A 144,179-nucleotide genomic window follows, 5' to 3' on the forward strand; every position below is an offset into this window, starting at 1 on the left:
TGTGTAAGGGGGAAGGTAGACTATAACTTCTAATTTTTTTGAATAATAAAACGTGTTAAATTCTTTAAATAAAAAAATAATACAAACAAAAATGAAGTTTTTACATTGTGTAAAACTATAGAATACAAAAGCTATAATTTTATGATCTTTATTTATTTGTATGAATCTTTTTCATTGTTACTTATGTACATAGAAACAATTATACCAAATGTGAAAAAAGTAAGTATCTGTATAACTTGAGTTTTGATTTTTGTATATTTGGTATTTGTGTAGTGTTCCACAAAATAATTCACAACTTTAACAAAATAAACATAATGGGATGTTTTTTGTTTTACTACGTTGGGGTTTTTAAAATAAAAAAATTATGCAAAATAATTTTAAATTCGAGTACGTGTTGATAAAGAAAAATTTAAACTTTTTATCTTAATACATTTGTATGCAACTTTATTATATAAAGAATAACTTACCAAGTTTCAAAAAAGTAAGTATCTGTAATACTGATTATTACTTTTCTTATATATTAGTGCATATTATACATTAGTGCAAACTATTAATAATCTGCACTCGCATAAAATTTGGGTAATCAACAGCAATATATTTTCGCCTGACGTGTTTCTGTGAGTGGTGCAAACCGAAAATGCAGTGTTCGTTACATCAGAGGTACACGATTAAATTCAGTGTGAAACTCAGTAAATCTATGACAGAGACATTTGATATGATCAAGCAGGTTTGCCCAGATGTTGCTTTAGCAAGAAGTAGTGTGTTTTGGTGGCCTTTTTGGAGGGCCGGGAAGAGGTTGCTGATGAAGACCGTGCTGAAAGACCTTTGACTTCGACAAACACGAGTGTGTGCAAAGTTTTGAACTCAGACCGTCGACTAAGTATTCGTTTAATTGCCCCAATGTTAAGTTTACCGAAATCTGTGATTCATAACATTGTGACGGAGCATTTGAACATGCGCAAGGTGTGTGCGAAGATGGTCCCAAAATTTTTGAATAACGTAATCACAGGTGATGAGTCATGGATCTTTGAGTATTATCCCGAGACAAAGAGGCAATCTTCCGAGTGGCACACGCCGGCGTCTCTTCGCCCAAAAAAGGGAAGAATGAGCAAATCCAAAGTGAAAACGATGCTCATTGTCTTTTTTGACATCAAAGGCATCGTCCACCATGAATTTGTTCCTCCTGGACAAACCGTCAATGTCAAGTTTTACATGGAAGTGCTCAAGAGACTCAAACAAAGGGTCAATCGGGTCCGACCAGACATCGCAGCCGACTGGAAGTTGCACCACGACAACGCCCCAGCTCACGCCGCCTTTCTTGTGAACAGCTACCTGACCAAGGCCGGCATCCCAACTCTTCCACAGCCACCCTACAGCCCAGATGTGGCCCCCCGGACTTTTTTTTGTTTCCTCACCTGAATAGGCTGATGAAAGGCAAGCATTTTGAGATGACAGGGGATCCAAGTAGCATGCACCGCGGCTCTCAAGGCTATTCTGGAGAATGCCTTCTGTGACGCCTTCAATGCTTGGAAATCGCGCTGGTAGCGCTGCATTGATGCAAAAGGAGCCTATTTTGAAAGTTTTTAAAGAATTGTAACGATTGGCTCAATAAATTTTTTAAAATCGACTCAGTCCAATTACTATCAGGACAAACCCTGTAAAGGTATATAACCCAAATCATTTATTAATTGTTCTAGATTCTAAACCCAAACCAGCAACTGGCTTCAGCATGTAAATTAGGAGGACAACATGACAAGTTAACAATTACACTTACAGTAATTAATAAGAATTTTTGTGAAAATATAATCAGATTAAAAGGTTTCAAATTTTCTTGCAGTATTTACAGCTTCTACTAACTATAAAATTGTTATTTTATAGTACGCTATTAAAAAAAAGTAATATTCATAGCAATTTATTTTATAGAACTTCTTCTTTAAGTCTGTAACAAACAGAACATGTAAGAAACAAAACGTTCTGAATTTTGTGAACAGCAACTAACTATTCTACCACTATGTGGATCAAACACAGTCTTCATCCTCAATATTATACCCAACCCTAGTCCAAGGCCAACATATAGGAGATACTTCATTCTCATGTGGAAATAAAAATCAAAAGTTTTAACAAGCTTGTGTACTCTACTTTGAAAGATTACATTTTTCATTTTCAAATTCAGCAAATTACAGAAAAACAAATCAATATACACACTAAAAACATTTGTGCTTATTAAACAAGATTTTTACATAATAATGTATTACTTGTATTGCATTGAAGTAATTGTAATACAGTCTAAGAGTAAGATTAATGTACGTTATGAAAGTTAGATTAGTTATAGTAAAAATAGTACCTCTAGATGTTAAAAAATTGAAAGAAACGCACATCAAACAGTAGCCTAGTTACAATGGTATAACAGTTCACATTTAAAACTCTTAAAAGCAGTGAAACATAAAAAGCAACAACAGGTTTCACCATTTATATATCAGGAAAGGTTATCAGGTTTCAAAACAATATCCTAAACACACCTAACAGGAACAAACTGTAGCAGTTCTTGAATAAAATAAAAATAAGCATTTCTTGAATGGTCCCTTTATGAAAACAGAAGTCCGAACAATTTTGTTGGGAATAGTTGATGAAAATTAATTTATATGAAAGTTACTGTTTAAAGTGTACACAGAGCAGCAACTATATATGTATAAAATGTAAGATTATACAAAACTACAATTTTGGAAGAATGTTCAAAATAAACACTGGTATCTAAATCCAGTTGTAGACTTTGTATATTTAAAGGGTGTGCAGTATATTGATGTTGACAAATGTAATATTAATACATTTAAAATAGACCTAAAACAACTTCATTGGGCACATAAAAGTTTGTACTACAACTTAAAATTCATACTAAAATATTCTCAGTCAACATTTTTAGGAATTTTAATTTTTAGGATAATTAAAATTGTTACGATGTCACATCCACGCAGTCTCCTTTTTATAGTATTTTTGCATTACATGAGAGAATTTTATTATCTATACCTCTACCAGTTTTTAAATCACATAACTATTATAATAAATTTATCAACGTATTCCATCACAACATATTGGTGCCTTCGAAACTTGCACGCTTTTAATAAATATAAAATATGCCCATAAAATCAAAAGAAAAGGATTAAGATACCAGTGTATAATTATGGCAAATGAAGCAATAGCTTATCAACACCAACAAAAGTAAAATTTACAATAGAGGACAGGTAAAATCGCCAAATGGCAGAACAAGATTGTCATAACCAACACACTACATAATTCTAACAAGTTTACTTAGTAATAAGCGTAACCAGCCAGCATTCCTGCAATATACAATCCTAATTATCTTTTGTTGGTCTTTCTTACGATAAATGGATTTTCTAATTACATAATAATGAATGTTGTATATAGTAACATTCAATTATTGCTGTAGCCTGTTTTGAATGTTTCTAAAAATGCCAATTGTTGTCATGTATGACACTTTTTATCTAGAGATTGGTTACTACAACTGTTTGGTACCAATGCAAGATTTATTATAAGTAGTATTCACAATCTGCATTCCCTTAATTATATGTCTACAATAAATGATAATAATGTACCTTATTTATATTATTTAAAAAGCAAAGAAGCAACAAATATTTATTATTTGTGCTCTTAAAGATCATATTACCTTCTGACAATGATAACCATGAATGAATGTGTTAGAAATGGAGAACTAAGATACATATAGTGTAATCACTAAAATAAATTTTTATTATACTTTAAGAGATTGAAACAATTATGAAGAACTAGGTCAAATAAAACAAAATATAACTAAATCACTGCACTATAGTAACTGTATAAAAACACTCAAAATATGTAATGTGTTACGCATATTGCCGAATGCTGGTTGTCTCTCCTAGTCTACAAGTATATTACGTCCCTAGTTATTTTTATTGATAACTTACCTTACTGACTAGATAACAAGAAGTAGAAAAAGCAACAAACTTTGTTAAGATATGAAAAGGTGTGCAACACCACTTGTTATAACGCATAGAACACTTGTTCCAACTACCGTACATTACAGACACTCTTCGCAACTTCTGATGATAAAAGTTATTTGAACTAATAATATACAACGGAAATAATTGTTGAACATTATTGGAGAAGACCCTTACTTAAATTGTAAAAATTGCAAAACAACAAGTGATTGTATCTAATTGGAGACCAAATAAAACTCTTATTTTAATTTAAATCAAGGAGCATTGTAGTATTTGCATGTTTTAATTGCAAACACATTTTTTAGAATAAAAATATAAAGATTTACATAAACAGTATGGAATTCTTATAAGTTCAAATCTGACCATCATTATGATGTTCTTATTATCATTAATTCTGATTAAAGGAAATTAAATTAATTAATTATGACACATAATGAGTTATGGCTTGTTGCAAAGAGTTGGCTTCTTTTGACCTGTTTGTGATGTGACCCAAGCCCGAGACACACCATTGCTTTCACTTTAGAATCTTGTGTAACTCCATTACAGAAAATATATTCAATCTCGTTCCCAGAAAATTAAATTGAAAATTAATATACATTGAAAGGTGAGTTTGACAGACAAGTTATTATATAGCTGTTGAAACTGAATGGTTAGTAAGGAAAAATTATTACTTTCCAAACATATATTGTAATACTGATTTTACATCATAAAAAAGTACAAGACATATCATCTGTACAGACAAGAAACATGAAAACTCCAGCCAAGACACTAAATGCTATGAAGTAAGCAAGAAATTTACACTGAGAAACTGACATAATATAACAAGTACACATTGAAGTTGTAATGTGGTAGAGGGTAAGGTAAAATAACGACAAGTGGAATACTGAAAGTGTGGATTACTTTTAAGCTTTAGATTTGCCGTTAAGTCAGGACATGACTTAACAAACATGTCATTTTGGACCAAGTTCAAAAAACTTAAATATTGAATACCATAACAGTACAAGAAAATACTTAACACTGAAGAATTATCCGTAAGTGTAAATTTAAAATTAAGACGAAGTAGTATTTACATACCAAGTTCAATTTTCTACTGTACATGACACGTGGATCATAATAAAAGAATAAATAGATGATTGTAAAAGGCAACCGTATATATAGCTTTACATAAGTAAATCCAAAGTATTATATTCATTCCTTCAGTCATTCAGTCAAATATTAACATTCTACGAAGATAATTTTATCAACAGAACACTGTGGTTTATGCATAATTTCTGGCTGTAAACAAATACCATCTCGAAACATAATGAATGGTGGTTTATTGACTAGTATCATTTTTATATTGATTCTCATTAAGTAATTACTCGTAATATTATAAATAATAAAATACTAGGGCAGTCTGATAAATCTGTGTATAGCAAAGAGACACGGGTGTATGCAAGTTATTTTCAGTTATTATCATTTCTTGGAAGAAGTAACAGACATTTTCAAGTGTATTAGATTATTATTGTGTATGGTACTTCTATGAACCATGCAAGTCAGGTGATGTAAAACAATTGAACCTGTTCCAAAGTTCTAGTGGTATATTCCAATGAAGGGCAGTAGCTGTTTCAGTGAAATCAACGAGATCAAAAATCTGCTGAAAAGTTCTATAACTTGTTTTTTAACCTATTTAAGGAATACATTTTTTAATTTTTTTAAAAGGGTACAATTGTTACAGTATGCATTATTGAACTGGGTTGCAAATATATCAGATATTACTTGCATACAGAAACATAGTTTACCTTCACAGAAACACGCCAAGTTATTTCATTGGAATTGTGGCCTCTCAGCTAAAAGAGCCAAGGCCCAGCACAATTCAAAATGTTCTGACTGTCCGGATTAAACATTTTTTTATTATCATCTATTCATCTATTCCTCAATATAACAATGGGGGAAACAAACAAGAAGATTTCGTTTGAACTAGAATAAGTTTATGGAAATGAATTTTCTGGAAATAGTGCTAAACATTGTGAATTAGTTCCAAATGAGTTCAGTTTTTCCAAGAAATTCTACTTACTAATAATAAGTACCATTTCTCTAATCCTACTGAAATTGTATGCACTCATCAAACTGCCCTTGCTTATTCGCTTAGATCCCTGAATGAATGTCAGAACCTATTACAAACATTTCATATTGATTCAATGTGCAGGAGGCAGTGAAATTACAACAATGTACAAACATTAAAAATACTGTACAGGAACTTTCCCAACAACAATTAACACACTTTTAGCGAATTAGGCAAAAGAGTAAGTTACAGTAGCAAGTACCAAAAATACAATCTGAAAAGAAGTAGTACATTTTAGGCAAAACATTACAATTGACAAAAAACTTCGATCAAGAATTAGTTCTAAAGTAGAAAAAATACAATACAAACTTGTAATATTTAAGATATTCTGCATTACTTTAAATTGGTCCCTTAATTAAGGGAATTAGAGGAAATCACAATAAATTAATGTTCATTAAATGAAACATTAACACCGTATACACACCAACAGATTAAACTGTAAATCTTCAAACAAAGTGAAATTTGGCTAGACCAACGTTCCATTATTATTACAGTTACTAAAATATATTAACCTTAAAGTAGTACAATTATTGTAATATCTATTAATTAATTAAAACATTATAAAATAAACATTTAATACTAGGCCTATAAGTCTTGAATAAAAACCAACATTTTTGAATGATATATACAAAAATGTTGTAACAGATTCGGATTAAATGTAGAGACATTGGGAATTATCTTAAACAATTTAAATAAGCACCAATTAAAATTTATATTCAACTATAATTAATATTACGGTTCTTTTTGTAAAAGTTATAGTGTGTTAAACAAAATAAATGCTCTTAACATAAAATTATAATAAAGTTCCAACAAGAACAAATCTGAAAAAGATGCACCAATACTAGGTGGCAGACAAATTACATTACTATAGGTACCCTAAATGACAACTGAGATCGAAATAGTTATATCTATAGAGTACACAGTGGTTTCCACCCATTGGAGTCAGCAAAAATTTGCTGAGAAGGCAATGAACTAAACTTGACAGTAAATTTGCTTTGGTTAAATGACACAAAAAAATAATTTGTAAGAAAATGAGAAAAATTTTAACTTGAATATATATTGCTTAGCAATGCATATTACTAGTTCCAGTTATAAACAATTTATAAATTAAAATTTGTTCTTACATGTTTTCTATCTTAGACTTTTTACGTGCAAAATCTAAGACAATTATTTGCAATCAAGAAACATTAATGGCTTGTTTTTTATAAAACAATTCTTGGGGATTAAGTAAATTTTCAGACTAAACAAACAAACATCTACTAAATTTTATCACCAAAATAAAAGATTTTTGTAAAAAGAAGTCCATAAGTGTGTTCATGTTTAGTTTGATATTATGTGATGACTATGTTGATTCCTGAATCTTAAATTTTAAGTTAACAAATTAGCATACTGAATAAGTCAGACAGGAGCTTAACGATTGGGATTTGAGTTTATTATTTTTATCAGACAGTTTGTTTTCCTGAATACATCACTGGTTGTAACAATAAACAAATGGTAATCAGAAATCATGGTATATGCCATGTCTTCGTAATAAATGAGTTTGATTTTATTGACCTGGGCTGATAAAATCCACTTCTAGTTATTTAGTTGGAGACCTGAGATGTGCTTTTAAAAGGAATGAGAACTTAAGTTTTCGCTAGCTACAAACAAAAATATTTTGTATCTAACTAATCATAAACTATTGAAACCTTACACTGTAAATACTTGTTACTGCAGGGGGTTCTATACATTATAACTTAATAAAAGGGGATTTTTGGAAACCACTGTACATACAACTTAGTAAAATAAAAAAAGTATTACTATAAAATATTTTATAAAACATTATAATTAAGAACGAGGGAAATGTATGGTTTACAAAATATTTTATTTTTGTCATATTTTTTGTATGGGTTGATTTAATTAAGCTTTAATTTTAAAATTTTGTTTTTGTGCATTATTAACCTATTTGACATTATTCTCTTCGGAATTAAATTCTCTAAAAGTTTTGGTTCAAAAGTTTGCATGTTTATTACCCATTTAATGAAGTTAATGTACTTCAAATCTAAAAAAAGCATGTTTTTCGAGACCGAATTTTGCATATATTGTCTGATATTTCAGAAATGAGTGGTCTTACAGGTCTGGGACTTATTTTGTTCAATTTATTTTACATAAAATCCAATAAATGTAACAACTATTTTTATGCCATAAAAACATCAGTTTCGCTTTATTTCCGCCCTTTCCTAGAAAATCGGGTGAAATCTTTCACTAGCTATATCTCGTTAACAAAGCGTTTCCGGACATATGTTTATATGAACATTACTTTGATGAGAGGAAACCACCTGAGAAGTTTGTCGGGTTACTCGTGAGACACCCTTTATATCCTCAAAGTTAGGCAGTAATCCTCAAGACAAAGAGCTCTCTTAATTAAGTTTCTGATATAAATAAATCATTAGGGCAAAGTAATTAATTCTGTAAGACTACTTGATCAATCCAACCATAACAGGTCTATAATTAGGCAGACTAAAACCAAACAAAATAACACTTCCAATTTGACACACAGGTAATGAGGATTGATTAATGATTAATGCTCATAGATCAAACTAAAGCATTCCATACAATTTTATGTATGTATATATATATATATATATATATATATATATATATATAATATATGAATTTTATGTATGTGTTTTATATGCATACATGTATAACATATATATATATATATATATATATATATAGTAATTTTAAATAAACTATTACAAAACAATCAACAATGGTCTGACAATAAGGAGTTAAATGATAGCCACATGGATGGTCAAGAGTGGATGCAGGACTTCTACTGAGAAGTGGCTGTTTCATGGGCATTTTTAAAGCCAATGCGAGCGATTACAGAAAAAACTAAACACAATATGGGTTTTTATTACAACTTGAGAGAAAAATTATAATAATTCTATACGCAAAAAAATATGCAAAGTAGATTGGTTTATAAAATTGGGACTTAATTTAGTAATTTACTGTGTTTTACATTATTGAAATGCTATAAGTTAAATTTTTTTAGAGACTCAAGTTTGAATTGAATACTAAAAATTGAATGAAAAGTTCAAATTTTGAACTATTTGCATATCCCAACACACCCAGAGCACAACTATGATTGTAACCATTTCATCATTATAATGTATAATTAAACATAGAAACTTTTAAACTTTTAAACATAGCATATCAGCTTTTAAAAATAAATGTTGATGTCAAATTTATCATAGCCTTTGAATATAAATTGATTTTAAAAATTAAAATAATAGTCTTTATTCATTAAACATACCAAAACCAATAGAAATTTATTCCTATTCACTCGTTCTGAATTATAATATACATTCTGTATGCAGTTGGCTACAACTGTGGTTTGGTGTAAGAAGATGTTAACCATAAAAAGGAATAAAATAGCACTTACAAACTTATCAAAAAAACATATTAAATTAATACTGATCAAGGACATACCAGTTCAGAAACTCAATTTGGATTTTTGGTTGCCAGTGAAGTAAACAGGAATTATAACTAATAACAATATATACGTAACAGTCTCATTTACATTAATAATACAAACATTCAATAATCTAACAGAGATAAAATCCAGTGTATTGAAACAGAAACAAAAATACGACAAATTTAGTTTTACAGTTCTGATATGTGCAGTTCTGCATTTATTCGTCCGGCCTTCTACAATGTAGTAACAATCCTCATAGCATCCTTCTACGATTCAAACTGTTCCAACAGTCAAACACAAAGCAACACTAACAAACATTTTGGTTTATAAATTGTTAAAACTACCATCTCCTTAATTCTGAAAACATAGACGGTGCTTAAAAAGTTATATTCATACCACTCCCTTCTTAAAGTGTAACTGATGGCAGATTTTGTTTGCTGAATACTTCATATGAACGGTTATAATGTTACCACAAAAATTATGTTTTTTGATGAATACAATTTGAATAAGGATTACTGATAATGTATTATGGTTTCACTTTACAAATTTCAGAATGTAAAATCAATATTTTAATTAAATTTATAAATTCAATTTGGTTTTGGATAAGAGAAAACTCAAATGTGGATACATAGTATGAATACAGCAATCAATAAAAGAAATAAAATATACTTAAAATTTAAAACAGATGGAAACCCAACACTTTGTTTAATTTAATAATAATTTTTGTGAAACATTAAAAACATAAACTGAAAAAACAATTCATATGAAAAAATACAACTCTATTCTATAAATTACTAAGCATCTTGTATTGCAAACTTAATTTACAATAACAGTAAAAAAACAAGAGATTTCATTAGCTTATAACAAAAATAATGTGGCTAAATAATTTAAAACCAACGTATGAGATTCATTTGAGTATATAAATACTGTAAAAACCTGCAGTCTAGTTCATGAGTTGTCTTTTAGTAATAGTGGAAGAAGATCTTAACTTAAAGATAAAGAAAATAAAGGAAATTGTCGTTGACTAAAATAAAGACGTGAAGACCCGAGAGAATCTGAAACAAAGAAATATACTCAATGAGAAAGTGAAACATGCCCATTTCAAACAATTTGAACAAATTATAATACATGATTCAACTTTTAGAATGTAAACATTGATAATGTCCATAAAAATATTCACAGTTCTTGAATAAGCTCCATATTCTACAAAAACAATATATTTTTGTTCTATATAGAACCAAACAAGATTTTGAAATTTTAACTGGTTTTTTGTTTGTCTGTTATACAGTATATCATTGAAATTTGAAATTTGTCTATATTAGTTTACTCATTCATTCTAAGTTTTAATAAAACATCTTTATCTTACATCTTTAATAAAACAATGTAAGAATAAGAAATAATGTGATACTAGCAAATAATTACTGAACTACTCATAACATCATAGAATACTGTGCTTCTAAAATATGTGTCTGCACCACACAGTTGATAACATTAGAGTACAGATATGTTTTCATGGCAGAGAACGTGTTAAAATATTTAACTTTACATTAAAATTTAAAAAATCAAACAAATTAAATGTATGAATTAGAAAAAATTATATTATTGTGAATACAAACAAATCTATTTATGGGTAAGACAGAAATTTAGACTGGATAAAAGCAGATTAACGTGAGCAAAGAGGTAAACTAACCGGCCTAGACACTCCGAGATCACATATTGAGTTCCTTGATTGCTTGGAGAATGCGTTTGACATGTCCAACTTTGGTGATTCCCAAGTCTTTGAGATCTCGCCTGGTCAGAGTGAGAAGCTCTCGGCCGCGGATGTCATGACCCTGGAAAGCGTCTGCGTACTCGGACAGTTGTAGTGATTCCAGCCAGGCACATACTTCCACCACTCCCCAACCTGCCACCTCCCTCCCTGCACCGCGTGCCTTTTCTCTACGCAGTTTCCAGAATAGACCTCGTCCACTACGACCCTTCCGTTCCTGTCACAAAATATATACTGATTATCACAAGTCTCTCATGTAATATGTGTACAAGGAGAGTGTCTCATGAGTAAATCAATTCAATACATTTACCAAACTATATAGACGATGAAATATTTTGTATTCAATCAGAGGGTGTATTTGTAATATAATTAATAATTTTATACTGTGTGTCTTAAAAGTCCCTCCCTATTATCTTATGAATAGAAATGGAGTGATTTACATTGGGGGATGTTTATATGACCGATTGAGGAGTTTTGTTTTGTATGAACGTTTTTGATCCCTCCCCCGCCCACAAATTGGGTATTTTAACTGGACTGAATATGTCACACATGCTATCTAGTTAGACAGTCCAGTTATTGTGTCTCCAATAAGAGATAACATGACAAAACCAGTCATTGGTATTCCCAGGACTTCCTACTGGGCTTCGGTTACAGAAAACAAAATCATGCTATTCATGGTTGTTGATGTCTGTTGATTCTTGTAATAACTTGTTTTATGATTTGGTGTCATAAGTTCTCACATTAACTAGTAAGTATATATTTTATCTGACTTGCAATAACTTTAAGTGTAACATAAATTGTGGGGGAAAAACAATGCAAACTTTAATTGGCCACCAAATTTTACAGAGTAACATTAGAGACCTCTAGTTTGAGCCATTCTTTTTCTTTTTATAATACCTTTAAAATGAGTGTCACTTTCTAGAGGTTCCTATTTTAAAACTTTGACACAGCCTCAAGTGTATTAGTGTATTTTGAATCTAAAACTGTGTATGTAGCCAATACGACTTGAACTGTGTCTTAAGTTTATGAATTAATCATTTGTTTGTTTATATGTGCATCATTTTGGTTACAATGGTTTGAAAAATATCAAAATAGCTTATTAGTTTGATGTACAATAATATCATACTGTCACCTGTTCATCTGGCGGAGGCTGTTGAAAGCAGATATAAGAAAGCCCTGATTCCTGAGAGATGGTAACACAACAGCGGCGGAACTCCGCCTCCATTCCTGTCAACACCAGTCCCAGCTGGTTTGCCAGGTCTTCTCTCTGTAATAGCATTTATATTGGTACTACTACAAATTTAATTTAAATTAATGAGTTAAACTACTTACTTAAACAACTCCTATGCTAATAATGATTTTGAATATCCTCATTAAGAAACATGTTACAGCTCAAACCATAATTAAAACCTGTGTTTGTATGCTTTTGAGAGTTGTCTCAATTTAAAGATGATCATATTCAAGATGATATAATAAAATAAGTTGACCACCATGAGGACTAAGTAACTCTCACTGGTTTGTATTTGGTGTTTTACTCAAAATATATAAAATGCCATTTGCAAATACATTAAAATACTGGAGATTTTGAGTTATTTTTTACCCCATTATATTTAATAAAACATCAGGGTTGGTTTCACCTAAAAATGTGAAATACTAATTTCATGAAATATCCAGTCTGCTAGTTGGTTGGTGAAAACACGAAATTGAAATTGGGTTTGAATGTAATGTGATACCTAAACAGACTTGGCCAGAAACACATGGTACACATGAAAGTTTCGGTTTGAGTATAAATTATATGAGATACTGCCTGAATCAAACCAAAAAATACTCATACCAATTGAGCAAAAACTTGCTGAATCCCATGTCCACTCTGCCAAACAGAAATTCAAGAAACCTACTACTTAGTTGACAGAAGAAAGCTGTATGCCAAATTTGGATAATTCGAACTCAGTCATAAACAAAGCGATGATCCTTGAATGAACACACCACTACACACTACACTTCAGGTAAAGTTAATGGATATGACTCATGTGCGAGATGTCAAGAATGTTGCCACCAAGAGAGGACTCCAAAATCCATTAGAAAATGGAGGACAGGATGTATCTCCAGCTGGTTTGACATATCCTGGGTTCTACATCAAGCCAAACATCAAGCCAAACATCATCTGATGTTTCTGACTACATCAACAGAAAAATCAGGAAATAATCTTAATTGGTTGATTTAGAATCAAGGCAATACCTCTTCCATATATAGTTTTAACTCTTCCAAAGACTATATTCATATTTAATTTGTAAGAGTAATATATATCCATACTTCCTTTCTTAAAATAATGATTTTCACCTAACTCTTTTCCCTCCCTGCTCTCCAAAAATATTTAAAACAACTTAAGTTTTTGTATAAAATACAATTTAAAGTTTACATGTTTTTTACTGTAACTAACCTTGTCAGTACAAATTTAACCTAAGAGCGACAATGGTACATTACCATACCTGAAGCTGAGGAGGTTAACCAAAATCTGATATTAGCTTTGGGAACTCATGAAACATCTACAAAACCTTTCTCCTCTTCTTAAAGAGCGATATAATATATGAAATTCAATTACATTCAAGAAAGTTGAATCAATAACGAATAAAACACAAAGAGATGGATAAATGGACATGTAACTCCTAGAATTTAGCATAAATAATAATAATAATAAAATAAAATAAGATTTTAACTCACAATATCTTGTCCTTTGTCCCGCAACAGAACACAAGCCTCATCATGGAGTTCTCGGGCACTGGAGACCAGCTCCGTGACTAAAGGCCTCAACTCCACCTGGGAAAAAAATCCCAGTCCATTGTTAATGTGATTTTACTCTTATATAGGCATGAATTATTTCTGCAAGAGGCATAGCACGTCTCATTTTACAAATCAAAATTAACTTTCTATTGTTTTATCTTTGGAAACATGCTACCATCTTGATCAAACCATACATTCGAAACTATTTAACTTTGTTTGTAGTCAATAGACAATAGACAAATATTTATTGTACAATACGTTTTCTGCTATCACAATGTAATAAAAACTGGTACATATTCAATGATTAAAAACTACTTAAAAATAATAAAAAAAATAAAAAATCACTTTTGATACATTGATCTATAAAATGTTATAAAACATAAAATTAAAATAAACATTGATTAAATCCAAAGCTTACACCCATTTTAAAATTTTTTAAAAGACATATTATTATTTTTCGTTTTCATCATAAACTGTCTTCAAAGAATTCATTTACACTATAATTATGTTTTTTGACAAAGTGCTTCTTTTAATTTTTTGTAAATGTAGATAAGGGAAGTTTTTTATATGACTGGAATATGATTATATAATTTAAAACCTTCATAAAGAGGACTAGTTTCAAATTGTTTTTAGTTTATGTGCCGGATATTGAAACAAATTACAATTTCTTGTGTGATATCTATGATTAAATTTGTATTTTTCAAACTGATCAGGATTCTAGTCAATTTAAGCATTTCAAAAATATATATATACATGGCAAAGTAAGGATGTTAAATTTTTTAAATAACGGTTTACATGTTGTTCTTGAGTCGCAATGACCTATTGTTCTAATAATTGATTTTTGACTAATAAAGAGTTTTTGCACATCTGAGCAATTACCCCACAAAGTAATTCCATAACTCAACATCGAGTATACGTGGGCATAATATACAGCTATACCAACTTCCAAAGATGTTATTGTAACTAGTATACTTAAAGCGTACCTGGTTGAATTAAGCTTCTTATTTAATATATTGATATGGTCAGAAAAATTTAATTTAGTGTCTAAATGTATGCCTAAAAATTTAACTACTTGTGTATTATTACTAAACCCTTTAAAAAATGATCATTTCTTAATTTAAAGCATAATGTATTAGTCTCGTCTCGATTTAACAACAGACTGTGAGTAAGGAAAATTTTGTTAAGTTTATCAATGACATCTTTGATAAAAAGTCACTTAACATTTTTCATCTAATTAGAGCAGTTTTATCGTCTGCATATAAAAAGAGGCTACAAACTTCTTTAGGAAGGTAATTTGGCAGATCATTGACATAGATAATAAATAACAATAGGCCTAATATTGACTCTTAAGGTTCACCATGTTTTACATCTGCCCAATTAGAACAATATTTTCCTGATTTATTAATAATAACTGTCCTCTGTTTGTGGTAATATAAATAAGAATATAATAGCATAAGAGCTGTGCCTTTGACACCCATTCTTCTTAACTTTGTCAGCAGCAGTGTACGATCTACACAATCAAAAGCCTTATATAAGTCACAGAAATCCCCTGCAGTGTTGACTCATCCAAGGCTTCAATGGTACTGTTTACGGAAGAGAACAGAACTGATTGTGTACTAAAATTTTTTCTAAAACCATACTGCTCTTTACATAATTTGTTATTCAATTCTAAAAAGTCAAAAAGTCTGCTATGGATAATTTTTTCATAGATTTTTGAAATCGAACTTAGAAGAGTAATTGGTCTATTATTGTTTATTTCACTATGTGAACCCTTTTTATGTATTAGGTGAATTTCTGATAACTTCAATAGGTCAGGAAATATTCCTTCACATAAAGACGTATTTATAAGTCCACTTAGTACATCAGAGATTGTATCAACAGACCATTTAATTATCTTACTAGGGATCTCATCCCATCCACTTGAACTACTTGTTGCTCAGATTTAAAATGATATTTTTGACCTCAGTTTTGTTAGTGGGTGAAAAAACTTGCAGCTCAATGTCATCTTGTTCACATGTAAGATAATGTGAAGGGGTAATGTGGCAGGAGCTTTTGGAACTTTTAATAACTCTACTATATTTGTATATTGATTGTTAAAAAGTTTAGCTACAGATATCGGGTCATCTATCTCCTTATTATTAATCTTTAATTTGTTGTCATTTTCACTGATTTTATTAAGACCTAGTTCATCTTTAATTACATTCCACATTGCCTTAGTTTTGTTTTTAGAATCTATTATATAAGAACTACCTATTACAAGATTTCTTCGCTTCCGCAAGTACCTTATTGAACACTTTTTTTATATTTTTTGACATAACTTAGAAATAAAGCATCTGTACAGTACTTTGATTGAATATGAAGCCTTCTTTTATGTTCAGAGGATTTTATGATTTCCTGAGTAATCCATTTCTTAGTGTAAGTTAGGTTTTTTTATGTGTATAATTACTTACTCCCTGAGACAGTTTCCCATCTTGGTACACTTTCTCCAGATTCTCGGCACAATTAACGACCAGATCGTCGATGTCTGCTCTCAACAGGGGATAACGCACTGTTAGGCTCTTGATGAACCTGCCACCAATTGTTTTATTTTATTTGTATGGCCAAGTTACATTTACCACCATTTCTAGTATTATGTACATAAAGAAAATCTGATCATATATTGTGTTTTCTTTTATTATACTTATAATCAGCAAGGTATTACATCAGATTAAGTTTTACGAGTTAAATTATGGTTAACCCTTTCGGTGCCATGCTAAAATTTTCTCTGTTATGAAATATTTTCACATGAAATAGCCTTTAGATCATGTTGGAAAAAACGGTTACTGCATATGGTATTGAAAAAACAGTATTGAATGTTATAAGATTCAACATGTCCTTTTATAACCCCGAGACTACTGTGGCATTTTAACCCATTGACTACAAATTAAAATCTAAATATTTTTACCCTCAGGTACCGAATTAATGTTTTGATTTTACAATGGAAATCATTGTGTAGGTGCTTAGGGTCAATTAAAAATATTAAACAACCATATAAAATCTTAAAATTGTATTTTACTATCTAATATTTTAAGTCTATAATTGTCTAGTTACAACTGGATTCATACCAGATCTACCACTAAAAATGAAATTATGTGGTATTATCATTAACTTGCTTGGGCCACTCCCACGTTTGAAGGTTAGGCCTACTCATATAATTTTCTTAAATTTTTTAATCACCACTTTCACTCAAAACTTCATCTTCAAAGGATTACCATCACTCACTTCATTTTTACTTTCATTGAGTATGTTCTCCATAAAGTTAATAAAACTCAGAAAAGAATTACGTAATTTTACTGCTATGTCATTTCAGACGACAATTAATTTCGTGAGAGTCGACCAGTTTCAAAATCGAACATGTTATATTTTAACAGATCATTGATATAATAGTATAGATAAATTCCAAAATAATCAATATCAGTAACATTTTTTGACAGAGTCCGTTATTGGTAATTACGTCAACACTAACTGATGATGGGCAATATACATCATTGGTAGCACATGATTATTGTGACGAAAGACAGCCATGGGGCACTTTAAGTTTTAATTCTAAAATATCATAGATCTTATTTACTAAAATGTTTCCAAGCTGAAAATCTAGTTTCTTAAATGAGGAATTTTCATTTTACTTTTGCAAACTTCTTTCAATAATAATAATAATTATTATTGAAAGTCATAATACCCTGCATATTTATGATTTATTAAAATGAATTGTAAAAACTATACACTTTATTCAACTCATAATCTATACACTTTACAACTTTTTTTCATAGTTTTTTTAGAGATATCATCCTAGTTGTAGATAGGGATAAGATGAATACTAGAATTGTAAATATACATGGATATAATAAAGGGTGTACTGGGGTCGATGGATATAGATTAGTGAAAATAACAATAATAAATTAAAATATAACTAGTATTAAAGTTTCTAATTTTAATAATAAAAAAACATTGAAAACAATAGCAGAAAAAGTAAAAAACAAACATAATTTAGGCATGAATACAAATTTTAATTCAACCTATCAAGGTTGCATTAGTATAGGTAGGTGCAATTTGATTAAATAATCAGTGATCATATAACTAAAATTGTGTTTCCACTTTCAGTAAAAAATAAGTTTAACCACGAATTTAGTAAAGCTACACTGTAACACTGATTGGCCACATCTGCATACTCATAGATCTATTTTGCCTGAGCATTAAGGCGTTAAATTCAACCAAGCACTTTCAACTCTAGCAAACAACTTGTCAACATCACACAATGGTTGTCAGTCGATTTGAGAACTTGCAGCCTCCACCTCCAACAGATTTCTTTCATGCCACTTATTAGTCTTCTTAAATGCAATCCTCCATGTCAACTAGATTTTTGTCTGGAAGATTAAGGATAAAGGAGATAAAAAATTCCCAAATTAACTTCATAAAATAACAGCTAATTTTGTTATTGTCAAAGTTTTAGCTATCTAAAACGAATATACCTTATTCTGATAGATAAAACAGCTAAGCACAATTTCCAAGCTACATGTGCGTCAGGAAATATTTTAGAACTCATGTAATGCTGACACTAACTTGATGAGTGAAGATACAGCTTCAGTAAAGGCCAGTAGTAGCAGACCTTCCTCCTCTCCGAAGCTTAGATCTTTGATGGTGTTACGTCGGGGCTGGAGCTGATGTTGTCTTTGTTTCTGCCAAGCTCGCAGAGACTCTTCCAGAGCCTTAAACAGATAAGTCCAAGTAAATGAGTTTGTTTTTCAGATTACTGGAAAGTTTTAAACCTTCTACAAAACTTTGTAAGCTACAAAGTTGTTTAAACCTTTTTTTGTTCTCTTAGGACAAGAAGCTTATAATTTCCACCTAGTCTTATAAGGACCTTTGCGCTGCTTCTGGAGTGACTGCCTCCTATCGAGATCCATGAGGAAGAATTTTGGGTACTAATCTCAGAATCATGTCCCCTTGAAAGAAGGGGAGGCCAGCTCTGAACCAGCCTCTCATGTTAAAACAGGCAGGGGGTGGCACACCCTTATTGAGACTAGCAAGAAACTCTGACACTTAGGGAATGAACCCCACCAACTCCAACAGTTATCTCCCACAGTAGACTAGACCTATCAAATTACCCTTGCACTCCAGAATCTCGATATTTGCTGTTAGTGATATGCTGCTCCTGGACAACCATAGGGTTGCCCAGATTTAAGTGACAAATCGGTTTTTACTGTGCTCAGTAGGTTGAACCGGAAGGTATGAACCAGCCAGAAGTGATCCCTGGTGAGTTGGAGCTTATATACACCTTACATAAGAGAGAAAGACATGTTCTTTGAGTTTATGCATCTATTGGAATTAAAAAAAATAATTTGAATGAAAAAATTACACAAAGTAAGACGCTGAAAGAATTTTATTTACTAACTATTTACATGTTTTCTTAAATGTTTGTAAGAAATTAAATATATTTAATTTGAATTCACAATATATTTTCCTACAATAACAGTGATAGTTCCTCTCAGCATACTTTTTAAAAATTTCAAAACCATAAACACATCTTACTGAATTAACTGTGAGCAATTGTTAAAAATGATGTAAAATTAATCCCACACAATCATTATAACTACTTTATTAGAAACCACTATACATTACTATCAACACTATCTGTAGGCTAGAGTTGTATTAGTCTATTTTATTATCTAATTAGTGATAACAGTTCAGGTTTAAATGTACACATTTTACTTAAATCATTCAATAACACTGTGTAGAGTGATGAAGATGGTAGATCCTTTGGTAGTTTGCCATGACAAATTATCTTAGCTTTCTCTGAATTGAGGCAAAGCAGCCATTCATTTACTTCAGTTAGTGAACAGTGTCACGAACCTACAGATAATAAATAATCAACAACAAATACTCTGCAGACAGTAACAAAAAAGCCAGAATTAAACATTGTAACTGAGCTTCTCAAACATTTTCTTTTCTGTGCAGTATGTGGTGCGTTAGACAAAAATGTATAAATCTAAACCATTTATACTAGGGAACTTCTGAAAACGCTAAGTCCATTATTATGTGGAATGCCAAAATATATGGTAATAAGTGTGTTCTTTCTCAGTGTTCATTTATAATGTATTAATTTTGATTGCAATTATAATAATATAGAAACAAATTAAAATCATACTTACCCGGTTACGGCAAAGCATTTTCATTCTGTTTTTATGAATAATTCGAATCATTCCCGGTGGTTGGATCCAAGCTTCCCCGTCTACTTGTATAGGCACTCCCTCATCACCTAAAAAATATTAATTTCTGATGTTCTGGAATTACAAAAAAGAATTTATGCATAAACGGATTTCATGTTTTAAAACAAAATATTATAAGATAAGCAACATTTTAAATCAACTCACAACCTTTATTGATTTATCAGGATATGTTTATTCTTTTTATAGTATTTAAAAAGATTTAAATTTACTTTGACAGATTGAAAAAATGTTTTAAGGCTTTATACTGTACTGTACTCCTTTGATACTTAACATAATTAAAGGGCTTCCACTTCAATACATTTAAATAATGTAAACAATGAAACTGAAGGGGAAAGTTTTAGACTTGTATAGAGAACCTGAATTCCTGGAATACTACACAAATAATAACGTTACAATTTCAATTAAACAACTATCTATAAGCTAGATACTTGAACTCTTACGTAGTAGATTATTCATAGACATTATTACTTTATTACGATATAAGAGGCTTGTCTACAAAGAAACTCGATTAGTTTTGATGTACCCACAGAATGAATACACTAAGGCTGAATATCGTATGGCCGATCATGTGATTCCCCATCTACCCGCTGCTTGAGTTCTGGCAGGTTTCATACTCATTCTGCTCATAGCACAATTAATGTTTTGTCTCTGAATCGGAAAAATTTTGAATGTCAAAAACAACAGCGAGTGAATCTAAAATTTATTTTCAAACTTAGAAATTCTGCAAGTGAAACATTTCAAATCTTAAAACAACGTACAGCGACGATTTTTTATCATTAACACAAGTGTTTGAGTGGTTTAAACAAATTAAAGATGGCCGTGAAGACACAAGTAATGACACATACATGGCAGACCAACATCAGGAAAACGTGATGCTAACATTGAAAAAAGCCAATAACCTCGATCAACAAGATCACCATTTAACTATCAGAGCAATGAACAGAAGAAATACCAAAAAATAATTTATTCAGGCGTTCTTAGAAAATGATGTTAGTTGGGTTCAATCATGGTTTTTAACTTATCATCCCAAATCGATACCTCAATCGATGCATTGGAAATTCCCTAGTTCTCTGAATTGAAATTTAAGGCAATGACATCAGAGGGATTTTTTTGTATCTAAGGTATTGTTACCACAGGGGCATATAGTGAGTTGGGATACTACATTAGAATTCTGACTACTCTCTGTAGGTGTTTAGGGGGGAAACTGAATGATTTGCAAAAAAAAAACAATCATGGATCCTCCATCAGGACAAGATTACGGAAAATGGTCTGCAGCATTACTTAATATTTTATCAGCCTCAGTCTGGTTTTTTTCCTAGCTTCACCTCATATATCAATTAGTATTTGTCTAGTCAATAGTACAAGTATTTCTTTTATTGAACATTTCTATAGGAATTTTTACCATTCATCAGTTAATTTGTAATATTTATGATTTTTTTGGAGGTTGCATTTTAGGTTTGCATGTTTTATAACTAACTTTTTTGTATTTAAACCTCGAATTTGTCTTCTTTTTACTCTCTACAAGTCAAATAATAATATTATCATAGCCACGGTAGGAAGGGTTGATTGAATGTGAATGTTGAGTTTAGCTCCAGTTCATCTTCCTCTTAATTATGTACCTGATGAGACAATGTGACTACCTCTTCCCCTAAATTACACAATATTTTTATATTTTGTAGTCTAGGCGTCTCTGATGTTAAAATTACATAAAAAGTTCATTTCAAGCTTCTTCATCACCGAATTTTTTTTGGATTTCTTCAGACAAACATAACTTCAGATTTATAGACTCAAGTCTGTAACAGTGTCAGAATTCAAACACTGAATTCAGAGGAAAGTGAACCCACCTAGGATATTAATCTGTACTGTCTGACACTGAGCTATCCGATGATGCTGCAAATTGATGAGCCGTGATGCCGCCATTTGCACAGAGCCAAACACAGCCACCACCTCCAGGATCTTGTCGTCCACACTGGGTGCGAGGAAGATGTCATCCTCCTTGGTGCCACCCCAGAAGTTGGTCCCACCCATGAAGCTAAATGTACATAACATTAATTTTGTAACGAATAACTTGAATTACAAGGTGTACTTTGCTAAATATACAATTGAGTAAAAATCAATACTGATCTTTTACTGATACAGGTATATGATCTTGGTTTGCCAACTTAAAAGGTACAAAGTAAAAGTAAAATCAAGAGATAGGACATCAAGGTAGCAAAAACACAAAACAAATAAATAGAAATGTTGCAGAAATAAATATAAATATTCATCTTGATAAGGGACCATGGAAAATGAGAGCTATATGAAATATTTGCAATTTAAATTGCCACAGACAGTGATAAAAATTTTGTTAAAAGGTTATGAATTGTTATATAGTAGTTACTAATAGTACAAATAAAGTGATTTATAAAAATACACCTGAAAGTTAATATGGAAAATTTTATTATAATTATACCTTGGGATGTTGAGAATAACAATGCCTTGTAGGGAGGGCAGGGGTATCCTCTGACCATCACATTCTAGTTGCACTCTCTGCTCCAAGTTCTTGTAAGTTTTCTGAATCAGAACACAATTGTGTCAGTTAATGAATCAACTCCTCAGCACAAGTTTAGTGTTTAAGTCAGTGAAATGTCGCAGGAACATTTTCTTTAAACCTTATCTATCCATTTTTATGAAAAGTGAGTGAATGAAAAATTGGGCCCAATATTAAATGTTTATAAATAACCAGCTACAAGCCAGCTACTGTAGGTAAGTTCTTATTTTCTGTACTATTATCTTAGCTTCTGGTGTTGGAAATTAAGTGACTTCATTCCTTGTGAAATGTAGTTACTGTTTCTGTACAAATCCCAGGCTGCTATGTTTGATAGTTCATAGTTTGATATTTCAGCCCTAGAAAGTACACCATGTAAGGATGCCTAATAAATTTAATGGGATAAAAAACACAGTGTGTAAGCCCTGCCTGCTACCCTCACGTTTCCTTGGCCTTCAACACAAAGAATTAATAGCCTACAGCTTACTTCCAATTCTAATATTAGTGACCAAACCTTTGATATTATCTACTTTTGACCATTTATTGGTAAAACATTGAAATTATCATCAATTACTTAAATCTTTGTTCAACGTTTAGAAAAGATTTGCAACATTGGTACTGGTAAAAACCACTTTTTAAAAGTAAAACTTTCAATCTGATCTAGAAAGACTGTGGCTCTGCCATGTCCTTACTAGTGAGACTCTTGTAATTTAAATTCTGGGAGTAAAACGTTAAGGTACAATACCTGAAGCCATTCTTTGCTACCCAGCACTCCGTACCACATGTAGTTTCGCGCTCGAGACCTGCACTTTTCAGGATGTTCTTCTCGCTTGTGGTGGAAGTCTAGTGAGATCTTCGCATCAATGCCAATACCAAAATAGTTGTTCATCACACACCGCTCAAAGAACCCCTCCCTGCAATAATTACATTATATTGAGGTTAGGTTATATTTGAATATTATGAACAGTATTATTTCTGTTTACACAACAGTTACATAACAACATGAAGTGTGTGTTTTTGAGTTACAGAAATTACTTTATGAATTTTGCTAACAAAAATAAATTATTACGAAATTTATTAGACTAAGACGTTAAGAATTAGATTGCTAATCTTTCAAGAAGAGCTTATATTTTCGTTAAAAGGATAATCACTTTAACAAAAATTAGATAGGTAACTTTTTATAGCATAGTTCCTGAATAATTAGAGAATTAAAGTGAAAATTAAACCTTAAAAATTTGTGCTTATAATAATATACACCTAATTAAAGACTTACTAGAATTCACTTAAATGATGAAACTTTTCCAAGTACCAGCTATACAAAAGAAATTGTTGCTGAAAGGTGGAGATATAAAGAGTGACTAGAAAATAACTGGACTGATATTGTTGCAGCACATCAACAAACACACTGGCTGAGTGGTTAAGTCCCATTATCCTTATCTGTATTCAAGTAAGGATTAAAAAAAAATATTTTGAAGCAGGTAATAAATTATTAACACGTTCACAACAATGGTTTATTTCCAGACTTTTTTATTTGCCATCAAATTTTTCAATAATAATAGTAAAACACCGTAAATGTTTTATGTTAAATGTGAATAACGAGAAATATATGTAGGCTTTACAATTTTGCACAAAAAAACACGATTTCAATATGTTTTTTTCAATGTTTCTCCCTGTACCGCCAAGGAGTACCTAAAAAATTAAGCAATCATGAACCCGATATGGTACACAATAGTCTAAGGTATTTATTTGAGCGCGGTATCACATTTAACAAACCACCAATACAGGCAAACAATAAAAACGCAATAGGGAAATGCATAGCAACGTGTACCCCATCGAGTGCACAACATGCTTTACGATAGCTTGGTGTGTACCCGATTGGGTACACAATGGCAGTTGTGAAAGATCATGTGTACCTTGATGGGGTAAACAAAAATAATTATTATGTGATAAATATAAAGGTCTGTGAGTGTGAGTATACTAATTAAATGTATCTGCTGTCTGGTCTACTAATTTCTCTAACTTGTTTAAAACCTTTATCCTGAACCAGAAAATCCGTTGTCATGAATGTGTTAAGAAATACATGTTCTTCCGGCTTTATTCTGTTTTTAATCAAACCTCATATTTATTCAAAAATCAATAATGAATGACTCACATGAGAGTTTCATCTAAATCCATGAGAGGCACAGCAGCAGCACACAATGCGTCGGCATTGGCCAGCAATGCCTGACTGATGAGGCCAGCCCCACCTGTTACATCTACAACCCAACATAACATAAAATACAGAAAAGAACAAGTAAAATTAAAATAAGACAAATAGTGTAGATTAATGACAATAAATACTTAAATTCTGAAACACACTAATTTAACAACACTGACATACAGTTCATTGCTTTTGATATATTAAAATAATTAATTACGAGAGACTTACTGGGCCACATGGGCAGACGGACCAGAGGGTTGATGATAGGCAGCCGTTTCTCCCTAGCAATGGGTCTGCTGGAGTCGGACGATGGGGAAGGCTGGTCAGTTGAATCAGAGCGCAGCAAGGAGGCAGTGGAGATGCGGCGAGACGGGGCGGGGGAGCACTGTAGCAGTGAGCACGACGGTGACGCCGCTGACACTTGAACAATACAGGCTCCAGTTTGTATTCATGTATTCATTACAATTACATTCTTTTACTCTATAACAATAGAGAAATTTGAAAATAAATTAGAGGTTGTGATGTTGTCTGTACTTATTTGCACCATATGGTTCTCTACTTGGTCAATAATGTTTCAACTCTCATTTCACTTGTCAGCAATTAAGCTAAGAATAATTACAGTTCAGTTGCGAATCTCCAAAATTTGTAAAAAATTAACAATCCTACAAAATATTCTAAAGAATTTTATTCTAATTAAGTGATGCATTCTTGCAAACTGTTTTATGTTTAGTTTCTTTAATGTTTTAAGTAATGAAATATTTAATCATCAAATTACTTAGTAGTATAATTGTACTTTTTAATTGACAGACAATGCCTATTTCTTATAAAATAAAATTCTTGATTCTTGACGTACTCGGGTATACGGTACACTGTTCATCATTCACATCTTGTTGGCCCTCTGAGAACATTTTGTACCACAGATAAACGTTGCTTCAGTCCAAGGTAGATTCTCCATAAGACACAGTCAACACTCGGAATACGTCCGTGCACTTAATTTCATATTTAATACGAACTTTGATACAGACTCCTTGATAAATTTTTTCGAATTGGCACAAATCAAAGACGAACCATGACAAGAGCAAGCAAAGAAATTAAAAAGTTAACATTTTTTGAACAGATCTCGTACATGCCAATTTTGCAAACGAAATGTTGTTGAACAACAATGAAGATTTTCTGGATCATGTTGTTTTTAGTGATGAGTCAACATTTCACCTCTTGGACATGCGAACACTCACAATGTGTATCTGGGACTTAAAAAACCCTCACAAGATGGTACAATTGCAGTGAGACTCCCCTAAATTGAATGTTTTGCGTGCCATATCTAGGTGGAAAGTTTATGGGCCTTTCTTTTTTGGAGAAGGTATTGTACCTGGCATTTCTTATCTTGACAGACTAGAACTATGGCTACTTTCTCAATTGGAAGAGGATAAACCACAGAACTTCATTTGGCAGCAAGATGGTGCACTGTTTCACTGGTATAACTCAGTACGTGATTGGTTGAATGTCACTGTACCCAAAGGCTGGATTGGTTGCAAGGGGCCTAGTGACAGAATGTTTTGCAAGGCCTCCACGTTCACCTAACCTGACACCATGTGATTTCTACCTTTTGGATTATATAAAAAAAGTGTCACAAATGTTTAAAAGGATTATTAAGGATCTTATGAACACTTCTGCACAATGAACATAGTTTATCAACCGACACAATACGTCTGTGATCTCATCAAGCAAGGCAAATTTGCTTTGAATATCGGTGAGTAAGGATTATTGTCAAAACCTGTCTAACCTTCCCAAATACACATGTAGCATTTATATAGTAAGGACCTTTACTTTGATTTTATTCTCATGATTTAGTTTCTAACACAAATTATAATTTTTTGCTATATGTTCCGAGATATCTTTTGATCTTGGAGACAAGAAATATTTTCAAAATGCATTATTTGGACATATTACAGTTGAGAGTACCATTTGTAAATGTAATACCTTGCATTTAGTTGAAGATAGAATTTATTTCAAGGGATTTTCTGGTTCAGGATAAAGGTTTTTAGAGAAAACCTACAAGTTAAAGAAATTAGTAGACCAGACAGCAGATACATTTAATTAGTATACTCACACTCACAGACCTTTATATTTATCACATAATAATTATTTTTAAGAACTATATTTAATTTATATCTAAGATCATTCAAATGCCACAACACACGAGATAGCGTATTGTTCTTGAGAGATTCAAGATAATCATTGCTGTGACTAAAACTTGTTTAATTCTGTGCATCTGTATCTTAAATTATTTACCAGCTTGAATAATTTCAAACAGTTTAAGTGAAAGTATACTTAATTGGAATTACATTATACAGCTGCAAGAACTCTTCAAGTCCTGTGGGCAAGCCATAAGTAATGTTCCTCTTGTCCCAGCCATTTTTCACAAAATAGTAGTTTTACCATTATAATTACAAAAACTCTTATAGTAAAATAACACTTGTTCTTTGGCATTGCTACTTTCACGAAACTATATTCATCTATATATTTTCATCTAGAACTTGTTTCCAACATGAGAATGAACATATATGTTTACAAACAACAAATCTAAGGGGGATACCCAGGAGGTTACACTTGAACCTATACACCAGTTGAACCTATCTGCGTACAGCAAACCCCAATCATTTTCATTTGGGTAATCCTGTGGATGTTCAGGAGTGACATATTACTAACATATTACTAAATAATTTAAACCCACGTACAAGATTTCATAACTCTATCTTTTGTGGTTTTTACGGGCATTGATGCATCAGTTAGGAAGTCTCTTCAAATTATATATATATATATATATATATATATATATATATATATATATATAATTTCAATAAACATAGAATCACAAAAAGTACGTGCTCTGCCGGGACTTGAACCCGGATCTCTCGTTTGCTGGTGAATGTGCTACCATTACACCACAGAGTCCTTACTTTTTATCATTTGATTATTTTATTTCACCCTATCTGTCACATATGCATTTTTAAATAACCAAGCTCTGTGGTGTAATGGTAGCACATTCACCCGGCAAGTAAGAGATCCTGGTTTCGAGTCCCGTCTGAGCAAAAACTTCTTGTGATTCGATGTTTATTAAAATTAATTTCAGCTAGTGCCATTTGTACAAATTTAATTAATGTATATGTGAACAATGACAATGTACACAGTCCAATACTCCATCAGTTACTGGTTTTATCATCAAACTAGGTTGTGTTGACACGTCCTTGGAACTCAAAGAGGGTCAAAGTACTTGTATGCAATGGCAGCACATTAGAAAAATAAAAGTAACACGATAAATACTTAAATCAATAAATTTACATCCAATGACTTGCATGAAAAATATTAAGTTCTTTTGTGTTCAATACAATGTTTCATGAATGTACTGTTTACCAAACACAATGTTTTTTAACGTGACAATGAAAAGAAACTGAAGGTAGGAATAATGATTTATACAGATTTTTTCAGGTTGGTGATGTGAATTTTACTATATTTTATAATACCTTTATAATTTATGATATATCTCAGGTACAACCTTATGAGAAGCAAACTCACTATCTGTTACATTTAATTAGTACTTGTTCCAGCATAACAAAGTTTCCTGCCAATGTTTTACCATTGCATAACTAACTGTCAGTCCTAGAAAAGATGTAGCATATTTTTAAGTACAAAACAAAGTATTTATACTTACATTTTCTGCAAAATTCAAAGCTAGGCCGTCTAAGATAATCACTGTCTTCATCTGGTTGTTCAATGTCGATTGTAGGGGGAGATGGGGGATCAACTACTACGGTCGGCCCCTCACATATTCTTGAAGAATCCTCACTATCCATTTGATGATACCTCACCAATTCCTCATCATCAGTTTCTGATGGAGCCAAACTCTTGCGATGCTCTTTGTCAGAAAGATTATCTCCAAGGTACATTATGGGGACATCTGATGCTGAGGACAGGTTGCTATTTGAGCCATTTATTCTTATGTTGATAACATCTAATAATTGATTTTTTTTCGTTTCTTCTTTACTGATATCATCATCAGATGTTTGAATGTGAATGATAGGCACATCTAAAAATTTGTTAGTGTCTTTAATCGTTGTCAGTTCTGGTTCAGCATCTAAATTTGCATCAATATTTCGATGTCTACATTTGATAGAACGCCTTGCAATATCAAAGCCCTCCACAAAATGAGCAATACTACACCTTTTTGATTCCTTAGCTCTTAAACTCAATTCATCAGCAAATCCATCATCATCTTCATCGTCTTCTGGTGATGTGGATATCAAATTCGTTGCATCATTCTCAGTTAAGTCTTCTTGTCTCCTATCACAGATTGAAGGACGTCCATATCGCCGGGACTTTACAAAAGCTCGATCTTCAGACAGAGATCTTTTTCTTTCCGCTTCTTTCTGTTGAGGACCATCAGGGCTGTCATCAGATGTTTCAGAGGAATCAATATGGCAAATGTTAGAAATATCCTCTGACATTTTGAAACCTGCTAAGATTCCATCATCCTTACGTTCACTGACTTCCACTTCAGGGGGAATGCAAGGTATATCTCCATCTTCATTATCCAATGATATTTCTGGTGTGGTTATTCTTTTGAAACATTTTGATGGATCAGGTACATTCTCATCAGCATTTTCAGAAGGCGATCTTAATTCCACAGCTACTTCTATTGAGATCTGACGAGAAAGTGATACTCTCCGCTCTTCTATTTCGTGAGTGCTGTAAAAAATTAAATTCTGTTAAAACAAGAACCTAATATTCTTTAATACTAATGGTTTAGTTTTACTTAGGGACCAAAAGATTTCAAGCCAAAAACATGAGAATTCTAGAAACAATTTTGATAACAAGAAATAAAAAATGTTTAATCAATTACTAATATGTAGTTGATTTTTATGTTCTTAGCATAAACCGAGTGTGATTCAACAGACAATACCTGTTGAACTGAAGAAAGTTTACAAGTAACTGAGCTTGGGCCTTCAAAAGTTACAGATAAAGAAGTTGACTATATTTAAGACTTTTAAAAAGTGATTAAGATATTAATATTTTATAATTGTTATGAAGTTGTACTGGTTTAGAAAGTTTATAGCTTTATTATTAACCCTTTTAGCGCCAGGTGTAAATTACTGCCATTGGTAAAACAGTTAAAAAAATATTTTTTTTATATCACATTTAATAGTATTGTAACTAATAAAATGCTCTTGTTGCCTTCCATATGTTGACAAATTTAACATTGGCGGTCTTTGGGTGTAGAAACTTCCTTACTTGTGCGTCATTTCTACAGTAAATACCAAAAAATAAGAGTAGTAAAATATTTGTTTAATAAACCATTTCAAAATTAAATGATTTGTTGTTTTTTGTTCTTTATATGTAGATAAGTGTATATAATTTTAAGACTTGTAATGTTTTAATGCAATTCTAAAAGGTTTCAATATAATTAAAATGAAATTATTAATATTTTATGTATCAAAAAGGACAGAAATTTGAAAATGTTTTGAAATAACTTAAAATACATGCATAAACACAAATTATTTTGGACTGAATAGTTCAAATTTTAGTAGTAAGTGGAAGTGTACCTTCACATGCCAGAAATGAACTCCATAATTTTCCTTTAACACCAAGACAAAAAAAAATGTTTTGCTTTAAGTTCAAATCTAAATTGTACTGTAACTATGCAATGATAAATAAAAAAATATATATAAAACAGGGAAATTAAGTTAAAACTAGCATATTTTTTGATAAAAATCTAAAAATAACTATTTGCAAAACCGTTAATTTGATCTAGTTTTAAATTCATGGTACAGTGTAATAAAACGGTAAAATTATATAAACTACAAATTATTAGTACATTTTTCATATCTTGTCAATCATTATATTGTATAATTCTAACCCAACTAGTATGTGAAGGATGTGTGATAAACTTCTAACATTATTATTACTCCACTCATAAAATGAAACACACTTCATTGAACAAGATAAAAAAACAACCTAACATAAACACAACACTATCACACAATGAAGAACAATGGTGAAATAAATAGTAGATGCACTCGTGCCACCGGCAGATAACTGATATCAGTAGTTATCGGCAGTCGATGTGTACGGAGCTCCGCCTATCATCAGTGAACTTTGTCCGCTAAAACCATGCCTAATCCTGTCCGGTCCGCTCACTGGATTATGTACTGAGTTATTTCCTGCAATTATATTGCAGTAATATATTCTCCGAACCCAGCAGGGATCACTTCTGGCTGGTTTATACCTACCAGTTAAACCCATCACTGGGCACAGCAAAAACCGATGTGCCACTTCAATCTGGGCAACCTTATGGATGTCCAGTAGCGGCACATCACTAACCGCAAATGTTGAGATTCTGGGATTCATGGGCAATTCGATAGGTCTAGCCTACTGTGGAGGATGGCTGTTGAGTTGGTGGGGTTTGTTCCCTTACCTCAGAGGCTCTTGTTAACCTCAACAAGGGTGTGCCACCCCCTACCTACTTTGACTGGAGAGGCTGGTTCACAGCTGGCCTCCCTTCTTCCGGGATGACTTTGAGATGTAGTGCCCTAATTCTTCCTCATGGATCTCGATAGGAGGCGGCCCCTACTCCCTAACCTTACCCATCCTGAATATCCTATCACTCCGGAAGCAGCGCAAAGGTCCTTACAGGACTAAGTGCAATTTATAAGCTTCTTGTCCAAAGAGAACAAAAAAAAAAATTCTCCGTGTTATTTTCCATTGTGGTTTTTAGCACAATGCTGAGCAAGTGTGCCAAGTGTATTTTGGATTTTGCGACAACGGACAACGGATTGTAAACTAGAGTTTCATTCTGCTTATACATGTGTTGGTTCTGCTCAATTTTCCAAATCAAGAAATAAAACGTGGAAGTGCAATGCTTGTGTGGATGAATCAAAATCAAAACTTCAGTTCGGAGTACAGAAGATGTCGTCGAAGAAAAGAAGGCAATCTTGGAAGCATTAAAATCTCTAAATAGCTAAATTATTTCCGCAGTGGAAAGTAAAATTGATGAGGTGAGATATTTGATCAATATATTGTCACAAGATATTCGGTCGCTGAAAACTAATGTGGAAGCATTAGATAAGAGCCAAGAAGAGTTAAAGCAACACTGTGTTACACTCCAACAGAAAAATGAACAATTGGCAGACGAGTTGAGGGACTTGAAACTCAGGATGTGGAACAACACTCTGTCAGCCAATTTGCATCCCACAAAAACAGGGAGAGGGCATTTGAAAGATTCTCTGGAAGATAGCGTGTGTCATCAGAATTGACTGCAAGAGGGCAGATGTATCAATCGCTCACCGACTTCGCATGTGCTCTCGTAAGCATGCACACCCGCCTCTCATCAAGGATTACGTGCAGTTTACATCAAGGATGGTCAGGGAGATGTGGCTGGCGGCAGTGCAGGTCAAAAGAAATCTTGTGGCATCAGTGATCACAACTTCGTTCCCTGTGACCAAGGTGTTCATCAATGAACATCTTACCCTTGCTTTGTCTACGATAAGGTCCTGATCAAGCCCAGGGACGACAATGCTGCCATCAGAGTGCTGGAGATTGAGGTGATGGATACATACTAGTTACTACAAAGTAGATAAGTAAGTCAATCTATATTTATTAAAGAGTAAATAAGAGAACTGAATAGTTTAAAAAATAACTGGTTGTTTTATCATTTCTTTAATCTGATGAACTATTGCCACTCAAAGATTAAAAGTTTTTAGTTACAGTAAATACTACAATTGAATATGTTTTAGAAATATTGTTAATTATTATACAAAATTTTCTTGTGTAAATAAAATAATAAAATCTATATAATCTTATGTTATTTTTTTTTGTTTATTTTATATTATTATTAACCCTTTGAACCCCAGACCAAAATATTGATGGTGGGAAAAACGTACCGAAACCATTTGACCTAAGAACTACAGAGAATCCCCGGAGCAGAAACAGCTGTATTGCATACTGTTCGTAAAAAATTAATATTTTTGCTATTTTTTATGCTATTGTCTTGTATTACACACCAAAATGTCCAGAATGAAATTGTGTACACAGAAAAAGTTTAGTCTGAAGTATAAAAAATTGTTTAACAACATTAAAATAACTTTAAAATATATGTTTATTGTAATGTGTAAATTATATATGTTTATAGATTTTTAGGAAAAAAATAAGAAAAATTTTTACCATGGGCACCCACATTTTATTTTTCTAAATTTAGTTTTATGTATGTACAAAAACAATTATATTGATATCTCTAAAGATAAAGATTTTGCAACCGCGATCTCACTGAGGCCGGTTGGTCATTGTCCGGAGTAGGCCTAGCAGCGGCGTTACCGCGAGAAGTAGATAGCTGACTAAATGGCATTTCTTCGTCATCTGAGTCCGAGATAGTTGGCCTATAGGTAGGATCAACATCAGTGTCATCACTGAAAATTGATGAGACGTCAGACCAATCGTCATCTGATAGGTCAACATCCAGTTGTCTGTCCAATTCACTCGGGTGATTTACAATGTTGTCACTCATTGTTCACAGAACTGATTATTACTATAAGATTAAAACTAAAGAAAAAGTGACTAAAAACAGTCCTCAATTACAACATTTAACTCAATTCACACGCACAAAGACAATATACGTAACATTAGACCGCTTTGTAAACAAATACAGCTGTAGCAACAAAGAGTAATATATTTTTTTGAGCATAGATGTTATTTTAAATACACTATATTACTAACAAAATTTTGTATTTTACTAAAATAATCATAAATATGTATTAATACTCGTAAAATAAGTATTTTACGGTTTCAAATAAATATGTATTAAACGCATATACCATGGTGATGATATTACGTCGCCTGAGGATTCTCGTATCTTCATTGGCGACGATACATCGTCGCCGTGGGGATCTTCGCATATTTTCTCGGTGACGATATTTCGTTGCCTGGGGTTCAAAGGGTTATACTACTAGATTAATATTATACTAAAAAATTACCAGACAAAAAGACAAAAATTAAAACCATGAATCACAACTGAATTGACCCACTCAATACATGAAAGGGACAAATTGTTTAAAAAAAAAACAACCATTTAACCCAATTGTAAGAGAGAACTTTCGAGCATATCAAGCAGATGTTAGTAACTTGAATAAACAAACAAAAAGGAATTATTACAGATCAAAGAATCAAGAAAAACTTGAAAAATTCTTTGGGACATTATTAAAGAATTGGCAAGGAGTGAGGGAAATAAGACGTTTTTAAAATTGTCCACATATTAATGGAATATGGCATATTTCAAAAATGTTGCACATGATTTTAATAACTTCTTTGTGAATGTAGGGGTAATATTAGCAAAAAATATTAACTCAGGTAGTGACCTAGTTGCGGCTGACGAGGATTACCGACAGAACAGTTATTTTACATTGCACCCTGTCACAGAGGAACACATCTTACATCATGTTTCCAGTCTGCGGGGAGGCTCTGCCCCCGGTTGCGATGGCATTTCCACTAAAGTACTTAAAGTAAATTTAAATATTCTTTGCAAACCTATACTTCACTTAATTAATTTGAGCATTAGTTCTGGTAATTTCCATAATAGTTTTAAGATAGCTAACGTTATACCAATTCATGTCTGATGAATATTCCGAAAAAAGTAATTTATGACCGATCTCTTTGTTAAGTGTACTGCCTAAAATATTGAAAAAAATTAAAAGAACAGTTGGTCGAATGTAGTTTTGCTCATAATATCATGTCGAAGAATCAATATGGGTTTTGATCAGACCAAAACATTTCAGATGTCCTATTCAATGTCTGCAGAGAAATAAATCAATCAATATCAAGTCAAGAGTATCTAATGTTAATTTTTTTAGATTTAAAAAGGCATTTGATTCTGTAAACAGGAATAAGCTCGAGGCTGTGGGTGTTCGGTGAGGTGCTCTTTCCTGGTTCCAGTCCTACCTCACTGATAGGTGACAGATAACAACGGTATGTGGTGTCAAAAACGATAAAATACCTATTAATAGTGGAATGATCCAAGGGTACACACTTGGGCCTATATTATTTTTAATATATATCAATATATATGTAAGTTGAAAATAACAAGTTTTTTTTAGTTTTTACAATTAGTTTTTTTGCAGATGACACTCTTATTTTTACAAGGGGAAAAACCTGGAATGAAGTATGCTTAAATGCTCTACATGATCTGATGATTGTGAAAAAATGTCTTTATCAAAATATTTTAACATTAAACATTTCAAAAACAAAAATCATTCATTGACTACACAATCAGATTGTGAACTCTCAGATTTGACCATTCAATCTTGTGGAAATTACGTAAACACTAATTGTAATTGTGGAAATATACAGTGTGTTAGCAGTTACAAATATCTGGAAATTATATTATTTTGATAATTGTATGAAATGGACGGAACATGTTGATCATTTGAAAAATAGATTGAGAAAATATATTTTTACTTTTAAAGAGTTAACAAATATTCTGAACAAGAATGAAATTAGAGTAGCTCATTTTGCATTATTGTACATGTGATATTGTCATTTGGTATTATTGCGTGGGGCGGAGCAAATAAAACTGTAATATATGCACTTAGTATAATTCAAAAATCAATATTAGAAGTTGCTTTTAGGAAAAGTAAGCATTGCCAGACCATCACCCTATTCCAAGAAACAAGATTTTTTACTGTCCGGCAAATTTTCATAATACATATGCACAATAATTTTACTGAAATTTTCCCTAATGGAACTATATCCAGTTCAATATTTATATTTATTCTTTTAATTTTCATACATAATTACTATCTTCATTTATGTTTTAAAATAAAAGTGTAATGTAGGATACACATGTATTTAAATTTCTATTATTGGGAAATAAATATTCATTCATATGTCTGGTTAATGAAACAAATAGACATTCATAAACAGTCAAAATATTACAATTTTAACTAACAATTTTGGAGAAAACACCTAGAACTTTGTGGTGGGAAATTTGACAAAGCTTTGGAATGAAAAGGATTGGAATAAGTGTGGTCAATGTTTACTGACTGACTACAGTCGGAGTGAGTTGTTTCCCCAAATTACTGTTTCAAATTATTTATGTAAAGATTGAAAGATTTGTATTGTATACTTAATGTGTGACATGCACGTTCATTCTCTTAATATGTTTGTGTAGGAATGTTTTACATTGATACCAGTCAACTCACACGACTGTTAATCTAATCCTTTATAATATCACCTGATAAAAATAATAAAAGCCCAAGAACTCTACTTTACTCAAACTGTGGAGGGTAAAATATACAATAGGTTTATCATTTTTCAGACCCAACATTTTACAAGGCTCTTATAAAGAAATAAGAATTATATACCCTGATGAGCCATCTGCGCTGGAGTTACGCCTCGTGTCCGCAAACTCAGTCGGGACAGGGAGTGACACGAGAGTGAACTCATCACACGCAGAGTCACGGCGCAAGTCAGGGAGAGGTGATGGCAAACGACACAAGCCGACCACTTGATCTCCCATTGGAGAATCCATTACCTGAACATAGATATTCAGCTCTATAAATGTTTAAATAAACCATCTGAATCAAAATTCAAATGCAGAACATAATTAGAATTTCTATATAAGTTAAATCTGTCTTGAGCAATGAAAATATTTTCACGTGCAGAACAGTTACAGAACTTTTATATACATAGAAGTTAGATTAGGTTCTTGAAATATGTAAGACATGTTATTTACATAACTAACGCTACAGTGTGGTTTCACATGAGAGTAAGTTAGCAAAATGACATGTTGCAGTACGTTACATGAACAGTATCCCTATGAGATGTATTGGTGGCAATCGAAACTATTTTAAGCCGTTATTTTCTTACACACAATACAAATCATTAATAATTTTTTTTATTACTACAATGTATTTTTTCATTTTATTCAAATGGTGTTTTCAACAAAATAAATGACGAATAAGATGAGGGACAACACATAACAGATAAAAATTTGTTTTATTCACATTTATTTATTTGGAGTATTCCAATTATATTCTTTTAAAAACATAGATAATTACAAATACTTTAAATATGATTTTAGTGTGTTAACAGTGATAAACAGAGTGCCATAAATATATACATATATATATATATATATATATATATATATATATATATATATATATATATATATATATATATATATATATATATACAGGGTGTTCACAAAAGGGAGTCAACTTCTATGGCTGTTAGTACTCATCATTTCAAACAAAAAAAATCATTTAAACATAGGTCAAGAAATGTCTTGTTCAGCCACTAGCCGCCATTTTGTATTTTTTACACAACAAACACTGGTACCTCTCAATTGTGACACTTTTGGTGCTCCGGCTTGTGCAAGAGTATCTTTAAAGTGGCCGAGCTCGCTTATGCATTGACGGATTTCATTTCAAAAAGCATCGTTGGAATTGTTGTAAAAACTTTAAATTAGTTGATAATTTCTAAATGTTTCATAACTGTACTGGTGTTTTTTTGTTATTTGACTTTCAAACTCTCAACTTCAATTTTGTTGATATTAATGAAAATAATGCAATTTAATAAAAATACAAAATGGCGGAGAGCATCTAAACGATGTAATGTATGAGTCAAATGTATTTTTACTCAGATTAAAAGCAAAAACATTTCTGCAGCTGGCAATTTCAAGAAACTCCCATATTGAAGTATATTATCATTGTTTAATATTTTAATATTTTCTTAATATTTTGTAATTATTATTTCAATAAACAATAATTATCTGTTATAAAGTTAAATAATAACCTTAAGTGTGTCCATTTTGACGATAGAGGTTGGTCCAGTGACCATACTTTGCTGCTTGTTCTGGTCATCAACCAGCTTCTCTGTATGCTCTACCAGCTGGCGCACCGCACGCTTCAAACTGTTAGCTCGCAACATCAACTGTTCCTTTCGTATCTGTTGAAACCACCAAATAACAATATAACTATCGTTTACATAAACTCAGCTATATTGAAACTGAGTGAATGGTAATTTTGCTTTAATTAGTACTTCTACACTGTAGGCCTGTAAAAAAAACGTTCCGTAGATCTCAAAGTAAAGTTAGTAATATTTGTTGGAAATTAAAAAAATTAATAACAGGGGTACTAATTAATTACATTAAGCACTGTCTTAACCGCCCTAGGATCAATGGCCCAGCCCAACCATTGCTGTTCCAGGAAGATTTGTTTTTAGCCACACTCAGTGCCACAAGAATGAACAAGTCACTACAAATCTTATCTTCTGCAGTATAATTGTGTGCATTATTACAAATTATTATTATTACACATATTATTATTAATGTGTATTATTACAAATTATTACATACAATTTGTTGAGAATGTAAGCGCAGTGTATTGTATTTTGTTTAATCAATGAATGGAACCAAAACTAGTTGTAGTGACTGTGATACAAACATGAATAGCTGTAAATAACATTAGTCTCATTAAGATATTTTATAACCTAGAGATTGTATAATTTTCATTTTCACCGACTATTTCCTTATCCAACCGAGCTTCAGTTCCATAGGTGGTCGGTTAAGAGGGTGTTTACTATATATAATACATTAGTATTTATACATAAAACATATTTTCTGATGATTATGAAACAAGAAATAGTATGACACACTTTGGTTTCAAGTCCTCATGAGTTATCTATGATGTCTAAGTATTCAAATCCATAATTCACTACCTGTACAGTAATATTCTTTTGGGTTGGTTGATGTGAAGAGGGGGAGTCTCTCTGACTACAAGCAGTAGTAGGGTTTAGACTTTGGGTTTTTTTGGGTAGGGTGATTGTTTAGACTTTGTATGACAGTGGCAGAGATGCCAAAAAATTAGCTTACAGAAATTGACTTTGCCTCTTACACTTTTCTTGGGAGTAATCATGATAAATGTAAACGCACAACTCTCATTAGTAAGCCATAGATATGTGAGAGTGTGTACAGTGTACATTGTTTATATGTATATAACTAGTGATACGATGAACATTTAAAACACTAAAAGAGATTAATTGATAGCTGGTTGGAGTATCTCATATTAAGCTCATGACATAAAAAATTACTGCATATTAGGTATTAGGTACTGCATATAATACTCTGTTTTGTAATATTTTATAATGTTTTAATGAGCCTGTTTGTGATATTCATTAAAGTATACAGTTTATGTTAAAATTTTAATATTAATTTAAAAATGCAAATAAAATGATTTAAAAATGTAGTAAACATGATAGTAATAAAATCAACTTTTAATCTCAGAAAGTGAAAGTTACTTAAATCTCATACATCAAAAGTTAATTTAAAAAGATATCAGTTACATAGACCTTTTCCCTTCGCCTGTCTCTTCCACCCTTCCTACATGGTGCGTGTGACACGTGTTGTGTAGTGTTCTTGGTTCCGAGCAGTGACATCGTTTGTGTTCATTCTCACCCATCTAGACTTTATGCTGTTATTATACCAGTCACAAGTCAGATATATGCACGATTTTTGACATACAACATACTCTGTTGTCAAATTTAGTTTTGAGTGTGATGCGTTCATCACTACACTTTTTAGTTTTAAGGTTTTTTATGCATGTTTAATCTTACATCTTACGGGTTTTTGACAGCTGAGAAAGGGTTTAATCCTCGGAATGTAGTGTTATGTTTTTCTAACTTATAACAATGGCAAATGTCGGAAATGCTATTATTCTTTTAAATCCTCCATTATAAAAAAAATTTGAAAAGGGTGTAACAAGTATTTGAATTTAAAAATTGTTCTTATGGAGTAAACCTCAAGGTTGTTTCACCACAGTCAGGTCTTAAGATTCAATATGACCAAAAGTTTGAATTTCACACTCCACGATAAACAACATTAACAACAAATTTAACATTACAATTGAAGTGTCTCTTATTATTGTTCATGACGGATTACAAAGTTAAAACCATTATAGAGTTGCATTTACTTGTTACATCATATTTTTCAAAGAATTAACAACATAACACTTTTCTCAGAACTCAATAGCAGGAGAAAACCTATATTTGGAATTTAATCTGTTACCAAGCATAAATAAATAACCTTCTTCATTACTATAAAATTACAGTTATTACATGATTAGGAAAAAATTCTTACTGGCTTCTTTTCTTGTTCATCCTCTTTTTCCTTCTGCTCTTCTGAACCTTTTTCTTCTTCCTGTAAAGAAATAGTAAATTGAATGAAAACATAAAGCTAATTTTAGTTGCATTACTAAATGAATCTCTTTGTGCCCAGTAATACGTTAGTACACATATACGGGTAAAATGATAAATTGTTTAAAAACAACTTGATTCCTTCCTACAAAATGCACTTTGACTTGGACAAGCAAGTTATTAATTAAACTATTAAGCCTGGTTTGTTTGTGTTGATCTATTGATGAAACTTACAACTAATACTACGTGTACTAAATGGTGTCAAACGTCAGTTACATGACAAAAATACAAATATATTCAATTTAATTCAAACAGCTTTATTAATTTATTATTATTATTATTATTAACAGCCTCTGAAAAAATGTATGAACACTCACTAAGAATGTTATTTCAACTTCCATATTTCATATTAATAGCTATTTTCATTTTGGAAACAAATAGTAATCTTTTTCAAAAGCAGTACAAATAAATCTACTGTAGTAGCATAGGAATTAACAATTCAGCTATGCAATCAAGGGAGAATGGAAGAGGAGAAAAACATGCTTTTAAATTCACCAATTGCAAAAATATTCAGCCTCAAAGATAAATAATAAATTATGAGTATGATCAACTGGAGCTGATAAATATTACATGGTATAAGAAATTAAGGAAGCTACATTAAACTTAATAATTGGATAGTGCTGTACCAAGAAAACTAGTTTTATTGACAGCATGAACAGTTGTTGCTGATATAACAGATGGTATCTAGGCAACAGTTAGATCAATCAGCAAGCAACATTCAATTGTTTGGTGGCCATTGAGGTAGAGTAGTAAGTACCTGTTACAACATTTTCATTAAATTTATTGTAATATTAATTACACTAATAATCAACAATTCATTGAATAGACCATTTAACACAATAAATATTTTATTTTTAAAAATAACTTCAAAACTTCAAGATCTGTTTAAGCTACCAACATTTCACAAAAAATGGCCAAGAAAAAATTAACAAAAAAGGAAAAACAACGGTTAGCAGAAGCAGAGGCAAAAAGGAAGGCTGCAGAAGAAGAAGCAGAACGACTTAGACTTCAAAAAGAAGAAAAGGAAAGATTAAAACGTGAGGCCAGAGAGGCAAAAGAAAGAGCAGAAAGAGAAGTTGCAGAGCATTATATCAGAATTGAAAATTTAGGTTATTCCTGTGAACTCTTTAAAAAAAATAAAGAAGTAAAACTTCAACATGACATCGCTCTTAGGGAGGCAGAAGAATGGAAAATGTATTTGGAATGTAATGGCCTTCCGAATCCAGGCAATGTTTCAGAAATGAATACATATTTATTTTTGTGGAAATTAGATAAAAAAACCAACTATATTGATGACAACTTACCAAAGACTCAAGAAGTACTAAATTTGCTGAATGTACTTAATAGCCTAATTGATAACCCTCTAAATAACAGCAGAAAACAAATTGATAATTGGAAAGAAGTTAGGGATGATTTCAGAGAGGAATTACAAAATCGACTGGATAAGTCTTCATTTCATTTGCTTCGACAACTAGAAACAAATATGACTCAAGTTGATCTTGAGATGGTAACATATTTAAAAGAATGTCCTTATCTGACTCTATGTCTGTGGACCTTACTTAAGATTCCAAGAGCGTTTAATGATTCTAGACCTCCACCCTTCGTTGAGTTTCCACAAGTGGGAGTCACTATTCAATTGCCACCTCGATTAACTCATACCTTCTTGGTCGTACGAGCATTGTGGGTTAAATATGACCATTTTTCAGACCTCTGCCCAACTTGGGAAGCCAAACCACTACCAAATGAATATATGAGAAATTTAAATGATGTAATAAATGAAGAGTGGGAAGAAAAACAAAAAATCAAACAAGAACAGGAAGCAGAAGATGCGGCAAGATTAGAAAAAATGAAGAAAAAAACTAAAAAAAGATATACTCTACCCCCTCCAGAAGTAACAGAAACTGGAACTCAGAGTGACCCCACAGCACCAGTGGGAACTGATAACAAACCGTCTGAGACCGTACCCGCAGCTACAGATTTGCCATCGATACAAACAAAACACGAAGAACCACCCCCGCCAGAGCCAGTTGCTGACAAACCACAAGAACCACGGAAGAAACCCTCTGAAATAATGGAAGAAAGAGAACTCTTGAAAATTAGTGAATTGAGAACTCATTTACAGGTAATAGTAGAACCAGGAGAGCTCAACATGAGGCGGTACACAGTGCTCGGAGGTGTGTTCCACCTGGACCTGCTAGAACAGCCTCCACAGCCCAAGATACTACAGGACCGCACTCTACTAACAGTGTTAGAAGGGGAACACAAGTTGCAGCACATAGACTACTATGAGGAGTACCGCGTGACATTGCCTGACAAGGATAACACAAGTGACGAGACCGACGCAGAGACTAAGGCGACCATGGAGAGTGAGCAGCTCAAGTTGGTTGCCATAAACATTGCTCTGCCCGAGTCTGTGCTATGGTTTGAGCCACCCACAGCAGTACAGTGGAACAGAGAAAAGAAAATATGGTCTACTTCAAACATTCATGATCCCAAATTCAATGAAGAAAAACAAGTTTTGTCCTTTAAAACCGGTCTGATGGCTCCTGTTGGTTTGGCAACATTTCGGTTCGTGAATCTACCGTACCAGACATGGGAGCTTCGTCCAGACTGGAAAGGCCCTCCTGGAGGAGTTTTCTTCAGTGTGACTGCGGCAACAGTTATAGTAGAGTTTATTATCCGGGCGAACCAAGTGTGTATGAATCAACTACAGAACGCTACCAGTACAGCACTACAAGATATAGTCGGTACATTTTATCCTCCCCACCAACTGATGAGGCGGATGCGTCAGGGTGGCATCGATTTGTTCCCTCAGCACGACGCCTACATCTACGTGGAAGGTGTCACACAGAAGCATTACACAGCTGAGAACCATCTGTATGACTGCATGGCACTCTGCAGCACCACATACAACTTTTCATGGTCTAGATGGAATCTCCTAGCCGGCCGTAATAATATGGTCATGCAGGTATTGTGCATAACATGTGTAATATTTTGATTTAAGTATTTATAAACAACAATGATTAAGTAAAAATAAGTAGTGATGGATAGCATACTGACAGTAATTGAAAGTTTCTTTATAATTTTTCAATATTGTGTGTTTAAATAATAGTCTCATTGCCTGTTACACCACATAACAAGTACAATACAGACACACTTTTAATGATAATGTTTATTGTGCAGTGTTGGTGCATAGAGTTAGTGTAAAGATGGCATGTGGGACTACTTAACTGTTAGGTTTCAAGAGTAAGTGAGGATGTTAATTATAAGAAAATGTTAATGATTAAGAAAAAATAATAATTAGGATTATGCTTTTTAGAATTAGTAAGTGAACACATTGTGTACACCTAAAAAGTGGTGTTATTGGTTCTTACACAGTTTGTAAGTTGATAAAAATATCAAAAGAATAAACTGGCTTTTAAAAATTATAGTTAAAAAATTGTTCAACTTATATTTTTAAATAATTTAATACTACGTTATTCCTTATTCCAAACAGAGGTTATAATATTCATGAATTTGTATCAGATTTTATAAGGAAATTTTGGTCAATTGTTATATTTTAATGATCTAACTAATAATTTACCTATTATTACATTCTGATCATACGGTAAAAATATTAAAAAATTCTAAAAGCATGTGATTGTTTAAAAGGTACGTGAGTTCATAGACCGAAAACGCCTGCCTAATTACCAGATGCTTCATGTTACTCCCCTGAAGGCAATCATTGTCGACTGTACTGAGGTATGGATATGTGCTGTTTAAAGTTCATTATGTATAGTACTCAATTAACATGTTCATTACCAGAGCTTAAAGTACCCCGGGTAATTATCCATGTGGTAATTTTAAATACTGAGACACTCTGCAGCTTAAGTGTTAAAATTTCAGAGAAAACATTTTCTACAATGTGAACACAAAAAATGATGATTAACATACTTGTACATGTCAACTTATACTGTATTAGCAAAATATTCTTTATTACTAAACTCTCCTATCTTATGGGTAGTCTACTTTTAAAATGTCAGTCACTACAAAGATGATACAAGTTTTATTTAAAAAGCAAAACATTGTAAGAACTGAAAATATCCCCCCCCCATAAGTTTTGAGATTATGGCATGTGATAGACTTCCTAAAGAACTGTGTTTCTTTAAAGCTCTATTCTATGCATTACGGTGATGTAACAGCACCAGATCTATTCACAACTATCCAAAATCTCATATTGGTTCTGTCTAGAAAATGTGAGCTAGACTCCAAGTGCCCTCAAGCCTTTGACTAATATTATTGAAGTGCAAAACCACCAGAGTTAGTTCATAACATACAGTGTACAATCTCACTAATAATTCTTGAATCACTAGATGAATATGTTATTCACTGAGGAGTCACAAAACTACTAGGCTGTGTGCTTCACTCATTTTCTATTGTGTCGTTAGGTGAGTCAGGCATTTTCACACCAGGGGGTGGAAGGGATGGAGTTCTACCCTGACCTGTTTATGCTTGTCTCTAAACACGCCAGCTCCAGTTCCAAGGAAAAGATTGCTGCAATCGACCAGGATCTTGTACAAACAGTCTACCAAATCCTCCATAACACTCGGGTGCTGAGTTACTCCTAAGAATTAACACCTCTCTGTTGTTATTGTAAAATTATGACTGCAAGAAATGTTCAAATAAAACTTAGAAGTGATCATTATTTATGTATCTTTTTTATACCCTTCATATGTTATTACTAATCAATTTACGATCACTTATTTAGATAGTAAGTAGAGATGAATCCAGCGTTGCAGTAACTTTAATGTTCGGTACTATTATATACTTGATTCTTACAAATTGTATTTTTTGCCAATTTTACTACATATCCCACTCTACTGTTTTTTAATTTTACATATGAATTTTCAATATGATTGTACTAATTTTGTTTACAATCTGATTTATTCTCCTACTTCTCGTTGCCATGGTCGTTACCCACAAAATCCATAAAAATATTTGTTAACGCTCAGCCAAAACCCATGGAGTGAAATGCATCATCATAAAACTCAGTGTTACCTTCATAGAAATGAAGCGTCATGGAAAACTTAAAGTCTATGGGTCATTTTGTTTCCCAGATAACAAATTTCCAGTGCGTACAGATAGACAGACAGACAGAAATTAAATTTTTACCCCATGAGTGATAGGCTTCGCTAAAACTCAGCCAAAAACAATAAAACCAGTTTCAACCCATATAATATTGATTATTGTTAACCTAAAGGAAACATGAACGCCTGATGGTATTTCTAAGTTTAAGTGTTTGATGGACCATTAACATGTTTCATCATGACTCACCGGGGGTTTTAGGGTTTGCTCCTCATCCTGTAGTGACTCAAGAAGCAAGTCGAGCTTGTTCTTGAGTACCTGACATTTGTCACTGAATTCTTTGTCACCCTGGCCCAGGCTGAGGTCTGCAGCTCGCATGGAGAAATCCTTCACAGTCTCACAGAGGACTCTACACATCCATTACAACACAAGTAAAACAACTTCAATTTGTTTCTAGACAGAGTCTGATATATTCAAAGTTCTTACATCCTTCATCTAGTACTCTTTAATAATTATACAACTACAGACAATATATTTTGCTCAGGGAATTGACTAACTGCAGCAGTCTACATTTCCGACTGGTTCCCAGAAAATGAACTTTTTTCAAATTAACTGTTTTGATTAAAATTGAATTTATATAGTATCACATAGTGAGTGATATACGTCTTTAATGTATATTAGCTGAATTAAAAATTAAACTCACTTAAGAGTTATTTGTATGTATTATTTGTATTTTTAATATATCATAAAAAAATAGAAGATTGGTTTCATAAAATAAAAAGTTACAATTACAAATTAGGGGGTTGACTATAAAAATAAGATATTGCTAATTGTCTAGCAATATTTTAACAAGACAAGCAAACAAGAGAGTAATTTTACACCCTCATGTCTCCAAATGTTTTCATAGGTACACTATAAATAATCAGATACAAAGAATTTTTCGTGAAATAGACTTATTTACGAGGGGTATTAGAAAAATAAGGTTCCCATGATTTTTTCAAATAGACAGCTCTATATTTCTACTTAGTGTTATACATCAATTTAAAACTTAAAATTTAAGCTATTTTTCCACATTATCACCGTTTCTGTCCAAACACTTTTGTAGACAATGCTCCAATTTTTCTATCCCCATGTTGTAGAATTCTGCCGCCAATCCTTTGAGGAATCGAGTAACCTCTTCCTTGACTTCATCATCGGTACTGAAGTGTTGGCCACCCTATTGTTCCTTTAATTTTGGGAATAAGTGATAATCACTTGGGGCTAGGTCTGGGCTGTAGGGGGGATGGGGCACAACAGTCCAGCCAATATTGTCAGCAGTTCTTGAGTTTGACGTGAGACATGAGGTCGAGCATTGTCATGGAGAAGCCTCACACCACTGGACAATTTTCCTCTGCGGCGGTTCTGGATCGCGCGTCTCAGTTTTCTTACTGTGTCGCAATATCTGTCAGAGTTTACTGTGGTTTCTGTGAATGGTGATTCTCCGATCTTCAAGCAATATTGTCTCAACTTTTTGAAAAACTCCATCTGAAACTGAAGGCCGTCCACTTCGGTTTTCATCGTGAATTTCCATGCGGCCTTCACTGAATTCTCTACACCATTTCCGAGCGTGTTGAACAGATATGCAGTTTTCCCCATAAACTTCGATTAACTGACGATGAATTTCAACAGGTGAAATCTGTTTTGCATTTAAAAAACGTATCACAACACAAATTCCGCATCTGGCGGTAACAACGATAGGGAGCTCCATCTTCGAAAGCAGCTAGGCCGGCACTGTTGGACGTAGCGAGGCGAGAGTGGTATGGATATAGAGAGGGACAGCTGATGAGTAAGACAGTGTTGCCAGATTTGTCCCAACATATCGCATTCTGTCTCGGTGGCATAGGGAACCTTATTTTTCTAATACCCGTTGTAATATTGGAATATCAGATGGATCTAATGCTGCAAAATATACAAGCTTTATTTTGTACAACAGAAATTCTTAAACATAACATTTTTGTACAATTATGAGTTTAGTACTAGGCTATGTAAAAAAAAAAAAAAAACAGTTGACATTGTTAGATAAAATAAAGTGAAATAAAATTTAAATATGCTACAGTTTTAGTTAACGTTTTATAATACTGCAAGATTATTAGAATTTCCTGTTTTGTAGCATGAATAATAATTATAAAGTATTAAAATCATCCTGCAAATATTCATTTATTTATTGTATAGTAAATGTTGTTTATCAAAGTATTTTAAAGTGGTTTTGAGTTTATTTGATTCATAAATAAGTTTTAGTTCTTGGGGAAGCTCATTACAAATGTTATACAAATATGAAGAGGAATATTTTCAGCCAAACTCAAAGTCACCTACTTTGAGAACAGAAAGCTACATTTTCCTCTAATACTATAAAAATAATTGTTATAATAAATTGGTTGTTTTTGCTTAATAAAATGAAAAATTCAGAAATTTCCATTTAGCCTTCTCAGCTCACATAGATTGTAAAATTAATAATAAAATAAAAACCGTACGTATTTTTTATTGTTTATGGTGCTAAGGAACATTCAACAACTAAAAAAAAATGAGATTGATTTTTTTGAAATCCCCTTCTTGAACTTTTCATCGTCATTATTAATGTCATCTCTACAACTTGAATATTGCGTTATAAACACCTTTTTAAGAAAAATTGTTCTTGTTTGGTACAATACATTAACGATTTATAATTCAAAGTTATAGCTATATCGATGGACCTTTATAACTCAAAGCATCAATGTATAACTTAAAGTTTATGATAACGCATCTCAATAAATCAAAGTTGAACGTTGAACAACTGCGCTTGTAAGCCAATAAACAATCTGCAAACTTTCATGTAAAAAGAAGCTCCTCCACAATTCACCATTAGCTGTAAATTCACCTGTATAATGCAGTTTTCTTTACCATGTTTCGTGATTTGCTATTGTATACAATTGATAATGTGATACATTATCTACATGTATTTTATTTTTCATGGTGCTGTTCTCTGATGGCAGATACTGTATATATGATGTTCAATCAAACGAACATTACCCAAGCATACTGCCTGGTAAAACAATCTAGATAAGTTTAGTAACCTTCCCTCTACACATGAAATCTGACCAGCCTAAATAATCTAATATTATTTATTAACAGACTACTTCATCTTGGATCTTTCCAATATATTGCTATTATCACATGACAATAATTTATAACACTTAATATATTTTCAAATTACATTTCATAACGGAATTGTAGTGATGAGTCCATCCCAGTTCTTAACCCTTTCAGGGCCAGGAGGCAATATATTGCTGCCATAGAATGTGTCTGAAAAGCGCCAGGCGGCAATATATTGTCTCCTTGATATTGGTCGTTTTCTTAAATAAATACAACGTCAAATGATTAAAATTTTATGTTTTTTTATTCCCTGGTATATTTGTAGATAATTAATATGAATATCATTTTTATTTTGGAGTTCTATGCATTTTTATTTCGTAATTGTCACTTATAAAATGTTGCGAAGTACAATTATGCGTATTTCTACAAAATGTGTCATACAAAATTTATTTACGAGAAACATAACACAACATTTTGTATGGATGTTCCTTTCTAAATGTATAATATAATAAAATAGCTTCTCACAGTAAAATTATTTTTACATTTTTGTTATTTGCAAAAGAAAGAATACAAAATTTATGTTATCTATTAAAACATTTTTTTAAAATTTTAAATTACTTACAACTACATCTATATATATTTTTTTTTGATAGGATATATATATATATATATACACACACACGAGTAATTTGGTGCAACTTTTAGGTCATTGTCTAATTTTTATGAAAACTTATAAATTATAATCTAAGAGACTGCAAAATTGCCAATTTTAGCCTGGCACTTTTGACTAGTCACAAGGGGATATGAGATGTGAAAAAATTTTGCAACATCTCATATTTGCTCCTGGCCCTGAAAGGGTTAAAGGAACTGAGAACTGATAATGAATTAAGTAGGTTTTGACAATTCAATTATTTAAGAATTTCAATTCAGAAATTCAAATTTTATAAGCTCGTCATCTTTTGGGAACATTATATATTATATTAAATTACACTATGAAATTAATAGTAATAAATTAAACTATATGTTATTATCAGCATATGTCATGATTGAATTTAACTCTACAGCTGGCATGATAAGAATTTTTGTTGCCAAAGGTTTGATTTGACAACGACGAATATTCGTTGTCTAAGTAGACATGTACAGTTAATTAAATTTAGGGCATATAAGGTCATATAAGTGATTTATTTGGCTGAGCATTAACTATAGTACCGATTTATTGTTTATACTTTGATTATTGAATTCCTTGATTGCTGTAAAAACATCGTTCTCTATGGACAGCTGACGTGAACCTAATATGCATCAGCCAATGCTGTTGTGTCAGCCATGTTGCTGTTGTGAAACTATAAACAAATGCCAAGTTTGGTGTTTGGAGATACGAGTCCAATAGTATTTGTGGAAAAATGTATATTATAGTGTTTTAGTTTTGTTATTACTGTGGTTTAGCTATCTTAGGTTATAGTTTTAGTCGTTCATTATGGGTGAAAACTTTAGTGACTGATCAAGTGATCTTAGAGATTTCATTTTGGAGCATCCTATTTCTACAAGTGATGACAAAGTTTATTGTGACTTTGAGGTAAACCTTACAGGGTTCTCTCAAAATTGTTAAAGTCAGACAGAGAAGTTGTATTTCCATCTGGTGATGTCATTGCCCCTGCTCATGAACTCATGAAACTTCTCAACACGAACTTTCACTTGTGTGCCATATGTGAGTGTAAAAACTTGAAAAAGAAAACCAATTTCTTATGCCCTGGATGTAATTGTGGAGATCACCTTAAGTGCTACTATATGCTCGAACATGGCCCGTCATATCCCACCACTGCGCCACTGTCACACTGGTTTACCCACTCCCCGTTATCCCATTGACAATATCTTATTATTTCGAGAATTATATAGTAAGATTCAAGATATGTTGCTAAATATTAGTATGGAAAAAAAATCTTATTAATCGGACCATTTTAAGATTTGTTTCAAATAAATCTAGTGAATTATAAAAATGTATGATAAATCTTATTAATCAGACCATTTTAAGCTTTGTTTCAAATAAATCTAGTAAATTCTAAAAATATATGATAATGAGCCTACTAGTTGTTTGATTGACATTATATATGAGATATCAAAGATTATGAGAAATAACTTTAAAAGACATGCTTTTTAAATTTGTCTTTTGTATCGATATTCCAGTTATGAATCATCAAGTAATACTGGATGCAAGAGTTGAGGTATTTGATGTTTGATCACAGGAACAACAAAATCGCAGGAAGAAATGCTTTTTTAATTTAATTTGTATCCTCAACTGGAGATAATTCTTCTTTTATATTGATATTCCCGTTATGATTTATTGGGTCAGACCGGACACAATTGCTGAGGTGTTGTTGTTTGATTGGCTTCTCCGCTTGAATGCATGATGTAAATAAACACAATTGAGATTGTTAAATAAAAACTAAGATTATTATTTTAAAAGTAACAGTCACAATCAGTTTCTTCGAAATTGTAATGAAAGACATTACAAATTTATCCTACAATAGCGTTACAGTCATTAGATTGAGCCACCTCATCTGTCGACATGGTCCATTCATATAAACGGGATTGAGAGTACTTATATAAACTTTGTATATATTGTACATAATGTAAATAAGGTAAGATTGAAATTTAGTATTTTATTTTACTTTTGTTTTAACTGTCATACTTATATAAGTATAAATGCAGTCATAGGATTATGTTTACCCTTGAAAGATATTATTTCTTTAGAGATCAACCTATTTAAAAAAATGACTGCACATGCTTTTTCATACAAAGTCATGTAACACATAAGTTTTGAGGTAAAAGTTAGAATAACTATATATTTTTGGAATCAGCAAAAAACTTAGAATAAGTTACATACTTTCAGTTTTGATGTAAAACTTATTGCTAAGCAGTTGCCCAACGGAATGTTCATAAAAGTAATTTCCAAAAATATTTTTGTTTTTAATTTTTATATAAAAACATATTTACATGGAAACAATAGGTTGTTGTTATTACAATGTTCTCCAAATATTTGTGAATAAATTAACACATAATTGTTTACATTTGGACTGGACTACAGTTATAAGATAGGATACATTACAAAAATATGAGTGGCTGTTGAAATAGAGCCGCCAGTACAGAGAAATATAAAAAGAAATACGAGGGCTATTCGGAAAGTTGATTACGTTTTGCGCTGTGGCTGCTAGGGGCGGGACTAGCGCGGCCATCTTGGTGTCAGGATGTCCCACCCCTCAGTGGCTATCCAGCCGTGCTAGCGGGAAGTTCGTGTAGTAACGCATCTAGTCACAGTGCCAGTTTGAAATGTCTGCCGCAATTGAAAATCCCGCCAACTGTGAGGTGCGCGCAGTAATTAGGTTTTTGACTGCCAAAAACTGTAAGCCTATAGAAATCTATCAGCAGTTGTGTGAAGTTTATGGGAACAAGATTATCACTGAAGGTGGAGTGCGACAATGGGTCATTAAGTTTAAAAATGGCTGAACAAATGTTCATGACGAAGAGCGAAGTGGAAGACCCAGCATAGTGACTGACGAACTTAATAAGAAAGTTGAAGCACAGGTCCGAGAAAATCGACGGTTAACCATAATGGAACTCTCGCTTAGTTTTCCTCAAATTTCACGAACTTTGTTATACGAAATCGTCACTGATAAGCTTGGTTTCCACAAGTTTAGTGCAAGATGGGTACCGAAAATCCTGACCAACGTCCACAAAAACCAGCGGATGGCTGCAGTGTTAACAATTTTGGATGCTTACGACAAAGAGGGTGAATCACTACTCGATCGCATCGTAACTGGCGATGAAACATGGGTGAAACATGTTAACTGTGAAAAGGTTATGGCGACCGTTTTTTGGGACAAGAAAGGTGTAATTCTTGTTGATTTCCTGGAACAAGGCACTACAATAAACTCAGAAAGGTATTGCCAAACGTTAAGCAACCTCAGAAGAGCGATCCAAAACAAGCATAGGGGAAAGTTGAGCTCGAAAATTCTGTCTATTTACGATAACGCTCGACCTCACACGGCAAATCGCACACGTGAAGTTCTCGAATCATTCCAGTGGGAGTTCCACCATACAGCCCGGATCTTGCACCAAGTGACTACCACTTGTTCCCAACAATGAAGAAGTGGCTGGCAACGCAGCGCAATTTTTTCCTATAATTAATTTGTTAACTTTTAATTCCAAAACGTAATCTACTTTCCGAATAGCCCTCATATAATATACAGAAATGAAATGGTGACTGTTGGTTATAAGCTTGAATGTTATCTGCAAAACACAAGTTTCACTTTAAGAAACATCAGCTTCTAATATTTCCAAAAACACAATTGAAATAGTGAATTTTGTGTTGTTAATTTGGAACAATAAGTATGCACATAATGAAGTCTTATTGAATGCTTTATATTACACACAATCACTCTTCATTATTTATTACTTGCAATGTTGACACTTGGCTATGCCAGTCTTCAGTTTCTATGCCGAACTGTATGGGTAAACCACATATTTTAAAAACTGTAATTAAAATTAGTAAGTTGTTGAAACCACAACTGAGAACTGCAAATGGAAATCAAAGAACTGTAAACTGAAATTAAAGAACTAACCCATTACTACTAAATTTTAAACCTATACTTAGGACTGACTTGGCTGAAGAGATGATGATGGAATGTTCGTCGGACTGAAGGATCTTTGCTAAATGCGCCACCACGGAGTCTTCATATGCTGCCATACTGTTAACACCTTCTCCCTCCAGTCCACTACTCAGGGTCAGCTTAGTGGAGGATCCCATGGGAATACTACGCTCAAATGTCATTATACTCCATCTATAAAAATGTTTACAACTAACTGAACCTTTATGCTTTTATCTTCTGAACACAATATTTGTCAAAAAACAAGAAAGTATGTAGGTAGTTGAGTCTACAATTAGGGAACAACATTAAGTCTCTGTGCTTAACGGTAATTTTTATTGTTGTAACAAATCTAGTGAACATGTCATCTGAAATAGACCTAAAATAACACACATTATGAATTCAACAGTGAGAACAAATAATTATGTATGTGACATTATTGGAATAAATTTCCCTTTTTTGCAAAGTCATTTTAATAATTTTTAACTTAAATATCAAAATTTACTTTAAATATAAGAGTCAATAAAACTAAATATTGGAGTGAATACAAGAGTCTTTTCACTGCCAAATCTCCAAAATTGTGTACATTGTAGAACTATAAGTAAAATACCACTGTTTGAAATATTCAAAGATTTTAAATAGTTGATTAAAAATAGTGAATTTCACACTATACAGTTGTTATTTCTGCATACTATATTTGAAATAAAGCACACTTCAACTCACACTTTTTAAAATAACACTACACGAGTAGCTGTGTATTATCAGCTGATATAATTGCTATAAGTTCTGCATTTATTACAAATTGTGCATTTGCAATAAATTATATTAGGTATAAACTCTGTGAATCGCGCAATAGGCTAAACAAAAAACAGGCTTCTCTCGACACATCATGAATATCCTGTTACTCCGGAATCCGCTCAGAAGGCATTATTGGTTTAGGTGCAGTACAGGATTTATCAGCTTCTTATCCTTGAGAACAAAATCACAGCTCCCATCCTGGAGTTTTGTCGTATCTAGTTATTTTTATTAAAATCCTAGATACAAACAAAGCCAGAACAGAATTAGAAAAAAATTTACATAGGACTCCAATTGGTTTTAAAAATGATCCTTAGATTTGCATTAACAAGTCCAACTTTATAGTGCAAAATTTTGTGAAAAAAAGACAGGATATTATGACTTGTATTCTTACAGTCAAACTTTAATAACAAACAAATATGCTATTTTAGTGAATATTGAGTGTAAGACTTAATACATCAAGTCAATTATACATTGATAGTCATTCATATAGATAAACAGGTAAACTGTAAAATATTTGTCGTTTGGCTTCACTATATTTGTGAACATACATAATCAATTTTCACTAATCCTAAATTTAGGGCCTAGTACAATTCAAATGTAATGACTATGGCTAAAAATGAATAAGTATATTAGGCCATTTAATTACATTTACATCTTTCAAATTCACTCTATTAAAGACTACAGTATGGTCAATATACACTCAATAGTAAGAATACGGTTGGAAACTGCCAACATTGTGACCTTAAATGTCATATAATAGATAAATCATGTGATAATAATAGCAGTAGTGTACTCGACCCAGGAATGGAGAGTACTTGATATCTGTCCAGATCTAGCTGTTCCGTGAACATGTACTTGCACTCGTTTAATTACCTTGACTTAGGCCTATTTTAAATTATGGGAATTTGTGTGTGTTTTATGTGATTTGAGAGTACCATGGCTAAATTTCATTATCTACATTGCTGATGACAACAAAAAAACAAGTAGGTATTCTCTGACTCATGGGACTGACATTTGATGAAGGTAAGAACCTAATTTTAGTTTACTCGTTCAGTTTATGATATTCCTTGTATCTAAATTTATTGTTATCATAAAACCTATTAGGAAACAAAAAATGAACTTGTTGTTCACTATACGTTCCACAAAATAAGTTCCACTTCTTAAACAGCTTTTTCAACCTGTTCAAGCTCCTGAACCTATTGAACTTCTAAAATAGCTGTGCTCCGAGTTAAAAGGTCATCTAGTTACAAAGTTTCAAACAAATGTTAATTTGGAACACCAATAACAATTAAATCACTGATAAGCTCCTACTTCAAGTCCTTACAGTCACAACTTTCAGAAAGTTCATGCAAGTCATTAATAAAACCATCTACAATTTTCCTTAGTGTTAACTCTTTAAGAAATGTGCTCTTATATAATTAATATTACTTTTGTTCCCAGAGTATAAATCGACTTAGTTTTCAAACGAGATCATTCATACAATCTTTTACTAAGAATAAAAGATGCAAATATACCATTATCTCCAAAACCAAATAGTTATCTGTTTTGGAGGGGGTGGGATCTTAGAATCCAACCCTGAAACTACACTAAACATTTAAAATTGTAAATCTATTTTTTGCTATTGTGAATAGCTAATCTATGTATTGTTCTATGAACTGAACATACTGTACATGTATCTATAATTTATTATGTTTGCCATAGTAACATTTTTTTTATTATCCCCTTTTTCTTTCATAATTGATACAAAGTACAAACTAGTGTTGAAATAAAGCAAAGCAATTATGTAAAAGTTGTATTTCACATCAACAATATCACAAAACCCAAAAATCAATTTTCGTGCAAAAACATGTTATATTAATAAAATTAAATAATCTATAACTATATACTATTGAAATGAAAGATATTTAGATCTGAAAACCAAACAAAAAAGAGGTTTTCTTGGATTCATTATCAATTTAAATAATGTCATTCAACTCTCCTGTTGTATTAATAATTTGTATTTCAATGTTGCATTCTATTTAACTTATATTAATTAGTTTAATAATTTTCTTGTTGTACCTATTTAATATTAAACTATATGATCATCCAATAATATTTAAATGTGCCTCATTATCCCTTCATGACAATATATATTTTATTACTAGTTAATTTTATTAGAGTTATCTTCACTAATTTAAGTTAGTCAAATAAATTTGTCAAAGTTACTTTTATGCACATACTGTAAACAACTTCATGTAGTTGATTTATATTCTAAATTGATTTCACTCTATTACAGCATGTCTATAAATTGTTACAAGACAACAAGTGAACTAGACAGCAGTGACCTGAACTATTATATTAAAACCTTTGAGGATCAATTATTATTTTTCAGTTTTTCAAAATGTTTCCTCTGTCATTTAACCACAGTGACACTCAAGCACTGGGCTTAGTTACATACTAAGACTCCCCAGCACCGAGTATTTTACCAATTTTTAGGAGTTTGTGACAACACGTTATTTAAAGTTTAACAAAAAGAGTATTTTTTAGTAAATATTTAGTATTTTAATTGTTTTTGTATTCTATATGCTTTCAAAAGTGTATGAGTTTTTTCAGCACATGTGACAAGTACAAATGACAATGTATTTCTTCAAGAAAATATGCAAGGTTTCTCTAATCACACAATGGTATGTTCTTGTTTCTTCAGGATGACAAACGGCTTCATGATCAACTTCGATAAATTTCTACCAATTGAAGAGTAGACTCTAGAAAGAATATCTACTACTTAATGTTCATTACCTGGTTCATATATTATTTCATACTTGAAACAAGATACTTTAAGTCTCCAATGTGCAGTTTTTTCATTTTTTATATTTCCAGTGTGTTCAGACTTAACATGTAAGGGTTATACTCTAACATTTACAACTTTCTGCAACTGATTATATTTCTAAACATCCTTAATTGTGTACTTCCGCTAATTTGTACAACCTAACTAGAAGCTTGCTCGGATTACTGTTACTATTCAAAATAACTTAATTTTCTAATACATAAACATTACTAAAAAGCAAAAATGTTGTTAAGGGCCACAATAAAATTTTAAATTGAATAATATACGTGAAATAATTTTTTGCATGATTGATACTATGACAACATATTTATTTACCTATCAAGAATCTTTGCACTGGCTTTCTCATAGCGGTCTAGTAGCTGCGGAATGTGCGTGTCATCGTCACAAGAGGCTCCCCACCCTAGCACCCTGGCCAGGTCATTTCCGGTGCCTAGCGGCAACACTCCCACCTGGCACTGTGTCTGCAAATCGTTTACACTATTCTTTAAAAACTCTGAACATTAAAAATAAACACATACACAAGAAGAATATTATTTTAATTAAATTTAATGTATTGACAGTTTTATGTAAAATATGAAGATGTTGATACATAAACGACAACTACTGATCAATTAGAAGCCTCAATTAACATTTACGTAACACTCTCACACTTACAAAAAATTAAATTTGAGAACCTCAAGAAGAAATTAGATAACTGGTATCAATGATTTCTTATTTCGTTACCGGAACACAAGTCTAGCTACAGGAATACACTGTTTTAATTAGCATCCCTGTTTAGCCATCCTCAAGGCTACACAGAGAATACTTTAGTTTCACCAACAACTCTTACTTTTTATGTCTTAACACAAACATAAACTAGCTAAACTTTAATTTAGCTCATGTTATGTAGTTCTACTAGATAGTTTGTAGTTAACTTTCAAACTCAGGTACTAATATGTTTTGATCAGGGAGTAGTCAGCATAATGAAATTATTGAATTTTCTGGCTGGTTGGATTGAGAATATTTAAATCCAAAATTGAACTTAATAAATATTTGTAATAAAGATTTATTAAAGAGACATCTATTATCCTATTAAAAGACCCAGCAAGCAAAGCACAGTCATATCATTTGAACATGCCTGAAAGTGTATCCTCCTATCCAAAAACTAAAACAATATAGATGGTACTAGTGATGTAATATTACTTTACCTGCATGTGAAGTCGATCAATTTCTGAGAGAACCCAGCCAACTGAACCATCTCCACTACAAACTAGGATTCGAAAAGGGTCGAAGTGGCGAAATAAACGTAACCTGTGACACAAATGAAATGTTTAATTCAAAACTAACATGAATATTTTATTTCTTCATCAATTGAAAATATAATTTCTAGCTTTTTTTGTGAGACTTTGTTATCAACGAACATGACTTGTAATTCTTGCTGAGTATTAATGCTACAAAGATGCAAACAGTTAAAATAATTAATTAGTAATGTTTTTATTTAATAGATAGATTTTTCTTGTATTAAATGATTCTTGTTTCTGAAAAGAATTTAAGTTTCCTTTGAAAACATGAGGCCTCACAAATAAAAGAAAAAATCAGCTAATTTAATTTTTCTTTAATAAAGAAGCATAAACAAAGAATACCTTCAATATACGATTTATTTTAAACCAGAGATATAGTAAGGAAAATAGAAGAATAAAGGACAATTGGCTTAGTAACTAAAATGAGTACAGTGGAACCTCGATAAGTCGGATTAATCGGGACCGCGGCCGATCCGGGTTAACGAAAGTCCGGGTTAGCCGGAGAATTAGGTAAAAATTAATAAAATACGGTATACTTATAGATAAACTCCATTATAATTGTAAAAACATCAAACATATGCACATTTAATTATTATTAATCCTTACAGTACATGTATAACTGTTCATTTCCTGGTAAAAAACTCAGTCAGCTTTGGTTGTGCCAATGTCGTCTGCCGCTTGAGTGCTGTGCGATCCCGCAGTCTCTTCAACATGAGCAATTCAGCCAGCGATGTTTCTGCCTGCCGCTCGAAATAAACCATTAGTTCGTTTAGTTTGGTCACTGCATCTCCATGACCTCCGGAGCGAGGTAGGAACGGTACTGAGGGGCCAGGCGTGGCGGTAGCGTGGGAGAGGATTTGGGGAAATACGTGTCTGTTATTGTTTCCAAGAATCCGGGACAATGACCGCCACTCGGGCGCCGTGTGCCATGAGTCACACACTCACTGTCTTACAGTCCCATCAAATACTGATGCAACATAGATTCACGGATCCTATACCACTAAAAAATATTACGTTTTTATTATTGAAATGTTTGTATGATTTATTTATTATTTAATTGAAAATCGGTCCGGGTTAGCCGGACTTCCAGGTTAACGGGGGCCGACTTATCGGGGTTGTACTGTACATCTACATGCACTTTATATTGGAAACAGTGTATCAGTGAGCCAGACAGCAGTGTATTACCCAAGACTGGGACCAGTGGCTATAAGGTCGAACACTTGTGCCGGATTGAGCAGCTGTTTGAACCTACGAAGGAACTTGACACCTTGGTTGTCTCCAGATTTGGAGTTGACAAAGACCAGGAGAGGGGAACAGTCTTGAGGCCGTATCGCCTCCCATGCTTCGTCGCTTCCTACACCCAGAAGCATGGAAATCACTGGCTCAGTAATATAGGTTATGTGGTATACAACAATATGAAACACACACATTCAAATTTAGTTATCTAACAAATTTGAATCAATAGTAAAGTTTTCCTAAATTTTCATCTGTATTTTGCCACCTTTAAGAGCTTTGTAGAACTGTTATGTACTACTGACAATAAATTCAAACAAACATGATATAATATATATTATTTTTTAATGTACAAAATACTTTTCTTATTTGAAAGAAAAAAAAAACAAGAGTGAGTGTTACAATTTTATTTCTGTCTGTCCCCATGATATCTTGAGAAATCTTTTGAAATTTTCCATGAAGCTTAATTTTTGTAAAGACAACATTGAGTTTGATAATGGTACATGTCACTCCATAGGGTTTTATTTAAGTATGTCTGGTAGGCTGGCACAATTTCTCTTTCATTTGCTGAGCGATGCAAAAAACTTTTACCTGTATGTTGATCTGCACAACACATCAAGAATGGAGTGAGCTTGAAATATTGTGTGCAACTTCAGCAAAGCCTGATATTCCAACCTTGTAATTAGGGGAAACATCAAATATTCAAAATATACATAATTAACTGTAAGATTTACTGTTGGCAGTGTTAATTTTTTCTCAATGAATAGTTTTTATACAGGATAACGATAAAACTATTAAATTACAGTATCGTGTTCTACAGTACTCTTATATTGTTAATATATACCTATGCTGTGTAATGCAGTGGGAGGCACCACACTGACCCGGCTAGGGCCAAGGGGACAGACTTCTGGATGGTTCGGTCGACATGCTGTGTGTACTGTAGCTCTGCACCATAAGCACCTCCAGTCCTGTAACCTGACAGCACAATCTCACTGTAATCATTGTCTATCGAGAATACAAAATTAACTAGTAAGATCAAAGGTTTTAATCTTAGAACTAATTGATTCTTTAACATTTGGGCCTACGTCTAAATGCTTTTATCTAATTATATTTAATAAAAAAAAACCAATTATAATTTTTTATTTTGTTCTAAACGACTGACTTTTTACAAAATTAATAAAAATGAAGATTTGATAAATATAATTCAAAATATGAAAATTAGGTTCTACCAAAAAACATTATATTCATAATTTTCTCACTGAAACTTGATATTCTTACAATGAAGTTGATCATATGTGGATTCTGCGTTAATTGTATTAGCCCAACTGTTGGTCACCATATGAAATAGATCAGTTTTAGTCAATTATTGAGGTACCACATTGTTATAATGATGGTACTCAGAAGCTTGAATGTCATATTGATGAAGGTTTGGCGTGTGTGTGGTCAAATTTGAACAGTATTTAGCCCCACTTAGTTTGAGCCATATGATGATGTTCAATGTTTATGTAGTGTGATATACTTTTATACTATGTATTTATGACTCACCTGTTCCTCTTCAACTTTTGCAATATTACTTTTTTTATTTAAGTAGATTGATTTCATTATACCCAGTTAAATTAGCTGGGAAAATGAATCACTCACTTTCTTCTTTTATAAGCATTTAAATCACTATAATAATAAATATTGGTTTAAAACACTACTTCAAACATCTTATACTCAATTTGCAAACACACACTGAGCATGTGTTCCCCAAACTTACATTCATTATATTTTCAAATTAAATGAGAAAATGTTATATTCATTTATTATTTCATCAAGCTAAACAAATGAAATTAATTATCACTATTTAGAATTTCATAAGTTAATTTTAAAATCACATGTAAAAGAAATGAGAGAACTTAAATATATCCTTCTCTTACTGTTTCACTATTCTGAAGAAAGAAATCAGGCCGAGATCTTGATAACAACATGGTTGCTAACAAAATGAGGGGTTACAAACTGGAAATTAAAAGAAACCGGCAGCTCCTCTAATTTGTGAGGACCCTCTAACCAAAACCGATATGTTCAATTTGAATGACAAACATCCTTGTTTACATTTACTGGTTATACGATAATTACCGTTCACAGGTTACACTTCAACTTCCGCTTACCGTTCTCTGTGCGAACCGTTTGAATTTTAATTTAACCAATTTTAATCTGTTACAAAAATAATACAATTTAAAATTTACTGGTTTTGATGGTTGTAACAATAGATTAGAAAAGCAATAGTGTGAGTGAAAGGAATTAACTACTGCATGAGGATATTTAGATTCATAAACATTATCCTCTGTTTTTATTTTTTAACCCTACATCGGGCCCTAAACGGAGTTTTCCTCCGTGTAATTTTTATTACTAATAATAGTACTACTTTTCTGATGTTGGCAGTCGTTTCCTGCAGTGTACTTCACGAGCATCTTTCGGGGAAGCGAAGCAATAGCCTCCCGCTTATCTTAGTCAAAATCTGTCAGTATGAGGTCTACTTCCGAGCGAGACTGGACGATTCCTCCGTGAGCGTCCGATGTTGTGTTTTTAGTGTTTAACAGAAATCTCCGTGAGCGCCTTATTGTGTTTAGTTTTTATGGAGTAATAATCCGTGTGCACCTAAATGTGTGGACTGTGATGGTTTCTTTTTGTTTTACAATATATTTCATTTGAATTTTGTGAAATGGAGAATGAAAATGAGAGACTTGTCAGTACAGTACCAGTGTGCTATGGAACATTTTAGTACTGTTTATGGAGTGAACATTGTCGTTATAAGAACAAGAAGGAAAATGTTTTGAAACTTTGTGCAGTGTGTAAAGAAATTTTTAGTACAGAATAAATTTTGATTTCAGAGTAATAATTGACATTAGAATTGTATAATATCTCAAGAATTGAAGTAAGTTGTTTTTGTAATAAGTTAAAAACTAAGTTAATTCCCACATATTATTACAGTAAATTAAAAATTTTTACAATTAATTGCATTATTCCTTAAAATTAATTATCTTGTTATTATACAATAACATTTTTTAAGATTTTGAATTTCTTATTTGGAATTTTAGTACATAAGAGAGTAATTTTTATTTAATTTCTAAAAACGAATATATTACGTTGTAATTAAATCAGTATGAATATTTAAACAAATAAAAACCGTTTAAACGCCTATGATATCCATTATTCGCTAACCTGGAGGAAACCTCCGTGAGCGCCTGATGGAGTTTCTAATTTTAAGCGCCTGATAGAGGGTTAATAAATATCAACTTCCCATAATGTTTTGGCTTGTTTTAATCTTTTAATAGCTATAGACATTTGTCTATGTCTGTGGCCGAGAATCAGGTACTTACTGATGAAGTAGATATACTTCTTGTGTTTTTCTACTGAAGTCAACAATTGTACATATTGTCTTGCTTGATATCAGTGGTAACTCAGACAGCTTTGTATATTGACTGTCAGACATCTTGGGAACTTAACTTTCGCTAATGGGGGATGAGTTTGGTATATGGATGTGAGTTGAAGAGGCCAAAAGGACTGTCCAGTTGTTATAAAATTTGAAATGTATGTCTAACATGTAAATACAATGTAAAATCTGCACACAACTTATTTGTTAAATTTTTACTGTGAATTAGGTATATTTCACAATTAAATAAATCTTAACTTTCTATCTCAAAGTTAGAAATTTGTATTCCTAATCAGACCTGTAATGTATTAATTCATAGTTAAATAATTTAATAAATGAAAGTTACCTGAGTACAGAGCCGCAAGTTTTATCACAAACAGCACACTTTGCGGACACTGGGAGGTTTCCTTCCATCCACTGGTGGGGCATTGAGATGTTCTACAACACATCAACTTATATAGCCCCTCTAAACTTCCAAGTAATATCTACTAAACTTGAGTTACCACCAATTATTAGTTGGCGATATTAAGTTGTGATTTTATTACACATCAAATTCATGATTTGATATATATAAACCATGTATTTTAGAATAGTTTATTTATAAATTTTAGGTAAACAACAGCTTTATGATTTTTTCAGTAACTTACCCCATCTTTATCCTCTATGATATCTTTTCCGATGCTGGCTAGTGTGGTCCACTTACAGTTGCTGATCGCCTTGGTGGAACACCGTTTATGGACTTTCCACTTGCAGACGACACAGCTGTAGCCATGTGATGTTACCCCTACACATTCCACAGATTTATGAAAACATGTATTTTTTAGATTCTATAACACATCAATGGTTTAGTACAAAATGAAATGTCTAAATAAGACACTGTCAATGTAACTGTAAAACAACACATACACACACATGCACGGGAGCGTGTGCACATACGCATGTGCGTTTTGAAAGTCTGCAATCACTTCTCACAACTTCAATGGGGTAATTAATTCATTTTATACTTTTGTACTATGAAGATGCTATAAATAATATACCACTAATCCTTTTACCACATTAGTAGTTACTTATCTTCTGGTTTCAGAAGGTAACCTTGACTCTAAGTAAAAAGTGAATGGGCACAGCAACCTCTAAATAAATATATATTATATATAAAATGGCCACAGCTAAAAGTGTGCATGCGTTTCTTGAAAAAACCAAAAATTTATTTACATGAATTTGTTTAAAATTAAAATTTAAAGGTTATTAGTTTAGAGTGTGGGGACTGAACTGTCAATAAATTTCAATGCGATCTTTAACAACGGAAAAATAACATTAAGTGCTTAGTTGTAATGTTAGTCTGTAAGTTGAGGTGGCACAACAGCACACAGCATCTGACTTCATCATTGTGAACATCAGCTGTAATAACTTATGGACTTCAGTGTGGTGCAGAATATAACATTACTCGTAATTTGTTCATGTTAAATAAATGTTAATTGGTGATATGCAGACTAATTACAGACCAGTTATTCTTACTTCACTTTTTTTAAGTAATAGAAAAAAATTTTCTCTATAGAATTTTAGACTATTTTTTACATTAACAACTAACTGACAGAAAAGAAACATGGATATGAAAGAGAAAAATCTAAAGTTACAGCACCGGTTAGATTTATAGGAGAAATAATTAACAAGCTTGAAGAAGGAAATACTGCTTGATTATAACAAACGATTTAATTCTTTCGGACATGACATAATGATTTTAAAACTGGAAGTTCTAGGACTGAGAGATAAAGCAAGAGATTTGTTTTACTCCCATTTAAAGAGACACAGTCAAGTGGTGAAGATTAAATTTTTAGAAAACAAGATCAATACTGTTAAATCTACTCCAAAATAAGAGTTACCAAAGGGTTCTGTTTTAAATCCAGTTCTCTTCATCTTATTTACAAATGACCCTCCTCTTCAACTGAACAATATGTGCTCATGCTTAATGTATGCTAACAATTCTGCTCTTACTTTAAATGACAAGACCTTCCAAGGATTGAAGGTCCTAGGACTCACTTAGTCGGCTTAGACAAGCTTAGTCAGAGCTTGCTAATACTGTACTGTACAGAAAATAACTAAATGCTAATACAGCAAAAACAAATCCTATTTCATTACAGAAACAACTTGACAAAGCTTGCACAGTACATCCTGAAAAAGAAGTAAAGCTCCTGGAACTAACAATTGATGCAGACTTCACTTGGACACCCCACATTGACCAGTTATGCAAATAGATTTTGTGCTGTCTGTAGTTGACTGCGTTAAAAACAATAAAAACCATTGCTGACAATACCACATCTAGAACAGCATACTTCAGCCTTTGTGAGGCCCATATCAAATATACGGTCTAATTGCATGGGTTGGATCATAATACAAACAAGGAAAATTTTTGATTTTACAAAAAAAGGCAATAAGAATCATTGTCAACTTACATCAAACGGAAACATCTAAATGCCTTCAAGTAATTAAGAATCATAACAACTTTTTGCAGGTCCGTATTTAGGACCTGCAATGTTATATGCTGAAAACATAAGTTTACAAAAAATTTGACTACATTGGCACCAAACTGGATATCCGTCTCCTAGACCATCTACAGATACTGACAGGCAAAACTCTGAAGAATTGACTTATGGACTGACCAGTCCAATTTGGATGATCTCCACCATTTGAGACGTTAAAACGTTTGTAAATTGTATGAATGTAATATGATGTCATTGTTTTTCTCAGAGAAAACACAAACAATAAATTTTCTTTTCTACTCTACTCTAGTTAAATAACCAAGATTATTGAAAGTGTAACTACTTTTATAAAAATAATGTTCTTAGAGAGTAATAAAAAGTCCTCATTTTCCGATGTTCATTGTCATAATAATATGCAAGAATGTAACTCACCCGAAAGAGCTTCTCTACAGACGTTGCAGTAGGTTGGTCGTGCGTGGGAGGTGGCCACCCAACTATGTTTGCCACACAGTAAGTCATGGGCATCAGAAGCTATTTGCTGCAATAAAGAACCAGTATCAGTATAAACTTGTAACTACAGATTCTGATAGTATCATTAAATTTTTTCCACCTATGGAGTAAAATTCATGTTTTTATGACTGACAATCTTGTTTCTGTCCATATAGGATAGAACTAAACACCATTTCCCCACAAATTGTGTTGTAATTTGGCAGAAATCAAATTTGAAACTAAGAAAATAAATTGTGGAACATAATGGGTTGGAACCAGAATAAGACCATATTAATCATTACTGAGAAGGAAACAGGATTTTTCCGGACATTTGCCATCGTTCAGTGAGACAAGAAATCAGTAACACTACGTTTCGAGATCTGCAATCTGATCTCATCTTCAGGTAAAGAACTAACCTAATACATAATTATCTCTATAGATTTACATCACATTATTATACTTCCATGACCAACTATAGGAAACTATGAGGGTTATCCAGAAAGTAACAGACGTTTTTGAATGGTGCGGCAGTGGGCAATTAAAACGCCCACCAGATGGGCTACAGCCACCATCTTGATGTCAAAACACTCTGGCGTTCAGTACGCACTGAGCTGTAGTCTGTATCGCTTTTACTTTTCTCACTGTGATTAATTAAAATGTGTGCTGCAATTGAAAATCCCGTGACTGCAATTGAAAATTACAATGACTGAACTCTCGGAATATTTCCCATACATTTCACCAAGTTTACTTCATGGAATATCCTTACGAATTTTAGTTGGTTAGTTTTTTTCAAAACATCTGTTACTTTCTGGATAGCCCTTGTAATTACTAATCTATATGCCACCAAAGTTATTTTTTCATTTAAAGTGTCATTGTTAATAAGTCAAACCAAACGGCAACCAAAAAAATACAGTTTATTTAATAGTAAAAAGATTTGTGTGGATTATTTTAAACGTTTTTGTTCTATTGTTGGCTAGGACACTAAATGATAAACAGTCAATTATAACTATCCTTGGCAGTGAAATCATTCTTTGCAGAAATTTGTGCTGTGAGCTTCATCAGGTTGTCATAGTATACATATAGATACTGAAGTTATTTAAACTGCTTTATTTACTACTGTATTATACAGGATACTGCAAAACTATATTTGTAAAATCACTATATTACGCATTTTAAGAACTTAACCAATGTTAACTTTATTAGTCCAACAAAGGTGAAAGAATTTAAACAGTTATTATATTTCAATTCATCAAATTTGGTGTAAAAATTAGTTTACATTTAGTTCATGAGTCTATCATAATAATGTAAAAATATTTTTACATCTAATATTCAAAATCCTTTTGATCTTGTTTCTAATTCCATTTAATTGTGTGCTCTAGCTGTTCCACAAACCAAACATGTTTGTGATGGATAGATTTTACGTAACTATGAGATGATGACATAATTATTCTCTGCCACCTCCATTTTAGTTGAATTTATTATTTTCTGTACTTTACCACTTAAGTTGCCTTGCAGACTGGATCTTGGCAGTTGATAGCGTGTTGTACTACAGGTATTGAAAAGGGGTTAAAATATTCACCAAATTATTTCACTTGCATGTCCAACTGTATTATACCATTTACTAATCTGTATGGCACTAAAGTTAAATTTTCTTGGATAGTGTTATTAATTAAGAATGCAAACTAATAGCAACCAAGGGATTAAATCAGTTTTATTTGATAGCAGAAAACTTTTTATATAAATTATTTAAGAAATTTCAGACTTTCTTCTACTTATGACCCCATAGGCCCTTTTTGCAACTGTTTTTGATATACTCATTTCAGGTAATCAAAGTATTAGGCGAATCAAAAGAAGACTGAGGAGATTGTGTTTTGTCTAAGCAAACACATATTTTTATTAGGATTACAAATCATTGCAACAAAGCTGGCCACAGCAGACATTTTAATGTTTCTAAAAACCAAAGAGACTTTTGAGAAGGTTTAAATTTGACTCAGATGATGAAGTTAAGGTAAAACATCACTGGAGCAGCTGAACAGCATTCATAGGATTTTTTCCATAGTGGAAACAACAATAAGAAAAATGTATAGCTTCCACAATGCCAAGGATGACACAACGTTCCCTTATTAAAACAGGGCAGTCAAAAAAGAAAAAAGAGGTGTTCATGAGTCCCATATACTGGTTATTACATATTCTAAAGACCGCATTATTTCTAAAAACACCAACTCTATGGAGATGTTTTCTCAGATGCCCATTCCCTTTATCAGTCATTGAACAAGGCATGAAACAGAGCATTTAATAACTGGATCCAATGTAGACTGGCCTGTACACTGCATACAAACCAAGTTAAACATCATTTAAGCTCAAAACAACATGAATATGTTCAATACCAGAACTCACATCTTCACAGAGAGAAAACTGCTCATAACGTGTTTTTGATACGTATTACAACTTTCAGGCAAAACCTCCACCTGTTATCTCTCCTTGCTCCAGAGACACACAGTCACTCTGTGATATTTTGTACTCTGGTATCATGTAATTGTCAAAGGATGTGTCAGTACAAAGCCAGGTCTCCATCACCCCGAAAACGTTAAACTCAAAATCGCCCACCAAAGAACACATTTTGCCAAAACTTGTGTTTAACGATCACATGCTCAGATGAGTGATTCGGAGCCCACATAAGTTGCTACCCCTCCAAGTCAGTTTTTAGAGGCCTAAGGAGTCCCTGTGCCACGATAGCAGCCAGAGTCAGCCCCCCTCTCAGGTTATCAGCCAAGAGCGGGGACCAGCAATGCCAATCTGACTCCCACCCCTGCCACTAGGATGAGATACTAGCAATACATCCAGAGATTGCAGAACCACAGATATGGTATCCTTAAACAACGATCCTAATAGAGCAACACCCCTACTGTTTAAGTGCAACCCATCACGGACGAGGTATTTTTGTTTATGTGTATTTCAATTATAAGGCCTCAAATATATGAATACAAAACCAAGAACGAATCATAACAATGTCTTCTCAATATCCCTACCTGATAGTACTCTCGAGTTGCAGCAGCAGATTTGAGGGCTGTGAGATATTCCTCCATTGAGTGGGCTAATTGCTTTTCTGAAACAGATATCATAATTATATAATTTCACAAAAATTTATTTAATTTTTAATTAGGCAATTATGAATACTAGAATCAGAACATAATCTTGTGGCTAGTTTCATCTAGCTAGCCGAATTAAAATATATTTCTTTAGGTTTTGACAATTTTATTTCATGTTTAGAAACAACATTCTATAAATAAATTTATGACCTATTAAAAAAAACAAAATCGTTATTATTTAAAATTAGCTAAACATCATGCAAGTCCTTTCACAAATTATTAAGTATTTTTCTTTGTGTCTGGTTCATATTGAGCATTGAACAGACTAAGACAGGTGCTGTCAGAGTAGCAGTAGAACTTCATATTTTGAAATATGTTGTTTCTCCAATATTGGAATATTTATTCCCAGTTTTTGGTTATTCCCTGAATTTAGAAAATATATTACTTATTAAACAATGGCAAAACACTGAGATTTATATTTAACCTTACAAAGTATGACCACATTTCAGACTATCGTAAGGAAGTTACAATTACGTTGATCAATGACCAGTGCAATGTTCGGTCCTTGATTAAAATTTCCTGGATCCTGTATTGTTTTCCTCAGATTGATGCGTATAAAACTACCTTGTTGTATTTTAGTGCTTCAAATTTAAGGGGTCTGGATTAGGTCAAACTTTTATTAGCATTAGCATATCACTTAACGTTTACGGTTAAAGGATGAAATAGTTAACTTTTTAATTGCTTAGTTTCTGTCTAAAAATGATGAGACACACGGAGGAACTTTGACAGCGAAGAGAAAAATTAATGATGATTAATGGGTTGTTGATTCTAATATATAAAGTTGGAGTGGCTAGATGTAGTAGTCAATTGCTTTACAGCTTGTAAGACCTTTCACTATTTTAAGGACAACTACTTGTTGACAAAGCACTTATCCTACCATCTAGATCTCCAGCCTCATCATTGCAGCACGACATCGTCATGAGGTGATTTGATTGGTGTAACTCGTCAAGCAGGTAGGCAGCAATTGAGCAGGTGCACATTCTTATCTTATCGCATGGCTTAAGGAGAGAGCCAAGAGTCCACAAAATTAGAGTAACTACTTAAGTAGATGGTAAGGAAGTAACAACTACAATCTTTCCGGATAGCCTGTAGTAGTAACTACTCAGTGGGAGTAGTTATTTATTCACTTTTGTATATTCATTTACCTCGCCTAATGTGCAACCATGTAATTTTAAGAAGTGGAGTTACAGAAGTTTAAAAAATAAAATTTGTTCTATAATAAATAAGACTAAACAATATTAAACATTAAATTTTAACTATATAACATTACATTATATAGAGAAATATATAGCCTATTGTCATTCTGTTTATAAGAGTGCTTGTCATGAGTTGTTTTGAAAAATATTCTTTGTGACTGAAAGCCATTCTTAATAAAGATTTTATTTATCTAAACAGATATACCAAGTTGTGTAGTTTAAACACATCTTTTAAAAGCGTTTTAATTGGTCTCTATAATTTATTAATTAGCATGTTAAATCATAAAAATGAAAACAGTACTGTATTATTTCATTTTCCCCCACGATACCACAGTAGAAATGCCCTCTCTTCTACCACAGATCTTAAACAGCTGAGTATTTTTCTAGAGGACACTTTATAGGCATAACCTTATAAAGTAGAAAATGTGATTAGTTCTTGCAGACCATCTTTGAGAAAGACTGTAGCCTACAGACATAAATTATTGAAAATCTCTCAATAAGGTTTATACGCATGAAAAAGCAATTAAGTATACAATTTTTTATGTTTGTACTTACTTTTAATCTTGCATTTTAAAATCATCTAAGTTATAAAGAATGTTATTGTCATTAACAATTTTACATTTAAGAGGCAAAGTTAACTTAGTTTTCTAAATTATACAAACTTAATCGATTTTAAATAATGTAAAAATAAAAACTAGAGATCAGTAGTTATTACAAATAATTATTACAGAATTGTTAACTTAGGTCAACCATTTAGTCAAAATGCACAATATCTCATTGAAATATTTAACACAAGTTCGACTAAATAGATTATAATTTAATACAATTGATCATTTAAATTTGGCCATTACGGAATGAAAATTTACATATCCGTTATTTAGGAGTACCAATTACAAATGTTTGCTAAGTTTATAATTTACTGTGGGATTACGATCAATTGTAAAACTAAAGGGGGGTAGGGTACGATAAGCGGACCCGGTTTTTTTATCGAAATTGGCAAACGATATTGCTTAATCACAACCATCGATATAATCAATCGATACTGATTAATTATTTTGAACAATTAATTTAAAAATCTATATCAACAGCTGTAAACACTTTCAAATAAATCACGTGCAGTAATTTCAATTTTACATAAGCAACATTTATTATTAAAAATGGCAGTCAATTTTAGAAAACTACACGACATTGCTTTGAAAGGTGATAAGACATGTTTTTACTGGCTTCAACATGTTTGACTCGTACCGAATAACCCATTATGTGAAAATTGTGGGAAGGAAACAACTGTAACTGTGAGAGGAACAAATATGGTCGTCTTCAGTTTTCATAATTTTAATTATAGCAACTGGGAATCTCAAAGGTGTAATTATTGCAGTGCAATTGGTTTTGATCACTGTAAATATTAAATTCATATTTAAATTTAAAACTTATGATTGTTATTGAGGTCTATAGATACTTTTATATCGATTGATAGTCTAGAATTTGAGATGCGAATATTAGGTATCGATGATTACATTCTTCGATATAAAAAACCGGGTCCGCTTATCGTACCCTACCCCTAAAGGGAGCTATTTATAAAACCATTTAGCATATCTGTATGTGTTTATAACATGTATTTAGATACAAATGTGTGTTGTGATCTGAATAGACTTAATGCAATTTACCATTATTCAAAAGACAACAAATCATTTTTCGCTGCTTTTAGGGTATAATAAAAGTGTTCGTCCCAATTTTTATATGCTTATTAGTATATTTAGTATGTTTTGCACTCTTCTTAAAAATGAATAAAGCAGTTGAATTAAAAAATGAATTAAATATCGACAGGCCTATTTATTTTCTGTTTTCATAAAACATGACTAGGCCTATTACGAGTTCCGTAGATCATTCATAAGGTACAACTATTGATATAAGTAAATATTCTTAAGTTGACATATTCATACAAATTAAAACTTAACTTACACTACTGTTTTATGTTAAAAAACGTTCGTAAAGATCAAATTCATAATTGCTTTCAGTTAGTAAGAATATACTAGGTTAATTTAACTATTATAATACATTACTTAATATACTAGTACTGAAAATCAGAACAAATAAATTTGCAGTATGTACCTGGGTAAGGTTTCTTTTTCTGTTGTTTCATCTTGAGACACAATAAAGTTGATTTTATACACAATATTTTCAAATCGGGTCAGGATTTACTATGAACCTGCCTAGAAATTATTTTAATAAGCATAGTTTAACTGGGTCATTTTACTTTGTACACTTTTTAACTCTAAAGATTCGTATAAATCATTGATAATTGCTTGGGCATTTACACCATTCTCCAATACTTGTTCTAAGCTGGTCATTACGTATTAAATACTTCTTCTCAGCTAAACCTACTGGAACACGAATTATCGACATTCCAGCACGAGCCATGTTTGTTTTGATACTAACATCCTGGAACACAGAACTGACTGAAGAATTGAATTGACAGACATGCGCTCTAGCAGACGACGCGACACACCTCTTATCAGCTGCACCAACGCCACCTACCAACCTTCAGTGCAGGTCCCAATTAGACAATAGAGACAAACTACTACCACATTACTACATAATATGTATGGACTGTGCAAAATATTATTATTTCAAGATAACTACAGCCTTGCCTCGCCTCTGACACACGCTCTGCATGACATTGTATATGGTACCAATTAATAATCAAACCAAGTTAAAACTTAAAAAACCATTTTCTTAATTAAAAATAGTTGGACCGCTATACTAAAACTATACTAAAATACTAAAAAATCTTACATCTTTGAGACAGACTTGGAGTGTTTGTTTAAATCTGATGTTAATTTCACACACACACACACACACACACACACACACACACACACACACACACACACACACACACACACACACACACACACACACACACACACACACACACACACACACACACTTTTTTTTTCCTTTAATAATAACACATTATTGCTAGTCTAGAAGAACGATGGAGTTGAAATTAAAGATCTTATCTCATAGCTTACTAATTAGATATGGGAAATACCGGTGTATGCCAATAAATTATTAACAAAATAACGTGGTTAGGTGGTATTACGTTCCAGTAACCTGTTACCGTGGTAACATGTAGCAGCCAACCCACCTCGGTATTATTATAGCATCATGCCGTTACTGAGCTGACGTTATTAATTAAGTTGCAAGTTAACTGAGTCAGACTAAATTTACATGTGTAGGGCTGTTTAGAAATAGTATACGAAAATTTAATTAAAGTCAGTTCAGTATAATTTTAGACTGGTAGATTACTTTAAAATATACTTATTATAAACGTTATTTAAAATGTTCGCTGCACAATACAATTATTGTTTATACACAAAAACTTAAATAACTCACTATAATATAATATTTAAATTAGTAGACTACTTTGAAATAGACTACTTTTAATTAACGAAAACTAAGAACGATCAATTAAAGGACGAATAAGTTGGGTTTGTTTTTATTTTTCAAAAAGAAAAAACAAGACTACGTTTATATTTTGATAAATACATTTTATTTATTTATTATTATTTATTTCAATCTGATATTTTATTCCCAGTCCTTTTCGCACCATCCAGCTCACTCCACTAAGTTATTGGTTTCTCAGTAACGTAATACCAGAAAAGCGTTGTCAGACCAGGTCCATTCCTAGCCTCATTGCTTGTACGATAGTAGCCTCGGCTGTTACTCAGTAACCTGATACCAGAAATACGTATGAGAACGCCAAATCATTCAGCCCACCTGTTACTGGAAAACAGGACGTTATTGGTAACACGTTATCCTGGTAATAGGTTACCACTGAATAACGATGTTGTCGAGACTAACACGTTATAGACTGCCCATCTCTATTACTAATATGTCTTGAAATTGTTGTGTTAAACTGTTGTTGTTAACTCATTTTCTTCATTGTAACAGTAAGTACTAATTTTGCATATAATTACTAATTTTGAACATACCTCAGAACTGGGTGAGAATTTAATATGAACATAAAATAAAGCTAAGCGCACCTCTAAAGAATATAAACAACCCAACATATACAACCCTGATATTAGATTAATCCTGTGCATAAACTGTTGGCAAATGAGTCGTCCAGTTTCAAAAGGCATTATGTTCATCTAAACTAAATTTTTAGAAATGAGAAAAAACTGTCATTTGTTTATGTTGCATGTGGTAAATTTCATTATTATACTAAAACATCTACAGAAAAATACTTCATTATATGTATTAATTATAGACAAATCCAAATTTAATTACGTCCTTAATTCCAAAACAACCTTTTTGGACACAATGCGTATTGCAGGAGTTTGCTGGACAAAATCACTTTTGGAGCATTTTTTGATTAAATCAGTTTTGATTAAGTTTTTATAATACTATTAATATTTTGTAAAAATATAGTTGAGTAGTTATTATACTCTTAAAATGATGTCTTAAAATGGAATTTGTGGCGAAAAAAAAAACAAAATAATACTGTAAAGATAGATTTATTAAAATCTATAAAATTATTATAATTTATGTCAATGTAATTAAATTGGAATGCCCGCATTTTCCTCTTGGATGTCCCCAAAATCTGAATTATCAGTTTCTACGTCTTGTGCAGCAGTTAACCGTAGCTGTTCATGCTGATTTAAAACATTACGGAAAAATCTCAAAAGTCGTCTCTTTCACACCAATTTTTCGTGAAATGTTTTGAAAGGAGTGTTTTAATATCATTCAACTTTGCTTCTTTTAGAAGGACTCCTTTTTCAATAACTGTAGGGTTCAAATTCTTTACAGTTTTCCCTCGCTTAGCAATACTTTTGCCTTCTCCTGCATTTTGGTTGTAGTGCAATTCCTCTCTTACTACGATTTTGTGGTTGAGAAGTTTATCATACACAGCCACAAGACCCTGTATAATAATGTCTTTAACGATTCACAATTCCTAATTATTAACCTGAATCCTTATATGAGATTTGAGCCACGAGAGATCAATAAAACACTTACATAAAATGATTGTCTTTATTACGAGGGCTTTATTTTGATGAACTGATATACATAGTTAAACAGAGAAAGTGAGCCCAAAAAACTATAGTAAATTTTATCGTCAAAGATACCATATAAGTGTAAGATAAACCTAGACTTCCAAATTAACTTTAATTACAACTTAAATTCCTAATGAAAGAATTAACATTAGTACCAACAAAATCATCCGGAAATACAACTGCTAGTGTTCTTTTAAAAGTATCTCCCATGATAGTCACCTCGGTCGTGGGTAGCAAAAGTTCCCAGATATAAACAGAATTGAATAAATAGAGAAGAATATTGTCAGAAGATTTTTGTCACTCGTATCGCAACGTAGGAATTTGCCTTCAAAACATTATATTTGAACTCATTTGGTTTGTAATCATTATAAATAAGTTACTATATGCCTATTGTTCAGTTTCTATTTCATAGAAGTATTTAAAATCTGGAGCATATAACTGCCTTTTTGGTAAAATGTGACTCGGTTCAAGAGCAAATGATGGCCAAAAACACTCAGAGGCTGGAGTTTACCGAGGCCAGTAACTTTTATTAATTACTTGAAATCATAAGTTACTACACTGAAACAGTTACGTTTGAGGTTACGAATTGTGTTTTTCTATATTAATTGTTGCTTTTTTATTTTTAATCATTTTTATCATCGAGCTGAATTGATTATTTCAAGTTAGTGGAAAACATAAGATTACATTTCTGAATCCTCTGAGTTTCATTCACTTGGACAGTGAATTAAATAAACACATGTTATTGTAGTAATCGGAATTCAAGTACTGTAATAAAGACCCTTAGGTTAGCATTAGATACACCTCAGCAAAGCGAGCGTCGGTAGGTTGACCCCTTTAGGTGTTTCCAATTTGAATAACTCCCTCTCAGCCTTTGTGTCGGCCTGAGGGGCGAGGATCGGCAGTGACAGTACGGGCACATTGTTCCTTTGGTAAGTTCCATTGCAGGTTACTCACGTGACATTAGGCAGCGCTACATTTCTCAGAAAGGTCATGGAAACGGATTTGAATCAATTTACTTTCGGTTAGAGTAATAAAGAGGCAGTCAATAGTGAGTAAATAAAGAAATTATGTATTAATTATTGCGTTTTAAACCTAAACCAGGAGTACACCCGTAACAAAATGAGCAAACACAATATATAAAATATTAATAAATACAAAACTACATAATACGTTGTTTACAAGCAAATTACACCGTACATTTTATTGCTGTTATTGTAAAAAAATGAAATATCCGTAAAATATGATTGCATGAATCTGAGTCGTATTTTATCGTATAATAATATTAATACTCGTAGAATTTTACATTTGCAATTTATTTATGTATTCGTACAACGGCACAGGCACTTTACATACATTTGACAATAAACCTATCAAAAGAACTGTTTAAGATGCTTCAAAAACTAACAAAATGTTAATACAGGAAATAAAACAATTTTCTGAATCCTTGCTTTGTGGAAAGATTTCAAATCTGAACGATAAAAACTATACATCAAATTACTGTAAGTTCATAAAAAATTTTACCAAAGTTATGGGTTAACTTCATCAAAACATATGTCGAAATACAAGTTGGAATAATATAAAGCAGGTAAGTAAATGTTTAAATATAACAAGTATTATCTTAAATGTATAGCCTAAATGTGTATTAATTGGATTTTATATAGGCATCTTTTATGCCTGAAGTTCGACGAAAACTTTAAACTAAGCACCGTTCCTAGTTTTTAGTTTACTTTAAAAATTGATTTTGAAAACTTCGAAAAGAATCGTCGCTCCCGACCCCTGGCAGCTCCCGGCCTCTGGCAGCTCCCGGCCCTTGGCAGCTCCCGGCCCTTGGCAGCTCCCGGCCCTTGGCAGCTCCCGGCCCTTGGCAGCTCCCGACCTTTGGATGTATGGTCTCTGGTATCTTTCGGCATTTGAAAGCTCCTACCCACTTCGAGCTTCTCTAGAAGTTTCCGCCCTTTCCGCTATGTGAGAATAACGAGCCAGATGTGGCATATACTGCGAGTGACAGCATTCTTCGTGAATAAGTGGCATATTCTACCTTCCCAAAGACAGGAAATATATCTATAGCAACCACGCTGAGAATACAGGATATTTCTCACATAATTTTCAAATGCCAAATTATTATTTTATATTAAAATTTAGCTAAAGTGGTGATTTTCTATCTCTTATACAAAATTTTATTTCGATCAACGCAGTACCTACAATCAAACAATAAAACATTGTTAATTAATTGCAGTGTTAATTTTGGACAAACACTGTATACAAAGATGGAAAGACATCTCAGTACTTGGAGAGAAACAGTTAGTTTCTTTGTTTAAGAGAAAGGCAAAGAATACTATCGAGTAGCGAGCGAGAAGAAGCAGCGCTTCCTTTGTGCCAACGTGGCTGGATAGTGAAGGAGGAGTGGAGGGGGAGGGAGCGCGGTCACGCCATCACAAACACTCAACTGAGCTTCAAAGTAGTTTTAATATAAGCTTGGGAAATATTTACGGAGAGAGCGACTTGGGTTTATTGTTTTGAATTCTCCTCCGTCGGCCTTCGAATGTCTTGGCGTTTGTTTGTATTCGAGGTCTAAGGCTGCTAACTCTTTGACCGATTCCAAGATTGCCCACGAATAAAGATTTTTCTTTTAGCAATATAAATTATGTGTAATTACCCAAATCAGAAATAAAGCAAAAAAAATATCGAAAAAGTTATTAGGTTCCTATTAAATATTCACCAGTATCCCAAATATGAACGTTCAATTGTTGAGTTGTAAACAAATCTCTCGTAAAAAATCACGAGTTTTTTATTTGTCTGTACGTATGTCTTATCTTATTGAAAAGGCTCAATTATTTACTCATAATATATTTGATAGACGTAACAATTTGTTTATTGAGCTTGCTGTTCATCTTACTTAATTAAAAATAAGAAGATCATAAAAGATTATCCATTGGTTATAATAATGTGGAAACTAACACAATACAGGGTACAATGTTATACAATGTTGTTATACAAATAACTATCCAGTGAACTATATACCACAGGTTCTCTCAAAGTATTCAAACAAATAAAATTAGATACGATTAGATCTTAATATCATTTCCAGTTTTTGTTTTCAATATCCCATCATCATCTTCAGCTCTTATAAAAATAATGTAAAATCTGCCTGTAGATCGGAAAATTTAAATTAAAAAAAATCCTAAGCCAAATGACATAAATTCCTAACCGCTACAAACTACCAAAATTTAAAAGTCAATTTAAATCCATTTGAATTTTGCAAAATATTATCACGTTTAAAGTAAGAAATGGTTCCTTTAATCGTACTTAATTGATCCCAATTTTCAATTTCTTTTATCAATTTATTGTGATTTCTTACTTCAGTTTTTGAAAATGAAAACGGTATGAAGCTATCAATTAATCTAACATCATTTGTTCTAAGATATGATTCTTGTTTTATTAAAGTTCCAGAAGTATAAAGTTGAAATTTTTATGAGTAAAACTTATCTCCAAAATGAAAAACTCAGGTTTTTTATTTATTTTGCTCAAATGTTCAGTAGCAATTGGATAAAAAACTTTAAATACTGCTCTCTCAATATCATCCGAATACTTATGGTAGAATAAGTATAAAAACTAAACCTTTTTACATCGTTTGATAAAATTCTAGACTTGATGATAATAAATCTGTCACATAAATTAGCATCTTTTGATAGAAATCTATACATTGCTTGATCTTATAAAATGTATCTTGTAAAATCTGCAATACGTCTAGAATCTGTATCTATATTCTTTGTATAGAAATATCATGTTCCATTGCAGCTCTATCTAATTTATGGTAAACGGACTGTAGGTCCACGTCATAAAACTGCCGGAAGCATTTCTTACCTACTTCTTAAGGGGTGGACAGTAGGTCCACGGCCCCGGCCTGGGACCCACTGTCCGACTCACGGGTTTCTTTTGACGAGGGGTTGATAAGGGATCGTCGTACTCACACTGCAGCACTTGAATGGATGTTTCGAGATCTAAACTCTATATCTGCTAAATAATTTTCAGTACACTACATAAGACAGCTGCAAAAAGAATGAAACGAAATTATATACATAAAATAAAGTCAGGTTAGTTACGCCATTTCTAACTTAAGAATGTCTGTAACGATTATAGTGTCTACTGGTATATACAGTATTATACAAACGATGGTCCAATATAAGGAATAACTAATACAAACTTACTGTAGATGTTTATGATTCATTAGGACAATGCCAACCAAATTAATCAGATAGTAATATAATGCTATATGGAATTCGTTAAGATATAATCCCTATTAGTAATCCACTTCATATGTGATAGCTTGAGTAAACTGTTGTTAATATTTGCTGCTTTAGCAGTACGCTGTGCGAATGTAGTGGAAGCATCACTGACCAAAATAAAGAATAAGTGCAGGTAGAAAAACTAATGCACGGCCAGGTCAGTTTTGAAAAGTAGGACAGTTAGTCCACAGGTGTCGGCGTGGACTAACTGTCCTACCCTGCAGAAAAGTGACGTCAGCCACCCTCGTCAAACTAGGCGTGGACCTACAGTCCTACAATCCTAATTTATTTATACCAGGATCTCCCTTTTCACTCTTTTTCAAGCTTTTTTTCAGGACCCAGATACTGATAACCTAGTACCTGCAATATTATATGTAGAACACTCGGTTACTCCACCGTGCTTAGAGATCGAATCTAAAACAGCGTAGTGCACTAAATTGTTTATCTCTTAACCCAGATAACACTATATTTTGTAGTCTAGGTACCACTAATGTAAAAATTATGTACAGAGTTTAATTTTGAACTTCTTCGCTGAAATTTTATGTATATCTTCAGATGAACATGACTCCAAATTCCAGGAGTCAAGTCTGTAAGTAGGCCTACGTCAGATTCAAGCCGCTGCACTAAGGTGATGTGAAGCTAAACTTAACATTCCCACTAAATACATAAGTGTATATTGTATACTTTATTACAATTAATACTTTATTTTGTAAATATTTTGTATTTTATGAAGTTTTTATATTTTTAGGGTTAGCCTATACGATATGGGTAAGATTAGAAATAATCGAAATATAACCTTTACTAAACGATCTGTTTGTTTCCTTTTGTAAGAATATATATATATATATATATATATATATATATATATATATATATATATAAATGTAACTAGTAAAAGATAAATATAACACATGCGAGTATATTAGCATTATTACCTTCTTGTGTAGTGTTAGACACTCCAAATATTAATACATTTCCGTAAAAATATGTGTGGTTTAACTTTTTATAATATAAAAGGTTAAAATACATAGAAATGCCTTATTATAGTTATCATCTGTTTAAGACGTACTTGTTAAATGTGTGTTCTCCTAATGTATTAAACATGTTTAAATTAAAGACGCAGCTCAGATACAAGTCAGCATAAAAGAAGGAGATCAAACAGTCTTGCCTTGTGGATGTTGAATAGCCAAGTGTTTTCAAAGGCATCTCCTTTATATCCTGCCTGCATAATACCATCGGGAGTACTTTTTTGTCTGCGCCTGGCCACGCCCAGTCTCGGGGGTTTTGATTTTAGAGTACAAGTTACCAGCAACATATTCTTTAAATTTAGATTTTAGTTTGAATTAGGCTAAGAAATGGTAAACTACAGTTTTATAATAAATTTATATATATATATATATATATATATATATATATATATATATATATATATATATATATATATATATATATATATATATATGACGTAAATGCATTAGTTTTAGGAAATTATTTACAACGGCTACTAGTGCTAAACAAATTTTAAGAGAGTGTGTGTGTGTGTGTGTGTGTGTGTGTGTGTGTGTGTGTGTGGCAGCGTACGCGTTGTATAATGTTTGATATGATAATGTAGTTTCCGATATTTTGGAATTCTTTTACCTTACAGCAGTCTTATTAAAATTGTTCTGAATTCAAAGTATCCTCACAGTTTATAAGGTTTTGAAATATTAAGATAACTATAATTAACCTATTACCTATAGGTTAACTATAGGTATATAACATACTTATTACCTATAAGAATTTACCTCTAGTTCGTTAACTATTATTTGAAAGGGTAACAGGATTTCGGACATTTACCATCGCTAAAGGTTATAAAAGTTATAACACAACGTTCCGAGGACTACTAAAACAACGTTCCGAGGAATACTAAAACAACGAACATAAAGAAGTAAAGAAGGGGAAGAAAAGTGTTCAAACATACCCAAAAGCTTCTTGGAGTCCAGTCCAGGAGTTGCCACTGCACAGGATGCAAATCCCGAGCACAAATCACAAGCACGAGGATTACTACCACACATCACACCAGCACAGACTACAAGGCAAATGTCTGAAATCCTGTTACCCTTTCAAACCTTCCATCATCAATAACAAACTTTAAATTGCATAGATTTATTATCTTTATTTGAGTACAAGTTAATTAAGATTTTTTAACTAAGGATAAAAAGTGGAGGTAACCCCTCCCCTTAGTCTGGGGATTGCACTTTGTCTTAAAAGCACCTTTGTTCTTGCTTCCGGAGTAACAGGGTATTCAGGACGGGCAAGGTTGGTGGTTAGGGCCGCCTCCCGTCGAGATCCCATGAGGAGGGATAGTGAGCGCTACATCTTGCAATCAAAGCGGGAAGGAGAAGGTAGTCACGTGTTGTTTAGGCTAAGAACAGCATAAGGGAGTTTTACCCACTCCAATAGCAACCCTCAGCAGTAGACTAGGCACATCGATCCAGATCCGCACTTTTACCCCAATATCTCGACATTTTCTGTTAGTGATGTGACACTGTTGGACTCCCATGGGATTGCACAGAACTGACACATCGATTTTGCTGTACCCAGTTCAACTGGAAGTACGAGTATAAATAACCCAGCCAGAAGTGAACCCTCCTGGGGGGCAATACTCCAGTCACCACTCTCAGCACCTTGTATGTATTACATAGTCGAGAGGAGAACATACATAAGTGATACGTGATTAACTCAAAAGATATTATTAAGTACATACTTAATTGCAAGAGTCTTAATCTCAAAATATATAAATCATCAAAGGGGCGGTTACTCGACGTACAAATAAATTTTAATTCACGTAGATTTAAATAAGAGAATAGTGTTCCTAAGTTTTCTTAAAGGAATGGAACGGTACCATTAGTATTTTAATAACTTAGTTTCATTAAATGTTGGATGCAGACAAAGGAAATAGTATTCCCGACTTTTCATTATGTATTGTAGCGTTGTCAATAACCCTAGAAGTAAATTACTGATTTATTTGTGTTATATTACACTTACCTCTGTTCGTAACAAGCGGCAAATAAAGTATTTTACAAATTTAAATTCAAAAGTACTTAATTTATTATTATTTTGTTGAAACATTTATATTTATCCAGTGTTACACAAATACTGACAAATCGGCCTCAGGTGAATATATTGTTACCACCTTTATGCAAAAGATTGCGGTAATGTCAATTTGTCCACCTTACAAATTGGCAGTTGTCAATTGCAGGAACGTTCTTTACATAGGGGCGATCAGCCGCTGTCCATTATCCTAGAATCCTTCTTGGCTACGTGAACATAGTATCCTGTCAGTATTCGAAAGCTTCTACAATGATTCAGAAATGTTATATGCAGTTTCCATCGTGATAGGTTAAAATCTAAACAACTGATATTATACGGTATTGTGCAAGAGTAAAGTTGATATACTATTATTTGTAAATAATTTCTTAGATATAAAGAAGCTACTATTAAATTGTGTTGAATTATTATATACCTCTTCCTTTGAAGTAAAATTGTAAAATTGAAGTAACATTGTAAATTAATTTAGGTTGTTAATATAATTTTAGCAAACTGTTAACGTATATTACTATTCAGTTAATTACAGCTATTAAGATATAATCTTTTAGAAGTAAACAGTACAATGAAAATAGTTCATGATAATGTAACAACTTTTGTGAAGAAATTATTTTGTTTGTAAGTCAATAATGTGTTCAATTATTTTATAATTTCTGTTTCAAAAACGAAAGTTAAAAAAAAAGATGATTTAGTAGAATTATTAGCACATACACAAATACAAGAAGACCAATACACAAACATACAGTCAGTACACATGAAAATTAAACTTTAATCAAATAAAAAAAAACATTTTACAAACCAATACAACTGAAATGCAAACCTCGTTATAGAAACATGATAAGATATCAATAACATGTACATTTCACTTTGGTGCAACGTTTGACAGATCAATAGAAAACATACAATGTAATTAATTTCACAAATTATTATTAATATATGTTCACAATGTAAAAGTTCTTATATATTAACGCACATTAGTAAATCCAATTTAAGGTATAATACTTAAAAGCGGTTTACTGTTCGAAATAAATGATCAAATTCCAAATTTATAGCTATCAATATTGAATTTGCCTTTACCAACCCCTCATAAAAGTAAAACTGTGTTACACTGTATATAAAAAATGTAAAACTGGTGAACATGAATAGTAACTGGTGACTTTGTAAGTGATAAATGTTTTGTAACTAACATTGTACTTTCATGAACTAACTTGTAACTAACAATGAATGGATATAATTGTCGTCTTGGACACAGTACATGTGTTTTTTAGAATCCAATTAGAAACAAGATTTGAAGGTATCAAAATTTAGACTTAATTTATGAAACCTTTATTTCAAAATTAACGAAACATTGGAAGACAACAACTACTCACTTCAAAAACTGGTACATTAAAATAGAGGAACACTAAAGTAAATACAAATACTTTTATATTGGGTTTGAGGTAATGAGTGTTCAATTTTCGAAGGAAAAGTCAAGAACATAAAAATAATTGGGTAAATTGAGTCTGAACCTAACTTATAATTTTATATACACAATTTGTTGATTATGAATAAAAGCTGTTTATCCATTATAATTCCATTATAAACCCATGTACGTATTTAACTACAACTTAGGATATAAAGTTCTTTTGTAATCAATCCTTTTGTGTGCCAGGAATAGATCGAGGCACACATAAAGGAAAAAAATTAAATGGTAAATTCTTTAAAAATATTTGTAAATTTTATTTTTTATAAAAAATTATATTCAATATATCTCAACTTACATTGAAAGGTGAGTTTCAAAATTAGGTATGAATTGATAATTTAATTTAACGTAATACTTGAATATTGAATAGTGTTAGTGTTATAACAACACTCAAAACTTAGATCAAACAATTTTTATTGGTAAGGAAACAATTCAGTTATAAATACGAATAATTTTTAATGAAAAGTTATTATGTCAGATACTATTCTCATGACGTATTCTATAAATAAAGATCGCTTTCTAACTTCAGAGTGAAGTTCGACAGCTACTGTGAACAATCCTGTATTTTAATAATATATTGTACTGTATATTTCTTTAGCAAACTTTCTTCATATTCTTATTGTTAGATAAAAGTCAGATCAACTATATTTGCGAACCATTACTTCAATAGGTTACATCAACGATCTAATTTAGAAATAATAATGTAGTAAGAGTATGTCTGAAAAAAATGTTTACGTACAATATTATACCTTCACTGGTTATAAAATGATGGCCACTTTAATTTTTCTAAAGAGAACTATTGTAAACCAAATATTATAATACTGACATAAATATTCTAATATAATATAAACATAAAAGGCTAAGCCTTTGAAATATCAGATGTTTTGATCAGATTACAAACAAGAATAAAAATGAATTTTGACAGCAGCCTCGCGGCTAGTTAAAGTTTACAGAGCGTTTGATAACGCGAAAAGTGGACGTACATTTACAGAGTTATATTAGATTAAATCAATCCTAAAAGCTATGTCTCTTTTCTAGTTATGTGAATGTTTCTGACATTTATATTCTTTCGTTTCGTAAATATGATATAAAAATGTAAAATCGTTCCACCAATGGTAGTTACTTTACAAATGATGGTTGGTATAATTTAAGTCCAAGTTTACGTACTCGTAACGTGAATCTTCACGAAAAATTATAATATTCTATCTCATGTGTTAACTTATTAAAACGTTATACATATAAGCTATATATACTGTATATATATATATAAAACGATATAGGATATAAAAAATCCTATAACGTTATCTTATATATAATCGATGTCATATATATATATATAACATCCTATATGACTATATATATATATATATATATATATATATATATATATATATATATATATATATATCTCCATTCGCTTGTGTTTTATTTATTGGAAACGTTCAGTAAACACATAAAAAGTATAGTTTTATAATTGTGAACATAAAGTATATATATATATATATATATATATATATATATATGTAAATGTGTTGTTACTTTATGTTCACAATTATAAAACTATACTTAAATTGTTTAATAAATTTACTGAACGTTTCCAATAAAAAAAAAAAAAAAAAAAAACACAAGCGAATTGATTTGAAAAGCATCAAATCGCTTACTCGTGTTAAATTCAATGTGTTGAGCCTTTACAAAGTTCCTAGTGTATTTTGAAGTTGTAGAGCAGAAAATTAACATCAGCTGCAGATTCGCAGTCGACCATGTGTATAATGGAATCAGCTGGAACACGGTCTGAAACTGCTGATTAGTTACCGCCGCGAGCTAGCCATTCTGTTACTGTCACAATCGTAATACGTCAATAAAATACAATAAATGTTACATCAAACGCGTGTGCTCACACAGGAAATGATTGTTAAACGCTCGTCCTCCATGTACTTAGATACAAAACTATGCAAAATCGCTATATTTATTAATTCAGATAAATATTACGTATATAATTCATTTAACTATTAATAAAAAGAACTGCCCCAAACTGTATTTAGTTAGGCAATTTAAACACAACTAACTGAAAATAGCTTGCATTTGTGAAGAGTAAGTTACGTTATATTGAGAAATTTAAATGAGTTAATCTATAATAAAATGTGATCATCGTTAGCCCTAAGATATTGTCATATTGCAATGATTTTCGATCCAATGTTTTATAATTGGGCCACTAAAAAAATTATTCTCAGCTACCGCTTCATTCACTTTACCCAACGTACATTATTGGCAGATCCTTGGCAAAGCACAGTACTTGCGAGGCTAGAGAAATTTAATTTCTGCGTGTCTGTCTACCCCGACGGTATCTCGAAAACGAACTGATCAATTGAAATGAAATATTGCATGAAGTTTCAATTATATATTACAAAAATCGAGTTCGATGGTACATGTCACTCCAGGAAATTTGGATGAGCGTTAGCAAATATGTTTACATTGATTTTATGGGTATCCATGATGGCAACGAGAAAAAACAGAACAAACAAATTTGTAAATAAACTAAATTTAATCATTTTAGATTTAAACGTGTGACTTTTATTCATAGTAAAAAGAAGTAAAAGGAAACGAGTATAAAATCGATGTTAAAACTTGGTAACAAGATGTGATTTCAGAGCACTCTTTCATTGTAGTACTTTCCTTAGCTTACCAGAACTTTTATTACTTGAACGCTGCTATGAAACCTAATTTAATGAATAAAATTGGGGATGCATTATGTGGCAAGATATCTCGAGAAAGATTTCACGTATTGATTTTAAACTTTGATTGAAACTTAATTTCTACATACACAATAATGCAACCACTACATTGTAATTACAAGAATCAATATTTATAATTTTTATATTATGCGAGGCCTTTCGAAGGGCATCTTTCTTCAGAAACTTTACAAAAACTGAGATTTAAATGTAGTGATTGAATAAGAACAGCCAATATAAACTCCATCTTCAACATACACAACAATGTTTTCTCTGATAATGCATATCCAACCATCGAATTGGAATGATCGTCATGGAAGGGAACGACTCGGTAAACTGACACAGTTTCTCTTTTTCCTTCCGGAGGAGATGTAAACGTTTCCTTATGAGTGTCCGTCTTTCTACCTGCCCTTGAGACATCTCGACGATGAACTAAGCTACAGATTTGGAAGTGTGCATGCAAGCTCTGCGAAACCTGCCACGCGACACCTGGTGATAAGACACTTCGATGTAAGTATAATATAAATACTGCTCTGCTTGCTTTTTATTGAGGTTAAAGCTATGTTAAACCGACTGAACGTAATTATAAAGTAAAGTGAACAGTAAAGTAAAGTAAAGAAGTCAACGGCTTAAAGGTGACCCGAACCACCACCAATGGCCGGGAAGGCGGGCTGCTTTCAACGACATGATCGCTAAGGGTCACACATCCAAGCAGCAGCCACGCTCTGATCTTACAAGTTCTCTTACATCAGCTCTCCACCAAAAGATTGTATACAAAATCAAAGCAAAGTACTCTCTAAACTTGTACAACACAGCACAAGCATAATAGCGTCTTTACAATACGGTACCAAAATTGACGGCTGAAATCGAGGTAAAAACCTCCAGAGACTGGTTAACTAGGAGTTGTAAAATAAGGGAAGGAGACAGTATGCACTGTAAAAACACAAAACCTGTTTTTTATTCAGATCTAAAAAAGGAATTGATCATCAGCCGCGTTAATTTTGGTGGAGGTCGGAATGAGAGTGTATCGAAATGGTTAAAAACACGGTAAGTAGTATTTTCTCTGATTAAAATGTTTCCATTTTGGCATATAAATAATTGTTATATCGACCAATAGCGTAGCCAGAAATTTCGTTCGGGGGGGGGGGGTCCGTAACCGGAGATCCGGGGGGCGTTTTGTGTGTTATTTGCCAGTGAGTTCACTGGTAAAAGGTAAATACCAAAAATATGGAGCTTTAGTAACTACGCCTTATAGAAAGTGGAAAGATGTAATAGGCAAATTCAACTCTCACAGCAACTTTAGTACGAGAAATTTTCTTGTATAGCTACAGAAACTTTACGAAGTTCGATTCTGGCCGAGTAGAAGGCACCAATGTGATGTTGCATTCACTGGATAAGAAAGAAGAAGAATAAAACATAACTTCACTCAAGCGTATAATTGACACAACTGTATATTCTGTGGAGAAAATGAAATACCCCTTCGGGGACATTGGGCCACTGACGGCCGAAATCACTTTAGAAAAGGAGGGCAATTTTCTAGCGTTGCTTGGGTACCGACCAAACTAACGGTCGGAAAATGCATCGGAAAACTGATTAGAAGTTCGGCTGCTTTCAATTTCACTGATTGAGGTATTTATGAATGAGTTATAATGACGATTTTTTGTATCATTACACTGTAGACGAGTGCATAATGATAGGAAAAAACAAAAAATCACTTTCGGTCAGAAATAAAATACACATAAAAACTAATGATTAGAACTTCAACTACTTCGGACTTCAGTTATTGAGGTAAAAGTGGTATTTTTGATTGAGTTAGGGCGTCGATTTTTTTTATCATTAAACTGTACTTGACTAACTATATAATTATCGAGAAAAAAATCACTTCTGGTCGGTAAATACCGAAGAAAAGCTCTCTACAGATTCAAGTTTTGACGTAAAATGACCGCTTAGAATTAAGTTATGACGTTGATTTTAGGTATCATTAAACTGTAGACGTGTATATAATTATCGAAAAAATTAAAAAAATCCCTTTTGGTCGGAAAATACACTTGAAAATCTCTACTGATTAGAACCAACTAATTTGGACTTCAGTGATTGAGGTAAACGTGATGTTTTCGGTTGAGTTAGGACGACGATTTTTGTTATCGTTAAACTGCACACTGTACCTATATAATTATCGAGAAAAAATCACTTTCGGTCGGTAAATACCGAAGAAAAGCTATCTACAGATTCAAGTTTTGACTGTTTTGGATTTCACTGGTTGAGTGATTGAGGTAAAAGTGTTACTTAGAATTATGTTAGGACGTTGATTTTAGGTATTAATTCAACGCCGACTAATACATATATAATATTATCGAGAAACAAAACAATAAAATCACTTCCGGAAGGAAAATACCAAAGAAAAGCTTTCTACAGATTCAAGTTTTGACGATTTTGGTGATTTTCACTGGTTGAGTCGTTGAGATAAAATTGATACTTAAAATTGAAGAGTTGAAATTATAACCGGGCTAGGTGACAGAAAATCGAAAAGTGAGTTTGAACCTGAAATGTGTGCTATTTACTGAGGCACATTCGATGAAAGACGGGCTATGTGATATAAAAATCTGGAAATAGTTCTAAAACAATCCGATAGATAGTGCGCGGGCTAGTGAGACATGCGATGAAAAGCGGGCTACGTGCAAGACAGCAGACAGTTAAGAACGGGCTATATTTACACAATAGTTTGCTGTGCTCTAGGTTACATGTATGAGGTTAAACATTATGTTGGTTGGTAATTGATTTGGTTTTAATTTTATATATTATACATGGAAGTAATGAATCGTGAAGAGGTTGTACATGTTTCTGAGGAAAATATAACTCAAACAAAGAGGCGAATTAAAGGTGAAGGTTGCTGGAAAGATGATGCAAAGAAAAGAAGGAGTCGCGGCCAGGCATATACAGGAAATAAAGGAGTAATCAAACCAGCAAAAGTACCACCATCTGCTCAGTCGGTTAGTACAACATTATCAATACAGTTTCTTGTTAAGTAATATAAGGACAAGGCACTATAACACAGTCCCTTACTTTATTTCCCATCGGAAAAGTTTCACTAACTAATTTGGGATTATGTTTTAGACTAAATAGGTTAGGCTGTTGATGTCCAAGCATAGGCTTAAGCTTACACCGTAACCCCAATATTTTTATTTTTATGCTGTTGTCGCAAAATTATTTTCTTTTATTAGACGTTTCGTGGAAAACGGATTTGAAGAAAAATCAATACATTGAAGAGTTGAAAGCCGAGCTAAGTGGTTTACAGTAAATTACAACTGTATGCCGGTTAAGCTTTTGATTTTGTTTAGGTAAACTGCAAGTGTAAGAAAGGATGTAGTGAGCTACTAGAATTCGACCACAAACTCAAGCTTTTTAATGATTTCGATTTGTGTGAAGACAACGTCAAACAGAACACATTTTTAATGGGTCTTCTAGTTGTTACCCCTGTAAACAGAAGGCGAAACCCAGACAAGCCAGAAGAAAGCAGAACACAAGCTTCTATTACCTACACTTTGACAAATGGTTCAGGTGGAATTGTTAAAGTTTGTAAAGCAACTTTTCTTGAGGTGTTTGCAATAACAAAAAGGCGAATTGAGACTCTAGTGAAAGCAAAAAAGCAGGTGATCTTACTTATATTGAAAAAAGAGGAAATAAAAAGGAACGTAGAAAATATTCTGAGGAAGAAGAAAAAAGGGTTTTTGATCATATAAATAGTTTTCCCCGTGAAGCAAGTCACTATAGTAGGATCAAGTCTTCGAGGGAATATCTTAGCCAGGATTTGACAATACGCTGCCTATACAAAGCTTACTAGGAAGCTCACCCCGAATCTCAGACTTCATATAGATTTTATTATAATATTTTCAAAGGAAAGTTCCCTAAGTTGTCATTTAAAACTCCAAGATCTGCCACCTGTAACAAATGTGATTTTTTACAGGCCTTAGTTAAAAATAATCCCGGAGACGTGTCTACTACACATAAGCTTGAATTGCATCACCGAAAATCAGAGAAGGCAAGAGAACAAATGAAAAATGATCATGCCGATTCACAAATACCTAACACATGTACCCTTTCAATTGACTTGCAACAGGTGCTTTCATTACCTGCATTAACTCATACCAAAATGTATTATCTAAGGCAGCTGTCTTGTTATAATTTGGGTATTCAACGGTAATGTGTATTTAAATTTGTTGCATGAAGCAATGAGTGGCAGGGGAGCCAATGAAATCGCTTCATGCTTGCTTCTTGCAATTGAAAGCGGCAATATTACAGGAAGTAAGAAAAAACTTATTGTTTGAAGTGACAATTGCTCCGGACAAAATAAAAACCAAATGCTAATATTTCTCTGGATGTACCTTATAGGCAAAGGGATATTACATGAAGTACACCAGAAGTTTTTAGTAGTAGGTCACTCATACCATAGCTGCGATCGGGATTTCGCATTAATTGAAAAGAAAAAAAGAAAGGCAAAGTGTGAAGTGCCTTTGGATTTGGTAAAAATGATGGTAGCTGCTAGAGAAAGAAACCCATTTACCGTTACAATTATGGAGCCTAATAACTTTTTTGACTTTGCAAACGCCTGCAAAGCCACAGTCAATACTAAAAACCTCGAAATTTCAAAGGTCCAGTGGATTTGTGTGTTCAAATGTCATCCAGGAGAGGTACTAGCAAAAACAACCTTCAATGAAGCTGAACGTTTTCATCATGTTAAGGTTTTTAAAAAAGGTGTAACCATGGAACATGTTGTTCACAGTCTACAACCTTTGTCTTGTAAAAGTAAACTCTCTGATGGAAAAAGGGCTGACCTGAAAATAATAATTCCCTATCTCAAAAGTGAAAACCGAGAATTTTATGAAGAGATTTTAGCACAGTCAAATTAATAAGTGTGAAAGGGAAAACCGACATTGCACTTTGTATTAAAGCCATATACTAACTGTACACTGCTATACTAATAATAATAATCTATTATATAAAAATGAAACTGTTCGTGTGTAACAGCATCACTCACAAACGGCTGGACGGATTCGCCTAATTTTTTTTTTAATTTGTTCGTCTTGATCTGTAGAAGGTTATAGGATACTTTTTATCCCTTTCCCGATTCAGGATTCCGCCCCACTGGTTACAGAAATACCCGTAAGAAATGCATTGCAGCAAACATATGTTATTAAGTGAAAGAGTCTTTTCAAATTTTTAATCAGCTGTTCTTTGTAAACATATATAATGCGACAAAAAATATATTTATATATAATTTAATTACTACACTTATAGTTTTAAAGCATAGAGTAAGCTTAAGAGAAACGACAAATTTTGTTTAAACTGTTTCTGCAATCACTGTTAAACATAGACTTTACTATCCAGATAATACAATTCAAATTTGACGTAAAAATTCACCTTTAACTGCAATATTTATTTAATATAAACCATGCTCATGCTTGATCAGAAGAGCAATGCAGATATCATAATTACTATCTTACGTTGGCTACAAATATAAAGAATGTTATAAAATCAACCTTAGTTGTTTTTTTTTTGACAGAAGTATCAGGAATGTGGTACATACCTTCATAATGCGCCCAAGAAGCTCACGAAGGAACGACTATCAATTATCTCAGCAATGTTTAGAATGTGATAGAAAATGAATAAGTGAATATAGTGTACTGTTTTCAACGGGAAATTGCGTGCGAAGCCGCGGGAAACTTATTGAAATGCGCAGCGAAGCGCGCCGGGTCCGCTAGTTAGTTTTATAATTTAGTTTGTAGTCATATTTTATACTTTTAATATAAAACCATTGAAGAACACAAAATATTTGTACCACATAACTCTCACTTCATGTTTTAGTTGTTGCACATACCCCACATTTCATATATTGAGTAAATGGATATAGCCCGTTTAATTTTTTTACAATTTTAACAATTTTTATTGATACTCAGGGATTAGCTAATTAGGTTTTAAAACAATATATATATATATATATATATATATATATATATATATGTATACTTTTATTTATATTTGTCAAATAAAAAGTATGAAATTTACAAGTGTAAATTTATTCAATGTGTCCAAATAAACTCAATTATTTCAAAAGTAACTATTTGTCACTTAGCCCGGTTTTCATTTCAACTCTTCAATTATGTTAGAACATTGATTTTGGGTATCAATTGAACACCGACTAATACATATATAATTATCGAGAAACAAAACAATAAAATCACTTCCGGACGGAAAATACCGAGGAAAATCTCTCTACAGATTCAAGTTTTGACGATTTTGGATTTCACTGGTTGAGTCGTTGAGATAAAAGTGGTACTTAGAATTATGTTAGGACATTGATTTTGGGTATCAATTGAACGCCGACTAATAACTATATAATCATCGAAGAAATATTAAAAAAAATCACTTCCGGTCAGATAATACACCGGAAAACTCTACTGATAAGAAGTTGTTCAACCACTCAACCGGTGAAGTCCAAAATCGTCAAAACTTGAATCTGTAGAGAGCTTTTCTTCGGTATTTACCGACCGGAAGTGATTTTTTTCTCGATAATTATATACTTAGTCGAGTACAGTTTAATGATAAAAAAATCGTCGCCCTAGCTCAATCAAAAATACCACGTTTACCTCAATAACCTGAAGTCCAAATTAGTTGAAATTCTAATCAGTAGAGTTTTCATGTGTATTTTCCGACCAAAAGTGATTTTTTTTTCGATAATTATATACACGTCTACAGTTTAATGACACCTAAAATCAACGACGTAACTTAATTCTAAGCGGTCATTTTACGTCCCCAAGACGAATTTGAACAAAGTGGTCGCTAATTTAAACTGTTTGCCGTGTTACTTTGCGACGTCACGTGACCGCGCCCTATAGAAATACCTTGATTACACTACACTATCCGAAAGGCCGAGTCCAAAAGTATCGTTTGATACTTTATGATTTAAACGGAAGGACAATTATATTTTTAACAACGGTCACTTTAATCAATTAAATCAATCAATTTAATGTTTGTAGACAAGAGTAATGATAACTATCCTTTTTTCTCCTGCTCCATGCTTAATTTTTTTAATGTCTTGAAATTTCGCTACGCCACTGATATCGACGTAAGTCAACTTCATGAGGATGGAAGTCTCCACTTTAGCGCTGGTTTTTCATTAATTTACATATCTGACGGTTGGTTTTAAGTGTATCAAGCTAAGAAAAATATGATCTGAGAAAAATTACTAATTCATATTCTAACCCCTTCCGATTCCCATTCCGACCTCCATCAGAAATAGCAAGCCTGACAATCGATTTATATTTTAGGAATTAATTTAATAACATCTAAATTGTCCTTATACAATGCAAATTGGCTATTGGTTCTTGGACTAATCATTTAAGCCTCAATACTTACCACATTTATGGAATGTTTTCTTCTGCAGCGATCTAGTTATACTATTACCTCTATTCTCTAGGTACAACACTTTACATACTCATCTACAACTGCATCCAATGTTTCGAGGGGAAGCAGAACGATAAAGACTGAAAATTACTAAAGGTATCTGATACTCTCCCTCCTTCTTGCGTTTATAGGCAAAAAACCTAATAATCACTGAGTTAAAGCTGTCTTGTCGGTGAGATAAGCATAAGCGTAAACAATACTAAGACGGAAAGAGGGGGTACTCCATTCAAGAGAATTGTTTAGACTATAGAAACAACGGATGCTTATATTAAGAAAACTACTTAATCTTGAAGTAAAACAACGTTGCGTCAACTTGTGATAGTGATTCTCTAGTGACAACAAGCAGAACACCTACTCCCTCCACTGAATTACTGTAGTTGCCATCTCATGTTATGCTATCTCTGTAAACAATGATATTATATGAAAAGGAGACTGATTGATGTTCAAGTGTCAATCAATGCTCTGGACAGAGCAACAATGCTGGAGCTTTACCTGTCACCAAGGATGAACAATATCTCATCGAATTTGATTCATACGCAGAGGGAAGTCTGATGATGAATAGTGGAGCCTATCACTTCTTACTCACATTTGTAGCCATCTTTGATAATTCTAAAGGTCCACATTTACAGTGATTGTGGTACATTCCTATAAATGTACGCATTGAGACCGCTCTGCCAAATCTCTGGACGGTAACTGTATGAGAGCATTCGGCTAATACGTACAAAAAGTTTCAACCTAGTTATGAACAGGACATTTGTTTCATTGTTCATTATCCTTCTCACAACTTACCGCCATCATAGAGGCTTATCGTCTCTACAGTTGTAGCACTTTTGTCTAATCATTTTCCAACGGCCCTTCCTCATAACCTTATACAATATAAGTTCACAACCTTATTAGTCTAAAAATCAACCAGGTCATCCAGTGCCTTTATGTTTCAGCTGTGCCACTGACGACGCCAAAAGCTCCACCAATGCCGTAGAGAATTGAGAAATAAGAAAAAACTATGGATAGTAGGGCAGACTGTGCTAGCTTTATTGTCTCCAGTTAACCCATAAGTGTTTCCTCTAGCGAATCTTGTCAAATCAAATCGTATTTTCTTAAATCACTTGACAAAACAATCGAAATTCTTAGTCATTAAGTATTGACGATTTCTTTGCTGGTTGAAAAACTTTGGTGTAATCGCATCTGCAGAATTGCTTTAGTGATTTAAAAACCCACAGAACGCCTAATATTTAACAAAACAGACTAAAGGCAGTTTTGTTCGATGGACTGGAGTCTCGTTATTCAAAGACAAGGAAATCGACACTTTATGTATTCATTGAATTAGTGAAGAAACTACTGGTGTCCTATAAATGAGCTGGCGTCAATAGAAGAACAACATCCAAATCTTATCACATGCTCAGACTCTCCCACCTAGCGTTCTAAGAGTCAAATCGAAACCCTCCCGCAAAAATTCTGTAGACCACCAAAACGTAGCCACAATAACCATCGAGGCTGAGGTTTTGGTGTGGACCTACAGCTACCATGTTGATTTATAAATGCAATTGATTGAGCTGATGGCATTGTCAGTCTTTTTTCTCTAATGGGAATCACATCAGTCAATTGAGACATTGTCTACTAGTCTATTGAAACTAGCAATCATTGTAATTTGGCCCTTTAATATAATTCACGAGTATGCCTCCAGTGAGTGAGCTTATTGTCCAAGTCAGCTCCAACTATTTCCCTATTCTTTCCTTTGTTTGCATACAGCTCTATTCCAACTGTCTCCGGGAATAGATTTGGTAATCTCTGGCAAGTGAGCATAGCAATATTAGTTTTAGAAACGGCCAGTTGCAATACATGCTCCATCATCCAACACCCTCCCTTGCACATCACAATGTTCAGCTAAAAACTCTACCAGGTTTGCACTGCGTATAGTGATGACTGCATCTAGGCTAACGAGAAAAGCACCATCTAGCGTTCACATTTAGCAGACCACCGTACGATAGATCCGAAGATCTGGACACCTGAGTTGCACAAGAGAGGAATGAACTCTTGGTCCGCTCTCTCTAGTTCGAGTCTTAAAGTAACTGACGGTGCTATAGGTAATATCTCTGCAATGTGAGAAAATGGTCTGGTACCATGGAAGTTTGGCGCTAGCACCGTTGACATATGACAATCCTTGATATCTTCCAGCCTGAAGTGAAGACTAAACCCTTCATACAGGATTGTATATATTGTGATCGATTTTCTAAAATGGTCTTCAATGGAATCGGTGCCTTTTGGTTCTTAAGAGAGCCGACCGAGAGTGTGTGCTTATCCGGATTGAACGGTGAAATATTCTTCCCCACTTGCATGATGTTTCGGATCCATCTTGAAATGATGGATTGTGAAGTAAGTATTCACTATTTCTCGTGCAAGATGTTTAAATCAACTACATGGTGAGATCATTCATGTTACAAGCATATACTTTTTGTTCCAACGATCTCACAGTTTACCAACAACGGGGTTTTCTGTTACGTATATCTTTCACGAGCAATCGTTTGACTCGTGGTGGAAGTAAGTTCTGATGCGGAACTTTTGTCTTAGAATTCGGCACCGAGTCATGATTACAGAGTTTTGGACAGTTCACCGGTATGCATCACAGCAATCTGGAAGTTATCTTTAGTGACGCATTGTAAAGACACATGCCTTTCCTCACCTTTCCAGTAGTTGGGTTAGCTGGAATAGGATTTTCATGACGAACATTCACATGTGTCGTCTCTCGTATACCATCGTCAAACTATAAGGTGATGAAGTGACAAATAGTCCACTGTCATCGTCAAGCTTCTTGGTTTCTTGCGCCAAGTTTTCCAACACTATATATCCGGAACGGAATCATCAAACGGTGGTAATTTCCTTCATTCAAACGCGACGATTCGAAGTCTGGGAGTCATCCATAACTATCTGGATAGATTAAGATGTTCAGGTCCTCGAATGTGTCTTACCATAATATAGAGCCAAATCATCCCTTTTACTATAAAAACATCACTCTGATTTGCGACAGCACAGTCCGTATGCTTCAGCCCATCACTCTTCCAAAAATAATAGTCCGTGCCTTTGCACTCAATCCTAATATACCGAAATCCCTAACACCTGAAATATCAGGTGAACCAGTTTATCGTCGTAATCGAAAATTTATCCAGCAGACTCTTACCCATTCCCTGTTCAGAATAATCTGAACACGAGCCTTGCTTAAAATTACCAAACCTCACTGTTCTCCATTTTGATGATTTTTAAAGATGGCAATCTTCGACTCAGCGTACGAAAAATAGGATCTAATCTCTCAATTTTCAGTTCTGAGGTTCATAGATATCACCTAATGTCCTTAAGACAGACAAATGGCAGTATGTAGGTTCATTGAGTCATCGCACTTGGCCAATTTGGTGTACTTCTGTCCCTGACTCATCAAACCGTACGTCCTTGAGAAAGACGATAATGCCCTCTGAAAAGGATTTGCACTCGTCTTGCCTACAAAACAGGATTTTTCCTCAGGTCATTTTTGCTTTCTCCAACCTTTTTTATTTCAGGAGCAACCCGGACTCCACCCTGAGTTAGGGTTTTAGGACTAACTTGCCCCTAGTGTTCATAGGACTCAGGAAGCACCACTACCTCAAAGTTAGTGTGCCTCTTTATTGTGTCTTCAACATTTTTAAAATATGTAAACATAAATGTATATAACTAATCTCTACAAATAATTTTCTTCCAAATACCTGTTATCTCTTCAATAAAACCATAGATTTTGGTGAAAGCGTTGATTATGGACATATGCCATCATTTAATATAACAAGTACATCATGATTTCTGTTCTTTATAATAAATAAATGTATTTATTTTCTCATTCTGCTACAAAACATACATCAAATAAATGAAAAATCTTACATAATTAAGAATCATAAACAATATAATTACACTTGCTAAGGCTGACTAAATGTACTACATGAAAACTTAAAGATACATTTAGATTTATAAAATAACATAATGTAACTTCAAAAGTAACTTAATATACCTTCTTTCAGTCCCCTTACATATCTAATCATTGTAAAAACTTGTAAATATACTGACTTTTGTAAATAGCAGAAAAGACAATTTAGGGCCTCCACGGCCTGTTTGGAGATTCCAATTATTTAACATTCAAATTATTTTACAGCGTCAAGATTTTGAAAGAATTAAATTTTTTTAAACATTTTCCGGACAATGTTTTTTTAATATCAGTGCTTCTTTGCTTTGCTGCATGAGAAATTATTGACATGAAAATAAGTAATAGAAAAGTAATAAAAAAATTAAAAAAATTGCAAATTACTGTATGTCTAAGAGCATCGAAACAAAATAATGATGGAAATATTTATGGTGTAACATCGTAAATGTTAATGCTGAATTTTAATTCCGAAGTCAAGGTGCTCCAAAATTAGCAGACACTCTCTAAGTCTTTTCAAAAAGGTTTTGCTATTCTGTAATTCTTTAATATTATTTGGTAAATTAAAAAAATCCTTGATACTATAAAATGTAATGTTCTTGTAAAAAATGTAGAATTTGGTTTTAGAACTGTAAATTGATTCCCGGATCTTAATTTTTGCTTCTATATTTTTTGTGGCATGTTACCCCTATTGCAAAACGAAAATCTTTAGAACTTTATGTACAAAAATGTATTTTAATGGCAAAAAATTCAACTCCAAAAAAGGGGACGTGAATGGTCTTTCCTTTATTTAAATATTACCTTTATTTAAATAACTGCATGTTTTTGTTGAACATATATTACATTACAATAAGTATCGTATGTACTGCCCCAAAAAGTGATTACATAATCGATTATGCTCTGAATCAATGAAGAATATAGCATACGCATAACTATTTCATTACATATTCTTCTAAGAAAATAAAACTCCCTTAAAACATTATTTTTTTGTTTTTTAAATGATTTATGTGAGTTTTACAATTAACTTAGCTGTCAACAAAAAATCATAAATACTTTATACGCGTTATTCTATCAACTACAGAACAACTATTCCCAGTACATACAGTTTGAACACCTAAACAATTAACATTTGTAATAAACTTGATTTTCAAATTAAATATATTTTTTGGGGCTAAAATTGATATATTTAGTTTTTCTACACTCAGCAGCATGTGATTCATAGTAAACCACCACTGAAGTGCTTCCAAATAATTTTCCATGCTGGACCTTATACTGTTCCAACTAGATTCTGAATAGCAGAGAGCTTTGTCGTCAGCAAAAGAAGTTATTCTTCCTTGTAAACTACAAGTGCATAAGTCATTTATGTAGACAATGAATAATATTGCTCCCAGGACAGTTCCTTGGGGGTCCCACCTTGCTTTATTATTCCAGAGTCACTTAAAACAGAATTAATTCTTAACACATTGCTTCATATCTTCCAAGTAACTCTGAAACCATTCGTAAACAATTCCACGCATTCCACATTGATATAATTTGTCCAATAAAATTGTATGGTTCACTGTGTCAAAGGCTTTTGTTATATCGAGGAAAAGACCACTAACACGTTTACTCTCATTCAAACCATCATTCACATCTGTCATGAAATGTAATAGTCCATTCTCTGTATTCATACCAGATTTAAATCCATTTTGATTATTACTAAAAATTTTGTTGTTTAAAAGAATTTTAACAATTTTTATTTCATTAGCTCTTCAAAGATTTTTGACAAGCGTGAAAGCAAAGATATAGGATGATAATTAATGCTGTTCGAAAAATTAGAATCTTTTTTAAATATTGGTATTACTACTGCATTTTTAACTGTGTTGGAAAGACTTATGTTTATCTGTCCTCTTCGTCAGGTTTGGAATCATAAAATAACAAAATAAAGATAATAATCCGACGGGAAAGTTTCAACATTAAATGAGGAGGAATATTTTAAATACTTACATATTTTGAGGTTAATCTAAAATACGGAAAAATCACCTTAAAACGGAAAAATGTTCCGGAATCTAATTTGGTGTATTTAACACTCTAACAATATTGACTGTAAGCAAGAGACGAGTACTGTGAATCCAGTATACTTAATTTCCTTTTATATTAAATGTATCATTGCTAATAATTTGTATATGATATATTTATGTTGTTACGCTGTAGGTAGCGGCTTCGCTCCTCGTCAATGATGACAAGGTTATTGTACAAAATTGGCTCTCAAATGTCAACGTTGAGAGGTTCGCTTTGGTGGAATCAAACGTCAAGTATTTTATTCTCATTCGGTTATACTGTCGTGTGCATATTCAATTACTTTACATACAATTCATCGAATCCTACACACATTTCCAATTCATATTATTTTAGCATTGAATAACCTTCGTTATGGTCTGAGTTTTCTTCCTTTCGATTAGTTTAGTTGAGCATATCAGTTCTATTTAGTAATTATTATTTGTATGCATTGGACAAATTGATCTATATGAACAGCTTCATACTTGTGTTACATCAAGATTTAAATAACTTCACGCGGTTTTATAGTTGTTGTTTCATATTCTCACAGTTACTAGGATTAATATGTCGATTCCAAAAGAAGAAGAGTGTTGTCAATGGGAGTTTACAGAATTGGGAACTTGAAAAAGTGAAGTCATTGAAATGATAGGAACACTGTTTTTGACTATTTCTTCGGAGACAATGTAGTTACCAACTTCCACTGAGTGGGTGAGTCCAAGTGGAATTGTCGCATTATTGTAATTGTGCTGTGTTATCTAATAAACAATCAAGCCAATCTACCCCCACTCTCTTCCATTGTCTGTTAAACCCCATTTCTAACGTCATTAAATAAAAAAGGTGCTGAAAGATGAAAAACAATCAACGATCCACTAATCAGTATCGTGCTTAAATTAATCGAATGAAGTAAATTAAAATAAAGATAATAACAACATAACAATAATAATAGTAATCTATTCCATCAATAATTTACAAAGTATAATTCACAATAACTTCTTTGGAATTTACTGACTACTATTACCAGTAGTGGGCCAGTGATATAATTTAATAATAGTATAAGATCTAGAGTCCAGAAATTTAAATAATTACATAAAATTGAGCCTCCAATTGTGGTGTTTTCTTTTTATTATTTTTTTATTTAAATAATACTGATGTGAACCAGAACTAATAGGTTTGTATGAATATCCAAATATTGTTGATTAACGCCGGCTAAGAGTGATTTTATTTCAAATGGTTGCCCAACCTGTTCAGAGAGCAAAGTTCTATTTTGCCTTTTGAGAGCGGTTCGTCCAAACTGTGCTGGACTCAGTCGTGCATTAGCCGGCATCATTCTGGATACTCAGTAGCAATTCATTAGAAATATACATTAAACTATCCATTTACAATTTGCTACCCTATCCACATTGTGTTTTCCTATACTTTATTGAAACAAACTGCCACAAGAAGCCGTTTTGTGAAAACTAATAATTGTGATTGTGTTGTGGAAATTGATACAAGTGATCGTGTTGTGGAAATTGATACAAAGTATTGTGTTGTGTGTTAACAATAACTAGCCTCTAACTGGTTAAGCTAACCCAATTCTAACTTTTCCTTTCTTCTTATTGCTGATAGAGATAGTTTGTAATAAGAGTTACTATTCAGGTTTTCCACAGAAGCATTTATATATATTTTTTTTATTTATCGAGTTTTATATAATTACAAATTCATTAAATTGTTTATATTATTGGAATATATGAAAGCGTCGTGCGTTTTGTCAATAAATGTATTTATTTGCACCTACATTGTTGTTGTACATTAATATTTAAAAAGTGCTTAATTTTAATGTTTTGCATGAGGTTCATTACGTCAAAATAGATTTAAACCTATATCATTAAAGCCTATGTAGAGTTTATAAGTACTTTGAGGGACTCGCTGTTTTTAATTCTCTCACGGTACGTAAAAACTAGTGGTTTGTAACTACAGCACGTTTATCATAATTTCTTTACAGTTTTATCGTTCTCTAAGCAACTAAGAGTACTAAAATTAGTACATTTACTTGTCTCGAGCTATTGCGGGGCGAATTTTTTATTTAAGATTTGCATACGAACATTTTTTATTAAATTACCTGACATTTTATAGTCTAGTAATAACTCATTCCTTCTTAAGGAAACATCACACTACTGTATATTTCATTTTGGTACTTAGACATAGGACTGTCAAAGCAAATAACGGATTTTCAGCTAGTTATAAAGGGAAGGGGATGTTTACACAGGAAAAGAATTGTTTACAGGAAAAGTAATGTTTGGGAGTGGGTAAATGAACTGACCTATCTACGAGGAAAACGATGACTTTCGCCGAATTCGGCTGTATTGTAAGGTTACCAGTTCGAGTGATGCGATAACAATGTTCTTTTTAAGTCCAAAAAATATGTGTATCTTTATTGCTATTTGCTACATTATCTCACAGCGCCGGAATAACAAGTAAACAACAATATTTAGTATCAATTTAGAACACAAACACGGAGTGGAGACAATGCCAACTAATCATCTTGTATCGTGAATCTATTGTCCCATTGTTGTGATGTGATAGAGTAGAAGGGTGCGCCTCTGATTACATTGTGCGCCACTTGAAGGCTATAGGTAGCTTTACCTCCGGACTATATTTAATTTTCCGCTAAAGAACATGTAGCGGTTTTAGTTGTCAAACATACGTATTCCATTCATAAAGATATTTGTACCTTAGAGTTTCTATTAGTGTATAGCAACTTTTTAGGGGTTTGTAAATTCGTCTGTATTCATGTTTGAAAATCGATAGGCAACAAAGCTAGCAGTCCAATCTGGATTAAATTTGTGACACTGAGTCTCGTACAGTACGTTGTACATCTGAAAGCGAATCTATGTGAGAGATTCGCCTTATATATAACCTTCTATCTTCCACCGTGCGCGAACCTGATATGGAATTAGAGAAGGCGACTACGTGTGTGAAGATCTCCTGTATTGTATGACGTTGCTGCTAGAGTGATACTTCTACTTCGTTACGTAAGCGGTTAAGTATCGTTGGGATGACTACGTGCAGTGTTAATTCAATCAAGATCATCATTTAGCTAGCGCGGAGTCTGCTTGCCTTGAAGCTCTCATATCTTCGTAAATTTTAACCTTTTGCCGCTGCAGTTTAGGGGAGTTATGACGGATTTTTGATACAGCCATATCAAATCTAGTTAATGAACAAGAAATATCCAGAGCTGCAGGGATACAGCATCCAGTCAGTCTTTCAATTTTCTATTTAGGGGTTGGAACAATAAAAGAGTCGATTATTATTTTCTGTCCAATTCTTCCCTATTCCTGATCCTCCGCTCTAATTTCCGAACATGAAGTACTCCAATCCCCAGATTGGTAGTTGAGATTGAGGAAAGATATAAATGTTGTGGGTACTAACAAGAATCCTCTCCCATTCACTTTCTCTGGTATTTTTGACAGAATCCTTCTTTTGTTTCACAATTGAGTGACAAATGGAAACAGACCGGTGTGTTAGATGGGATTTAGTACCAGGCTGAATGTCAATGTAATACACTAGCCTAGTCTGAACTAATGCAATTTCTGTTCATAGGCCTACTAATAGGGCTTTTACCCTATACTCCATTCGAATTAGGCCAATTTGGGCGTCATAAAGGGAATATTGATAACCCTGATGCACCTGATTGCTTTTCATTGAACAGTAGTCAATATAGACATGTTCAAATTTATATAAATGGGCCCTAGGGTTTCTCCATTTCTTCATTTTATGCTCAATTCCGTTGTCACCTCTTGCAGAAGTTCTTTATGAAATATATATTAAAAGACTACGTCAGTTGTGGACTCATCTGTATGTCAGAAATATTGTTTTCCATATTTTTTATATACTATAATTTACTCCCGGAGAATACATATTTCACAAATACATATTCGTGGATGTAACCTTATATAGTTAAAATACAACATACTAGCGATCGTATATTTTTACGCTATATCTATCGCACTATAAGTAATAATGGGGCTATCAAATTTGCATACTAGTTCATTGATAGTTAATAATATTTTGGTACAATTTTGACATAAGCTAATTTTTAAAGAATTATGTCTATTTTTAAATATTAATGATCCTTATTAGATTTTTGTATTTAAAAGTTATAATTTTCTTTACGTGTATCCATCTGCATAATAATATGACTCCGGTATAATCAGAATAAAAGGAAAAGCTACTGTGATAAAGGTGTCTTTGGTTCTGTTGATAACCTTCATCATTGGTGTTCTTTGTGTACTCCAAACAAATGATAAGCTAGGCATTTTTATAGCAAAAAGTTTTAGATTATCGTAAACTTTCATTTAGTTATTTAAATTACTATAATAACTTATTGTAATACATTTATAATAATTTAACGACAGTTAAACTTTTCATAGTTGGTTCTTGCAAAACATTCAGACCACCCATCTTGCAATAATTTATGACGTTACTTTTCCAAAAATGGGTATAAACATGAATATCGAAGACGGTACCGACGATACGATACGTTTTGATAAGACGAAAAGTAATTGAAAGAAAACAGATAGCCCTTTCCTTCAGGTGCATGAACGTCTCTACCCAACAATGAAGTTTGCTAAAACAAGTCATAGGTTGGTTGCTTATCATATTGACATCTAGTAAGAACTTTTAAAAGACATTATACAAAAAGTTTATTGTTTACTATGAAGATACACCTGCGATTAGTTAATTAACTGGTCACATATTCGAAAATAGTGCATGTATTGGAATTTATTCTTTGCAACCTCGATTGTTATATCTATATAATATCAGTTCTTATTTCAAACAGCGATGGCTCACTGAAGTTAGCTTCAGCTCAAGCATCAAACAAGATTTTCTTTATGAAAAATATAGAAATAAAAAAGCTGTATGTAAAAATGACGTCTTGCAGACCAGACGGAGTTAGAGGTAAGAAGTTCTCTCTAAACACACTCGCCATGGGATCAACACCTTGAAAGAGACTTCAGAACCCAAACTATAGCCCACGTTGTTATAGAGACAAATACCTGACATACGAAGTATTGGGAGGATGTTTGGTTTCTAATCTGAGTACTTCAATATCATTTTACTCCTTTTAATTCATTCATGAATATTATTACAATATTATTTGTTATGAAATATTCGTGTTCAGAAAACATCAGTTTGGGACTATTTACTTTCTGTTATTTATATTAACTGCAAAAATTCGCAGTTTGATGTAGGTAGATCGTAGACCTATCTAGAGCTAAGGTTATTTCCCTTCCCCCCATCCAGTACGGAGAAGGGACATAATTAGCCGATATTCACTATTTTGGATGGCAGGGTTCATGGTTGCGATGGATGCGTTTATATTTAACAGTTTTTACATCGTTAGCCCAATAAAACGTTGTGTTTCAGTGGAAAGTTCTTGCGTAATTGATTTATTTTTAGTTTTCGGGGTTACTAAAATTATGCCGTCAAATATGTAGTGTTTAATTGATGAAAAACGTGATTTTTTAAATTTTAGCACTAAAATTTGAAAATAAACATTTAACCCCAAACATAAGTATATTAAAAAAGAGCATAAGATTTTCTAAAATGTATGTTTTATATATTTAAAAAAGAGGTTTTGGCAAGGAAAGTAGTAAAAATGTTATTGATCCCCGAATAAAGTAGCCTATTGTGACTTTTCCTTAAAGCTACATTATGTAAAAGTTAAAAAAAATCACATACACCCTTTTTTAATTGACACGTATAAAAAACTCGTAATGTAAAAACACATGAGTAATACAAATAAATAAGTAAGTTACTACTCCTGTTACGACACACCAATGTAAGTCTACTCAACAACAGAACAAAAATGCCTAAAAATCAATTCCATACATAGTGTATGAGCAATATATGTTTAAATAAATTGCTTTATTCCGATGAAAATGATTATTTTTGAAGTAATAAGCCAGAAACTAGAAAAACAAAGTTTTTGTGTATTGAACAAGAGTTAATACTTGCCGAAATAATTTATTTTGGAAAACATTAGGTTCGTGTGTAGCAACTACGTATCATAGAACAAGTAGAAAACACAATTACACTAGACCTTTCCACTTCAAGACCTTTTTAAACACCGTTTGACTAAATATTTCCAACAACTTCTTTGACGCCGTTGGACTTCAACTAGGATAAAATCGACAGTTCATTTTGTGCCTTCAACAACCGAATTGCTGATTGTTATTAGTTCTGAGAAACTAGGGAGAAGTAAGTAATAACGAAACACCTGTAAATGTCTGTAACAGTCTTGTATTGGGTGTACAGACTTCTTAGGTCTCTTATTAAACAGATCACTGAAAACAGTTTACATCAGCATGTCTCAAATGTCCAGTAAGCTGCCCTTATACATCAAATATGGCGGGCCGTAGTGACTGCTACGTGGACAGATTAGGCCTACACACAAATGCACTTACAATTGGCTGGCAGGCATTCGGATAGGGAACTAAATCGTCATCTCGATTTAGCAATGTAAATGTAATGCAGTTTCACGTGGCATGAGAATTTGTATTTCTCAAGTTATAGATTACAATCGAAAAATAGTCGTTTTTCATCGAGCTGTATTTGTTGCATGAAAATAAAGCTAGACTAGTGAATTATGATAAAAGCTCTAATTAATTTAATTTAATAACATGTTTTGTTTTTATTTTACCTCCTTCTAAAAACGTATACTTTTCGATAGTATAAAGTGAAAATCGGAAAGAAGTGAAAAATATTTAAAGATTTTTGGACTTTTCTTTGCTGTGAAGGTGGCCTCCACAGGCAACAAACTTAAAATCCTGATTCAATGCTCAAAAGTACATTCAGATCGCTGAAACATACTTCTTTAATTTTGTGGAAAAAACAGAATTTTTAACACCGACTAGTAGGTATCGATATAATTATAATCTCGTCTTTCAACCGAATGGGACGTTATCAGAGTCCGTGCAACCAGCAACGCCAACACGGTGTTTTCATTTTAATTTATCTTAGTATTCAATGTAAGTTTCTGAATAATTTATTTCAAATTTCCTCTATTTAATTTATTGATTGGTTGTACTTCTTGGTTATGAAATTAATCTTAAGGAGATTTATTAATTATCATAGGGAAATTCTTAATAATGCAAATAATTCCATCAGGCAAATTTACTTAACACATACATTCTTACAAGTATATAGCTAATGTCTGATAACTTATTCATTTTGGCCAAATATTTAGACATTTTAAAATCTTTCATTAAGGGAGGTATCAAATTAGCTACAAGTATTTTATTAAAATTAATCCAAAGTAACAAGAGCGTTTGAGTAAATTACATATCAAAGACTATATTATTTCACATAGTTAATGGGAAAGCTACTAATTATAGCTGATTTTAAATAATATATTACTTTTTTAACTACACGTAACTAGCACTGGTCCCTTGCAGTAATAGCAAAAAATCATTAGTAATAAGTCAGAAATACGTGATATTATAATAATTGTTTTACAGACTAATGTAATGCACGTGTGACGTCTGCATAGTAAAATGGCCTCCCTAAAACGCCTTTGTAAAACCTAATAAGAAAAAGAGATTCTTTATTTTAATGTATTATTTATGGTTTTATAACCTACGATTATTTTTTTCCTTGAATTATGCGTATTTGCTTCTGTTTTCAGAAATTCCGAGTTTATGACATGGATTTCGAGTAATTTGTTTATTAATGTATTAAAATTTATTGCATTTACCTATGTTATTTTTACGTTTTTACCTTTTGGTGATTCATACACTACTTTGTTTGTATTTTAAAAATATTATGGAGCACTATTTTGTGTAAGTTTGTAAGCAAGAACATTGTTTTTGGTGTTATGCTTTGCTTGCTAGTAGCTTAGACCTTCTTCAAGACTAATTTATCTTGAAAATGACTAAGAAATAATTATAATCGTATATATTATGATTATTATGAAAATTGTTTGTTATAAACGTTGAAACACACGCTTATGTATTATTTTAATTTTATTGAGAACAATAATTGTATTCCGGCGGGTGGTCCCAATGTTTTAAATTTGTTCTATTCATAAAATGCTTTGTTTGCTATGGTATAAAAATATACTACTACAAATAGTTTCATTTTAATTCAAACATTCAGTTCGCACATCATGAATGTAAAAGTAAAATTAGTTGTTATAATTAATTTTAGTTTAATAACTGTCTGCAAAACGCCCAGAGATGGGCTGTGAGAACACAAAGTCATTGTCTGCCCAGTTGTTACTGTAACGTATACTGATTAAACAATTTGGCTACCTTTTCTGCATCAGTTATCGTTTCATTATCTAACAAGGGACAATCTAACTCTTCTCTCGCTTTATGTCAACTTTCCAACAAATTATACTTTTCTCTGTATCGTATTGTTTCAATCCAGTCTTAAGAACGTTTATTTTGTAATATTATCCCCAAGAACCATTAAAGAGTTTTTAAGTATTTTCAAATTAAGTATTGCTATATATTAAAATATTAACCCTTCCGTTATGTAAAATTAGTATACAAATATTACAGTCAATTACATTTTTACCTGAACCGTAGAATTAATGACCTAAGAGTAAATAAATTTTGACAGGAAAACCCATGTGAAAGTATATTTCTATTTAAGACATATTATCAAAAGTTCGAGTTTATTTTAAAATAATTGTATTAAAATAAATCGCAAAAATGTAGGAGGTTTATTTTTAACCGATAGCCGCTAAGACAACTTGAATCGGATAGGTACAGTCTGCTTGTCTGGCTACCTGACATTTGACCTGCACTGCACACACGGCAATCTCCTTATCCTTTTATTGTCGACTTTTATTGGGCCTATTTGGTAATTGCTAGACCCACGGTAAGTAAAACGGAATTTCTTACCGTTAGCTTTACAAAGTGTAACTCAATGTGGAATGATACATAACAAATCGAACATTTCAGGATTTACGACTTTTAAGGTGAATTACCGTAAATTACTTATATTATTTGTGATACTATATTATATATATATATATATATATATATATATATATATATATATATATATATATACAGCACAGTCAATTGAATATTAGTTTTGAGTAATATTCAGTAACATTTTCATGGCCGTACTCATAATTATGTTCACCTGAATTAAAATGATAAATTATCTTCAAACATATTGGTATGCTTCTCCACACTAAGAATATTCCGGTCTTTTGGGTGCGAAAATGACACAATGAATGCAGAAAAATAAGCAATGCCACCTTGGTAATAGTGGTATTGCTTCAGCTTAAGGGGGAATAGGAGCTAACTGAAGTTAACAACTCCTAGAGTCGATTTGATCAGCGGCCCGAGAGGAAAGGATCGTGTCTTTAGAGAGGCGTGCGCACAAAATATACAGAACACGTAATTCTCATTCGACACAGCGCGATCCGAAGGCCAGACTGAGAACTACCATTTTCGGAAATTGCGCTTCTCTGGCAAATCTTTGAAGGTGATGAAGGTTTTCGGCTAGACTATATTCTTAATTCTAAAATAAACACACAGCCCTTTAGATATCATTTACGAAGAAGGAAAACTATTTTTTTACGATACTAAGAGGACTGAAAGGTATTCGATGTAGAAATTTAGAAACATCTTATAACCTGGGGTAGAAAAAAGTTTTTTGTTAAGGATATAAACTTTCTACAGGAGATTTTACATTAATTTTCTAGTAGCTCTAAAAGTGGTACATATACTATTCTATATATATATATATATATATATATATATATATATATATATATATATATATAATACACACACACACACACACACACACACACACACACACACACACACTTTAAGAAAATTAGTACAAATAAACATGATCATTACAGTAAAGAGATGACACCAATTGTCTGTAGTATTGTCTTAGTAAAATGGGAGGAAATAGAACTAATGTACGTTTCTCGGTGCAAAATACTAGACCTTAAATACAGATGAAATATGAATATGAGGTGTGATCATTAACAAATATTTTAGTTATTGGCTGAACTTAGCGAAGCCTATCCACTACTCGTGGGGCTGAACAAATTTCATTAAAGTATGTCTGTCGGGCTGTCTGTCCCCACGATGTCAAAAACGAACTGCCTTTTAGACTTGAAATTGTCCATGTTGTTTTATTTCCATATGAGGAAAAACTGGATTTTAAGATAATGCATGTCCAACCATGGAATTTTACTGAAAGCCGTGGAAGGCTATTATTTAGTAGGATGAATCTGTTTCTCCTTTGTTTGCTGGAAGGGATGTAGAAAAGTCTTTATGATTGTACGCCTTTATATCTGACATCTCGAGAACAAAATTAGCAATAGATTTTAAAATGTGCATACAACTTCCAACGGAGCTATTACGCGATTGGAGGTGTAGCATACCCCTACGTATACTAAAAATAAATTTATGTATGGAGTATGAAAGATTAGTGGTAGATTGGTTTGTAGATGAGTGGCGGCCGCACCAAATTAATGTCTTGCTCGGGTTAAGGTTTTATCTCGCCTCACCTCGGAGAGTACGGCATTGGCATAAAACAATCTAACAAGTGGTAATACAAGAAACGAGATGAGTTAACTCGTCATAGCACGTTAAGCGAGATGAGTTAACACGTCATAACATTAAATGTGAGATGAGTAACAGTAATAAGAGTTCGTATTCATCTAATTATTTATTCATCTCTCTGTCCCTATTTCACTTCAGTAAGGCACATCTATTAGTTTCCTTGTAACTCTTCAAAGCCGAGAAAATGTAATTACAAAAGTAATGAATACCACAAGAGGTTAGTTAAGGCTCTGCTTTGAAGAGGTCTTCGTGGAGACGGTACACAACGGATTACATTTTAAAGTTTGGCGGCGTTCAAGAACTGTAATAATTTCTCTTTGAAAGAGACCATGACGATAATTTAAAAGTATAAAAGTGATAGCTGATTAAAATAACATATTACTTGTTTGTCCATTGTACACACATTTCTCATCAGGTAATTTATGTGTAGTTTTATGCCTAGTTTTTTTTTTAAATATAACGCGAGCAGGTTGGATTGATAACACGCGTTTTGTGACAATGTGAACGCCCTAGTAGCAACATCACATCCCTCCGTTTACGCAACACATGTTAGGAGGCTTTTACTCTGATTGAAAAGTTTACTGCTTCCGTACTTGGGCCATTGACTCATTCTGCCGCCAGACTTCCCGCACCCGTTGATAAAGGGACCTCAGACCTTGTGACGTAGTGTGGCTCAAGGGTTTTAATGTTGTTCAGTTTTATGATTCCTCAGGTTCAAGCGCTAATACTAAAAAAAGTCCTGCTTTAAAACTATTTTAATTGTATTTTTCGTTAATTGTGTTAAGAAAATAGACGTATTGGTATTCTATTACAATATAAAATATAATTATGACTGAAACCTGAAAACCTCTATCGCGATAATATAGTCTAACTTTCTGACAACTAGTCAAGAACTGATAGTTGCAGACATATCAAGAACATTTCTTCATAAAATAAGAATATTTTTAGTTCCAAGAAAACACGAAAATGATTCCAGTTTGAAAAGCACATTTGAAAATTATTTACTCGAAATTGATCGCGGAATACCACAATTAAATAATTATCAATGTCATCATTAATGCTACATTTTGCATTCCATGAGAGTTTGAGTGCAGAGATATATTGATTCGTGGACGAGAAAATTACACGGTCTAGACGCAGGCAGCATCAGACGATAAATAATTGAGAAGTTGCCATTTGGAGCTTTGCCATCCGGCGGCAGTGGTTACATGTGCAATCAGTCGAGATTAGACATTACAACTATTACTTTATTTAGGTAGCAGTCAAATTTGCAGCTTCATTCATGTTATATACTTAGCATTGATAACAACTTTTTAGGTACAGAGAAAACGTGGTAAGAGAATTGAACCCAGCACACGCTTGGAAACCCCCGAAATATAATATATTTTGTTAAAAAAGGTTGCATGATGGAAATAACTCTCGGAGCGCTAACATTTTCTTGTTATGTCCCACAAAATAGTTAACGTATTTTTTGCTTAAGGCTGCGCTCTACCACTCTGGTGAACGCTGATGCAAGGGTTTTGAATCTGCCTCATTGTAGGCTCATTTTTTGAGCTATTACAAACATTTTTATGTCATTTAAGTAATTAAATACTTGTATGCGTGCATTAGTTTTTGAAATTTCAATTTCGATTCAACTTAAGCTGTTCATCAGGTTGAAAGTTTTTAAATAAAGGGTATTTTCAAAGCTTCATAAAATAAAAACGTGTATTTTTATTAAAGAAACATTCGTAGATTGGAATATAGTAAGCGTAAAACTGCAAACGGTTTATTAAAAAGTTCTGAAGTTAAGGTACAATAAGGCAGACATGAAAGGTCTGCAAGCGCTATTCAACGCTCTGTCAGGTGGCGCGCGTGGCGGCTACAGCCGGAAACTGTAGGCAACTCTCCCACCACTACCTGCTGGATATTTCCCCTCACCCGCTTTCGCTAGTTTATAACGTGTGGCCTTTCTCCGTACGTACCTTCAATTTTGTTGATTTATAATATCTATTCATACATTAATAATCAAGTTCCTATCTTGCACAAATGAAAAAGTGTAGTCAATATTTTGTTTTTAAATAATAATGTACTATGAACAAATATGTATAAAGTATGAACTACAATATTTTTATTTAATCATTATCCGATCAGTGTGAAAGGATAAAAAAGGAGTGTGTAAATAAATAAAGGATAGGATCGCATAGGATAACAGGCCCCACTGAGCTCACGGGCGGCGGTGTCAAAGGACCGCGCCGCGCCGGGTCTTTCCAGCGCCCATGGACGAAACACTACTTACGCGCCACTGTGGCGCTCCCATTCTATGAATGATCGTGTCGTGTGGATTGTGGAAGCTCTCACATACATCTTCATATCACCGAAATAGTGTTGGTGAACTCTTTCCGTAACAATAAATTCGTAACGTGTAACACCTACCTCTACCTCCTGGGGAATAATAAATTATTGATTAATGTCAATATTTTCAAAATATGAGTGACATACCTCATTATTTTGTTTATTGCAATATTTTAGTCTAACTATAATAGTTTTTATTTGACTTAATGTATGATTGCTTCATTTGATTGTTAAACAAATCTCATTACACGAGAAGCTATTACCCATTACAAAATAAAGGAATTAAAATTTTTAAATCTAGATATTTAGACTAGGTCTGACTTTCACTTTTTGGACTTTTGCACCGCTCGATAGGGACATTTCTCCACTGTGTGACGGTGGCAATAGAGAGTAGGCTTATATTTGTATATATATTAATTTATATAATTTTTATAGATGTTTTATAACTCCAATTTTATGTTAGTATAGTGCAATAGACGTGACGAGAGCAGCTGATATAGTAATTCATTTAATTCACATATATACCTATATTATCCCTTGCAGTCATGGAGACTAGTAGTATGTTAAAAAACAAACTACACAATTAAATATGACAGATAGGTCCGTATGTGTTATTAGTTTCAATGCAACATTAATATTTTTGCGTAATGAGGATAATAGAAATTGTATTTTTATAACTACTGTAAAATGAGTTGTTTCCAAAATTTGAAGAAAGATGTTGGAGACATTTAATTCATTTTGCATCTAATCCAGTACATATACTAAGTATAATATACTCAGGGAAATTTTTATCATATACAATTTGCTAAGTAAAAACTGTACAATTCTCTCATGTTGGTCTTGTGATATTTGCATGATTGTATTTTTAATGTCTTGTTGTGACTTTGTTTTTTGTTGCTGAATTTTGTTATGTTACTATTGTTCAATTCTGTGAAGTTTATTGTTGTTTCAAAGTTATAATTACATTCTAATTTGGCAGACGCACAGAGAGTGGCATGTAGCTGTGTGTATTAAGTCGTAAATATGAACTGAGCTCATAAAATATGTAATTTTTTAATATACTGTTATATTTGATATAATGTATCTTTAAATTTACTTTTAATGTACATTTAACTAACCACATTACGGGTAACGTGGTTAGTTAGTCTTAAAAATCTTATGTGATCTGATAATTCTAAAAAAATGAAAGAATGATTATAAACAAGAAAATGTGTGGGTTTACATTATGTATCAAAGAATTAATAAAATTATGTTAGTTTTGTTGATAAAATTAAAATTATTTAAATTTTCTATGGTTTTCATTACAATTCCTGCCTTGCCCAGTTTTTTCACGTATTTCAGATCGGTAGACACTCTGACCTGACAATATCACTGGAATGATTACGTTTCTGTTAGTTTTCAAATATTTCAGTAGACCGAATTTAAATTAACAAAAATAAAATATATTTTACTAAAACGTTTTATTGCATAATAATAAAAGTATGTTGTACCAACGAGTAACGGTAGGAAAAGCACCAGGTACAGTTTCATACTGATTTAGCCGATCTCCGCGTTGTTACGAGCCGTACGCCACCGAACGCATTTTCTTTCGGCAAATAACTGAGATGCTCCGTAATCCCGATACTGCGATCTGATTGAATCTCATGGCATCAGAGGCGTGCCGTACCGCTCCAATGGATTAGTTCATTTTTAAGCCACAGAACACAAATCGTCCAAATCTCAAACAAATTCTCTGAACCGATTCAGCTGAGCTATGGTGTCCCTCAGGGATCAATACTCAGTCCGATTCTTTTCCTCATCTATGTCAATGACATGGAGTCATCACTACTGCATGGAAGACTTGTGCAGTACGCTGATGACACGACACTTTGTTTCACCAACAAATCAAAAACTATTCTGGAACAGCAAATCTTTCTTGACACCAACAATTGTGTCCAACACTTGAACAGCCTCAACCTCAAAGCGAATTCTTCAAAATCAAATTTCTTGACTTTCGCGTTGCGATCAGAACTCCAATTACGGGCCAGCCGTTTTATTGGATGACTCTATCCTGGAAGAAGTCGACTGTTAAACATTCTTCGGAATATTCCTGAATCGGGGATTGACTTGGAATTATCACATTGATCATGTTTGCTCAAAACTGGCCTCGGGCATCTATGTATTGAGGTCTTTAGCCAAATACTGCCCTATTCAGGTACTGATGACGGCTTATTATGGCTTGATCTACCCCCACTTCACCTACGGTTTGCTGCTGTGGGGAGCCAGCGCAAACTATCAATTTTTCAGAGCATTCAAATTGCAGAAGCAAGCGATTCGCATAATCGCACAGTTAAGGTTCAGAGAAACATGCAAGGAAGCTTTTAAAAAAACTGCAACTGTTGACTCTGCCGTGTCTCTACATCCTAGAGACAATCTTTTTTGTATGTCTAAATGTGCCATGACACGTGGTCGAGACATTCATTCGTATGGGACAAGAGGCAGAGATACCTACCGAACTGGAAGTCACAGGACGGGGGTTTACGAACACTTGCCTTCGCAGGCAGGAGTTCGTTTTCTCAACAAGTTGCCAAATTCAATCAAAAATGCCCCAACGCCCAAGGCGTTAAAAGCTCGTTTAAAACGCTTTTTAGCGTCTCAAGCATTTTATAGTGCTGACGAGTTTATGGCATTCGACTGGGTGACCGCGCAATTGGAACACTGACAACCGGCGTTGGAAAATGGGAAAATTGGCATGAGTGAATGTGGTGCCACTGAAATTTTTGTATGTTTGGCTGGTGTCAATGTGGAGTGATTGTTCCAAATTATAGAAACATGACTATTGCTATAAATTTTTTGTAATGTTCTGGCAAAATAAAAATGATTTGATTTGATCTCTGGCCTGTGGAACATCGCAGTCTTAACAAATATAAAACATGTACTGTAATATAAGTGTCATGTAATGTTATTCACATGTAATATTTGAAGGAAGCCACTCCCAGTCTGATTTTTTTCTATAATATTTTACGTATCATGTTTTGCCTAAATTATACTACAACATTTTATATATGTTTATCGATAGCTTTAATGTATATCTTTGTGTCCATTTACTGTCAGTATATAGGGGCAGACTAATGTGAATAAAGCATAGCATGTGGTGTGGGTAAAGTGGCTGAAGAGTGAAAGGCCCACTAGCCCATCCCTGTTAAACACAAAACTGTGCGCTCTAACGCGTGTGAGTGTGAGAGTCGGACGTCGCGCACCTGGCTCGGGTCCCCCGCTCGGCAAATGTCGGAGGCGCTCGAGAAGTTCCGATCCCCTCCACAGCAACTACTCATTGCCCTCCCTACAACCGATTTTGCCAGCGCTCCAAGCGGATTTTTGAAACATCGTACTGCGATTTCTGGCCTGTGGTAGAGCGCACCCTTAATAGCCAATTATTTCTTAGTAATATCTGTGTAAAAATAAAATAAATTTATCTTCTCTCATAGTTTTATAATGGAAGTGTTTGTAACTTATGCATATTGCAAATACTTGTTAATGTTGCCTTGTTGTAAGGTGATCAATATGATGGCCTTTAGGAGACCAATTTAAAACTCTGTAACAAGGTAGGTACCTTCGCTAAGTTTTGGAAAATAAATAAATATTAAAATAATTATTAATTTTTTAATATATTTTAATTATTATTTTTTTTATTAATTATAAATATTAGAGCGCCAACAAAAACATTTGGTGACAATAATATTTGGGAATCTGTGGCTTGTGTATCAACAATACGATTTGAATAATTGATTAAATTCTTTATTATTACAGGCGAAGTTAGGACCATTGAGTCCTTTCTTACACTAAACCTGATTCAACAAATACACCCACCGTGTGAACTGGTCATAAAGTTGACGTTAATTAATTAGGCAACAGAGTACCTACACAACCTAATGGACATTTAAAAGAAAAGATAGAGAAGTACAATGGGTCACGTGACTAGGGGCCATTAGTCAGTGCTGCCAACCAACACACAATATCCTTGACAATAACCTTGTGTCAACATTGGCACAGTTCACAACCAACCTCTTACCTGGAACTTGAGTGACTTCGTGTGCGTTGCATTATACATGGTTACACAATAATACTTAATTATAGTAGGTATCATGGCATACCTATACGGACACTTTCTAAAAAAAATTTTCAAATTTTACATTTTAAAATTAAAAAATGAAAAATATTATCAGATTTAACACATTATTATGAACTTGGGTGAGTAAAAATCAGCAAATTGAGTGGACAATATTAAAATGTTTTATTTTTTATCTATTCTAGTTTTGGCTTAATATAACGAGTTACAGGAATCATTTAATTTCCAAAGAAAAGAGATTATTTAAAAATAAAAAGTTATGTGTATTAAGTTGATAAACGAAATACATAGTAAAATTTAAGATATCAGTACAACATCTTCTCTGTGAAACAGAGGTGATGGATTCCAATATTTTATAGAATTTGTTTGTTTCTTGTGTAATTATTTGTTTACGATGTTAACGGTCTTTATGTGTTCAGAATAACGAGTACAATATAATAACAAATCAACAGAAAGTTGTAGTATTCCTAAAAGAGGTTCATCATTCTAAATTTTGTAAGTATAAATAGTTTTCTTCACAGCAGGATGATCAAAGTAAAAATTGTTTCTGCTGCTTGTGTTTCACAGGTAGCAGATGACGGTGAAAACTATTATGATGCTGAAGAACAGAAAGATGTAATGAATCATCCTGACATCGGCTAATGGTTTAATTTCAGATGAAATGATGAACTTGGATCGTGTGCGGTATCGCACTTCCCGGAATCAGTGTACATAGGTAAAAAAAGAGACTGGGGGTTTTCAAATAGCAACATTTCTTTCTATTTGATATTTTTTTTCTTTTACATATAATTTATCAAACTAAAACAAAATATTAAAGCATCTTCTATTATAGGTGAAACAAATAAATTACTCATTATCTGCAATGTATTATGTATTTTCTGAATTTAACTTCCCGGTCTATCCGAATTTTGGTTCCTGCTAATCACTTCCCGTCCCAATTGATACCGAAAAAAGGGACTTTACTGTACTGTTTGTACAGTATTTTTTGCTGATATCAGACAAACTTATTTTATTTTATTATAAATGCGTGTAATAATGCCTGCAATAAGCATAAACCTTCTGTTATTATGGCATATACATGAAGGTACATTTTTAATACTACAACTACATATAAATGTAAACTATAAACCAGTTAAAACAGTTGAAGATTATTTATAAACTTAATATGTTTTTATTCAGAAAGTTCTACTGCCTACAACAGTTTTCCCTTTCTAAAAAAATAAAAGCAGACACAAAATCATTAATTTAATACTATGAATTATTTCCCTTAAAGTTGTCAACAACTTACTCATATTCCGTATACATGGTGATGTATGACCGGATATGGCGCGGGCAGGAAGTGAACGTGGCGGTTGACTTAGTCACCGGACTTATGCGCGTTTCAATTCCTAGAAAAATGGAGATAGAAAGTAATATCTGCTGAAGCAGCAGTTTTCCGAAATTCATTACATTATTGATTCAACGGAACGATATCAACTGTTCCACGGATATAATTTATTGTAAAGTGAAATGGATTTCTATTGCGTGTATACGGCATGTCTACCTTCTACTTTACAAGTATACGAATAATTGTGAGTACACGCTGTTAGCTGCCGACCGCGTATCTGCGACTCTTGCGTCCTGTTTGTAAACACCCCATATTCGTCAGCGGTCTTTGGTTTATCAATTGTTTGATAGCGAAAAACAACATCTCTAGGGGAAACCAGGGTCGTAAGGGGTCGGGGGGAAAGTTACATGTTAGCATCATTCAGGCTTTATACTATCTTAACGGCATTTCCTTGCTAGTTGCTTGGAAATTTTTCAAAACACATTTACATTCTAAATGAATTTTTACATTATGATTAGAACATTTAAAAATTGTTCTAATCATAAAATGTATTGTTTGCTATGGTATACAAATATACTGCTATTAGTAATATTATTTTAATTCACATATTCAGTTTTTACATCGTGAATGTAAAATTAGTTATTATAATTAATTTTAGTTTAAAAACTGTCTGTAAACTCCAAGAGATAGCCTGCCAATACCTGTTATTAAATTGCCAGTTCTTTAAACAGTTTCATGTTTTGTAGCACAATCATTGTTACAGTTAACAGAAAGCATTGGCTGTGAGAATACAAAGCCATTGTCTGCCCAGTTGTTACTGTAACGTATACTGATTAAACAATTTGGCTACCTTTTCTGCATGAGTTATCGTTTCATTATCTAACCAGGAACAATCTAACTCTTCTCTCTCTTTTTGTTAACTTTGCAACAAATTATAATTGTCTCTGTCTCGTATAGTTTTATTCTATTCTAAAGAACGTTTATTTTGTAATATTATTCCCAAAAAGCATTAATGATTATTTAGGTAATTTTAAATTATATAATGCTTAATATTAAAATATTAACATGCAAAATTAGTACACACATATTAAATATTTTTTATCACAACCTTAGAGTTAATGACATAAAATAAATTAATGTCTACAGGAAAACCCATATTAAGGTACATTTCCATTAAAAACACTTTATTAAAAGTTAAAGTCTATCTTAAAATAATTGGAATAAAATAAATCGCAAAAATGTGGATAGTTTATTTTTAACCAATAGCCGCTAAAGCAACTTTAGTCGGATTGATACAGTCAGCCTGTCTGGCTATCTGACATTTAACCAGCACTGCACACACGGTAATCTCCGTATCCTTTTATTGTCGACTTTTATTGGGCCCATTGGGTAATTGCTGGAAGTATTGAGTAATATTCAATAACATTTTCATGGTCTGACTCATAATTATGTTTATCTGATTTGAAGTAATATACCATAATTATTCAAAACGAATAATAAATCACTGATTTAGAGCAGAGTTACTGTAACAAGGCATGGCCCACATTGAGGTAGGCTACTCAGCGATTAGCATCAATACCAACACTGAATAAATGGTAGCTCTATATACATTAGTTTTGAGTAATATTTAATAAACCTTTCATGACCGGGATCATCACTATGTTCACCTGAATTGAAATAATAAATTTGCTTCTTCAAAAATAGTGGTATGCTTCTCCACACTAAGAATATTTCAGTCCTATTATTACCACTAAGAATAATATATTATCGTTCTAAGAGGTTTGAAAGGTATTTGATGCAGCAATTTAGAGACATGTTATAACCTAGTGTAGAACAGTTTTGAAGATAAGGATATAAACGTTGTACAGGTGATTTTACATCGATTTACCAGTGGCTCTAAAAGTGGTACATATTCTAATTTATTGATATATATATCACCTGTAAGCTAATTAGTACAAATGAACATGATCATTAAAATAAAGAGATGACAGCATTTGAGAGGACAATAGAAAAATTCTAATAGAATAGGTGGTGGGGGTGTAACACTTGAAATTAAGTTTTTTTTTCAGTTTTTAATTAACACTAAAGAAATAAAAACATCACGTCATTTGTAAATTTATATAACTTGTTTACATTATATATTATAGAACATTGTTTGTTTGGTGTAGCTGTATATTGTATTTAAACTTTCTATGAGTTATTCTAAAAGACACTTATAGCTCAAGGGGATATTGTTTTTTCTTTTGGTTTTAGGAAATAATAATTTGTTGTATTGTTATAAAGATCCCATTTATACAATGAAATTGGTAGGACCCAAAACGAGAGCAGAGAAGGCGACTATCCAACAATACTCATCTTCCTTCATATTTAAAAATATTTATTTTTATAACTAAAACGTCAGCAGAAAATGGTAGAGTACAATTAAAAATAATAAGAACATGTATTGGTGGAAAAGTATTTTACAGGTCAGGTGTTTTAAATTTTAAACAGTAAAAACATTCTACTGTCCTTTGACAAATGTTCGTTAAATGTTTTCCGTTTACTTTCCTTATAACTCGATGTATATGACTATTTCTGTCACAAATTTTAATAATAACAATAAAATTGTGATAAGATGATTCATTTAGAATGTATATCCTTGGTGAAAATAATCGTATATCAGAAACACAAATGCACTATTCTTTTGGTATAAAATACAAGACTGAATTATCTTGTAAAAAGTACATACAGTACAGTAGCATCTCTTTTATCTGTTTAAATTGGGACGGGAAGTGGTCATCAGAAACAAAAATCCGGATAGACCGGGAAGTAAGAAGCAAAAAGTAAGTACATAATAGATTGCAGATAATGAGGAATTTATTTGTTTCAACTATAATATTAGAAGCTAATTTAATATTTTGTTTTACTTAGATAAATTGTACGTAAAAGAAAAAATCAAATAGAAAGAAATGTTGCTTAATGAAAAACCCTAGTCTCTTTTTTTTAACTTTGCTATGCTACACTGCTTCCGGCAAGTGCGATACCGTAGATCCAAGGTCATTATTTCATCCTGAAATTAAACCATCAGCCGACTTCAGAATGGTTCATTACATTTTTTTGTTCTTCATTATAAGAATAGTTTTCACCGTCGTCTGCTACCTTTGAAAAACAATTTTTACTTCGTTCATTCCGCTCTGAAGAAAATTATTTATATTTACAAAATTTAGAATGATAAACCTTTTGTAGGAATACTACAACTTTCTGTTGTTTTGTTATTATATTACGTATATGCTTTATTCTGAACGCCACAAAAGAAAGAAAAACCGTTAACGCCGTAAACAAATAATTACTAGAGAAACAAATTCTAAACAATATTGGAATTTATCAACCTTGTTAGTCCATTAAGATAATCAGGAGATTCACAGAGAAGAGGTTGTAGTGATTTCTTACATTTACTATGCATTTCGTCTATCTTAGATCTCTTTTGTTTGGAAATGAAATAGTTTATGAACTCGTAATTTTAAGCTAAAAATCGAAAAAATACAAATAAAACATTTTAATCTTGCCCACTCAATTTGATTATTTTCACTTACCCAAGTTCCTAATAATGTACCAAATATGATAACTTTTCCATTTTATATTATTTGAAAAATTGAAAATTTTATACATTTTCAGAAAGTGTCCCAATAGGTTTAGTGTACTACTATACTGATTAAAATTAAGTTGCATTGTGTAACCATGTAAAATGTAACGCACTCGAAGTCACTCAAGTTCCAGTAAGGGCTTGTTTGAGAACTGTGCCAATGTTGACACAAGGTTATTGTCAAGGATATTGTGTGTTGGTTGGCGGCACTGACTAATGGCCCCTAGTCACGTGACCCAGTGTACTTCTCTATCTTTTCTTTTGAATGTCCATTAGGTTGTGTAGGTCCTCTGTGCCCTAATTAATTAACGTAAACCTTATGACCAGTTCACATTGTCTATATTTATTGACTCAGGTTAAGAGTAAGAAAGGGCCCAATGGTCCTAACTTCGCTTGTAATATCAAAAAGCATCATTCATCCTATAATTCATATTGTCGACCCTCACAGCACGGGCTTCAAATTAAAAAAAAAGTAAAAGTAAAGAATGTCTTATTTTACCAGGCGAAGTTAGGGCTAAGAAGCCCTCTCTAACACTTAACCTGGGGACCAACGGCTTAAAGGTGACTTCCGAACCACCACCAATGGCCGGGCAGGCGGGCCGCTTGCAAGGACAGGATCGCTCAGCGGTCACCTGTCCAAGCAGCAGGCACGCTCGGCGTTGCTTGATCTGGTTATCTTGCGATAACCGCCGTACCCACTACACTGCGCCATTGGCCAGTGAAATTACTATTCTCACCAAATGTGATTGGTCGGTGCTCGAATAAAAATTAATTTATTATTTACCAGCAGCTTAGCGAAGATACCTTGTTAAAGAGTTTAAAATTGATCTCCTAACAATTGTTGACGGTCACCATTCAACAAGGCAACATTTACAAAATGTTCTTTCATATGCAAAGTTTTACAATCACTTCCTTTAGAAAACTAAAAGAGACAATAAATTTATTTTATTTTGACACAGATATTACTAAGAAATAATTGATTTTGGGGAAAAAGTAATATTGTTAACCCTTTTGTGGTCCATAAAAAGAAAATTTTAGCTTTCCGAGAATTATTTTCATCATGTAATTTTTGTTACCTTGACTATACAAAACGTATTACATTTCGGGGTTTTCCAAGCTGAGTTCAATTCTCTTACTACGTTTTCTTTATACATAAAAAGTATTAATTACTACTAGTAATAGTTGTAATTACAAATCTCGACTGATCGCACATGTAACCACTGCCGCCGGATGGCAAAGCTCTAAATGGCAACTTCTCAATTGTTTATCGTCTGATGCTGCTTGCGTCTATACTGTGTCATTTCTCGTCTACGAATCAATACATCTCTGCACTCAAATTCTCATGGAATGCAAATGGAATGCAAATTAATGATAACGTAACTATTTAACTGTGTAAGTTTGGTGGAAAATACTAGTTGTATTCCTATGTGGTCGTGTCACAAATCCATCTCGGCAACTAATGGAATACAGACGGTATCTTGTGATCAATACACTGCTATTTTGGAGTTAATCAGTTTCAAACGTGCGTCACTGGAATGAGTATGTTGTTTGGTACTGTTTGTCTTATTAGTCGTCAGAAGCGTTTAATATTACAATAGAGGTTTTCAGTTTCCTGTCATAATTATATTTTATATTGTAATAATTTAAGAATAAGTACTAAAATTATTACAAAATAAACTTAAAATTGTTTGCAAGCAAGAAGGTTATTTTAGTATTATCGTTTCAACCTGTGGAAGCCTAAAACCGAACAACATTAACACACTTGAGCCACACTACGTCACAAGGTCTGAGGTCCCTTTATCAACGGGTGCGGGAAGTCTGGCGGCAGAATGAGTCAATGGCCCAAGTACGGAAGCAGTAAACTTTTCAATCAGAGTAAAAGCCTCCTAACATGTGTTGCGTAAACGGAGGGATGTGATGTTGCTACTAGGGCGTTCACATTGTCACAAAACGCGTGTTATCAATCCAACCTGCTCGCGTTATATTAAAAAAAAAACTAGGCATAAACTACACATAAATTACCTGATGAGAAATGTGTGTACAATGGACAAACAAGTAATATGTTATTTTAATCAGCTATCACTTTTATACTTTTAAATTATCGTCATGGTCTCTTTCAAAGAGAAATTATTACAGTTCTTGAACGCCGCCAAACTTTAAAATGTAATCCGTTGTGTACCGTCTCCACGAAGACCTCTTCAAAGCAGACCCTTAACTAACCCCTTGTGGTATTCATTACTTTTGTAATTACATTTTCTGTGCTTTGAAGAGTTACAAGGAAACTAATAGATGTGCCTTACAGAAGTTGAAATATGGACAGAGAGATGAATAAATAATTAGATGAAGTTTTCCTCATGTAGAAATAGAACACCATGCACAATTTCAAGCACAGTTCGTTTTCGAGATATCTTGTGGACAGACAGCCTGAGAGATATACATCAAGGCAATTTTTCCAGCCCCACGAGTAATGGATAGGCTTCACTAAAGTTCAGCCAATAAGTAACATGTTATTTCTCGAATGTTATGTAATCTTGAGGCAATTCGTCTTTGTCTCCGGACTGAGAATGCTATATCCGATTGAAAAACTTTTATTTGGGGTGCACCACAAAGATCTACATTTGGACCTTAAATGTTTGATTTATAAGCGAACGACTTAAGTACTGTAATGAATTGTACTGGACTTCACTCATAAGCAAATGAATTAAATGTGTTAACCAAATCAATAAGAGTATTGAACAGATAGTTAAATAGACAGAAGAAAAACATGGATTTAGGCTTAAATAAAAAATAAACTTATAATGTCTCTGGAATACCTAACACAATTTAAATAAATATTGTAGGAAATATATTGAACGGAGTACCGATAACTTGCCGAAGCAGTGTTAAGAGTTAAAGAATGTTGAACGGCTGGTGCATGTAGTAGGTACCTTTGCTGCTACGCATCAGTTTCATTCCAGAAAACGCTTTTTTATACTAGTTTATGTTCAAACTTATACACTGGCATTTTCATACTTCTATTACCGTTCTGCAACACTGTAGTTAATGCTAATATAGTTGTTTTGAGCAGCCCAAAAGTATTGATTTTTTATTAATGTAAATGACTTCGTACTATATTCGCATACGAGTAATAATTTAAAAATGAACAGATCTGAGTAGCATTGAAAAGGTAATGTGTTAAATTGCTTATAAAGCAAACATTTAAGGTCCAAATGTAGATCTTTGTGGTGAACCCCAAATAAAAGTTTTTCAATGAGATATAGCATGTGTTAAATGCTCCTTAAATTCTTTGCTTGAAGTTTATTTTTGACGATGGAAATTTGCGAAGGAAACAGGACTTTCCGGACATTTACCATCGTTCAATGAAACAAAAAATCAATGTGTTGCTTATTTTTTGTTGCAAATGTCCGGAAAAATCCTGTTTCCTTCACTTTCCTTATAAGTGGGTTTCAACAATGTTTTGGCAACAACATTCAAATCTAATCAGAAGTATATATGAACAAGAAAAATCCACGCTATCTTATTTACTGTGAATACTACAAAATATTTAGTAAACCCTTCATTATTAACGCATGTGGAGCATTCATTGAGAAATTGGAAAGTCGTGCACGGTTCAACCTAGTTTTTAGAAAACTTATTACATTTAGAGAGAATGGCCGCTTCTGTGGAAACCTATCGCATGGGTTGTATACAAACAGACAAAATGAATGACTGAGTGAACGGAGATAAAAATGCATTTTTTGTATACATAGTGATTGAGACGACCAGGCCGCAATAACCTGCGGTTTAATCGTTTGACACATGGCGATGCAATACATAAATCTCATACGGTGAACTACTAGTTCAAAATAAAATCATAGTGTAGTGATTTTTTGTTAATCGAATTGTTATTGTGCATTACAAGCTTATCTTATGTATATGTGATATGTATATATGATTTTGTATTTATTTTAATGGTATTTTTGACTAAATCTGAATAATTGTTATTTTTCGTTTTAGTTATTACTAAGAATAATGATTGAGTTGTATTAAAACACAGTTTTAAAATAACTCATAAGTCAGAAGAAACATAAATTAAAAGTTTTAACATTTCTCTTTATTAACACTCTTTAATTTGATGTACATCTCGACCTACTTTTTATTTCAAATTTGTAGAGCACGGGGTTGCAGTGTTTTTCGTACTTGAGAATTTTTGTGCTGTAAGAAGAAGCTCTGTATAATAAATGTTATTTTGCAGCTTATTGTTACACTTTAATTTATTTGAAACAGTATTCTGATTTGTTTATAATAATAATTATTATTATTATTTACTCTGTTGGGTGCACTGATTAGCTGTTTCATAGTTATTGATGTTACCTATAGGAAAGGACCATGTGGCCGTTATTTCGCCTCTGTTTCGTAACATAATTTCGCAAACAATCATTCATTCAGGTGTACATATTTTATTACAAATTTGGGTTATGATTGGATAGGAGAGAGTTATTTCGACTGATGGTGTTATGTAACACATCAATAGATAGTTTAATTTCAAACATTTTTTTAGGTATATAGATAACATAACTCATTAATATTGTTAGCAAATTTTCTTAGCACATTCAATTCTTGACATTGTGATTCAGTTCATAAGGACGTTTCTCCTGATACCTGAATATTGGATCGCGGTTTAAAAGGTTTTCATTGAGAATGTTTTACTGCCCATAACAGTATTTGTTTTACATTTTCCATTCCACAAGGAATCAAAACAGACACCAAATCATTAATTTAACACTATGAATTATTTTCCTTAAAGTTGTCAACAACTAACTCATATTCCGGGTACAGGGTAATGTATGACCGGATATGCCGCGGGCGGGAAGTGAACGTGGCAGTTGACTTAGTCACCGGACGTATCTGCGTTTGAATTCCTAGAAAAATAGAGTAGAACGTAATATCTGCTGAAGCAGCAGTTTTCCGAAATTCATTACAAATTATTGATACAACGGAACGATATCAACTGTTCCACGGATATAATTGTAAAGTGAAATGCATTTCTATTGCGTGTATACGGCATGTCTACCTTCTACTTTACAAGTATACGAATAATTGTGAGTACACGCTGTTAGCTGCCGACCGCGTATCTGCGACTCTTGTTTTTAACATGGAGCTAAATATTAAATCTGTTATAAAATACTCTGGAATTATTCATGATCTGCACAATTCACAAACGCTTCAATGTTTCACTGTTACCGAGGGGAAGATTTGTTACCTTTATTACACAGTTATAGGAGATTCGTTTAATTTTATAATAACTTCAAAACTGTCCTGTTTGTAAACACCCCATATTCGTCAGCGGTCTTTGGTTTAACAATTTTTTGATGACGGAATATCTCTAGGGGAAACGAGGGTCGTAAGGGGTCGGGGGGGGGGGGAATTTATATGTTAGCATCGTTCAAGCTTTATAATATTTTAAAAGTATTGGTGATAAAAAATAATTACATGCCATCAATATGTGAACAACTCTGAAGTTCATATACACAATTGTAATATATGTGTCATAATTTCTTTAATAAATAAAATACACCTTAACACAGATTTAAATGTTATATTAAATTTTTCAATTGTATAATTTATCGTTAATACCTAAGTAAAACATTATTTAGGTTTTTCGCGTGTATTATAAATTTGGGATTGGTTAGATAAATATGTTTATTTTACGAACTTTATTCAGAGAAAAAAGACTTATAAAACACTGACTCAGATATGAGCTAGTTAATCACTTGATATTCAGAAAAACAAAAATTGACAACTCCACAACAATTATTACAATTTTGGTATTATTTATGAATTATATTGTCCACCACAAAAATATTGAAACTGCCGTATATACCGGTTGTTTGGATGAGCCATTAACAATGAGTGCGATATAAAAATGTGTAAATATTGATTTTTAATGAGCTATAATACAATGTAATGTAACAAAAGAATAGCTATAAGTATTATTCGGATTGCTAAATGTGTGTATTTTGATATCGACGAACATAATGTAGGATGATATTCAAACCATAAATTAGTTGCCGTACTCTATAATGAAATTGAACAATCAAGTTATAGTTAGAGATAGTCCATACAAAATAGTGTTTATGACAATATACGTTTTATTATACAAAACGGTTTAAGTGATTATACAGGTTTGTAATGTTTTTGAAAGAGTTTTTATTTTCAAACGTTTTAGATAATAAACTGTTTTGAAATGGTAAAACCTCTTTGTACATTTGGGATATGGCCAAAAGGTCAGTAGGATAATGACCCAAGGAAAAGTAAAGGATCTTCAATTTAACAAGAGCTTAGAATCACTTTGTATTCTTAAATTACTTTATAGATTAGTTGGCAATAAAGTTGCTGAAATCTGTATTAAGGCCCCTGCTTTAAAGTAAATAACTTTTTTAAAGTGTTTCAAATAACTTATTACTAATCTCAAAGCAACCATAGTATATTTTTATAGTAAAAAGCAAAGAATGATTTCGTTTACAACTTAATTACGTTTTACAAATATCTAAATATAAATGTAAACTACTTCTTGTGTGAAATGTGCCAATAATAGATTTTTTATTAATTAAAATACAAAAAATCTATAAATGTCCAAACACTGCACACAGTCTTTTGCAGCGATCACAGTGCCTTCATTTTTACATCGGCAACCTCGGAGTTACATCAGAATTGCAGAATACAATTAAAACAGGCGCGTGCTGCTAGAATGTCTGTGTGAAAAGTACTTCTGACACGTCCTCTTACGTAAGATTGTTGGATTTTCTAACAACTGTGGAAATATAAATTTCTATACAGATAAGAATAAAAAACTCCCATGGAATATAGCACGCACGGACTAGTTTTATCTATCGTACGGTCAGGAATATTTCGTTGTAAGTCTACACCAACAAAAAGAAACAAACAAAAAGAAAACGCGGTAAGATTCAAGGTAAGATCGTTAATTTCTATAAGGGTTGCTTGCTTCTCATGCAAAACCATAAGTATTCTTTGATTTTTAAATTTCAACTGAGATTCTTTATAAAAACAGGAAGATGTTACAATTATGAGTACATTGTAATACATTTATAACATCAATTTCAGAAAAACAGCTTATGTAAAACTTAACATTAAAAAAACATGCAATAGATGGCAATCAAATCCATGGCGTCTACTGTTCTCCCCAAAGTGTTTTTAACAGTTTATACACAATTAAATATACTTGGTTGGCAGCGGCATGTAAATCGAGCCGATCCGAGAAGTCCTTATCTTTGTGTGTCTGTATGCCCGCGTATGTTTGTCCGCACATTTTCTCAGAACGGCTTCACTTCCAGCAGAGAGATTTACAATGTTGGTCTATTAAATAGTAAGGCCTAGACGGCAGTTGGAACTTTTCACTCTACCCATTAGACTGAAAGTAGATTATATATAAACTCCTCAGGCCTATGTTTATATGTTTGTATATTCTTGATCGGGGCAACAAGAGAAACTCAACTGTGAAATATAACTCATTCTAACCAGAAATATACACACACGCAAAAAACTTGAAATATGCTTCAGTCGCAAGGTGGGACGAAGCATTTTTAGGTCTGAGACAGCGTCAAATACCGGACGCGGCAATAAAAAGGAAGGCGAACTGGAGCTAAACTCAACGTTCAAATTGAATCAACCCTTGCAACCATAGCTACGTCATGTGTAGGAAACTCGGTTGTTTAATCGTGCTTGGAGATTGTGTCAGAAACATCGTAGTACACTAAATTGTGCACCGGATGAGGCAATGAGATTGCCACTTCACCTATTTATAGGTGTCTCTGATGTCGTAACGATGTAAAGATTCGTTTTGAGTTTTCTTTGGAGTGAGTTTAGTTGTACTTTTTATTCAGAGTAGTGTGTACACTTTTAGTAATTTAGTTTCTCGGATAATTAATATATGGTTTTCCAATTAAGGACTGATGAAACTCGTCTTACTCTATGGACAAGGGAGAACTTATAAAGATGCTAAAGGAGCCTTCAATGAAAGACACCCTGGCCATAATATTAGCAGGACAGCAGTCACTAAATTAATTTAGAAGTTTCAGCGAAATGGGTGTGCTGCAGATGAGCCCAGAACTGGTTGGCTCAATGCAGCTGAAGACGTTAAATTAGGCGTTTTAGCAGAATTTCTACCACCTCACAACAGTCAGCTACGAGTAAGTGGTGAACACTATGGACAACAATTATAAGTGTATAAATCTGACCCTTATAAAATCACACTAATAATAAATTTAATAAAGATAATATTCATAGAAGGCTAAGGTTTTGTGAGATCATGGTGTAAATGCTTGATTCAAGGATAGTATCTTCTTTTAATATTCTTCGTATTGGGCACAAGAGAACCCTCTTTGGTACCAAGAAGGCCATATACAACACCCAAAGCCATTAAACATATGGGCCGGTATGATTGGTAAATTTATAATAAAACCGTTTGTTATTGATGGCAACTTGAATGGTGTAAACTACAAAAACATGTTAAATATACAGATAATTACAGCTCTGAACAACTTAATCGAAACAACTATAACACACCAGATGGTAATCGTGTTTTTAATAGAGAGACGATTTTTCATATCGAACAAGTAAGAAAACGAGTAGAGAGACTGAATGTAGAAGAATTAGAAATTAAACATTTCAAAATGTCAGGAAGATCCAAGGAGTGCAATTTGAACACTTAACATGAGGTATGGAAATTATTAACTCTTAATTTAATTATTATTTACTAAAATATTCAGTATTTAGTACTCTGAAATGATTTGGTTAAAAAGTTAACATTTTAATATTGTACTATCACTAGTATAAACGAATACAACATTTTCCAATATAATTTTTATTTTGTGCAAGGCCTTTCTGAATCAAAGATTCCATCATCAGGCACTTCACAAATTATCAAATGTTTACATTTTTTAAATAATAATTCATTTTATAATAAAATATGGTAAACAATTTGGATGTACGTTTAGCCAGTATAAAATATTTAATCAGAATTACGTTTTAATTTCTTTATAAATTGAGATGAGAGTAAAACTGAATTTTTATTTGGTCCTTCTTTTATTAATAAGTTTTTCTTGATTTGTGTTAATGTAAAATGTTTCCCAAGCATTTAAGTGTATTGTGTTAGTAACTTCTTTTAATAATCGTAAATTTTTATTAGAGATGGTGTGTCCAGATTCAATACAGTGATTCGCCATAGCAGATGTTTCATTTCTTCCATATTTTATATGTGCAAAGTGTTCTTTAAATCGTGTCTTAATGTTCCTTCTAGTTTGGCCAATGTACAATTTATCACAGTCGTTGCATTTAATTTCATAAATTCCTGATTTGTTTCCGAATGTGGTTTTGTCCTTGAGATTGCCTAATATTTGTGATAATTTGTCGTTTGTTTTATAAGTGATAGATTTGTTTGTATGCTTTTTAAAAATTTTCTGCAATTGATTTTAAAATATGTTACTGTATGTTGTACAGATGAATTCTTGTTTATTATCTTGAAGGGGTAGTAACGTTGTTCTAGATTTTCTTAATTTTCTTTTGGTTGATTTGAGAAGTATCGTGTCAATAAGTTGTGTGGTGTAACCGTTAAAAATAGCAATATCTTTTATGTAGTTTAACTCTTTGTTGTATTTATCGACAGATAGTGGTGTATTCAAAAGTCTGTAAATCATTGAGTTGAAACTAGCTCTTTTCTGTTGAGGTGGATGGTTAGATTCGTTGACAATAAATCCATTTATATTCGTCGGTTTCCTGTAAATTTCAATTTCAAATTCAAATTTTGATTGGTTTCTAATTACTAAAATATCTAAAAATGGTATACTATTGATTTGCACAACGTAGCATGTAAATTTAATGGTAGGGTAAAATGAATTTAGGATGGATATAAAGTTTTGTAGGTTTTCATTTTTATTAAATACTAGCGGGCCCGGCGCGCTTTGCTGCGCATTTCAATAATTTTTTGCAAAAGTTGCCCGCGGCTTCGCACGCAATTTCCCGTTGAAAACAGTACACTATATTCACTTATTCTTTTTCTATCACATTCTAAACATTGCTGAGATAATTGATAGTCGTTCCATCGTGAGCCTCTTGGGCGTATTATGAAGGTATGTACCATATTCCTGCCTCTATCTAGCTGTTACCCACGGCTTCGCACGCAAATCTTAAGAACCGAAGTCCTTATATTACTTAGTAAATTTTTTTTTTTACTATAATAAATTTTAGATTAAATTAGTTATATCTCCGATGCCACGATTGAGCTTGCTTTGTTGTCTCGATCGAGAGAATATGTACACACGGAGTTTTGAGAACCATACTTCTGTCAAAAAAAACAACTAAGGTTGATTTTATAACATTCTTTATATTTGTAGCCAACGTAAGATAGTAATTATGATATCTGCATTACTCTTCTGATCAAGCATGAGCATGGTTTATATTAAATAAATATTGCAGTTAAAGGTGAATTTTTACGTCAAATTTGAATTGTATTATCTGGATAGTAAAGTCTATGTTTAACAGTGATTGCAAAAACAGTTTAAACAAAATTTGTCGTTTCTCTTAAGCTTACTCTATGCTTTAAAACTATAAGTGTAATATATGTTTACAAAGAACAGCTGATTAAAAATTTGAAAAGACGTTAACATATGTTTGCTGCAATGCATTTCTTATGGGTATTTCTGTAACCAGTGGGGCGGAATCCTGAATCGGGAAAGGGATGGGCATAGCTTATAAACCTTCTCCGTGGAAAAATACATATACGTACAAATTTTCATCATGATCGGTCCAATAGTTCACGATTCCATAAAGGACAAACATACAAACATTCATTTTTATATATATAGATTGCGAAGACATCAACATATCTTATCCACTTCCTTGGGAAATATTTCATTTTTGTTTTAGACGTAGTTTCAAAATAACTCATAAATATATTTGCAATGAAGCATAAAAGAGGGTTTCCCATCGCTGTACCATAAATTTGAGTTTAGTATGATTCTTTAAATTGAAAAGTATTATGATTCATACACAGGTTTATTAACATGGAATATTCATCAACTATTTTTTTGTTGTAAATTTATGGAAGACAACCAATTCAATATTATTTCCATTGTATCTCTAATTGGAACATTAGGATACAGTGAAACTACGTCAAAGGATATAAGATATTCGTCTTGTTCTATAACAATGTCTTTAATTGATTGTATTATCAAAATCATATCTATCCTTGACTGAAAATGAAGGAAGAGCTTTTACATTTTGAAGTGTTTTTGATAACCATTGTGATAAGAAATAGGTTGGACAGTTTATGTTTGACACTATGGGACGCATTCCATTTCCAGGTTTGTGTGTTTTTGGAAGAGAATATAATTTTGGAATTGTAGGATTAGGAACTGTAAGTTTTCTGTATAATTGGGGGTTGATTAAATTTTTGCAGTTTTTTAAGGTTTCCGAAAAAGATTTAGTGAACTTTAGTATACATTTGCTGTATTGTCCATTACTTAAAATTGATTTTACTCTTTCAAAATATTCGTCTTTGTCCATAATAACAATGGTATTAATTTTGTCAGCTTTCAAATAAAATACATTCTTTTGTTTTAAACTCTTTACAGTGTAACTGTGTTTATTGAGTATTGTATAGGAAGATTTTGCTTCATTTATACTTTTAGAAACAGTAGAATATATATCAGATCTAATTGCAGTTTTGAGTTACAGTGAGAGTCTTACTCTCATCTATATTTCGAATGTTACTTTCTACATCTATTATCATATTTTCGTTATCATTCTTACTTTTTATATTAAAATGTAAACCTTTATTCAAAAGATTCATTTCTTATGTGGAGAAGCTTTCTGATGACAAGTATACCAGTTGTTGATCTTCAAAAAGCGATTTGTTTTCTTCATGAATAAGTGGTTCACTGCCATTCTTAAGTAATTTAAATTTGTTTTCCAATTTTTGTTATTTCTTTTTATATTTAAACTCAATACTTTCAAGAATATTAAAGTATTTTTCTTGAAAAACCTCATGATAAATAGTTGATAAATGTTTAATTATTTCCAAATGTAATTCTAAGGCCTGTTTTCTTGCTTCGAGTAAAGATTTTTTATTTCAAGATTAAGCCAATTTAATTTTGAATTATAAAAGACTTTATCTGTACTTTTATTTTTGATTGGTATGTTAACTGTAATACATTTTGGAAAAACTTTGTTACTCTTACATTTTTTTAAAAACTGAATGTCTAAATCTAATAACCTTATTTTTTTTGTATTTGTGAAGTCTGTTTAGCTCACTGGGCTTGAGTGCCATGTTGAATGTAGAATCTTGGAGCATTGGAAAAAAGGTTTATTGTCCTATCACTAATATAAACGAATACAACATTTTCCAATATAATTTTTATTTTGTGCAAGGCCTTTCTGAATCAAAGGAGGAGGTTACAACTGAGATTACAGTTGTACTTTTATTCGTAGCCTTATACTTAATATTTCGACAGATTAGCGCAAGATTTAAAGTAATATCTGCAAAAACGTTAAGGGGATGCAAATTAATTTTCAACGTCATACGTGTGGGCTGCGACATCTTGGGCTACTCTCCCAAATACCTTAATCCTTATCTGATTACCAAACTGGCTTCATCAGTATTTAGAAGACGGCCGGTGATGGGACAGACAACCAGCTTCCAGGCGGTAATCACTGGCTTCGCCAGCATGCATCGGGCTGCTAGAGAAGGTATTGACTATCAGCCTCCAGGCGGTAATCACTGGCTTTGCTAGGATGCATCGGGCTGCTAGAGAAGGTATTGACTATCAGCCTCCAGGCGGTAATCACTGGCTTTGCTAGGATGCATCGGGCTGCTAGAGAAGGTATTGACTACCAGCCTCCAGGCGGTAATCACTGGCTTTGCTAGGATGCATCGGGCTGCTAGAGAAGGTATTGACTACCAGCCTCCAGGCGGTAATCACTGGCTTTGCTAGGATGCATCGGGCTGCTAGAGAAGGTATTGACTACCAGCCTCCAGGCGGTAATCACTGGCTTTGCTAGGATGCATCGGGCTGCTAGAGAAGGTATTGACTACTAGCCTCCAGGCGGTAATCACTGGCTTTGCTAGGATGCATCGGGCTGCTAGAGAAGGTATTGACTACCAGCCTCCAGGCGGTAATCACTGGCTTTGCTAGAATGCATCGGGCTGCTAGAGAAGGTATTGACTACCAGCCTCCAGGCGGTAATCACTGGCTTTGCTAGGATGCATCGGGCTGCTAGAGAAGGTATTGACTACCAGCCTCCAGGCGGTAATCACTGGCTTTGCTAGGATGCATCGGGCTGCTAGAGAAGGTATTGACTACCAGCCTCCAGGCGGTAATCACTGGCTTTGCTAGGATGCATCGGGCTGCTAGAGAAGGTATTGACTACCAGCCTCCAGGCGGTAATCACTGGCTTTGCTAGGATGCATCGGGCTGCTAGAGAAGGAATTAACTACAAGCCTCCAGGCGGTAATCACTGGCTTTGATAGGATGCATCGGGTTGCTAGAAGAGGTATTGGCCACTAGCCTCCAGGCGGTAATCACTGGCTTCACCATCATACATCGGGCCCCTAGAGGAGGTATTGACTACCAGCCTCCAGGCGTTAATCACTGGCTTCGCTAGGATGCATCGGGCTGCTAGAAGAGGTATTGGCCACTAGCCTCCAGGCGGTAATCACTGGCTTTTACAGTATGCATCGGGCTGCTAGAAGAGGTATTGACTACCGGCCTCCAGGCGGTAATCACTGGCTTTGCTAGGATGCATCGGGCTGCTAGGAGAGGTATTGGCCACTTGCCTCCAGGCGGTAATCACTGGCTTTTACAGCATGCTTCGGGTTGCTAGAAGAGGTATTGGCCACTAGCCTCCAGGCGGTAATCATTGGCTTCACTATCATACATCGGGCCCCTAGAGGAGGTATTGACTACCAGCCTCGAGGCGGTAATCACTGGCTTTTACAGCATGCTTCGGGCTGCTAGAAGAGGTATTGGCCACTAGCCTCCAGGCGGTAATCACTGGCTTCACTATCATACATCGGGCCCCTAGAGGAGGTATTGACTACCAGCCTCCAGGCGGTAATCACTGGCTTTTACAGCATGCATCGGGCTGCTAGAAGAGGTATTGACCACCAGCCTCCAGGCGGTAATCACTGGCTTCACCATCATACATCGGGTCCCTAGAGGAGGTATTGACAACCAGCCTCCAGGCGTTAATCACTGGCTTCGCTAGGATGCATCGGGCTGCTAGAAGAGGTATTGACCACTAGCCTCCAGGCGGTAATCACTGGCTTTTACAGCATGCATCGGGCTACTAGAAGAGGTATTGACTACCAGCCTCCAGGCGTTAATCACTGGCTTTGATAGGATGCATCGGGCTGCTAGAAGAGTTATTGGCCACTAGCCTCAAGGCGGTATTCACTGGCTTCACTATCATACATCGGGCCCCTAGAGGAGGTATTGACTACCAGCCTCCAGGCGGTAATCACTGGCTTCGCCATCATACATCGGGCCCCTAGAGGAGGTATTGACTACCAGCCTCCAGGCGGTAATCACTGGCTTCGCCATCATACATCGGGCCCCTAGATGAGGTATTGACTACCAGCCTCCAGGCGGTAATCATTGGGTTTTACAGTATGCATCGGGCTGCTAGAAGAGGTATTGACCACCAGCCTCCAGGCGTTAATCACTGGCTTCGCTAGGATGCATCGAGCTGCTAGAAGAGGTATTGGCCACTAGCCTCCAGGCGGTAATCACTGGCTTTTACAGTATGCATCGGGCTGCTAGAAGAGGTATTGACCACCAGCCTCCAGGCGGTAATCACTGGCTTCACCATCATACATCGGGTCCCTAGAGGAGGTATTGACAACCAGCCTCCAGGCGTTAATCACTGGCTTCGCTAGGATGCATCGGGCTGCTAGAAGAGGTATTGACCACTAGCCTCCAGGCGGTAATCACTGGCTTTTACAGCATGCATCGGGCTACTAGAAGAGGTATTGACTACCAGCCTCCAGGCGTTAATCACTGGCTTTGATAGGATGCATCGGGCTGCTAGAAGAGTTATTGGCCACTAGCCTCAAGGCGGTATTCACTGGCTTCACTATCATACATCGGGCCCCTAGAGGAGGTATTGACTACCAGCCTCCAGGCGGTAATCACTGGCTTCGCCATCATACATCGGGCCCCTAGAGGAGGTATTGACTACCAGCCTCCAGGCGGTAATCACTGGCTTCGCCATCATACATCGGGCCCCTAGAGGAGGTATTGACTACCAGCCTCCAGGCGGTAATCACTGGCTTCACTATCATACATCGGGCCCCTAGAGGAGGTATTGACTACCAGCCTCCAGGCGGTAATCACTGGCTTTTACAGCATGCTTCGGGTTGCTAGAAGAGGTATTGGCCACTAGCCTCCAGGCGGTAATCACTGGCTTCGCCATCATACATCGGGTTCCTAGAGAAGTTACTGACTACCAGCCTCCAGGCGGTAATCACTGGCTTTTACAGCATGCTTCGGGTTGCTAGAAGAGGTATTGACCACCAGCCTTCAGGCGTTAATCACTGGCTTCGCCAGCCTGCAGATGGCTGGTGCATGGTCCAGTCCCAGAATTAGTATCCCCACCTTTTTACCAAAAGATGACAAGCTATTTTTGTTTTATAATATGTGTGTGTGTGTGAGTGCGTGTGCACGCGCGTGCGCGCATACTCCGCAGTTCCATAGGAACCAGTAAGTTCCAAACTTATAGATAGATATTAGTATACTGAAAATACCAATGAAAATAGTATTATCTAACTTGCTGTTACTATAGATGACAACAGGGCAACAGTGACGGTAAATTCAAACCATAATTTACTGCATGCTGGGTATTGCTTATAGACTGTTATAAAATTGCTTATGCACTGTATGCCTAGGTAGGTTTTTCCATACATTATATCGAAAGCCGTTTGGCGTAAAATAAACAGATTTTAGCACCAATGTATGCCTTTACCCGAAGTGGAATGCAAGTTCCGAAGTAGACACTGTTTAACTGTAGAGGTCTTCTCAGCCCAAAGTATGTGCAACGTATACAACCTATACATTTGACCCAATGATTTTGTTGACAAAAAACAATCACTCCTTTAAGAATAGGAAAATATGGTCATGGATTTTATATCGTTCACCGAAGTTCTAAGTGATCATTATTTGCTCATGTAATTCAATATCAAAATAATTTCGAAATTGCCTCAAATAAAAAGGTGTTTTTCATTTATAACTCAATAAATTAAAATAAGTAATCGTACATCAGCTAATTTAAAAATCTAGGCAACTAAACGTTCTAAATAAAAGATAAATTCCTCCTTTATAAATTGTATTTATTTGTCGAGACTTCACTATTCAATGTAACAGCTGATGAAAAATGTGTAACCAAACCTGACGCCGACCAACTTTTTCCCAAGTCAGATCACGCGATCTGAGGTCGGGAATATACCGGTTGGAAATGCCTCTGTAGGTTTTGGTGGCGTTTTTTGCCAGCCTGCACTTCTGGCGAAAATTTACCCACTTATATAGCCTGAATGGTAGAAATGGTAGATAGTAACAGAGAAACAGAGTGACCTCCTTGTCGTCGAATCGCTTCCTTTTGGAAGGCAGAATGCAAGAACAGATTGATATAATGACATGTAATTTTCACATTAAATCAAATAAAGTATGTTCATGCCAAAAATGTAGTTTCTTAGGCACCCGGTAAGTAAGAACCCCAAATATATTGATCTCCGGATACCACCAAAGTATCGCCTATCGCATTTCATCGTAAGTGCTTCCACTAAAAAGGTTATGAACTTCGAACATTGGTTTCAAATAGTTCAAGTATTACTGAAACCGTGGGAGTTATTCCATCAAATACACGAAATGTTGCATAGAAATTGCAGGCGAAGCCGCGGGTATGTGTCAGTTCTTATATATACGCAATTTATAAGCAATATTCATGCCAAATTTCGTCTAAATCTGTCGATTAGTGTCATGATTTTGTATCATTGAGTATCAAACATACAAATTTCCAAAGTTCCAATCATAATTCTTTGGAAATTTTCACATTTTTAATATTAATAGGATTTCTATTTTACCCCTTCCCCGGATAATAAAAGGTTTTTACTAAGAAATTCAAGATATACAAAATGGCCGTGATTAAAAAAACTTTACGCAATTAGTTTTGTGCAGAATAAATTCTTTTGTAAAGACTTCTGCAAATTAATAAATATGCTACAATAAAAGGGTTTCCTAGTCAATATAATAACTATAACATTTTAATTCGAAATATTTATATGTAGCTCATAAAATATGCTATTTGAAAATAAGAAAAATATTATTGTTGTTCTTTATTTGATTTATTTCTGTATAAACAGTCAAAGCTGTATGAACAGTTAAATACCAACCTCCAATCCAACAATGATTGTACTAAAATATTTGAGAACAACATTAAAAAGTAATTTGGCTTTGTTGTTATTTTTTTTTATATTTAATACAATACTGTATTTTATAGGCTAGCGAAAAAAAATAATATTTATGAAAGTAGCATAAATTTATGAAAGTAACAGAATGATTGTTAGATGTCTGGTTGACAGTAAGTGGAGGGGTCTGAGCCATGCCACGCCGTCGAATTGGCAACAGTGGGACAAGGCAAATCGTTGCCAATTACATTAACTTAGCGCGCAATAAGGCACTCTCTGAAACTAATGTCCAACTGCTTGTATAGAAATATTTATAGTCTGTGATGGTCATGATATTGACCAACAGTCTCCAAGCAGTAGTCATTGGCTTCGGCAATATTGATAGGGCCGCCTGAAATTATATTGACCACCAACCCTCGATGTTAATCAGTAGCTTCACAGGATTCGCAAGGTTTATATAGGTAATATTAATGACCAGCGTCCAGGCGGTAATCACTGACTTCAACTACATGCATAGATTATATTGACCACCCTCGATCGTAATCAGAAGCTTCACGACTTTCATAAGGTTTATATAGGTGGTGTTGATCACCAGCCTCCAGGCGGTAATCACTGACTTCAACTACATGCATAGGTTATATTGGCCACCCTTGATCGTAATCAGAAGCTTCACGACTTTCATAAGGTTTATATAGGTGGTGTTGATCACCAGCCTCCAGCCGGTAATCACGGACTTCACCTGCATGCATAAGGTCGCTTGAGGTTATATTGATCACAAACCCTCTAAGGTAATTAGTAGTTTTACAGCATTCAAAAGGTTGATGGAGATGGTGTTGATCACCAGCCTCCAGGCGGTAATCACGGACGTCACCTGCATGCATAAGGTCGCTTGAGGTTATATTGATCACAAACCCTCTAAGGTAATTAGTAGTTTTACAGCATTCAAAAGGTTGATGGAGATGGTGTTGATCACCAGCCTCCAGGCGGTAATCATGGACGTCACCTGCATGCATAGGGTCGCTTGAGGTTATATTGATCACCAACCCTCTATGGTAATCAGTAGCTTCACAGGATTCACAAGGTTTATATAGGTAATATTAATGACCAGCGTCCAGGCGGTAATCACTGAATTCAACTACATGCATAGGTTATATTGACCACCCTCGATCGTAATCAGAAGGTTTACGACTTTCATAAGGTTTATATAGATGGTGTTGATCACCAGCCTCCAGGCGGCAATCACTGACTTCAACTACATGCATAGGTTATATTGGCTACCCTTGATCGTAATCAGAAGCTCCACAACTTTCATAAGGTTGATATAGGTGGTGTTGATCACCAGTCTCCAGGCGATAATCCCTGACGTCACCTACATCCATAGGGCGCTTGAGGTTATATTGAGCACAAACCCTCGATCGAAATCAGTAGTTTCACAGCATGCATAAGGTTGATGGAGGTGGTGTTGATCACCAGCCTCCAGCCGATAATCACGGACTTCACCTGCATGCATAGGGTCGCTTGGGGTTATATTGATCACCAACCCTCTATGGTAATCAGTAGCTTTACAGCATTCAAAAGGTTGATGGAGGTGGTGTTGATCACTAGCCTCCAGGTGGTAATCACGGACGTCACCTGCATGCATAAGGTCGCTTGAGGTTATATTGATCACAAACCCTCTATGGTAATTAGTAGCTTTACAGCATTCAAAAGGTTGATGGAGGTGGTGTTGATCACTAGCTTCCAGGCGGTAATCACCGACGTCGCCTGCATCCTTAGGGCGCTTGAGGTTATATTGATCACAAACCCTCTATGGTAATCAGTAGCTTTACAGCATTCAAAAGGTTGATGGAGGTTGTGTTGATCACTAGCCTCCAGGCGGTAATCACGGACGTCACCTGCATGTATAAGGTCGCTTGAGGTTATATTGATCACAAACCCTCTATGGTAATCAGTAGTTTTACAGCATTCAAAAGGTTGATGGAGGTGGTGTTGATCACCAGCCTCCTGGCGGTAATCACGGACGTCACCTGCATGCATAAGGTCGCTTGAGGTTATATTGATCACCAACCCTCTATGGTAATCATAGCTTCACAGGATTCACAAGGTTTATATAGGTAATATTAATGACCAGCGTCCAGGCGGTAATCACTGACTTCAACTACATGCATAGGTTATATTGACCACCCTCGATCGTAATCAGAAGGTTCACGACTTTCATAAGGTTTATATAGGTGGTGTTGATCACCAGCCTCCAGGCGGTAATCACTGACTTCAACTACATGCATAGGTTATATTGGCTACCCTTGATCGTAATCAGAAGCTCCACAACTTTCATAAGGTTGATATAGGTGGTGTTGATCACCAGTCTCCAGGCGATAATCCCTGACGTCACCTACATCCATAGGGCGCTTGAGGTTATATTGAGCACAAACCCTCGATCGAAATCAGTAGTTTCACAGCATGCATAAGGTTGATGGAGGTGGTGTTGATCACCAGCCTCCAGCCGATAATCACGGACTTCACCTGCATGCATAGGGTCGCTCGGGGTTATATTGATCACCAACCCTCTATGGTAATCAGTAGCTTTACAGCATTCAAAAGGTTGATGGAGGTGGTGTTGATCACTAGCTTCCAGGCGGTAATCACCGATGTCGCCTGCATGCATAAGGTCGCTTGAGGTTATATTGATCACAAACCCTCTATGGTAATCAGTAGCTTTACAGCATTCAAAAGGTTGATGGAGGTGGTGTTGATCACTAGCTTCCAGGCGGTAATCACCGACGTCGCCTGCATGCATAAGGTCGCTTGAGGTTATATTGATCACAAACCCTCTATGGTAATCAGTAGCTTTACAGCATTTAAAAGGTTGATGGAGGTGGTGTTGATCACTAGCCTCCAGGCGGTAATCACGGACGTCACCTGCATGTATAAGGTCGCTTGAGGTTATATTGATCACAAACCCTCTATGGTAATCAGTAGTTTTACAGTATCCAAAAGGTTGATGGAGGTGGTGTTGATCACCAGCCTCCAGGCGGTAATCACGGACGTCACCTGCATGCATAGGGTCTCTTGAGGTTATATTGATCACCAACCCCTGACGGTAATCAGTGGTTTCGCCAGCATTCGTAGTGTATCTGGTTGTTGAAACTAAAATTGGAACCTTGAATGCGAATAGATACAGCATAATACGCCCAATTGAGTTTAATGTTCATAAATCAAACATTTACCTATGTGAGGTTTAATAACTTCGTTTTCCTAAGTTCAAAAATGTTCAAACAAATCATTTGTACCTTAATAACTCCTCCCACTCTCACTCACGCTATTATTACATGCCGCATTTCCACGGAAAATTATTACTCGCATTAATATTTTAAGCGGTTTCCAGAAATGTGCTATTAACACGTGAGTTACAATGTCGTTTCCACGAATACGCGGCTTGCTCTTAATTATCCTTCACTCCTCCCCCATCAAAGAAAGGGAATAAATTAATCATATTTTGAAAAGACTTACATTCGACTCTGCAATCCTTCTTGTTACTTAACACGTTACTTGCATAAGTTGTTGTTTGCCGTAGATTAACATGGGAAGAATATATTGAATTAATAAATATAGACTACGAAACTAATATACCCACTTCATAAGTTGCATAATATTATAAATGGTGGAGTGATTGGGGTGATATATTTGATTGTAACACAATTAAAGTTTACATTAATTCGCTTGCAGAATGTAAAGATGAAAATACTGGTTGTGTCAAAGTTTCTCTCGTTAAAAATAGCAGTACTCTTCAAACAAACTATTTGAAGATATGAATGTATTTATAATTAGAAAACTTTATATAAAACATATTTAACTATACATAGCATATATGTGTAACAAAATCTGATCTACAGCCACTTTAAAGCCTTACAAACATACGAACATATCAAAACGCGTGTGAGCGCACGGAATGGATTTGGAGTGGACAAAACAGTTTTTCTTACAATTACAGCAGGCAAATAATACATTTATATATTATTATATATTATATCTTATTACTTTTAACTTATTTAAGTATTTTTACAAAATTATGATTGAGAAACTTCAAAATTGTTTTTATTTTAATAATAAACAACTCGAGTTCACGTAAAGAGTGTTTGACACTTGACATGACTTTTTGGGAATTGATTAGTATTTTGAAAACACAGAAACCTATCAAGTGTCAATATCAATGTAAAGTATATAGAACAAATTTGAGATACCAGATATACGAATTATTATGTGTTTATGCTAAATTAAATGGCAAACATATGATACATCTTCAGTGGGCATCTCAAAAATATATTACGCTGTTTTCAATTGAGTAAATGGTTCACTTTCTGAAACTGTTTTACTGTTTCACGTAAATATACAGGATAAGCGTACAAATACATGATATGCGGATGTTAGTCCATCCAAATTTCTTTAAATGCTAAAAATTGGAATTAGAAAGAATTTTGTACAAATATTTAAGTAAATGGAACTGGACTACATACGACGTCTATAGAAAACCACCCACCTTTTCTTTGACTTTTTATGACATATTAGAATCAGATTTAGTCTCGGTTTTGTGGACTAATATGATAATTGTGTAAGTTAAATGAT

At 33.3% G+C, this 144,179-nt stretch overlaps 2 protein-coding genes across 2 annotated transcripts; one reads left to right on the plus strand and one right to left on the minus strand.

Annotated features, from left to right (window-relative positions):
- Window positions 1-5,940: 5,940 nt before the first annotated feature.
- Window positions 5,941-72,518, minus strand: LOC124359916 (diacylglycerol kinase eta). Its single transcript, XM_046813051.1, has 27 exons — window positions 72,181-72,518; window positions 68,756-68,832; window positions 65,670-65,775; window positions 63,408-63,544; window positions 63,107-63,198; window positions 60,190-60,320; window positions 59,298-59,466; window positions 58,020-58,122; window positions 57,148-57,293; window positions 53,226-53,405; window positions 45,712-45,871; window positions 40,283-40,342; window positions 37,942-38,094; window positions 36,507-36,676; window positions 28,814-29,847; window positions 25,330-25,521; window positions 25,054-25,156; window positions 23,647-23,815; window positions 22,827-22,927; window positions 22,219-22,406; window positions 20,297-20,403; window positions 18,708-18,853; window positions 16,559-16,676; window positions 14,049-14,144; window positions 12,460-12,594; window positions 11,250-11,544; window positions 5,941-10,614 (listed from the first exon to the last, which is right to left on the minus strand). The coding sequence occupies exons 1-26, from the start codon at window positions 72,209-72,211 to the stop codon at window positions 11,269-11,271; spliced, it is 4,380 nt and encodes a 1,459-aa protein (XP_046669007.1). The 5' UTR covers window positions 72,212-72,518; the 3' UTR covers window positions 5,941-10,614; window positions 11,250-11,268.
- LOC124359917 (dynein axonemal intermediate chain 7-like) lies at window positions 41,092-45,076 on the plus strand. The gene is made up of 3 exons (XM_046813052.1): window positions 41,092-43,366; window positions 44,050-44,139; window positions 44,826-45,076. The coding sequence occupies exons 1-3, from the start codon at window positions 41,309-41,311 to the stop codon at window positions 45,003-45,005; spliced, it is 2,328 nt and encodes a 775-aa protein (XP_046669008.1). The 5' UTR covers window positions 41,092-41,308; the 3' UTR covers window positions 45,006-45,076.
- Window positions 72,519-144,179: the final 71,661 nt, after the last annotated feature.

Source organism: Homalodisca vitripennis, chromosome 4, assembly GCF_021130785.1.
Source record: "Homalodisca vitripennis isolate AUS2020 chromosome 4, UT_GWSS_2.1, whole genome shotgun sequence".
Taxonomy (NCBI): domain Eukaryota; kingdom Metazoa; phylum Arthropoda; class Insecta; order Hemiptera; family Cicadellidae; genus Homalodisca; species Homalodisca vitripennis.

What these genes read in the sequence shown, in the direction of transcription:
- LOC124359917 (XM_046813052.1), top strand. Translation starts at nt 41,309, where the DNA reads ATGGCCAAGAAAAAATTAACAAAAAAGGAAAAACAACGGTTAGCAGAA. An exon ending in GTAATAATATGGTCATGCAG is followed by an intron (nt 43,367 to 44,049) that starts GTATTGTGCATA and finishes ATTGTTTAAAAG; the next exon opens with GTACGTGAGTTCATAGACCG. An exon ending in TCATTGTCGACTGTACTGAG is followed by an intron (nt 44,140 to 44,825) that starts GTATGGATATGT and finishes TTGTGTCGTTAG; the next exon opens with GTGAGTCAGGCATTTTCACA.
- LOC124359916 (XM_046813051.1), bottom strand. Translation starts at nt 72,211, where the DNA reads ATGAAACAACAGAAAAAGAAACCTTACCCAG. An exon ending in CAACTCGAGAGTACTATCAG is followed by an intron (nt 65,776 to 68,755) that starts GTAGGGATATTG and finishes TCTTTATTGCAG; the next exon opens with CAAATAGCTTCTGATGCCCA. An exon ending in GGGACAAAGGACAAGATATT is followed by an intron (nt 12,595 to 14,048) that starts GTGAGTTAAAAT and finishes ATGCTATTACAG; the next exon opens with AGAGAAGACCTGGCAAACCA.